The sequence below is a fragment of the Mytilus trossulus genome, chromosome 13 (assembly GCF_036588685.1).
Source record: "Mytilus trossulus isolate FHL-02 chromosome 13, PNRI_Mtr1.1.1.hap1, whole genome shotgun sequence".
Taxonomy (NCBI): Eukaryota; Metazoa; Mollusca; class Bivalvia; order Mytilida; family Mytilidae; genus Mytilus; species Mytilus trossulus.
Genome location: NC_086385.1, coordinates 60801895 through 60946073, shown reverse-complemented (window position 1 = coordinate 60946073; position 144179 = coordinate 60801895). Strand labels below are relative to the sequence as shown.

The following is a 144179-nucleotide window of genomic DNA, read 5'->3' as shown; positions in this document are numbered from 1 at the left end:
CTGTCGCTCTGATCTATAATTTATATTAATCAGTATTGATCGAAGTTTCGTTTTTAATTCGAACCACATACTTTCTACTTCATCATGTTCTAAATCAACACGACGAACAATATTAATTAAACTTTTATAATACATAATTATGCCTCCGCCGTTGGCATTCCGGTCTTTTCGAACTGGCTTCTCAAAACCAAATAATAGTATATCGAAATCAGTAACGTTGACATCTAAATGTGATTCGGTAAAAAATACTATATCGAAATCTTCAATTATGTCAATAATATAATTCAGCTTGTTTCTTAGGCTTCTAATATTACCGTGGAAAATTGACAATGTTTTTTTCGGGCGGGTCTGGTGCGCCTCCTGGACCAGGATTACTTTCTATATCGCCACATATTAACAATAAGCTATATAACAACATATAAAATGATACAATATAAAAAAATGATTTATATTTACTTAGTATCCACAACCTACATTTCTCCAAATGTACACATAATTCAAAAAGTACATCATTTAAACTAACAGTATGTTTAATAACTGTTTTTACACAACCAGAGCTCAGTTTGCAATAAAACAGTCCTATTGATATTCTGTGTGCAACAATACTCATTGTCGAATACAAAGTATTCTAGTATTAAAAAATAGGACCGTTTTAAGACATTTAAAGAATACAAACAATAGCACTTCGAATGATCAAAATTGAGTTTTTCAATGGCCTTACATTGATGTAACAATTATGTACAAATTGAGGTATAACAACGTAGAAGTTGAACACATTGAAAAAAAAGGTGGTGGTGGTTGCGAAATTGAACGAGAGAAGTTTGTAATAATCAAAAGTTATATATGTATTATTGATGTTCATGTGCAAAGAACAAAAATTATTGTATTATCAATTATTATTGTCGATAAAATGAATAAAAGGCGGAGTCTAACAAGGTTTGATATTAACATGATTAAGGCCATATGTTATTTACTACTAATCACGCTAGAGTAAGCATGACACTTGACTCTTAATTAAACAACACAAGATAATTTGTATATAGGTTTTGAAACTGAGAACTCTACTCGTACATTTGCCACAGTATTTACACACTCAACAGTGTATGTAAACAGAAGCACGGGCTATGTCATATAATAACAATAACAAAACACAGGATAATACAGTTCAAAACGGCAAGAAAAAAAATAATAAGACACATTCGTATGATTTTGCCAAATACAACCCAATATTATACAGAATTTGTCAGTACAAGAATATTAAACTTGGGGCAAACGGAATGTTTAATCCTCATCTTGGCTATCACCCTCAAGGACTTCCTCACCGAGTTTATATATGTCTTGTCTAGATTTTATTTTTTTTGGGCTGGATACATCAGTTTTCTTAACAAGTATTGTGCCGTCATGTGTCCAGAATGAATGTATCTTGTCTTTGGTACGCAGAGTATTTAGACTGTTTTTCAGATCATATCTGTGTTTAGTTAGGTTCTCAGCTATAAAAATATTGTCGGGGTTGTTTTTAAGTTGCTTCTTATTTTTTATATTTTAAAATATAGATAAGGGACCATCAATTGCGTACGTTCTCCGATGTCGAATTTGTTGATTCCAGTTGTTACGATTGTTGAATTTATGTTTTTGAGTAATGTCAGTTTTTACCATTTCTGTTTCATACATGTTACTTACGAACACATCCACGGGTATATCATCAACATTCAGGCTCATAAACCTCTGTTCTTTTTAGTTGGATGAAAAATGTTGTTGGAATCCGAATGAAAAATGACAATATCTTGGCAAATAAGCTGTAAAAGAGGGGGTGTTTTAAACTTTTTTTATTATGGCCTGGGAATATGGATTTATTATGATTTTTCCATCGTTTAGCTGACCTGGCCCAAAAGGTACAATTCACTTGGTACAGACATGTTCTGATGTGAAGCATGGTGCATTAAACATTTTGACACCTTTTTTTTAATTTTCACATATTCCATCAATATATTAGTTTTAAGGGCATGTTTCTTTTAATCTTTTGTTTCACTAAAAAACGACCAGTTTTTGTCAATTATATTTAGCTTATCTTTAAGTTTTACGGAAAACAAAACAGACATGTTTTTGTCAATAACACGTTTTCGATATTCATCGCTTGTAAGCCTTTTTTTTTAAATTATCTGAAAACATGTTTACATTCCATTTTTGTTTTTTTTACAAAAAAAAGATCGGTGTATTAAGATATCTCAAATTATCTAAAGAAAATAGTTAAATTCAATCTTCTATATGTAAAATCTTTCGTATGGAACAGTGGCGGATCCAGGGGGTGGTCCAACGGCGCTACGGACCACCCCCATGACGAACCTCAATTTTTTTTTAAAGTGTCTATTTTTTCAATAACTATCTAATTAACAAACTAACGCTTAAGATTAATCCTTTCATCGCACTAATTGGTTATGGATTACCTGAATACCTGGAGGTGTCACAATGATAGAATACGGATCAATGAGTTTCACCTGTATACATGTAATCAAATTGTCAAAACAGCTCGTCAATATAAAGAAGTTGACTTCTTATTTTGAAAGGTAAATACAATTTTTTTTTGTATTTTTAAGTGAAATTTCCCTATATAATTGCATTCTCCAACTAACGGAGTCTCGGTTTTAAATTTCATTTATGTACATTTTGAAAAAAACCCAATCATTATGAATGAATTAAATCAAATTTGTTTATCTATCTCTTTGAGCCCCCCTTTTCCCCCATCATCAACAGCAATTCAAGCACTGAAGTTGGTTCTGGCATTTGTACAAAGCGCAACATTTGATGAAATTAAACACTTTGTAGACTTTTACCATACTGATTTGCCGAGTCCATCTACAATGCCTTCCGTACTGCGTTTGTGGCTAACGTCTTGCGAGTCAATGCTTTCAAAACCAGAAACTGTAGCCGGTGCTCTCAAAGAATTTGGCAAAACCGACTTTTCAATTATTTCTGTTATCTTAAAAATCATAGCTACCATGGGGGTGACGAGTTGCGAATGTGAGCGATCCAACAGTGAGTTATCACTTCTAAAAACCTACCTGAGAACAACTATGGGACAATCACGTTTAAACGGACTTGCGTTGATGCATGTGCACTACAATTTTACGTAAAACTATTTTTACCGATTCGGAACATTTTAGCTAAACCTTTTTTACAGCTTGCCTTATTCAGATGACAGTTGTATGTTGTGCTATTTTAGATTGCAAGATATTGTATAGAGTCTTAAATAAAAATCAGTTTTACATGTCTTTAAATTCCTTTACCTAAGAATATGTGCATCCCATGGTGTTGTCCAAATTCATGATCTTCCATAATGTCGAAGGTATTTTTTAACCTTTTTCATACCATTCAATATTCATTTGGGACCACCCCCAAATTTTGTTCTGGATCCGCCACTGAGGAAAGCCACAGTGAACCCCCCGATTATTATTATTTTCCCCCTTAAAAATACATGGATACAAATAAATCTTTGGCTCTGACAATCCCGTCGATTATTATAAATTCTACAATCTTCGGCTTTTCAAAATCTACGGCTTTTTCAAAATCTTCGGCTTTTCAAAATCTACTGTTCATCTTGGTAATTATTTATGACAGTGTGGTCTGTTCGTCGTGTTCATGATCTATTAAGGTGTTGTCTGTTCATCCTTGTTATGATCTATTACGATATTGTCTGTTCCTCGTGTTTATGAACTATAACAGTGTGGTCTGTTCATCCTGTTTATGATCTATTAAGGTGCTGTCTGTTCATCCTTGTTATGATCTATTACGGTGTTGTCTGTTCATCCTTGTTATGATCTAGTATGGTGTTGACTGTTCATAGTGTTTATGATCTATTATGGTGTTGTCTGTTCGTCGTGTTCATGAACAATTATGGTGGTGTCTGTTCATCTTGTTTATGATCTATGATGGTGTTGTATGTTCATCGTGTGTTTGTTCTATTATGGTGTGGTCTGTTTTATTGAAACTATTGATTTTGACTTCTCCTAGTGATCTTTTCTATTTTCATTGTTTTGCAGGATTCAATAGAAATTGCATGTATAAAAAGTGCACCGAATGTAGAAATACACACAATTTACAAGAACCTAAAAAAAATGCTTTGAACAATCAAAAACATTGAAAGTATCTACAAACTACATATGTCTCACTCGCCTTTTGAATCCCTACTCCATCGTTCGGTCACAATCAAGCATAAGAAACAAATCTCAAAAAGTGTAGCTCGAGATAAAATAAAAAAGCTAGTTAGATAAAAAACATTGTTTCATTGAAAAGTCATGTAATCGTTAACATAATAAAGGGAAAATTACCAATGTAAAGCACAGTATAGTTTGTATTATGCATAGTGTTGCAAGGTTTCGAAATGAAATGTCGATTATTATATTTTGTTCATGAACATTGATCGTGAAAGAGAAATGTATGAACAGATGACGCGCATTTAACACAGGGAACATAACATTTATGATATAATAAAACCAACATCTGTCAAAATCATCATTGCACACAATGTCCTTTTATAATCGAAGTATCAGAATGTTTTTGCCTGTTATGTAACAACTGTGATGAGATAATTACAAACAAAACACCAATTATAAGAATGTTGTTGCGACATATTCCGAAAGTTTTTAGTATGTGAAGATTTTTATGAGATAAAGATAAATATACACACAATACCAAGTAAAGAAGTGTCGTTGCCTGTGTTGCAACACATTCCTCCTTTTATGTGAAGACTAGATTATTACACTCAAAACATCCCAGTATAAAATTTTGTTGCATGTTATGTGAATACTGTGCTAAATACACACAAACAACAGGTATTAGAGTGTCGTTTTTTGCTATGTAAATACTGTGATGAGATTGATATACTCAAAACACCAAGAAAATAATTTTGTTGCCTGTGTTGCGACTCATTCAGACAGTCTTTAGTATGTGAAGACTGTGATTAGATAAATACACACAAAACACCAAGTATAAGAATGTTGTTGCCTGTATGTGATGACTGTGATAAATAATACACAACACCAAGTATTTATCTCATATAGTTTTCAATGATAAAGACTGTTAGAATGTGTCGCAACACAAGCAACGACACTCTTATACTAGTTTGTTCATCGTGTTTTTGATCTTTAACGGTGTTGTCTGTTCATCGTGTTGATGATCTATTACAGTGTTGTCTATTCATCGTGTTTATGTTCTATTAAAATTTTGTCTGTTCATCGTGTTTATGATCTATTTTGGTGTTGTCTGTTCATTGTGTGTATGTTCTATTAAATTGTTGTCTGTTCATCGTGGTTATGATTTATCACGATGTTGTCTTTTCATCATGTTTATGATCTATTATGGTGTTTTCTGTTCATCGTGTGTATGTTCTATTAAAGTGTTGTCTATTCATCGTGGTTAGGATTTATTATGGTGTTGTTTGTTCATTCTATTTATGATATATTATAGTGGTGTCTGCTCATCATGTTTATGCTTTCTTCCGGAGTTGTCTGTTTATCGTGTTTATGATTTGTCTGTTTTATTGAATCTATTGATTTTGACTTCCCCCTTGTGTTCTTTTATATATTCATTGATACCGGATTCAATAAGAATGGCATCCATACAAATGAGACTGAATTTAGAAATACATACAATTTATAGGAACCTGTAACAATGTTATAAACAATCTGACACATTGACAATATCCACAAACTGCAAATGTCAGACTCGCCTTTTGAATCCTTGTTCTATCGTTTGGTAACAAAGTAAAGAAACAAATCTCAAATAGTGCAGGTCGAGATAAAAATGAAATTGCCAGTTAGTTAAAAAAAATGTTTTATTAAAAAGCTTGTGATGGTAACCGTAAACATAATTAAAGGGAAAATCAAGAGACCAAAATGACACAGACATTAACAATTATAGGTCACCATACGGCCTTCAACAATGAGCAAAGCCCATACCGCATAGTCAGTATAAAAGGCCCCGATAAGACAATGTAAAACAATTCAAACAAGAAAACTAGCGGCCTTATTCCTATAAAATAAATGTACGAAAAACAAATATGTAAGACATAAACAATCGACAACCACTGGATTACAGGCTCTTGACTCGAGACAGGCACATACATAAATAATATGGCGGGGTTAAACGTATGATTATTTCCCTTGATATTTCAAATTGAGTGAACGTTGGCGAATTAATTATCGCATATTAATTATGTGTTATGTCACGTGCGACACTTTGTTATCTATTTTCTTAAAAAATAGATATTTATTTAATCGCGCAGGTTACTTTGTAAAACTTGGACAAGTTTCTATTTTCTCAGCTTGCATTGAAAAATATATGTCTAAAACCTACTAAGGAAACACTTAAAATATGCAAGTTTATGTTTAGGATTATTGATTGCATTTTTTGTTTCTATATATATTTTTTTTCTTTTCACCCAAGTCCAGTTCTACCTACTTCGATGAAAGGGTTGCCTTCATCGTATCAGCTACATAGGTCTACGTAGATGACAGGGTTTCGTTCATCGCAGCGGCTACTTAGGTCTACGTAGATGTTTGACTACTAAACGTGAAGCTATACTAACTGTATTTTTATCAATAGGATAGTCTTAAAGAATAACTGCATATACTCTTTTTTTTAACTGTATACTCTCATCATTGTTTCATTTAGGAAGGAATTTAAAAACAAGAGTGTCAGCTTTCTCTATGTGGAGGTTTTATAACAAGTTGGAAATACATACAATTTTTCTTATGTTTGAATTTATATTCACACAATCATGTAATTATAAACATTTCCTGGTTTATTAACAAGTTTAAAACAGAAAGATATGTTCAAAAGAGCAATATTCGAGACAAGAAATCAATTGTTCTTACATTTTTAAAATGCAAATGAAGTAAACAATTATATACAAGGAAATCGACATTGTTGACTCAGCAATAACAATCTGTTACACAAAATAATATACATGTACGTGGGTGTCTAAATGGTGGTTTAAACATATTTTATTTGCACAATTCGCAAAAGGCATTATACACAAGTTATATTAACATTAGTGACGTCCACTTCCAATAGTTGTACATTTCTTTCCAGTGGTTCGCAATCAACATATACAGAAATCTTGGTAAGAATATAGTGTTAGAGGTGTGAGTGTTTAAATAAGTTGATAGTGGCTTTAAACTAGCTATCAGTAACTGCGAGTACCCTCCGATCAGTATTTTGTGTCTTTTGGTTGGTAGGATACACGGTGACGTTCACTCTGTGTTTTTGTTAGATATATTTCTATTTGTATTCATCTGATGAGTTAAGACCTTTTCAACTGAATTATCTAGTTTGTTCTCACGTTATACTGTTACACCACTCTCCCATATTAGGAGAAGGCCTAGGTTGTGCTTTTGTTTTGCATACGAATTTTAAAAAAAATATTGTAAGGAGCAAAATACTCAAATTCATTTCGAATATTAATGCAAATATTTCTTTGATTTGATAAGAAATTATGAACAGCCATTTAATATTAGTACTTTCTGTATATTCGGACTGGTTGTTTTTCGTGAAATATGCTGAAATTAATGGAAAAAAAAAAGAACTTTTATTAGTGTTGCTTAAAATGATTATTTTCTTCCTTTATATTAAAAAAGATACATATTCAATTGCAATTTGTCTAACTAAACTGTTATTTACATATTCAAAATCATCAATTTTCTTCTTTGATGAAAAATAATTGATATGTGTAGCTAGATTTTTTATAAGAATTTAAATAATGAATGGGGACAATTACTCAACCTTTGTTTATGCTGAATATGAAAAATATAATTTTGAAAGTAACGCGTCTTCTGATTGGCTGACGTTATCTTGTTATCAGCCCATAGACATAATTTAGTCTCAACGTTTTATCATGGCTTTCTACGGTTTAAAATAGAATTTAGAATTACATTATAAGAAAGACTGTATTATTTTTTCTGTCTATTCGAAATAATATAAAAAGTGTGGTGCACACTTTTAAATAACCCGCTACGCGCGTTATTCAAGCCAAACATTTGAAATCCGAAGATGTATAAGTACCGAAAATCGTTGAAGAGCTATATGTCAAAAATACCAAAAATAAATAGCCAAATTCATCTAAAGCCAACTTTGCCTGAGGGAGTTGAAACCTTGGTTTCATAATAATTTCAAAATTTATAAACAGACAATTTTAGAAAAGTTTGTTAAATCATGCCAGTACCGAAGCACTGACTACTGACATGAACTACCATTTCATTTCATTTCAGTATTTTATGTGCATCAATATTGATTGTTTTTCATAAAATATGCTGAATTACAGGGAAAAGATACTATGTTGTTTTTGAATAAGAATGCAATCATTTCCTTATTTAAATGAAAAATATTACCTGCCATTGATCTTTTTCTTCTTTTTGTGGCTTAGAATTAGTTTTGTTTCATTAAATTAAAATATTAACATAAATACTATATTGAAATGTTGTTCGCATTGGTTGGAATTACTTATTTCTCTTGTTTCGATGACAAAAAATGCAATAGTATCTGAAAAAAATTAATACAAAGGCCCCAAATTTTTTTTTATAGGAACTTTGATATTGTAATATTGTAAGTAGAATAGTAATTGAACTTTTGTTTGTGTTGAATAAGAATGAAATAATATTTTATTTGTGATAGAAATAATGAATCGCTATGCCCGTGTCTGTTGTTCTGATTGGGTTCCATTAATATACCCTCCAGAACTAGAAATTAAAGAGACCACAGTCACGGCTTCCTCCGCCTCATTTTTAGACTTATACCTCGAATTTGACATACACAGTCATCTCAGTACCACAATCTATGACAAACGAGACGATTTTAATTTTGAAATTATCAATTTCCCCCACCTAAGTAGTAATATACCAACTTCACCTGCATATGGAATATACATTTCCCAACTTATTAGGTATTCAAGAGCTTGCAACTCCTATTCAGACTTTGTAAAACGTCACCAGTGTCTGAGCAGAAAGTTGATGAACCAGGGGTATGTCAAAGAACGTCTCGTCCTTTTTCTAAAAAAGTTCATCGGAAGATACCCAGAACTTGTTGATAAATATTCCGTATCAACTTCACAAATAATACAAGATGGTCTTGAAGTATAGATTTTGCGTACTGACGTTGGTTATTATCTTAAAAACGTGTTATATAGTGTTTTTTTATTTGTCTTTATTAATATTACTTGTACTGTTAAGTCATTTTTTTAGATATTCTTTTGAAGTGACTCTGTGGTTATGTAAAACATTATACTTTGAACGACAACATTATTTCATTTATTAATATTACTTTTACTTATGGATCTTGACATACTATGAATGACAAAACTATTTTATTTAATAATACTACTTTTTCTGTTCAGTCTGTTTTTTTAGGATATATATTTTACGTGAAACTGTACTTATGTATCCCGTCATACTTTGAACCACACACTTATTTTCTTTATTATTATTACTGTTAAATCTGTTTTCTGTTATATCTACTGTACTTGAGTCTGCATTTATGTATGCGTCATACTTTGAACGACACAATTATTTTTATGTCTACCTGTGCGAATTTCAAACGCGCAATTTTATTCAGTACTGAAAACCTTCTATCCTTTACGGGTAGACTTTACATAGATAAATTAAGTCGTATAAGAAAAACAAAATGAGTATGTTAAATTTGATGTATGCCTTTGTGTGCTTCTTTGTTACATTTGTTGTTTTTATAGTGATATTAAGATGATAACACACTATTGACTGCTGTACCCCTATTTTTGACATTTTTACTCTTTGAGTATGTTTGTTTTGTTCATGCATCGTTGAAAATGTAATGAAGTTTAATGCGACTGTCATACAAGTGGGAGGTTTAGCTAGCTATAAAACCAGATTCAATCCACCATTTTCTACATTAGAGAATGCCTATACCAAGTCAGGAATATGACAATTGTTATCCATTCGTTTGATGTTTTTGACTTTTGATTTTGCCTTATGATTTTGGATTTTCCTTTTTGAATTTTTCTCGGAGTTCAGTATTTTTGTGTTTTTACTTTTTATTTTTTTTGTTACGTTTTTGATTTTAACGAACGCAATCTATGTATGACTGGTACATTATTTAACCAGGAATATCCTTACCATGAACTACTTAAAACCTTAACTAATTTTTTCATAGATATTGGTTTTGAAGTTTGGTTGTACCTGTAGAAAACTTATTTCAAACGGGATAGCATTTCCTCATTTTTACGGAAATGTTGTTAACCGTGCCCGGAAATTTAGAAATGATCCTTGATTCCTCAAGTCTTGCCAAAATAAAACTTATCAGTATCACTTCTTAAAAAGCAGCCAATAGGTCTGGTCTATCAACGACGAAGTTAACCTACTTGTTTGCTTAAATTTTCTCAAGTTAACTTGGAAAGCAGTCACGAAGTGTGGTTCAAGTCATCTTTTGTACAGGTTAGAACCCCACCCATCTGTAGGTATATTCTGCAAAACCTTATTCAAGCGAAATATTTTTAGCGTGTTATGAAGCAAATATTACTAATTGGAAGATTCTTTACATATTGCTCAGTATTTATATGAATAATGCAAATGTTTCAGGACTATGCTGAACTGTTGGTATATGATTGGTGTTGCCTTCAGCTTATACCATGTATCGAATGCAGGAAGTAAGTTTAAGTATTTACAATAGATACTGCATGTATATGTTTTCAAAACCAATAGTTTTGTTCACTGGGAGCAGGTAATTTGCTTTAATTCTATTTAATTCTGTGTAAAAAGTTAAGTTATTTCAACTGAAAATGCGTCGAAATATATATCCAATGAAAACACGTCTTCTACTGGTATAATTCTTAAATTTCTAAATTGAAGAAGATAATATAGTTACTCCCAATGCTGTGTATGTATCCATCTCACATTTATAGCCAGCAAGCGTGAGGTTTAGCTTGCCACACAATCTGGTAACCACTGGGTCGATGCCACTGCTGGTGGACGTTTCGTCCCTGAGGGTATCACCAGCCCAGTAGTCAACACTTCGGTGTTGACATGAATATCAATAAAGTGGTCATTTTTATAAATTTCCTGTTAACAAAACTTAGAATTTTTCGAAAAACTAAGGATTTCCTTATCCCAGGCATAAATTACCTTAGCCGTATTTGGCACAACTTTTAGGAATATTGGATCCTCAATGCTCTTCAACTTTGTACTAGTTTGGCTTTATATATATTTTGATATGAGCGTCACTGATGAGTCTTATGAAGACGAAACGCGCGTCTGGCGTACTAAATTATAATCCTGGTACCTTTGATAACTATTTAGCTTACCACACAATCTGGTTCAGCCAACCACTGTTTTTTTTTTATCAAAATGTTCTGTACCAAGTCAGAAATATGGAAGTTGATGTCAACTAGGTCGTTTCTATGTATGTTTGGGTTTGATTTTGTTGCAGTTCAGTGTATCTTGTATTTCGTTGTATTCTTCTTAAATTTGGCAGTTGTTATCTAAAGGTTTTTTCCATATACGTTGCATTGTTATTTATTTTTTGTTGCACTTAAGTGTTTCTGTTGTCTCGTTGTTTCCCTCTTAAAGTTGATGTGTTTCATTCGGTTTAGTAAGTTACCAGAATTAGTTTTTCTTCATTTTTTTTACTTTTGACCACCGGTATACTTTATTAAAAAGCACTGGCTGATTGAAACTACAATTTTGCAATAATCTGACTTTTAGCCTTCATTTTTAAGGTCCTCATTCAAAAAGAAGGACTAGTATACATTTAAAGCTACTAAGATGGCTCTCCTTACATTTGTTGAATGACTGTTCTGGTTCACTAACAAATTGTTCAAAACTTTACACTGTAGAAGATACCAGCATTTAAAGTCTTATAAATAAAACTGACAAATATGGTGTATGTCGTATAAGTAGAGTGACAAATATGGTGTATGTCGTATAAGTAGAGTGACAAATATGGTGTATGTCGTATAAGTAGAGTGACAAATATGGTGTTTGTCGTATAAGTAGAGTGACAAATATGGTGTATGTCGTATAAGTAGAGTGACACATATGGTGTTTGTCGTATAAGTAGAGTGACAAATATGGTGTATGTCGTATAAGTAGAGTGACAAATATGGTGTATGTCGTATAAGTAGAGTGACATATATGGTGTATGTCGTATAAGTAGAGTGACAAATATGGTGTATGTCGTATAAGTAGAGTGACAAATATGGTGTATGTCGTATAAGTAGGGTGACAAATATGGTGTATGTCGTATAAGTAGGGTGACAAATATGGTGTTTGTCGTATAAGTAGAGTGACTGAAAAATTGTTTTCTGATGTCTTCACGTTTTACATGTTTAGCTACAAACGGGGGCGTTACGTAAACACGTTATTACGTATGTAATTGTAATTGTAATTTTGTAATTTTTAAAACTTATTATATTATTATATGGAGTTATTTCAAATTCGAAAGACACATTATATGCACTTCTACCATTAAGTTACCCTACCTAAGTACCTGCGATCATCCTCAGTTCAGTCTTTATGGGGTGGGGTCGAGTTCTTAGTCTTTAGCTTTCTTTGTTGTGTTTTGTGTGCTATTGATTTTCTGTGTGTGTCTTTCTTTTTTAGCCTTGGCGTTGTCAGTTTAATTTCGATTTATGAGCTCGAATGTTTATTTCGCCTGTTTTTGTTTAGCACATCATACAAAGAGGAGTATAGCGATACAAGGTTTCTTTAAAAGCTAATGACAAAAATACTTGATTAAGTTATTTGATATATCTTTGAAATAATCATTAACAACAATTGTTTGGAGATAAGGGTAACTCTGAAGCATCGATCTTAAAGATTATCATTATATGTTATTGCGTCAAAATATAATTTCTGTTTCAGGAGGATTTTGTGTTTATGTTTCACGAAAAAAAATATATCACAAGATGTCTCTAAAGATTTTCTAAAGCTAGTAAAAGCTGTAAAAGTATGTTATTTTAGAGATTGTAAAGTCGAAATATCACACGGAATATATACTATGTTACATGTTGTAATGTATGTGTTTGATGGTTATTTATTTATTTTTCTGTGCTAAGTGTTCTAACGTTAGTTGGTACTGTTAACCTGTCACGTAGTATTGTTATTTTTAAGGTACTTTTATTACTGCAATATAAGCTGGAGGATTTGCAAGCCATAAAACCAGGTTCAATCCACGTTTTGTTTTCTTAAAATGTCTTGTACCAAGTCATGAATATGGTTGTTGATATCAACTAATCTGTTTCTATGTATGTTGATATCAACTAATCTGTTTCTATGTATGTTGATATCAACTAATCTGTTTCTATGTATGTTGATATCAACTAATCTGTTTCTATGTATGTTGATATCAACTAATCTGTTTCTATGTATGTTGATATCAACTAATCTGTTTCTATGTATGTTGATATCAACTAATCTGTTTCTATGTTTGTTGGCGTTTGCGTTTGTTGCAGTTCAGTTTTTTCTGTTTTTCAGTTGTTTTCGTCTTACACTTTATGTCAATCCCTCGGTTTGAATTATTACCTGGAATATTTGTTTGTGCTTGATCGAATAATTACTATTACACAGTGGTATACTTCTGTTTAAACATTATACATCGTATATTTGTATTACAGAACTCACTGAGCAATGTAAGAAATCGAACGGAAAATGCGGAATAAACACAAACTTTAGTTGTGATGGAATGTTAAGTCCTGGGTGGGTAGAAATGGGCAAATGCTGTAATTCAAGACCGTGTTGTGTCGAATGTAAGTACACTTGTATAATTATTAGCATTGAAGTAAAAAAGGGAGGTCGGAAGTCTGCGAACAGGATTCACCGCCGCATTTTCTGTATGCATGTCCAAATACAGGATATTCTCATTTTACTTTTGAAAATACTTTTTCCCAAAACTAAACCACATGTCTGTACTGAATACTTTATCAGAAACTCAAATTCAAGAAAAGTTTCCAACCTACGTCTATAGCTGCTATTGCGATTTTGATAGGTTTCTGATAGACATTCATTAAAAGTAAAGTCATGTCGTTAAATGTACTATTTAATATATAAGTTAAACGATGTGGTATAACTGCCAGTTAACTCTCAATAGACATGTACACAATTGAGAATGTAAATTAGAATGGATTATTTGCAAAGAAAACACTAGAGAAAAAGGCATGACCGTGTATTGGTGTGTTGTTTATGTATAATAATAAACAAATAACTTCAAGATGTATATTGCAGTTCGATGTGAAGACATTCAGCAGATTCCTAACGGAACAGTTACCAAAACTGGCACAGCTGTTGGTTCTACTGCAACTTTTCAGCGACGCTAATTTTGAGTTACGTGGGAACCAGTCAATAACATGTACTGTAAATGGATGGAGTGAGTACATCCACTTTGTTATGGTACGGACAAAATTAACTGAAATGTATAGACATGTACGTAGCATTGCATTATTAATACATTATACAATAATAATGCTATGGACATCGTTAGCTTATATGTATAAACGTAGGATTTGTCATTACTACAACCCAATATATTTCTGTACGAACAAGGTTTAAATACTGCTTTGACTGGTTCGATAACCAAAATCATGATTAACTAAAGGCAGACTTGGTCCGAGGACTGTTTATTTAATTGTTTTAAAGGCTAGACCGCTAAGAAAATTAACGTTGTGATTTAAAAAGCATTATTGTAAATGTGTTTTATGGTTGTCTAAACAGCAATTTAAACCTTGTCATGATTACAAACAGAAAATTGAGCATTGTCATCAACACTAATTAGCTTGTATTGCCAACGAGACAACACTCCTTCCAAGTCATAATTTGTAAACGTAAACACTTATAAGTCAAAGTCCTGTCTTCAACGCCGAGTCTTGAAAAATCAAGGTAAAACGGGCCTCAATATGCCTAGTTTAAAACTTTTCAAACAGAGAAAAAAAAATTGAAACGTTTTTTTGCTTTCGTTTCTGTTTTGTACTTGTTAAATGACACCATGAATTTCAGTACGGAAAACAAGTACATGTGTACACATCTATATAAGGTTGGCTAGCATGGTCATTTGGTCGTACATTTCAGTGATCAATGCATTTTATATGCATGCAAGTTGCATTTATTTTCGCGTGCACCTACTTCGAAATCGGACGGTGAAAATAGATACACCTAGAAAAAGTACATTAATTTTACAGTTTTCTTCTGTTAATGACAAAACTCTACTAAACGACCAATCGGATTAAATCTAAAATTTAAACCAAGTTTTCTTAATACACAACACAAATACAACTGCAATAATTGCAATTTCCTTAAAATGAAACATAGAGTAAAAAAAAATGCCTGAAGATTTAAAAATAAATCTTAATGCATTGTTTACTCTATGTTTCATTATGAGAAACAGGATTTCCACTGTATGCCTGTTTTCCTGTGGCATTGTGACACAGCATACATGTATACCGAAATTCAAAATATACCAGACGAAGTTCAAATATCTATGTTGATCTATTCATGTTTCTTAGAATAAATCAAACCGTATAAATAGTAAGCTGCTAAAAAATTGATTGTAAATAAAGACGATATTTGCCAAAAACTATTATTATTGATATGTTTGTTTTTGTAAGTTGTCCAGACAGTATTGGTCACTTTAGTGGATCAACCTACCTGCTCACCTAAACATTTTTTAGCAGCTGGTTTAACGCAAAGGTTAACTTTTTTATGCTAAATAACAAAACGAATTGATGGTCTCAAAAGTGTACACAAACCAAAAAGATATAATAAGCACCCCCTGATTTAAAGCATTGCAATAGGTTATACGTCTATTAACAACAGAGATTACAATTAACAAAACACTTGCATGGATACACACTTCTAATAAACAGCACCGACCGATCTAAGTTTGTAAATATTTCAGAGTAGTTACAGCAGAAGCTGATTTTTTTAAACATCCCAAATATATAGCAGTTAAAGTATTCTTATAATTGTTGAATGAGGTTAAATAGTTGAACCTTATGAATAGTTTTTTACTACGAGATTATGACATTGTGTTAAAACTTCTGTTTGCTGTTTCTATTGTAGACTGACTGTGAAAGTCGATGTGGTAATCTGACAAGCATTGCAACTGAGGAAGAAAACAATTATCTATAATATTTTGTGAATTGAAAATGTATTTAGTTTTTAAGACATGGTTTGCCATCCGTTATTGTAAAACCACCTCATATTGATTCCCTGGTACACCTTTTGACTAAGACTGTTGTTACACCAGGGAATACCCAGTACCCCTATTGACTAAGACTGTTGTTACACCAGGGAATACTCAGTACCCCTATTGACTAAGACTGTTGTTACACCAGGGAATACCCAGTACCCCTATTGACTAAGACTGTTGTTACACCAGGGAATACCCAGTACCCCTATTGACTAAGACTGTTGTTACACCAGGGAATACCCAGTACCCCTATTGACTAAGACTGTTGTTACACCAGGGAATGCCCAGTACCCCTATTGAATAAGACTGTTGTTACACCAGGGAATACCCAGTACCCCTATTGACTAAGACTGTTGTTACACCAGGGAATACCCAGTACCCCTATTGACTAAGACTGTTGTTACACCAGGGAATACTAGTACACCTATTGACTTATATTGTCTTATATCAGGGTTTCCTCAGTACATCTGTTGACTAAAACTGATGCTACGTCAGGCGGAACAACCTCCATATATGGACTCTATTGTTTTAAATTGTTGTACACCAATTGATTTAGATTGTTGTTACACCAGTGATTTAACGATACACTTATTGACATATTTTGATGTTACAACAGGGATTCCCTGCTACACCTGTTGACTTATATTGTTGTTATATCAGAGGTGTCTCGGTACGTACACCTATTGCCTTTGATTGTGGTTACAACAGGCGAAACAACCTCCTCATATGGATTATATTTTGACTTACATTTATGTTTAACAAGGTGGGACAACCTCTCATATGAATTATCTGCTACATCTATTGACTAAGATTATTGTCACACAAGTGATTCCACGGTACACATGTTGACTTATAGCGATGTGACATCAGGCGAAACAACCTGATTTTATGGATTCCCTGGTGCACCCATTGATCTTAGAATTTTACGGACAACCCTCATACACCTTTTGATTTAGCTGTTGTTACATCAGTGATTCCGTAGTATATGTAATAACTTATATTATTGTAACATCAGGGGTTCGCCAGTCAACCTATATGAATCTACTGGCACACCAATTTACTCAGATTGTCGTTGCACTAAGGAGTTCCTAGTACATATTTGACTCATATTATTGCTACAACTGTGATCCTCTTCTGTATACCTATTGACTTAGATTGTTGTTAAAACAGGGGCAACCTCCTCATATTGACTCCTCGGGACGTCTTTTGATTTAAATCGTTGTGAATCTATTGAATTATATTGTTGTTACATCAGGAATCTCCTGGTAAACCTATTGACTTACATTGTTGTTAAACAAGGCGGGACAACCTCCTCATATAGATTATTTGCTAAACCGATTGATTAAGATTGTTGTTACACCAAGGATTACCCGCTACGCCTATATTATTGACCTATATTGATGTAACGCCAGGCGGGACAATCTACTCATATGGACTCCTATAGTGCACCTACTGATTTAGATTATTGTTACTTCAAGGATTCATCGTTACACCTATCGACTGAGATTGTTATTTCACTAGATAATCATCCCTTGTACACCTAGTGACTAATGTTGTTGTTACACTAGGGAATCCCCTCTACATATATTGTCTTGGCTTGTTTTTACACTAGGGATTCCACGGTGCACCTATTGACTTAAATAGTTGTTACATCAGAGATTCCCCGGTACACGTATTTACTTATATAGTTGGTACATCATGGTTTCCCCGGTACACCTTATGACTAAGATTGTTGTTACGTAATGGATTTCTCCGTACACATATCGACTTAGAGTGTCGTTGCATCAGGGATTTACTGATTCACCTATTGACTTAGATTGTCATTGCACCAGGGATTTACCAGTACACCTATTGACTAAGGTTGTTGTTAAGTCATGTTTTCTCCGGTACATTTATTGACATATATTGTTGTTATAACAGGGAGTGCCTGCTGCACCTATTGATTTAACTTATGTTACATTCGGGAATCACTTGTACACCTTTTGACTTAGCCTGCTGTTATAACAGGAGGAAAATAAATGAGCTAAATAATCCATATGAGTTCATCAAAAAGATATATACACGGTTCGTTAGTGAATGAAAAGTATTTATGATAATTTACAACTGTCTTTAGACATTGTCTTGTTCATATTAATACATAAGGCCGTTCGAGGTGTTAATGGTCTATCATATTTGCGTACTTCTAAAAATTTAAATATGTATCAACTTATGTTTTAGTTATGTTTAGGTTATTATTGGATAGGCCTATCGGATACTAAGACTGAGGGATCATTTCAGTGGCTTTCGAGTCAACAACTAACGTTCACTGACTGGTATCAAGGTCCACCAATTCAACCAGATGACACAAATGATTTGTTATTACCTAATGCAGACTCTGTTGCATTAAATAATCTTTATTCATTTCAATGGACTGGTGAAGAATGCACGAGTACTACTAGCTATGGCCTATCAATTTGGGAAATTTGGTCAGTATTCATTATCTTTTTGATATAATATATCACCTTTTAAGTTTTAGCTTTCCATAAAGGACTTGAATTGATTTTATTTTCAAACAACACCATTGCCCCACATAGTTAATAATGACATTGAATCTTCCTATTTGTCACATTTACGTCATGCTGACTAGCAATGTGAATCTCTTAATTTTAGTAGTACAGATTTCACGAGTGTATACTTAATCATACATCGTTAATAGAAATACAACAATGAAAGGATATGAGGTAAATTTACATGGAACAAAATCGCAAACAACCCATAGATAAAAAAAAAGTTACCAAGTCTTTTATTTCTGTTTTTCATCTTGATAGTTGATTTAGGGTATCCAACAATGAACGAATCAATTAAGCCCTACAACAAGGTCATAACGACTTCTAGATCTATCTTTAGAAAGACTCTCCCTGACTGTTATTGTTGAACACATTTCTGATTTTTTATATAATATTTGTTTTGGAATAGATAATGCTTTATAAATTAATTTCTTGATCGAATATAGTGTTAAACAATTATAGTGTGGCTGTTCCACTTTAGACCTTCCAAATATTTAATCCCGTTGCAAATGTTTGCACCTGTCCTAAGTCAGGAATCTGATGTACAGTAGTTGTCATTTGTTTATGTAATTTATACGTGTTTCTCGTTTCTTGTTTTTTTTTATATAGATAAGACCTTTGGTTTTCCCGTTTGAATGGTTTTACACTAGTAATTATGGGGCCCTTTATAGCTTGTTGTTCGGTGTGAGCCAAGGCTCCGTGTTGAAGGTTCTATATTGACCTATAATGGTTTACGTTTTTAAGTAGTTATTTGGATGGAGAGTTGTCTCATTGGAACTCCCACCACATCTTCCTGTATCTATTGGTTGACAAAACGGTTCAGTTTAACACTTATTTTTGAAACAATGAACATCAAAACCACACTCTCAAAGTAAAAGTGTACTATGTATAAGCACCATAGTAAATCAAACCTAATCTGTGAAAGAAACCATAACTATAATAGTATATAAACGTATCAGTTTAAACACTGACGCACTAGGAATGATCTTACAAAGAAACCATAACTATAATAGTATATAAACGTATCAGTGTAAACACAACCTCCGCACTAGGAATGATCTTACAAAGAAACCATAACTATATTATTATATAAACGTATCAGTGTAAACACAACCTCCGCACTAGGAATGATCTTACAAAGAAACCATAACTATAATATTATATAAACGTATCAGTTTAAACACAACCTCCGCACTAGGAATGATCTTACAAAGAAACCATAACTATAATATTATATAAACGTATCAGTGTAAACACAACCTCCGCACTAGGAATGATCTTACAAAGAAACCATAACTATATTATTATATACACGTATCAGTGTAAACACAACCTCCGCACTAGGAATGATCTTACAAAGAAACCATAACTATAATATTATATAAACGTATCAGTGTAAACACAACCTCCGCACTAGGAATGATCTTACAAAGAAACCATAACTATATTATTATATAAACGTATCAGTTTAAACACAACCTCCGCACTAGGAATGATCTTACAAAGAAACCATAACTATAATATTATATAAACGTATCAGTGTAAACACAACCTCCGCACTAGGAATGATCTTACAAAGAAACCATAACTATAATATTATATAAACGTATCAGTGTAAACACAACCTCCGCACTAGGAATGATCTTACAAAGAAACCATAACTATATTATTATTATATATTTATGGAAATATTCTTTATAAAGCACAAAGGTGTCAGTATTCACCTCATAAACTTACAAAACCTTTGAATAGACTTATTAAGAAGGGATATAATTACGATACTGTTGTCAAGTCATTAAAGATTGCATATTTTGGCGTTAATATTGAGTCACTGATAAGGTCTTTGCGTCGGAAATAAACACATTTATTTTAAAAACAGTTGTTGGCATGACACGGGTTATGTTCTTCTCATATATGTTATGATGGTATGATACTAAACCCCTTACGGGAAGGATTGTGCCTGATGTTCATATGATGAAATCATAATCTTTCAGTCAGTTTAATTGAAGTCTGGAGCTGGCATGTCAGTTAACTGCTAGTAGTCTGTTGTTGTTTATGTATTATTGTCATTTTGTTTATTTTCTTTGGTTACATCTTCTGACATCAGACTCGGACTTCTCTTGAACTGAATTTTAATGTGCGTATTGTTATGCTTTTACTTTTCTACACTGGTTAGAGGTATAGGGGGAGGGTTGAGATCTCACAAACATGTTTAACCCCGCCGCATTTTTGCGCCTGTCCCAAGTCAGGAGCCTCTGGCCTTTGTTAGTCTTGTATTATTTAAATTTTAGTTTCTTGTGTACAATTTGGAAATTAGTATGGCGTTCATTATCACTGAACTAGTATATATTTGTTTAGGGGCCAGCTGAAGGACGCCTCCGGGTGCGGGAATTTCTCGCTACATTGAAGACCTGTTGGTGACCTTCTACTGTTGTGTTTTTTTATTTTGGTCGGGTTGTTGTCTCTTTGACACATTCCCCATTTCCATTCTCAATTTTAGTATCAGTGTAAACACAACCTCCGCACTAGGAATGATCTTACAAAGAAACCATAACTATATTATTATATAAACGTATCAGTGTAAACACAACCTCCGCACTAGGAATGATCTTACAAAGAAACCATAACTATATTATTATATAAACGTATCAGTGTAAACACAACCTCCGCACTAGGAATGATCTTATAAAGAAACCATAACTATATTATTATATAAACGTATCAGTGTAAACACAACCTCCGCACTAGGAATGATCTTACAAAGAAACCATAACTATATTATTATATAAACGTATCAGTGTAAACACAACCTCCGCACTAGGAATTATCTTACAAAGAAACCATAGCTATATTAGTATATAAACGTATCAGTGTAAACACAACCTCCGCACTAGGAATGATCTTACAAAGAAACCATAACTATAATAGTATATAAACGTATCAGTGTAAACACAACCTCCGCACTAGGAATGATCTTACAAAGAAACCATAACTATATTATTATATAAACGTATCAGTGTAAACACAACCTCCGCACTAGGAATGATCTTACAAAGAAACCATAACTATATTATTATATAAACGTATCAGTGTAAACACAACCTCCGCACTAGGAATGATCTTACAAAGAAATCATAACTATAATATTATATAAACGTATCAGTGTAAACACAACCTCCGCACTAGGAATGATCTTACAAAGAAACCATAACTATAATATTATATAAACGTATCAGTGTAAACACAACCTCCGCACTAGGAATGATCTTACAAAGAAACCATAACTATATTATTATATAAACGTATCAGTGTAAACACAACCTCCGCACTAGGAATGATCTTACAAAGAAACCATAACTATAACAATATATAATATTATATAAACGTATCAGTGTAAACACAACCTCCGCACTAGGAATGATCTTACAAAGAAACCATAACTATATTATTATATAAACGTATCAGTGTAAACACAACCTCCGCACTAGGAATGATCTTACAAAGAAACCATAACTATATTATTATATAAACGTATCAGTGTAAACACAACCTCCGCACTAGGAATGATCTTACAAAGAAACCATAACTATATTATTATATAAACGTATCAGTGTAAACACAACCTCCGCACTAGGAATGATCTTACAAAGAAACCATAACTATATTATTATATAAACGTATCAGTGTAAACACAACCTCCGCACTAGGAATGATCTTACAAAGAAACCATAACTATATTATTATATAAACGTATCAGTGTAAACACAACCTCCGCACTAGGAATGATCTTACAAAGAAACCATAACTATAATATTATATAAACGTATCAGTGTAAACACAACCTCCGCACTAGGAGTGATCTTACAAAGAAACCATAACTATATTATTATATAAACGTATCAGTGTAAACACAACCTCCGCACTAGGAATGATCTTACAAAGAAACCATAACTATATTATTATATAAACGTATCAGTTTAAACGCAACCTCCGCACTAGGAATGATCTTACAAAGAAACCATAACTATGTTATTATATAAACGTATCAGTTTAAACGCAACCTCCGCACTAGGAATGATCTTACAAAGAAACCATAACTATGTTATTATATAAACGTATCAGTGTAAACACAACCTCCGCACTAGGAATGATCTTACAAAGAAACCATAACTATATTATTATATAAACGTATCAGTTTAAACACAACCTCCGCACTAGGAATGATCTTACAAAGAAACCATAACTATATTATTATATAAACGTATCAGTTTAAACACAACCTCCGCACTAGGAATGATCTTACAAAGAAACCATAACTATGTTATTATATAAACGTATCAGTTTAAACGCAACCTCCGCACTAGGAATGATCTTACAAAGAAACCATAACTATGTTATTATATAAACGTATCAGTGTAAACACAACCTCCGCACTAGGAATGATCTTACAAAGAAACCATAACTATATTATTATATAAACGTATCAGTTTAAACACAACCTCCGCACTAGGAATGATCTTACAAAGAAACCATAACTATATTATTATATAAACGTATCAGTTTAAACACAACCTCCGCACTAGGAATGATCTTACAAAGAAACCATAACTATAATATTATATAAACGTATCAGTGTAAACACAACCTCCGCACTAGGAATGATCTTACAAAGAAACCATAACTATATTATTATATAAACGTATCAGTTTAAACACAACCTCCGCACTAGGAATGATCTTACAAAGAAACCATAACTATAATATTATATAAACGTATCAGTGTAAACACAACCTCCGCACTAGGAATGATCTTACAAAGAAACCATGACTATATTATTATATAAACGTATCAGTGTAAACACAACCTCTGCACTAGGAATGATCTTACAAAGAAACCATAACTATATTATTATATAAACGTATCAGTGTAAACACAACCTCCGCACTAGGAAAGATCTTACAAAGAAACCATAACTATATTATTATATAAACGTATCAGTGTAAACACAACCTCCGCACTAGGAATGATCTTACAAAGAAATCATAACTATAATATTATATACACGTATCAGTGTAAACACAACCTCCGCACTAGGAATGATCTTACAAAGAAACCATAACTATATTATTATATAAACGTATCAGTGTAAACACAACCTCCGCACTAGGAATGATCTTACAAAGAAACCATAACTATATTAGTATATAAACGTATCAGTGTAAACACAACCTCCGCACTAGGAATGATCTTACAAAGAAACCATAACTATATTATTATATAAACGTATCAGTGTAAACACAACCTCCGCACTAGGAATGATCTTACAAAGAAACCATAATAATAATATTATATAAACGTATCAGTTTAAACGCAACCTCCGCACTAGGAATGATCTTACAAAGAAACCATAACTATAATATTATATAAACGTATCAGTGTAAACACAACCTCCGCTCTAGGAATGATCTTACAAAGAAACCATAACTATATTATTATATAAACGTATCAGTGTAAACACAACCTCCGCACTAGGAATGATCTTACAAAGAAACCATAACTATAATATTATATAAACGTATCAGTGTAAACACAACCTCCGCACTAGGAGTGATCTTACAAAGAAACCATAACTATAATATTATATAAACGTATCAGTGTAAACACAACCTCCGCACTAGGAATGATCTTACAAAGAAACCATAACTATATTATTATATAAACGTATCAGTGTAAACACAACCTCCGCACTAGGAATTATCTTACAAAGAAACCATAACTATAATATTATATAAACGTATCAGTGTAAACACAACCTCCGCACTAGGAATGATCTTACAAAGAAACCATAACTATATTATTATATAAACGTATCAGTGTAAACACAACCTCCGCACTAGGAATGATCTTACAAAGAAACCATAACTATATTATTATATAAACGTATCAGTTTAAACGCAACCTCCGCACTAGGAATGATCTTACAAAGAAACCATAACTATGTTATTATATAAACGTATCAGTTTAAACGCAACCTCCGCACTAGGAATGATCTTACAAAGAAACCATAACTATGTTATTATATAAACGTATCAGTGTAAACACAACCTCCGCACTAGGAATGATCTTACAAAGAAACCATAACTATATTATTATATAAACGTATCAGTTTAAACACAACCTCCACACTAGGAATGATCTTACAAAGAAACCATAACTATATTATTATATAAACGTATCAGTTTAAACACAACCTCCGCACTAGGAATGATCTTACAAAGAAACCATAACTATAATATTATATAAACGTATCAGTGTAAACACAACCTCCGCACTAGGAATGATCTTACAAAGAAACCATAACTATATTATTATATAAACGTATCAGTTTAAACACAACCTCCGCACTAGGAATGATCTTACAAAGAAACCATAACTATAATATTATATAAACGTATCAGTGTAAACACAACCTCCGCACTAGGAATGATCTTACAAAGAAACCATGACTATATTATTATATAAACGTATCAGTGTAAACACAACCTCTGCACTAGGAATGATCTTACAAAGAAACCATAACTATATTATTATATAAACGTATCAGTGTAAACACAACCTCCGCACTAGGAAAGATCTTACAAAGAAACCATAACTATATTATTATATAAACGTATCAGTGTAAACACAACCTCCGCACTAGGAATGATCTTACAAAGAAACCATAACTATATTATTATATAAACGTATCAGTGTAAACACAACCTCCGCACTAGGAATGATCTTACAAAGAAACCATAACTATAATATTATATAAACGTATCAGTGTAAACACAACCTCCGCACTAGGAATGATCTTACAAAGAAACCATAAATATATTATTATATAAACGTATCAGTTTAAACACAACCTCCGCACTAGGAATGATCTTACAAAGAAACCATAACTATAATATTATATAAACGTATCAGTGTAAACACAACCTCCGCACTAGGAATGATCTTACAAAGAAACCATAAATATATTATTATATAAACGTATCAGTTTAAACACAACCTCCGCACTAGGAATGATCTTACAAAGAAACCATAACTATAATATTATATAAACGTATCAGTGTAAACACAACTTCCACACTAGGAATGATCTTACAAAGAAACCATAAATATATTATTATATAAACGTATCAGTTTAAACACAACCTCCGCACTAGGAATGATCTTACAAAGAAACCATAACTATAATATTATATAAACGTATCAGTGTAAACACAACCTCCGCACTAGGAATGATCTTACAAAGAAACCATAACTATAATATTATATAAACGTATCAGTGTAAACACAACCTCCGCACTAGGAATGATCTTACAAAGAAACCATAACTATAATATTATATAAACGTATCAGTGTAAACACAACTTCTGCACTAGGAATGATCTTACAAACAGTATAATTTTAATTTAATAATGATACAACTTTTTGTTTTCTTCTTCTCCTATATCCCGTCGTTTTTCCATTGATAAAAAAAATTAATAGTTTGTATATAACATAATAGTGAACTAGTCAATTTATGTTGATATTAATTTTATTTTTACTTTTATCATTCAAAAAGTGCTCTGATGTAAGTTTATATTTTGTCTTTTGTAGATAGTAGTAGAAGTCATTGATTAGGACAAATACAATCAGCATTTTAAAACATGTACTTTGTCGATATGATGAGATTTAATAAAAAATAAGTTCGTAAACACAATTTCGTATTACTGTTTATTTAATACCTACCGACATGTTGCTATAGTCTTATATCTTTAACTGCTAGATGAACTATGCCTGTCACCGCACCCTGTCTGCCTCAATTTGGAGTCCATGCGATCTCCTGATGGTTTTGTTTTACCTTCATGTCATTGATATCGGTTTATGATACCAGACTTAGAGTTAAAAACTCCCGTTGCTGTTATTGACATATAGTTATCAAAGTTACCAGGATTGTAATTTGATACGCCAGACGTGCGTTTCGTCTACATAAGACTTATCGGTGACGCTTAGATCCAAATAGTTCTAAAAACCAACAAGTGCAAAGTTGAAGAGGATGGATGACCCAAAATAGGACAATCCTTAGATTTTGAAAAACTCATAGTTTTAAAACAGGAAATAAAAAAAAATGATCATTCCATTGAAACTCCTGTCAACAGCAAAGTGCTGACTTCTGTGCTTGTGATACCCTCACAGAGTAAGCGTCCACCAGCAGTGGTATCGAACCAGTGGTGTAAATAGTTATAAACAAAGGTACCAGGATTATAATGTCATACGCCAGACGCGGTTTTCGTCTACATAAGACTCATCAGTGAACCTGAGATTACAATCGTATAAGGATAAACTCGTACATAAGACTCATCAGTGAACCTGAGATTACAATCGTATAAGGATAAACTCTACATAAGACTCATCAGTGAACCTGAGATTACAATCGTATAAGGATAAACTCTACATAAGACTCATCAGTGAACCTGAGATTACAATCGTATAAGGATAAACTATACATAAGACTCATCAGTGAACCTGAGATTACAATCGTATGAGGATAAACTCGTACATAAGACTCATCAGTGAACCTGAGATTACAATCGTATAAGACTCATCAGTGAACCTGAGATTACAATCGTATAAGACTCATCAGTGAACCTGAGATTACCATTGTATAAGGATAAACTCGTACATAAGACTCATCAGTGAACCTGAGATTACAATCGTATAAGGATAAACTCTACATAAGACTCATCAGTGAACCTGAGATTACAATCGTATAAGACTCATCAGTGAACCTGAGATTACCATCGTATAAGGATAAAATCGTACATAAGACTCATCAGTGAACCTGATATTACAATCGTATAAGGATAAACTCGTACATAAGACTCATCAGTGAACCTGAGATTACCATCGTATACATGGTATAAGAATAAACTCGTACATAAGACTCATCAGTGAACCTGAGATTACAATCGTATAAGACTCATCAGTGAACCTGAGATTACCATCGTATACATGGTATAAGGATAAACTCGTACATAAGACTCATCAGTGAACCTGAGATTACAATCGTATAAGACTCATCAGTGAACCTGAGATTACAATCGTATAAGACTCATCAGTGAACCTGAGATTACAATCGTATAAGGATAAACTCTACATAAGACGCATCAGTGAACCTGAGATTACAATCGTATAAGGATAAACTCGTACATAAGACTCATCAGTGAACCTGATATTACAATCGTATAAGACTCATCAGTGAACCTGAGATTACAATCGTATAAGGATAAACTCTACATAAGACTCATCAGTGAACCTGAGATTACAATCGTATAAGGATAAACTCTACATAAGACTCATCAATGAACCTGAGATTACAATCGTATAAGGATAAACTCTACATAAGACTCATCAGTGAACCTGAGATTACAATCGTATAAGGATAAACTCTACATAAGACTCATCAGTGAACCTGAGATTACAATTGTATAAGGATAAACTCGTACATTGATGAAGAGCATCGAGAACCCCGATTCCAAAACGTTGTGCCACAAATGGCGTATGTAGTTAACGTCTGGGATAAGAAAGTCCTTAGTGTTCGAAAAAAAATCATAGTTCTGTAACAGAAAATTAATAAAATAAATTACCATACAATTGATATTCATGTAATCGACCCATGGTTATCAATAGTTATCAAAAGTACCAGGTTTGTCTTTTTGATACGCCAGTTATATAAGATAAATACGATAGATATGAATGTGACCAGTATAAGATGCCGAGTAAAAACCAATAACGGAAATACTCAGCAAAGATACAGCACTAATTATATTAATGGCATCAAATGATGCTTCATAATATGTCAAGTATCGACACAACATTGGTAATTCTTGTTTTTCTCTTTGGCAAAATATCTACTGATTGAAATAAAAAAAGCAGATACTACGCAAGGTCGAAAAATACTTAATTCCTAAAAGTTTATCATTAGACCAATGAAACTGAAATTTCGGACGAGGTTGCAAACCTGGCACCCCCTTTTTCTTTGTAGTTATCAAAGGTATCAGGGTTAAAATTAAGTACGCCAGACGAGCGTTTCGTTTGCATAAGACTCATCAGTAACGCTCATATCAAAATATTTATTAAGTCAAACAATTACAAAATTGAAGAGCATCGATGATCCAAAATTCCAAAAGGTTGTGCCAAATACGGCTAAGGTAATTTATGCCTGGGATAAGAAAATTCTTAGTTTTTCAAAAACATATTTTGTAAACAAATCGCATTTTACTTTCCTCGATGGCATAAAACCGCATAACATGGCTTCTCTATACACGAATATCTATGTAAATGATGTCTTCTAGACGTTGCAAGCACACATTACTACAGTAGTCATTTAAGAAAATTACCATACCAAACAATGGCAAAATTCAACATTCAAGGCTTTCTAATATTCGGGTAACATGAATCCTGATATAAGTAAATTGCATAAATGTACTAAGTCTTTATGATGGGATTGACAGTTGAACAGGCAGTAACATTGTGAAAATGCTTTTCAAATTTGTATTTGTTTTTGGCTTTATAACTATCATGATATAAGCTTCACTGATGAGTCTCGTGTAGACCAAAAGCGCGTCTGGCGTATTAAATTATAAGCCTGGTACCTTTTATAACTATTAAGAATGACGACTATGGTACCGGCTTTGCAGATGACTGATAATATGTCAAACGCATTTTAAATAGCATGAACATTTTATCGAGTCTAAGTTATCGAAATTAAAAGGATAATTAACATGAGTCCCAATTTGATATAAGCAATGAAATTCATAAATATCACCAAACAACAAGTAGACTCACAAGGCCAAATAATAGAATTCGGCAAATAACCAAAAGAAACGGAGGCAAAATATACTTAAAAACTATATCGCTTTGAATAGGATATGGCTGTTCCCTAGAGCATGGGATAGCTATGTTCTGATTGTTTTGGCAATAGCGATCATATGTTTCAATAGTTTTGTAGTATATGTGTTCTTATAAAAACAGAAAAATATCTCCAGTTACCGTGTTCTTGACGTGCAATTGTTTATAATCGTGCTCAGAGCGAATATTTTTCAAACGTCCCAGATATCAAATACAAGTGTTTAGTCAAAGGCTGGTTTTAAACAGACTGTCGGAATTGACAAGTCTGTCTAAATTGACGAGATGTTACATAATTTTACACTGATGAGTCGTTTGTAGACGAAACGTGCCGCTGGCGTAAATATACAATTTCAATCCTGGTATATATGATAAGTTTATGTAAGCCAAAAAGGTGAATAACGATATAAAATCAATGTTTTAAATATATAGATTTACATTTAGGAAGAAACTGTTCGAAATAGGGAAGGAAGAAGTGCAAACCCTGATGTTTATATCCCATTATATTAAAATAGTTGTCGATGCAAAGGATAACTTTTCTATCCTCCTTCTAATTAAAAAAAACATTTCCTTTCTTTTATAATGATTCATGTATATCTGTTAACTAACGAACATGTACACGCGGCCGTAACATGCTTTTGGTTTTGTCTTTACAAATTCGATATTGACACGAATGTCAATTATATAAAGCAATTATACAACACACATATTGTTTAAAAAGTAAAATAAAAAAACTCCGTGGAAAATTCAAAACGAAAAGTCCCCAATCAAATGTCAAAATCATACGATAAAACATATCAAACGAATGGATAACAACTGTCACATGCCTGCCATAATATTTACAACGATCTTGAACTAAACAGACATACTAGGTAAATTAGTCAAAATGTGGGTACAGCAGTGATCACAATCTCAAAACAAACAAATATGTAACTAAAAACACAAGAAATATCTATCAAATTTAAAAAAAAACCACATACATAGCTTCGCGTGTATGACGTCATAAAATTTAAACGTCACATACAAGGCGTTATTTACATCCAAATGTAGTCATTTGTTAAACTAAAATATTGAATTTGATACGATACCCCTAAAATTCAAAATGAAAAGTCCCTTATAAAATGGCTTATATGTTGAAAATGGTTGATTAAATATTGGATACAAATACTAAAGGTACGTTCAAACTCATCAGTCGAAAATAACCTGACAACGCCATAACTAAACAAAAAGACAGACAAACAGATTAAAATCAAAACAATAAACTAAACTAATAAAAAACAGTAAACAAAATAACACATAGAAAATCAGAGACTGAAGCCAAACATACAAGAACCACAACAAGGCAAAAGTGGTTTACCGTTGTACAAAACACTCAAGACAGACATGCATGAACCACAAGAAAAAAAGTAGTATACCGTTTTACAAAAGACTTAAGACAGACATACAAGAACCACAAACAAGGCAAAAGTAGTATACCGTTGTACAAAAGTCTGAAGACAGACATGCATGAACCACAACAAGGCAAAAGTAGTTTACCGTTGTACAAAACACTCAAGACAGACATGCATGAACCACAAGAAAAAAAGTAGTATACCGTTTTACAAAAGACTTAAGACAGACATACAAGAACCACAAACAAGGCAAAAGTAGTATACCGTTGTACAAAAGGCTGAAGACAGACATGCATGAACCACAACAAGGCAAACATAGTATACCGTTATACAAAAGTATAGAAAGTATATAAAAATCGTTTACACACTGAAATTTAGGGAAAGTCATAACTATACAACAAAGAAACAACAAGAACATTGAATACCAACACATAAAACATGCATATAAACGAACTATTTGATAATAACTGTCATATTCCTGACTTTGTACAGGACATTTTCAGAAAATAAATGGTGTGATGAACCTCAGTTTATGGCTTGCCAAACCTCCTGCTTATATGGCAATTTTTGTAAATCGCTAAATGAAAACACAACGTTTCTGAAACAAAGCACGATAAAACGCAATAACAATAATCACAGACAAAAGCAAACAAAAAATACATAATAGGTAACACTAAATGCAAACTAGAGAACAAGTATGAACATCTTTCATCAATGACAGACAGGACATGACATTGCAAACAGTGACGCACTTCTGCAACAAAGATTAAATCGATAACCTATCTAACAAACGTGTATTCGAGAACTTTGGACAATTATTATCACGGTATTGAACGGACTTGTATATTTATTTGGATTGCAAACGACAAGAAATTGAACATTATCCATCCAAAACTACATTTAATGACACATACAAAATAAAGTAAAATACTTGAATGTTCGATGTTCTCAATACCGTGCCTCGTCGTATAGCACTGCATATTCACATTCGATAAAACAGTCATTCGCGGGAAAAGGTCGAGTTCTGGACTTAACAGACTTACGACATATATGTTAAAACACAATATAGGACGTTGTACACAAGTCATGATAAATTGTTCTTTGGCTCTCTAAGGATGAGGAATTTACACGAAGCATCGATTTACACTTCCTCTTTTTGATGTTTTAGGGACTGCTGTGAACAAATAGATTTTAAACCAGTCAAACAGACAATATATGTTGTGAAACGACATGCACTTCAAAAAGGGTTTTACTGTCAAACAAAAAAGTCGTAGGATCTGTTATGTAAACAAAATTCCCACGACGGCTCTTTTAACTAACTTAGTTCAAAAAGCAAAAACATAGTTTTTAAGATTCCTTGGTGTTCATCGTCCGAATTGCTTAATTTTAAAAGGTAGTTTTGATTGATTCTGGTTGATTTGCTTTTGCATTTTGTTTCTTTTAATCCATCCCTTTTCATACATGTTACATCCGGGCGCCATGAAGTCAGATCCTGTCTTGTGTACTTGGCTGATCAATCAGATTGTACAAGTGTTTTATCTCAAAATGCAGGTTCCTTAATCTCTGTCATGTCTACTTGGCTGAACATTCAGATTGTACAAGGGTCTTATTTCAACATGCAGGCTCCTTAACCTATGTCATGTCTACTTGGCTGAACAATCAGATTGTACAAGGATCTTATCTCAACATGCAGGCTCCTTAATCTCTGTCATGTCTGCTTGGCTGAACAATCAGATTTTACAATGGTCTTATCTCAAAATGCAAGTTCCTTAATCTTTGTCATGTCTACTTGGCTGAACATTCAGATTGTACAAGGGTCTTATTTCAATATGCAGGCTCCTTAACCTATGGCATGTCTACTTGGCTGAACAATCAGATTGTACAAGGATCTTATCTCAACATGCAGGCTCCTTAGTCTCTGTCATGTCTACTTGTCTGAACCATCAGATTGTACAAGGGTCTTATCTCAACATGCATGCTCCTTAATCTCTGTCATGTCTGCTTGGCTGAACGCTCAGATTGTACAAGGGTCTTTTATCAGCATGCAGGCTTCTTTACCTCTGTCATGTCTACTTGGCTGAACACTCAGATTGTAGAAGGATCTTTTATCCGCATGCAGGCTTCTTTACCTCTTTCATGTCTACTTGGCTGAACACTCAGATTGTACAAGGTCTTTTATCAACATGCAGGTGCCTTAATCTCTGTCATCTCTACTTAGCTGAAAAATCAGATTGTACTAGGGTCGAAAATCAACATGCAGGCTTATGTACCTCTGTCCTGTTTAACTGGATGAAGAGTATTGTAGGGATTTGGTATATGACATTTTTGAGAAAACATGGTTGGTTGAAACTAGTTCATTATGGTCATCATATGGTTTGATTTACAGAGTACATATACTGTAAATTGTCTGTGTTGTCATTATGATTGTGCAGTGCAACAATCGACAAGATGCACGAAACATGCATATTTAGTTGTTTAAAACTATTAATCGGTTAAAAAAGAGAATAATCACAAACGTACCGAGGAAAATAAAAAAAAAAGAAAGTCCCTAATCAAATTGCACAAATCAAAAGCACAAACACGTCAAATGAATGAATAACAACTGACATATTCTTGACTTGGTACATGCATGATCATGTTTATAAATTGGTCGATAAAACCTGGTTTTAAAGCTAGCCAAACCTCTCTTTTGTATGCACTTATTCAGGTATCGCAGATCAAATGTATACGTTCATAGTGTGTTAATTTACGTGTTTTGATTGAGTTAAGACTTCCAATTGATATTTATCGTGTGTTTTTACTATGTTGTGATGTTACACTATTGTTTCAGAAACAGGGAGAAGTTTTGGTACAATTAAAACGTTTAATCCTGCTGAAAATGTTTGCATCTGTCCTAAGTCAGGAATCTGATGTACAGTAGTTGTCGTTTGTTTATGTAGCTTATACGTGTTTTTTTATATGGATTAGACCGTTGGTTTTCCCGTTTGGATGGTTCTACAATAGTAATGTTGGGGCCCTTTACAGCTTATTGTTCGGTGTAAGCCTATGCTACGTGTTGCAGGCCGTATATTGACCTATTAAGCTATAACTTTATAAATTGTTATTTGGGTGGAGAGTTGTCTCATCGGCACTCACACCACATCTTCATATATCTACTTGCAGAAGTGCACCTACAGCGATGTATGTAGTAAACATAATTATTAAAAAAAAACATTAATAGTAAAAACTTGATAATTAGTAAAGTAATAAAAAAACATATTAAAAGGCAACGTAAGTCACCATAGCAACAGCATCATTGATAGGTAACATACAAATATCAGTTCTGCAATAGACACCAGGTTAAAAGACACACATATAAGTATAGACTTAATGACACATAATTGGTGTAAAACTTGTTAGATATGTGTAAACACTTGATGTCGTGTACTTATATACCCTCTTCTGACCAATTTGATTTGACAATCAGGAAGATTTATCTACGTTCCAAAAAAAAAATAATAACAGATCAAATATACTTCAAACTGTATAATCTAACAAAACCGGACTTCGACCTATAATGAGTATTCCTTTACAACAGTGACTTGGGTAGATATATGTCTCATTGACACTCATACCTAATCTTCTTATATATTTTTAAATATTTGATAATAAAGAGATTTTAATGCACATGTACTTCAAACATTTTCACTCTGTAAATTTGAGCATAATAAAACGACGTAATTTCTTTGGATTGGTCATTGTTATACACAACTAGATTTAAATATAGATTTTTTTCAATACAACAAAACAAAGTAAAGTTATTTCAACATACATGAAATAAAAAAATGAATAAATACAAATATGAATAGATACACACACATATACACAGTGCATATTATCGTATACACATGAAACATCATACCGGAATTACCTCTTTATCGTAAACAAATGATACATCACACTGGAATCACCTCTGTATCGTTTAAAATGATCCATCATACTGGAATTACCTCTGTATCGTTTAAAATGATACATCATACTAGAATTACCGCTGTATCGGATACAAATGATACATCATACTGGAATTACCTCTGTATCGTATACAAATGATACATCATACTGGACTTACCTCTGTATCGTATACAAATGATACATCATACTGGAATTACCTCTGTATCGTATACAGATGATACATCATACTGGAATTACAGCTGTATCGTATACAAATGATACATCATACTGGAATAACCTCTGTATCGTCCAAAAATGATACATCATACTGCAATTACAGCTGTTTCGTATACAAATGATACATCATACTGGAACTACTTCTGTTTCATATACAAATGATACATCATACTGGAATTACCTCTGTATCGTATACAAATGATACATCATACTGGACATACCTCTGTATCGTTTACAAATGATACATCATACTGAAATTACCTCTGTATCATATACAAATGGTACATCATACTGGAATAACTTCTGTATCGTATACCAATGATATATCATACTGGAACAACCTCTGTATCGTATACAAATGATACATCATACTGGAATTACCTCCATATCGTATTCAAATGATACATCATACTGGAAATACCTCTGTATCGTATACAAATGATACATCATACTGGAATTACAGCTGTATCGTATACAAATGATACATCATACTGGAATTACCTCTGTATCGTCCAAAAATGATACATCATACTGCAATTACAGCTGTATCGTATACAAATGATACATCATACTGGAATTACCTATGTATCGTATACAAATGATACATCATACTGGACATACCTCTGTATCGTTTACAAATGATACATCATACTGAAATTACCTCTGTATCATATACAAATGGTACATCATACTGGAATAACTTCTATATCGTATACAAATGATATATCATACTGGAACAACCTCTGTATCGTATACAAATGATACATCATACTGGAATTACCTCCATATCGTATTCAAATGATACATCATACTGGAATTGCCTCTGTATCGTATACAAATGATACATTATACTGGAATTACCTCTGTATCGTATACAAATGATACATCATACTGGAATTACAGCTGTATCGTATACAAATGATACGTCATACTGGAATCACCTCTGTATCGTTTAAAATGATACATCATACTGGAATTACCTCTGTATCGTTTAAAATGATACATCATACTGAAATTACCTCTGTATCGCATATACATGATACATTATACTGGAATTACATCTGTATCGTTTCAAATGATACAGCATACTGGAATTACCTCTGTATCGTATACAAATGATACGTCATACTGGAATCACCTCTGTATCGTTTAAAATGATACATCATACTGGAATTACCTCTGTATCGTTTACAATGATACATCATACTGAAATTACCTCTGTATCGCATATACATGATACATTATACTAGATTTACATCTGTATCGTTTCAAATGATACAGCATACTGGAATTACCTCTGTTTCGTATAAACATGATACATCATACTGGAAATACCTCTGTATCGTATACAAATGATACAATATACTGGAATCCCCTCTGTATCGTTTACAAATGATACATCATACTGGAATTACCTCTGTATCGTATACAGATGATACATCATACTGGAATTACAGCTGTATCGTATACAAATGATACATCATACTGGAATAACCTCTGTATCGTCCAAAAATGATACATCATACTGCAATTACAGCTGTTTCGTATACAAATGATACATCATACTGGAACTACTTCTGTTTCATATACAAATGATACATCATACTGGAATTACCTCTGTATCGTATACAAATGATACATCATACTGGACATACCTCTGTATCGTTTACAAATGATACATCATACTGAAATTACCTCTGTATCATATACAAATGGTACATCATACTGGAATAACTTCTGTATCGTATACCAATGATATATCATACTGGAACAACCTCTGTATCGTATACAAATGATACATCATACTAGAATTACCTCCATATCGTATTCAAATGATACATCATACTGGAAATACCTCTGTATCGTATACAAATGATACATCATACTGGAATTACAGCTGTATCGTATACAAATGATACATCATACTGGAATTACCTCTGTATCGTCCAAAAATGATACATTTTACTGCAATTACAGCTGTATCGTATACAAATGATACATCATACTGGAATTACCTATGTATCGTATACAAATGATACATCATACTGGACATACCTCTGTATCGTTTACAAATGATACATCATACTGAAATTACCTCTGTATCATATACAAATGGTACATCATACTGGAATAACTTCTATATCGTATACAAATGATATATCATACTGGAACAACCTCTGTATCGTATACAAATGATACATCATACTGGAATTACCTCCATATCGTATTCAAATGATACATCATACTGGAATTGCCTCTGTATCGTATACAAATGATACATTATACTGGAATTACCTCTGTATCGTATACAAATGATACATCATACTGGAATTACAGCTGTATCGTATACAAATGATACGTCATACTGGAATCACCTCTGTATCGTTTAAAATGATACATCATACTGGAATTACCTCTGTATCGTTTAAAATGATACATCATACTGAAATTACCTCTGTATCGCATATACATGATACATTATACTGGAATTACATCTGTATCGTTTCAAATGATACAGCATACTGGAATTACCTCTGTATCGTATACAAATGATACGTCATACTGGAATCACCTCTGTATCGTTTAAAATGATACATCATACTGGAATTACCTCTGTATCGTTTACAATGATACATCATACTGAAATTACCTCTGTATCGCATATACATGATACATTATACTGGAATTACATCTGTATCGTTTCAAATGATACAGCATACTGGAATTACCTCTGTTTCGTATAAACATGATACATCATACTGGAAATACCTCTGTATCGTATACAAATGATACAATATACTGGAATCCCCTCTGTATCGTTTACAAATGATACATCATACTGAAATTACTTCCATATCGTATACAAATGATACATAATACTGGAATAACTCTGTATCGGTTGTGTAATGTAACTGTTTAACAATATAATGACATTTTTAACGACCAACTACAATTGGCAATGTGCTCAATTCAGTGTATTTTATTTATACAATGATATTTATTCATCGAAATCATTACATAGATGTACCAATAAAATTGAAATGACAACAACTCTGATTCTCCCTGTGATGGTGTGTATGCCAATACATAAAATATTTAAAAATTGTTTCTTAATAAATATAGTTATAAAATTACTGAAACTTTTACAATAACTATTTCCTTGTTTATCTTATATCCGCTCTAACATTTAATTTACTCTAATCTTATGAAAAATGTACAAACATCAAACCCTGTTTGAATGAGTCTGTCTTTCTGCACTTGAATATAGGTTTTAGATTATGAATGTTTGTATTTTTTGGGGGGCAAATTCATAAATTTAAACAAGCATGCAAAACTATGAAAACATATTAAATATTGTATTGTATAGAATTATGTTATCATTAATCATTAGAATACATCATCATGAACTAATTCCTCGAATCAAGCCTGGTAATTATGATGAGGATAATGATGATAAGGTGGTGGAGGAATAGGGGAAAGAGGAGGAGGAGGAGGAATGGGAGAAAGAGGCGGAGGAGGAGGAGGAGGAAAAAAGGAGATGGAGGTAAAGGAGGAGGAGGAGGATGTGGAGGAAAAGGAGAGGAGGGGGAGGAGGAGGAGGAAAAGGAGGAAAAGGAGGAGAATGTGGAGGAAAATAATAGGAGGAGGAGAAGAAGGAAAAGGAAGAGGAGGATGAAAAGGAGGAGGAGGAGGAGGAGAAGGACAACCTTAAAAATGAAATTGATTTTTAATATCCATCCTGATCATAGACACATTATGTATTGTATAGAATTATGTTATCATTAATCATTAGAATACATCATCATGAACTAATTCCTCGAACCAAGACTGGTAATTATGATGAGGATAATGATGATAAGGTGGTGGAGGAATAGGGGAAAGAGGAGAAGGAGGAGGAATGGGAGACTGAGGCGGAGGAGGAGGAGGAGGAAAAAAGGAGATGGGGGTAAAGGAGGAGGAGGAGGATGTGGAGGAAAAGGAGAGGAGGGGGAGGAGGAGGAGGAAAAGGATGAAAAGGAGGAGAATGTGGAGGAAAATAATAGGAGGAGGAGAAGAAGGAAAAGGAAGAGGAGGATGAAAAGGAGGAGGAGGAGGAGAAGGATAACCTTAAAAATGAAATTGATTTTTAATATCCATCCTGATCATAGACACAGACTCTTTCCCCTTAAATGAGCGAACTTGTGACCTTTCATCCAGCAAGTTTTTAAGATTGAAAAAGGTTTGAGTTCGATAGACATACCGCTTCCAATAAATAATATAACAATGTACATCTGTTTTAATAGTCGTACAATTCTGCACAATATCACTGAAGTCGTGTGAGAGTTGTTTTGCAGTTTGCTTTAGTTTCATAGATAAAAAGTCAAAAGCTGCATTTTGCCCCTACATACTATTTTAGCCATGGCAGCCATCTTGTTTGAAAGGCGTGGTCTTAGGTAACAATGCTTCAACTAGATACCCTAATGATGATTGTGGATAAGTTTGGTCGAATTTGTCATTGTAACGGTAGCTATTTATTAGAGTATAGTTCTGTACTAGTACTTAACTATGTTTACTACCTTCATTAAAACATTCATTAATTAATTCATTCATTTATTGACGGACTGTTAGAAAAAGCACTATATATACGGGAAACTCGAACAATTGCGAGTGACACACTTTTGCAGGCACGCTGCATGAGGGACAAATAACCTTTTTCTACTGTCAGGTAAGCACATTTACTTTTAGGCCTTATCATGCATGTACTTCCATCCAATTCATACTTCAATTTAAAAGGAAACTGCAAGTTAACATTTAAAATAAACGTTTATTATAATTATGCACTTTCAGTGTGAAATAAATGATTTGCCACATTATATTTCGTCTCATATTCAACGCCCTATTAACAAAGACCAAGTGGCCATTTACCCTGTGACATCTGTTTTAGAGAAGAGGATTACAAAATGGTTAAAAATTCACATTAAAGGACACAAATTCCATAGAGGGAAAATTGAAAATTTATAGCATTATAATTAGAATTCCATATATTTTATTATGTCTGCATTGCAACTTGGAATATGTCTAATGCAGTTTGTTTCTGTATTCTACATAGGCTAGAGGTACACAAAATGTATAGGAGGAGGGTTGAGATATCACAAAAAAATGTTGAACTCCGTCACATGTTTGTGCCTCTCCCAAGTCAGGAGCCTCTGGCCTTTATCAGACTTGAACAGTTTTTTAATCTTTATTTATTAATATGTTTTGGATTTTATATACTTTGGATTTAAGTGGGACGTCCATTTTCACTGAAATAGTACGGAATTTTAGTAAGGGGCAAGCTGCAGCCAACCTCTGTTGTGAGATGTTCTCGCTTCGTTAACGATCCATTGGTTGTATTCGACTTATACATGTATATGATTTTTGGTCGTGTTGTTGTCTCTTTGAAATTTTCCCCATTTGTTTTCTTAATTTCATTGAAGCGTTTTTGTTTTAATAAAAAAAAAATTAAGTGGTAAGTTTAAGTTTACCCTATAGGTTTCGTCGAGTTACTATTGAAATTTGGTTGCTGTTGTATTTGTGTACGCCATATATCCAATTAACCATATTTGAAATAACCAGTTGTTCAGGATAAATATTACTAAACACAATATGTATGTTCTTGGAACTATGATCTTAATGATTCAAATTTGTTGGCATTCACTTGCAGCTGTAATGACATGAATGACTTGCAAACCTTTTACAATTATAACTTTTAGACGAGAAGGGGTTGTGCAAGCTAGTACCGTATAGCAAATTATTTTAGCGGAATATTATTTCAGCGAAATGTACATTTTCGCCTAATTTAATAGATAGATACCCTCGGGGACGAAACGTTTACTAGCAGCGGTATCGACCCAGTGTTGTTAATATTTATCAAAGGTACCAGGCTTATAATTAAGTTCGCCAGACGCGCGTTTCGGTTAAATCAGACTCATCAAAATATCAAAAATGCGAAACAAGTACAAGGTGCAAAAGCACTGATGATTTTTAAAGATTCGAAACGATGTGCCAAATACGGCGAATGTAATATTATATCTTATTCAATGGAAATCGCGAATTGTTGTCCTCAAGGTGGCATAACACCAATTAAAAGTCCCTATCTCTTCAACCAAATTTTACAATATTCATAACTTTTTAAATATTTTACCTTAACATGCTTAAGTTTAACTTCATAGAAACCAGGTATATCCTGAATCGTACATGTATTAGCTTTCTACATGCCAATGTTCAACAGATGTTTAAAATCATATAAAAAAGAAAACGTGTTCCGAATAGAGGTATCACTAAAAATAAATCCATGTTTTCTGGAAATCTTAAATTAGTATACTATGGAGTGCATTAATCCTCAATTTGGATGCAAACTCATAAACAAGTGAATGTTAGCTCAAAATGTCTTAATATATTTATCTTTCACCAAAAGTTTCATTTCTGTCAATTTGTTTGTTTTTTTAGGTATACAAGGACATCAAATGCACTATTTATCGTCCGAGTAGGCCTACTTGCGCATATATTTGTTGTACATTCTAATTTTGTGGGAGTAATTGGTGGTATGACACCTAAAGAGACAAAAAGATAATTAGAAATCTTTTATTTTGCTTTATTCGTAATACTTAGTCAATTTGTAGTTCAAAACAGCCTTTCTGAGCATTATGTGACTTATATTAAAACTTTCACAACTCAATTATATCCTGACTGTAATGCATGACTTTGATAGAAAATACTTGAAAATTTTATTTTGGGCTACAGGAACATAAACTTTCAATATCAAGATAAATTTTTGCTGATTTTTCCTTGATTGTTATACTTCTTTAAAGGCTTTCCACAATTTTTGCAATGTATTTAGTAAAAAAAATCAAGGTTTTGAAGCGTCAAGGAATATTGACCCCCCCCCTTTTTTTTCATCTGGTCTCAGTAAAGTTCTACAAATTGATCAAAAGTGCAGTCATTTTACTGTGTTTATTTATATTAGTAAAAAAAATATAAGCTATAAAAATTTCATTTGGAATACAAATTGGTACTTTTGTGAGTTTCTGCAGTGTTTACATTAGGCTATGCTATCTGCCAAGTGCATAGTATGAAGCAATGATATAAGGGGTAAAAATCAAGCAATTTCATTAATTCTGCATGACAAAATGTCTTTGAGGGTAGTAAACAACTTTTGTTTCAATGTTTAAGACACATAATTGTGAATTTCTGAAGGAATCTACATGAAGTTTTGCTATTTTATATTTTTATGTTTTAGCCGAAAGAATTGGTACAGTGACCCTATCTTTTCTATCAAATAATTTACTAAAAGCTATCTTCTGCTACTTTTTTTACAATTCTATTATTTAGTTTAGCATCTAACCATATAATCATATTTTTTCCTTGTTTAATCCATACAAAATGTATCATGTTGTCACAACCTATCATATTTGTTTTTATATTATACAAATATAGCCTTTGTATGAGATCGATACAATGATATATTGACCTAAAAGAAGTAAATTGACTGAGGACGAAGTCCGAGGTCGATATACTTCTTTGGGTCGATATACTTCTTTGGGTCCTGTATTGACCTCATACAAAGACTGCATTTGTTAAATTGTTAATTTCCGACCATATTTGTTTCAAAATCGTCATTTGATTACGTTGGAATTTTAAAGATATCATACTTTCTCCTTGACAATAACAAAATATTAGTTGTTACCTAATTTACTTTTTTTTTTGCTTGATTGACATCTTATGACATAATACTGTACGTTTTGTATTTGAAGATTTTTTCGTTAAAAAATCGATCACAGATATCCTTTGTTGCAAAACGTTTTAACAATATCCTGAAAATCATTACTTGACGTCACAAAGTATATCGGTTTTTAGGTATTCTAAAAGTAACCGTGTAATATGCCTTTTGCTATCCACCGTTTTCTCTCTACCTTCGAAAATATAGTTTAACATGTGACTATGCCTTTACAAATCAAAGTTGTGAAAAAAATATACGAATTAATAATATTATACAAATATAGCCTTTGTATGAGGCCGATGCAAACGATATATTGACATAAAAGAAATATATTGACTGAGTGCGAAGTTCAAGGTCGATATACTTCTTTGGGTCGATATATCCTGTATTGACCTCATACATAGGATATAGTTGTTATATTAATAATTTCAGACCATTATGCATATTTGTTTCAAAACCGTCATTTGATTTTGTTTGAATGTTATAGATATCAAATTGTCTCCTTTACAATAATAACATATTAGTTATTATTTAATTTACTTTTTTTGTTTGTTAGACATCTTATGTATTTGAAAAATTTTTCGCCAAATAATCGATCAGAGATATCATTTGTTTTAAACGTTTAACGATATCCTGAAATTCATTACATGACGTTTCAAAGTAAATCGGGTTTTAGATATATTATAAAAAAATAACCGTGCAATATGCTCTATGCAATATGCTTTTTGCTATCAGCCGTTTTTACTCTATAGTTGAAAATATAGTCTAACATGTGTAATCCCTAAACGAATCAAACATGTAAAAATATACGAATTAATAACATATTTTTATATCATTTTACAATATATAATACTACATTTTGTGAAAGTATCATTTTTAATTTAGACTTCAATACCACCTTAAGTTATTAAGTAATTATAAAAAAACTATGTATCTGGTCTTTAACTGTATCAAAAAAAATTGTAAAAGTTAAAACCATTTTTAAGCAATATTTTGTACAGGTTATAACATGTACGAGGTACTTTTGTACATGTTATAACTTGCATTTGAGCATTGTACAAATTATAACATGTACAATATTTTTGTACATATTATAACCTGTACAAAATCGCAACTTGTACACGACATATATATATATATATATTCAATCGAAATCGCGAAAATATATATATAGATGCTTTGAAATCGTGCTATTACCGAAGAAGGATATCTGTTATCCGAAATATCTATTTAATAGTTATTTTATGGCGATGTTGTACCTTTTTATAATTGTTGTATACTATATTTTGTAGTGCACTGAATTATATGACATGATCCATCGTCCTATAAGTTTTCATATTGTATGTGACGTCATATTTTTTTGGCACACTAAATGGATCTATAAAAATTACAAAACACACAAATAAATACAATAAACAAAATATTTTCGAAACAAAAGCACGTAAATTGTAAGGTTAACCAGGTGTTTCGGATAAGTAATTGAGCAGTTCTTTTAATGGCTTTGAATCAAGACAAAAGTAGAACTGAAGGTAACCCAGTGCTATGGATCAGAACATGCTATAGAACTTGTAATATTCTTCTGTTGAAATATATGATAAAGTGTATAATACATGGCAAAATCCATATCACATGCCATATCACCCTCGATCAATATCATTCCTCGGGCCTAAAAGCCCTTGAGCTGATATTGATGTCTCGGGATGATACGACATATGATACGAATTTTGCCATGTATTATTCTCTATATATTACAACGAAATTTTTGCTGATACTTATATATGTGTTGTGACGGAACTTAGTGTTCCTCGTCCCAACGACTCTCCAACCTATCCATTTGACCAATACCAATAAATGTTGAAATTAATGACCTTCAACCAAATAACCCTTCAGACTGCCATTTGACAAATACCACTAGTGCTGCAGCATACCTTTTTGTTATTCTGGGGAAAAGCTCGGTAGTGCAAGGTTGGAATCTGCCTAACGACCTTTATAAAAGAATAAATAACGAGAACTCAGTTTTGCTGGGAGGAAAATGATGTTTTTAATTATTCTTTCTTTTCTTTTCTTTTTTTTTGATCAAGATAATTTTACAATACATTAATTATACACAATAACAATAAATAACATGATCTCTTGACAAAATACAAGTATTCCTGTTTCGTAAATTGCAGAATTTAACTCGTGAATTTCATGGCAATTAACTATTCTATTTATATGCATTCATGCACTTCACATAAAACATCTGTTTTTAACTTATATACGATCATCCTATTTATCGTTGCGGAGTGAATAACCTCATGATTCTATTTATTATAAAGATTTTATCCGATTTCAACAAAGTGTTAATATTTAATTTAATTAATTATTAAATAAAGAGTCAAATTGATAAATTATATTTCTTGAATTATATAGATAAATATTCTCTTTTATTATTACTTATAATTATTTCTTATTTCATTTAAATCTCAAATATGTATATCTAAATTTTAAATAAATAAAACAAGCTTACCTTTATAAAAGAATAAATAACGAGAACTCAGTTTTGCTGGGAGGAAAATGATGTTAGCGCAAACCTAATGATTCGCCTTTTTATATGTCCCAAAGAATTCCTGCATGACATCATTTTCCCCCGTTCAAAACCGAGCCTCTCTGCATAGAAGGTAATTTGGTGCCAAAACACTTGTCATCTCATAATATGCAAAATGCACTCATTTATTCATGAAAAGCATTTGAGAATATTAATTTTAATGAAATAATATTTTGTTTGCACTCCAAATTCTGATTTTTATAAAAATTAATTCAAGTTGTATTAAGTTCTAATTTTTATTTTTGTGTATGTATTCATCTTACTCCAGCTTTTTGATTGGTTATATAAATACATTCCTGTGCTGTCATGTATTATTGAATATTCATGATGCCCCACTATCTACAAGTTCTGTGAATATGGTTATAACCTTGGATGTAATATCAATTCGACATACATCTGTCCGTCGACCTATCAACTTCTAAAGCGTGCTACTTAACCTTTAATCAAGATTCTTGACTTCTATTTTAAGCATGATCTTGTACCTTAGCTAATGTCTGTTACTCTTATGAATCATACATTCTTTTGATTGTAGTTTCTTTTTGTTATATTTCCTTGTGCCAATGAATTATTTGACTTTATATTCTATTTTACTTTTAACTGACTTAATAAATTTGAAACATACAATTTTTATTTTAATTAGCTCTATTTAATTTCAATTTTTAATTATTTCTAAAAGTGTCCTAAATCCTTTCATAACATCACCCCCTTGTTAAGTTTGAAATCTCCTGATTTCATTTTTTTTTTTTTTTTCAAATTGTTTTGAATATAATTTTACTCTTTGAATCTTATTAATTTTGATTAAGAGAATTTTCCAATGAATTGTTTTAGCAATAAATGAAACACTAACACATCTATATATATGCACAAAAATATATAATGCATGCACAATAAAAAAAAAATTTTACAATCAAGCGGTGCCGATCCTCTTCTGTGGAACAAAGTCCACCTGCGATATAATGGAGATCTGTCTTTGGATGTACTCCAAGTCGTCGCGACAATAATTCATATGGAGATCTGTGTCTTATGTACTCCATATGTAGGGGAATAAAATATGTTTTCTCTCTCTCTTTCTCTCTATAAGTCCCCTATACAATAGTGACACATATATTTGAATATGAATTTATTTACAGAATTTAATATAATTTATTTCTTTTATGTGTTGAGAATATCGGACTTCATTGGCATATTGCCATTAAATATGATATAAAATTCCGGTTTTTGTTTTGTTTTGTTTTTTATTTTATTTTATTGATTTTGTTTTTTATTTTTTTATTATTTTTCATTTATTTAATTGGTTTACCCTCCTTTGTGTGTGTTAGAATTGTAATATAATCTTTATCAAATAAATGTAGGTTATTATTATTCTGATGTGTTATAAAAGTTAAACTAATGTCTATATGACAGATTGTTCAGAAATCTCAACCTGTTTCTGAAGGCAAACTGCCAGTTTAGAAAAATCTTATCTTTAATATATATATATATATATATCCTTGTCGATTTAGTTTAAGTATGTGCTTGCTATATTATGCAGTCTTGAATTATACTATTTTATCAATGACACATCATAATGCGTCCAGATTGATGTTTTTCTAAAACAGACCTAATATTGCAAATTTTATACTATTTCATCAAGCATTGAGATGGTCAGAACTGAGAAGTACACTAAAAACGTAGTAACATAATTCATATTACCCTTGCCAGACCTACAATATAAATTATCGAAGCTATGATCAGTAACTTCAAAATTATAAGCAACATAACGTTTTTGGCAGAAAGTAATTTGTCATTACGTTAAAAGTCGTCCTCTTAAACAGTTCTATTAATGATTCAGAATGGGATACTATTCAATGTTTACTATTGTCCTTTTTTTTCTTAAACGTTCCGTCCATTGTATCAAGTAATGTTTTTTTTTTCAGATATAAGTTCTATTTTTAAAATATAAGTTATTTCAAACCAATTGTGTCTTAGATGATTTATCGTTATTACTATTTTAGTACCGTCAGGTGTATTGTCTGATTTCTTATCCAAATTACTATTATCTCTTTGTTTATATATACTCGTATCACTTATCTGTGATTGCTGTACTGATTGATCTGACGCAATTTTTGAATAGACTTGTGTGTCTGATTCATCTTTGTGTGTTAATCTTTTTATCAATACGCGGATCCGATTGATTATCAGCCTGTGGTCTGTAATCTCGTGGATCTTTGTACGGTTTCAACTTATTAGCAAGAACTAATGGTTTCATCATGTTATGTGACTGCAGTTTCACATATTTTGTACGTATCAATTGATACGCCCCGTACTTTATATTAAGGGCCCATTCGTTAGGGTTCCGGTGTCTTTATCTTACCGGACCGAATCTTCATTATTTTTTTATTTTTTTATGAAATCTTCAACTATAACTTTTATTTTATTATTTACTTTTTATTATTATCTTTATATATTTTACTTTTATAACTGCGCCTCTTTTATATTCTCTTTAGCCGTTTCATGGACAATTTTGACCTGTTTAATTAGTTCATTAATGAATCTTTAGGTGCTTTTTCCATTTTTTTTTTGTGTGGGAATCAATTGAGTATCAATAGGTTATTTAAGTCATTTCTTTCCCCAATTTGATATGCATGTTATAAGCGAATATCCTAAAGATTGGGTGACTGTCGTCATTCGAAATGCCGTCATAACACTTTTCAACACTTGATCTCACGTGTCCTATTCTAATTGAGCATAACGCTTTTAAGGACTTAGCTAATTTGAATATGTTCCATCATTGTTCATAACGGGGAACCATTTCTTAATATAACACGTCTGCTATATATTTCGCCTCCTGTTTTCTTTTCAGGGGGAATCACTCCGGCCAGTGACTTAGACTGTCTGTGACCACCAAGGATAAATGAATTTCCAGAATGGAATTTGCATAATCCTTCAAGGATATCGACATGAATACGTTCAAAAACGTTTACCACCGGCATAGGATGTAAGGGCGCTCGCATTTTTTTTAACTTAATTTTACTTCCTGGCATGTTCTACAAGACATGACAAAACTGTAAACTTGTTGATACATACCAGGCCAGTTATATTAAGCTTTGATAGCTCCAAATTTTTTTTTTTATATCACCTAGGTGGAAAGAATTATCGTTAAATGCAATTAATATATGTTTATGCTATTCCGTAATTCTTCTGGTACTGCAATTTGAAATAAAACTTCTCTCTATTTGTTTTTGTTTAGCAATGTTTCGCGCGGGGTTGAAAAACGTGGTATAAAACTTAATTTATCATTTCGTACTGCATGCGTTCATAGGAATTTTTTCTTTTCTTTTTAGCTATGTTATATTGTACTAAACTTTGAATGAGTACGCATAGATGTATTTGAAATACGAATATTATCTCTGATGTATTCCTTTTTTTTTCACAACGGTATCTACATTTGTAATATTATTGATAGTTGGCAATGCATTGGCCGGAACGAATGATATTTATTTTTAAAATGTTAACTGGCGGAATATGTGCATCGTTAGAAAAGTGAATACTTTCTTTTTTTTCTAGATTCAATGGGTAACGTCAGTAGAACGATCTTCCTGATTGTTCGATTTAAGTTACATCTTAGATAATAAATAAGCGTGGGGAATTTTGCTTCCACTTTTGATGTATACTTTAAACTTGTACTTTTGTACTTTTAAATTCCATTTCCTTGATATAGGAGAATTATGGATGTAAATTTGTTAAAGTTTCGATTGTTTCATCCCTTTTTGTAAAACAATTTAATATAACTTGTATATCAGATATGAATCATGAGAGCAATCAAGTGGTCAGTAATGCAAATTTATAAACAATTATGGTCAAAACTGAATATCAACTTAAAAACTATAGGAAAGACATTTAGAATAAATATAGTGTTCGATTTGAAAGATTAAATCGGTAATTGGTGTCCACGTGATGATTTAAAAAAAATAAAGGTTCAGTTAAACGTTCACCTTATAATATTGCAATTTGCAATTAAAAAGGAAACATGTCAAAGGATACATGTACATACCAGTTAGATTATATAATACTTTTGTATTTGAATTGCATGATGTGACAATTTTTTTTTTTTTTTTTAAATGGTTAGAAGTATTCAAATTTACTTTCTTTAAATTTTAATACGAAAAATTTATTCATCTATTTTTTTTTTTTTTTTTTTAATTTTCTTTCTTATTATTATCATTATTTTTTTTTTAAATCATTGTTTTAGTAGAGAGAAAATAAGTAAAATCAACCGTCTTACCGTACATGTGAATTCAAAATATTTTCATCTTTTAGCGATTTGATCTCTGATAACACCTTATCATATGATGTTTTTATTTCATTCACGTGAGACGCCGTAGCATTTTCTGCTAATCGAGCTGCGTGCCTTAATTCTTCGATATTTTTAGGTTCTTTGGTAATTACAAGTGCTTTAATACTAGCGTTTAACCCATTCATTGCTACTGCCAGAAATACTGATTCAGGGATGCTATTATTAGTAACTATTTTTGATAACCTACTTAAGTAATCTGATGAACTTTCATCTTTCTTTTGAGTGCATTGTAGTACTGTTAAATCCATTGTATCGGTAGCCTTTCTAAATCGCCTTTTGAATGCATCTATTAAAGCGGCAAAATTTAATTTTACTCTTTCCGATAACGTATCGTACCAAATTTTTGCGTGTTTTTCTAAATGAAAAGGGAAGGAACTAGCCTTCTTTTGATCCGAGAGTTCATAAAATTGACACCACTGTTGAAAAACTGATAGCCAATTTAAAGCAGCTTGACCTGATATAGTCCCTTCAAATTTTTCTAATTTTAATGCCGAAGCCATATTTATAGCGAGAGGATAAGATTGATATGAATATTGACTTTTTAAATTAGATGGAACTGATTTATCTCCTACTTGTTTATTTCTATTTATTTCAACATTATCCTTAGTTTTAACAACACTAGTTTTAAGTTTAAATGTGTCACTATTTAATGGACTTACTTTTTCTTCACTCTTTTGCCTCTTTACCACTCTTGTCTGTTCTCTCACTGGTAAGGTAGGGTGCTGCGAATATTTCTGAAAATTTATAGTGGAGAAAATGTCATTAAATGGTTCCACAAATTGATCGTTATCAATTATTCTGTGTTGGTGTGAATGTATCGTTTGTTTTATTTCTGGTTCATGTACCTTTTCCGTGGAATTACGGCGTTCTAAACTTTTTTCTGATAGAAAATCTTCGTCGTCTGACTTAAATATATAGTCTGATTCAGGTATCTTGTCTGAATTAAATACTGGAGGAGCAGAAGGCTCTAATTGCGCAAATTTGTCACGTATTATTTTATCCTCTGGAGTATGTGGATCAGCTTGAAATTTAAAAAGTTCAGACTCCTTCGGAGTTGACGTTTGTCCCCCTATTTTTGTACTTTCCGTTCCGATATCTGTATTAAAATTAATTTCTTTAACACTTTCTCCAAATCGAAGATTTTGTTCCTCTGTTCTTAAAGCACTTGGTAAGAATTTTGTTAAATTAGCGGGTGAGAAATTAACGGAGTCCTCTTTATTTTTGCTAGCCCTTGTAAAATATTTATGTGGTAACTTAAATTTATCTGCTGTTGTTACTTTCCTCATTGTCGTTGTCTGCGTCCACCATGTTGTTGTGACGGAACTTAGTGTTCCTCGTCCCAACGACTCTCCAACCTATCCATTTGACCAATACCAATAAATGTTGAAATTAATGACCTTCAACCAAATAACCCTTCAGACTGCCATTTGACAAATACCACTAGTGCTGCAGCATACCTTTTTGTTATTCTGGGGAAAAGCTCGGTAGTGCAAGGTTGGAATCTGCCTAACGACCTTTATAAAAGAATAAATAACGAGAACTCAGTTTTGCTGGGAGGAAAATGATGTTTTTAATTATTCTTTCTTTTCTTTTCTTTTTTTTTGATCAAGATAATTTTACAATACATTAATTATACACAATAACAATAAATAACATGATCTCTTGACAAAATACAAGTATTCCTGTTTCGTAAATTGCAGAATTTAACTCGTGAATTTCATGGCAATTAACTATTCTATTTATATGCATTTATGCACTTCACATAAAACATCTGTTTTTAACTTATATACGATCATCCTATTTATCGTTGCGGAGTGAATAACCTCATGATTCTATTTATTATAAAGATTTTATCCGATTTCAACAAAGTGTTAATATTTAATTTAATTAATTATTAAATAAAGAGTCAAATTGATAAATTATATTTCTTGAATTATATAGATAAATATTCTCTTTTATTATTACTTATAATTATTTCTTATTTCATTTAAATCTCAAATATGTATATCTAAATTTTAAATAAATAAAACAAGCTTACCTTTATAAAAGAATAAATAACGAGAACTCAGTTTTGCTGGGAGGAAAATGATGTTAGCGCAAACCTAATGATTCGCCTTTTTATATGTCCCAAAGAATTCCTGCATGACATCATTTTCCCCCGTTCAAAACCGAGCCTCTCTGCATAGAAGGTAATTTGGTGCCAAAACACTTGTCATCTCATAATATGCAAAATGCACTCATTTATTCATGAAAAGCATTTGAGAATATTAATTTTAATGAAATAATATTTTGTTTGCACTCCAAATTCTGATTTTTATAAAAATTAATTCAAGTTGTATTAAGTTCTAATTTTTATTTTTGTGTATGTATTCATCTTACTCCAGCTTTTTGATTGGTTATATAAATACATTCCTGTGCTGTCATGTATTATTGAATATTCATGATGCCCCACTATCTACAAGTTCTGTGAATATGGTTATAACCTTGGATGTAATATCAATTCGACATACATCTGTCCGTCGACCTATCAACTTCTAAAGCGTGCTACTTAACCTTTAATCAAGATTCTTGACTTCTATTTTAAGCATGATCTTGTACCTTAGCTAATGTCTGTTACTCTTATGAATCATACATTCTTTTGATTGTAGTTTCTTTTTGTTATATTTCCTTGTGCCAATGAATTATTTGACTTTATATTCTATTTTACTTTTAACTGACTTAATAAATTTGAAACATACAATTTTTATTTTAATTAGCTCTATTTAATTTCAATTTTTAATTATTTCTAAAAGTGTCCTAAATCCTTTCATAACATATGACAAAAATATTTTCCGGTTTGTTCTCATCACATTTATATCAAGTATCAATAGAAACATATGACCTGAAGTCGGATGTAGATAATTACTTTGTGTTTGTATAACATGGATAGATGTGTCGTGTCAAACAATTGAGATACACATATTTTTGTTCTAAATTATCTGATTACTTACATACATAGGACTTTAGTATCCAAAAACATGGCTAGTGGACTATTCTTGGTTTGACGTCATAGCTACGGTTAGTACTTTGCTTTAATTGTATGTATAGTATACATTTGTATATGACACAATTATACAATAAACCGTATAATATTTCCTTATATTACACACTTAAACATTTCATTTAAGGGTACCATGGTGTTATACACATACAATGTAGATCTAAGCATTTATCTCCAGTATCACATTCAGCTGTAATGATTTGCAAACCTTTTACAATTATATTTTTTAGCCGAGTAGGGGTTGTGCATGTTAGAACCGTGTAGCGAATTTTTTGAGTGATATATAAATGTTCGCTTTTGATAAATCATAATCGACAAAATATAAGTATACATGAAAAGGTATATTTGCATCTGTCACAATAATAACCGCCAACATATTGTGTATACCTTAATCAATGAAAATATCGATAGTTTACACCCTCGAAAATATTGCGCTATACGGTACATTGAAACACGCAAATTAAACGTGTCAATTTTAATATCTGTATTTGTATTTTCTTTACAATGTCAAAATGGTTTATACATGTTATATGCAATGTTGGTTTTGTGCATATATACATGTATAAATATACATATTACAATGATTTTAACTTGTACTTTTAAAGAATGAGAAAATATATTCCAGTTTGTTCTCATGACATTTATATCAAGTATCAATAGAAACATATGACGTCAAGACGGATGTAGTTAAGTACTGTGTGTTTTGTATAACACTGATGGATGTGGTTTGTGTGTCATTTGAGATACACATATTTATTTCTAAATTAACTGATTACTTAAATTCATTGTACTTTAGTATTCAATGGTTTACTTTTCTTGGTTTAAAACCATAGCTAAGGTTAGAAATTTGCTATACTTAAATGAAGAATATATGTGACAATGCTACAATAAGCCGTACAATATTTCCTTATATTGCACACTTAACACAATTGATGTACGGGTAAACAAAGGTTATACACTTGTATCTAATGCATTGTCATCATACACAATGTCATGTGTAAATCTTAATAATTACGTGATCAATTCAGTTCCTATTATTACAACAAAACAACAAAAGAGTGACATGGATTACTGTGAACACCCTACCGTAAGTTTCCGAGTTAAACAATTTTCAAAGACAACATTGAACTTCTTATGCGCAATGTGCCTGACTAAGCGAATGACATAATTTGGTGCGGCTAAATTCAGTTATAAATACACACAAGCCTGTCTGTCCTTTAACTAGACCCTGGGTTGGAAAAGAAAACAAAAGACGGTTCATAATTCAAATCAGCAAGTTGAACATCTTCTCGTCATTACAAGCATATGGCTAATGAAGCCACAGTTGTTTATTGAATAAAACAGTGCATGTTATCATGATAAGATTGTGATTGTTCATGTATAGCCCTGAATGTTAAAATATGTAAGAACTTCCTTAACATTAAATAATTTATTTCTGTGTTATTGTAGAAGATTAAACATTTAAAGATACAAATCTGATAACATCCTCTCAATATAGATTCATCAAAACATATCACAGGAAATTTGCTTTCGAGTAATGCTATCATGTCGCTGCTGTTGTCTAAAGACACATTAGGATTGCGGTCGATAACTTTAGTTTAAGTTAATGGACCTTTATAACAAATGTATGAAATTGTACCAGAAGGTTCAATACTGAAAAGTAAAGTAAGAATCTATTCTGGGGGTTACTGTACCAACATATTAGAAGTCAGTTGTCATAAACAACATCATGTTGGAAACACTGCTGTAGTTAAACCCTTGCTTAAGTAAGACTTTTTTTGGCCTTGTGGGAATCACTGCTGTAGATAAACCCTTCTTTGAGTAGGAATCCTATTTGGCAACGTGGGAACCACTGCTGCAGTTAAACCCTTGCTAGGGTAGGACTTATATTTAGCAGCGTGGGACCCACTGCTTAAGTTGAACCATTGCTTGAGTAGGACTTTTATTTGGCGTCGTGGGAACCACTGCTGTAGTTCAACCCTTGCTTGTGTATGACTTCTATTTGGCGTCGTGGGACTCAGTGCTGTAACTAAACGTGGTTTGAGTAGGACTTCTATTTGGAGTCGTGAAAACCACTGCTGTAGTACAAACCTTGCTAGGGTAGGACTTCTATTTGGCTGCGTGGGACTCACTGCTATAGTTGAACCCTTGCTTGAGTAGGACTTCTATTTTGCGTCTTTGGAACCACTGCTGTAGTTACAACCCTTGTTTGAGTAGGACTTATATTTTTCGTCGTGGGACTCACTGATGTAGTTAAACCCTTGCGTGTGTAGGACGTATATTTAGCGTCGGGGGACTCACTGCAGGAGTTAAAAGCGTGCTTGAGTAGAACTTCTATTTGGCGTCGTAGGAACCACTATTTTAGTTAAACCCTTGCTTGAGTAGGAATTATAAATGGCGACATGGGACTCACGGCTGCAGTTAAACCCTTGCTTGAGTAGAACTTCTATTTGTCGTCGTTGGAACAATTGTTGATGTTAAAACCTTGCTTGTGTATGACTTCTATTAGGCGTCGTGGGACCTAGTACTGTAATTAAACCCGTGTGTGCGTGGGAACCACTGCTGTAGTTAAACCATTGTTTGTGTATGACGTCTATTTGGCCTCGTGGGACTCAATGCTGTAGTTAAACTCTTGCTTCAGTAGGACTTCTATTTGGCGACATGTGTCTAACTGCTGAAGCTAAATCCTTGCTTAAGTAAGACTTATATTTAACAACGTGGGACTCACTGCTTAAGTTAAACCCTAGTTTGAGTAGGAATTATTTTTGGCGTCGCGGGACTCACTGCTGTTGTTAAGCCCCTGGTTGAGTATAACTTGTATTTGGCGTCGTGGAAACTACTGCTGTAGTTAAACCTTGCTTGAGTAATACTTTTATTTTGGGGCGTGGGACTCAATGTTGTAGATTAACTCTTGCTCGAGAAGAACTTCTGTTTGGCGTCTTCGGAACTACTGCTGTAATTAAACACTTGCTTGTGTAGGACTTTTATTTTGCTTCGTGTGAACCTTTTGTGTTTGCGTCTTCTGAACTACTGCTGTAGTTACGAACCTAATTTGAGTAAGACTTCTATTTGGAGTCGTGGCACTCACTGCTGTAGTTAGGCCCTTGTTGAGTATACTTTTTATTTGGCGTCGTGGAAACCATTGATTTTGTTACGCCTTGCTTGAGTAGGACTTCTATTTTGGGGCGTGAGACTCACTGTTGTAGTTTAACTCTTGCTCGAGTAGGACTTTTATTTGGCGGCGAGGGACTCACTACTGTAGTTCAACCCTAGCTTGAGTAGGACTTATATTTGGCTTTGTGTGAACCACTGCTGTTTTGAAACCGTAGCTTGAGAAGGACGTCCATTGGAACTCAGTGCTGTAGTTAAACCCTTGCTTGAGTAGGACTTCTTTTTGGCTACGTGATAACCTCTGATGTAGTTGAAACCTTGCTTGTGTATGACTTCTATTTGGCGTCTAGGGACTCAAAGCTGTAGTTTAGCCCGTGCTTCAGAAGGACCTCTATTTGGCGGCATGTCCACACTGCTGTAGTTATACCCTTGTTTGAGTAGGTCTTCTATTTGGCGTCGTTGAAACCACTGCTGTAGTTAAACTTTGCTTGAGTAAGACTTCTATTTTGAGGCGTTGGACTAACTGCTGTAGTTAACCACTTGCTTATGTAGGACTTTTATTTGGCGGCGTTAGACTCACCACGGTAGTAAATCCCTTCCTTGAGTTTGATTTCTATTTGATGTCGTGAGAACCACTGCTGTAGGTAAACCCTTGTTGAGTGGAACTTCTATATGACGTCGTTGAGCTAACGGATGTAGTTAAACCCTTGTTTGTATCGGACTTATATTTAGCGTCGTGCGACTCACTGCTCTAGTTAAACCCTTGATGTAGTATGACTTCTATTTGGCATCGTGGGACACTATGCTGTAATTAAACCCGTGCTTTGGTAGGACTTCTATTTGATGGTATGGGACACACTGCTGTAACTAAAACCTTGCTTGATTAGGACTTCTATTTGGCGGCTTTGAAACCACTGATGTAGTTAAATCCTTGCGTGTGTAGGACGTATAATTGGCGGCGTGGCTACCACTGCTGAAGTTAAACCCTTGCTTGAGTAGGACTTCTATTTGGCGACATGTGACTAACTACTGAAGTTAAATCCTTGCTTTACTAGGACTTATAGCTAGAAACGTGGAACTCACTGCTATAGTTAAACCCTAGTTTGAATAAGACTTTGATTTTGCGTCGTGGGACTCACAGTTGTAGTTAAGCCCTTGTTTAGTATAACTTTTATTTGGCGTCGTTGAAACCACTGCTGTTGTTAAACCTTGCTTGAGTATGAATTCTATTTTGGGGGCGTATGACTCACTGTTGGCGTCGTGGTAACTACTGCTGTAGTTGAACACTTGCGTGTATGGGACTTTTATTTGGCGGCGAGGGACTCACTACTGTTGTTCAACATTAGCTTAAGTAGGACTTGTTTTTGGCTTGGTGTGAACCACTGCTGGATTAAAACCGTGTTTGAGTGGGACTTCTATTTTGAGTCGTTGAAATCATTGCTGTAGTAAAACCTTTGCTTGAGAAGGAATTCCATTTGGCGGAGTTGGACTCAGTGTTGTAGTTTAACCCTTCCTTGAGTAGGATTTCTATTCATCGTCGTGAGAACCACTGCTGTAGTTAAATCCTTGCGTTAGTGGGACTTCTATATGGCGTCGTTGAGCTCACTGATGAAGTTAAACCCTTGTTTGTATATGACTTATATTTGGCGTCGTGGGACTCACTGCTCTAGTTAAAACCGTGCTTGTGTAGGACTTCTATTTGGCGTCGTGAGACTAACTGCTGTAGTTAAACCCTTGCTTGAGTATGACTTATATTTGGCATCGTGGTACTCTATGCTGTTATTAAACCCGTCCTTGGGTAGAACTTCTATTTGGTGGCGTCTTACACATTGCTGTAGTTGAAACCTTTTTTTGAATAGGATTTCTAATTGACGGCTTTGGAACCAATAATGTAGTTAAACCTTTGCGTGTGTATGACGTATAGTTGGCGTCGTGGCAACCACTGATGAAGTTAAACTTTATTTGGGAAGGACTTTTTTTGGCGTCGTGGGATTCACGGCTATAGTCAAACGCTTGTTTGAGTAGAATTTCTATCTTGCGTCGTGGGACTCAGTGCTGTAGTTAAACCCTTGCCTGAGTAGGACTTCTATTTGGCTACGTGATAACCACTGATGTAGTTGAAACCTTGCTTGGGTATGACTTCTATTTGGCGTCTTGGGATTCAAAGCTGTAGTTAAACCCGTGCTTCAGTAGGACGTCTGTTTGGTGGCATGGCAACACTGCTGTAGTTATACCCTTGTTTGAGTAGGTCTTCTATTTGGCGTCGTTGAAACCACTGCTGTAGTTAAACTTTGCTTGAGTAAGACTTCTATTTTGAGGCGTTGGACTAACTGCTGTAGTTAACCACTTGCTTATGTAGGACTTTTATTTGGCGGCGTTAGACTCACCACGGTAGTAAATCCCTTCCTTGAGTTTGATTTCTATTTGATGTCGTGAGAACCACTGCTGTAGGTAAACCCTTGTTGAGTGGAACTTCTATATGACGTCGTTGAGCTAACGGATGTAGTTAAACCCTTGTTTGTATCGGACTTATATTTAGCGTCGTGCGACTCACTGCTCTAGTTAAACCCTTGATGTAGTATGACTTCTATTTGGCATCGTGGGACACTATGCTGTAATTAAACCCGTGCTTTGGTAGGACTTCTATTTGATGGTATGGGACACACTGCTGTAACTAAAACCTTGCTTGATTAGGACTTCTATTTGGCGGCTTTGAAACCACTGATGTAGTTAAATCCTTGCGTGTGTAGGACGTATAATTGGCGGCGTGGCTACCACTGCTGAAGTTAAACCCTTGCTTGAGTAGGACTTTTATTTTGCGTCTTATGAACTACTGATGTAGTTACAACCCTTGCTTGAGGAGGCCTTCTATTTGGCGTCGTTGGAACAACTGTTGATGTTAAACCCTTGCTTCTGTATGACTTCTATTAGGCGTCTTGGGACCCAATAATGCTATTTGACCCGTGTTTGCGTTGGAACATCTGCTGTAGTTAATTCATTGCTTGTGTATGACTTCTATTTGGCGACATGTGACTAACTACTGAAGTTAAATCCTTGCTTTACTAGGACTTATAGCTAGAAACGTGGGACTCACTGCTATAGTTAAACCCTAGTTTGAATAAGACTTTGATTTTGCGTCGTGGGACTCACAGTTGTAGTTAAGCCCTTGTTTAGTATAACTTTTATTTGGCGTCGTTGAAACCACTGCTGTTGTTAAACCTTGCTTGAGTATGAATTCTATTTTGGGGGCGTATGACTCACTGTTGGCGTCGTGGTAACTACTGCTGTAGTTGAACACTTGCGTGTATGGGACTTTTATTTGGCGGCGAGGGACTCACTACTGTTGTTCAACATTAGCTTAAGTAGGACTTGTTTTTGGCTTGGTGTGAACCACTGCTGGATTAAAACCGTGTTTGAGTGGGACTTCTATTTTGAGTCGTTGAAATCATTGCTGTAGTAAAACCTTTGCTTGAGAAGGAATTCCATTTGGCGGAGTTGGACTCAGTGTTGTAGTTTAACCCTTCCTTGAGTAGGATTTCTATTCATCGTCGTGAGAACCACTGCTGTAGTTAAATCCTTGCGTTAGTGGGACTTCTATATGGCGTCGTTGAGCTCACTGATGAAGTTAAACCCTTGTTTGTATATGACTTATATTTGGCGTCGTGGGACTCACTGCTCTAGTTAAAACCGTGCTTGTGTAGGACTTCTATTTGGCGTCGTGAGACTAACTGCTGTAGTTAAACCCTTGCTTGAGTATGACTTATATTTGGCATCGTGGTACTCTATGCTGTTATTAAACCCGTCCTTGGGTAGAACTTCTATTTGGTGGCGTCTTACACATTGCTGTAGTTGAAACCTTTTTTTGAATAGGATTTCTAATTGACGGCTTTGGAACCAATAATGTAGTTAAACCTTTGCGTGTGTATGACGTATAGTTGGCGTCGTGGCAACCACTGATGAAGTTAAACTTTATTTGGGAAGGACTTTTTTTGGCGTCGTGGGATTCACGGCTATAGTCAAACGCTTGTTTGAGTAGAATTTCTATCTTGCGTCGTGGGACTCAGTGCTGTAGTTAAACCCTTGCCTGAGTAGGACTTCTATTTGGCTACGTGATAACCACTGATGTAGTTGAAACCTTGCTTGGGTATGACTTCTATTTGGTGTCTTGGGATTCAAAGCTGTAGTTAAACCCGTGCTTCAGTAGGACGTCTGTTTGGTGGCATGGCAACACTGCTGTAGTTAAACCCTTGCTTGCGTAGGATTTTTTTTTTGCGTCGTGCGAATCACTGCTGTAATTAAACTTTGTTTGAGTAGGACTTCTATTTGGCTTCGTGGGAACCACTGCTAGAGTGGGACTTATATTAAGCAACATGGAACTAACTGATGTAGTTAAGTCCTTGTTGAGTATAACTTTTATTTGGCGTCGTTGAAACCACTGCTGTAGTTAAATCTTGCTTCTGTAGGACTTTTATTTGGCGGCTTTGAATTTACTGCTGTAGTTCAACGCTAGCATGAATTAGACTTCTATTTGGTAGCGTGGGACTCCGTATTGTAGTTAAACCCTTCCTCGAGTAGGATTTCTATTTGGTGTCGTGAGAACCACTGCTGTAGTTAAACCCTGCTTGAGTGGGACTTCTATATGACGTCGTTGAGCTCACTGATGTAGTTAAACCCTTGTTTGTATAGGACTTATATTTAGCGTCGTGTGACTGAATGCTCTATTTAAACCCTTGATTGAGTATGACTTCTATTGGGCATCGTGGGACTCTATGCTGTAATTAAGGTGGCTCGTGGGTACACAAATTTTAGGAAAAATTTGGCGTCGTTGAGCTCACTAATGTAGTTAAACCCTTGTTTGTATAGGACTTATTTTGGCGTCGTGGGACTCACTACTCTAGTTAAACCCGTGCTAGTGTAAGTCTTCTATTTGGCGTCGTGAGACTCATTGCTGTAGTTAAAATCTTGCTAGTGTAATACTTCTAGTTGGCATCATGGGAACCGCTGCTGTAGTTAAATCCCTGCTTGTGTAGGTAGTCTATTTTGCGGCATTTGACTCACTGCTGTTGTCAAACCCGGGCTTGAGTAAGTATTCTATTTGGCGTCGTGGAAACCACTGCTGTAGTTAAACTCTTGCTTGAGTAGGCCTTCCATTTGGCGTCGTGGAACTTACTGATGAAGTTAAACCCTTGCTTGAGTTGGACTTCTATTTTGCGGCGTTGGAATAACTGCTGTTGTTAATCTCTGGCTTGAGTAAGACTTTTTTTGGCGGGGTGGGACTTATTGATGCAGTTAAACTCGTGCTTAAGTGGGACTTCCGTTTTGACGTGTGTGACTGACTGTTGAATTTGAAGACTTGCTAAAGTTCGACTGCAATTTTGCTGTGTAAAATGTTCAGAAAAAAACAGAATTTGAAACCATCCATCGTGTTAGTTTGTATATAATAACTTACATCTATTTATAACCGTGAAAACAGAAAACTCGGAAGTGCCAGCGTGTAGACAGTGTTGTTTTTCTAAGTATTGTTATCCATTGATAGCTTATAGTAGTAGAAAAGTGCTACTCGCCTATTTGAATAAAAAAATTACGTAAATAAACTGTTAAGTTAACGACAATAAACTTTTTTTTTTCTACAGACACGCTACCTTTATCCACCAATAAAACATGACCACCATGTAATCGTACACCATTACCTTAAGCGTTGTTAAACACTATTCAATCAATCAATTCTTTGAATAGTGTTTTCTATTTTGTCAGAAAGGGGTGGGGTGCCTCTCATGTATGGGTTTTGCTCATTGTTTAAAAAGCCTACAGAGCCATACATTGTACATCATTCAGTCGTTGGTCACAGTGGCAATCGCACAATATATAATGAGTCAGCTTGGAATATTCAATTCCCTGCCTATTTTTCTCTCGAAAGAAATATAGATACTGAACTCATAAATATAACTTATGATGGTCAGGGGCCGGTTGTTCAACTTGTCGTTTACTTAACAGTAGCGTTAGCCTTAACCTGTAGTTTAAAAGTTTAACGTGGCGTTACTTGACGGAAGGTTAAAAAACTGTTGTTCAAGTTGATTTAACAATAGCGTTAGCTAACGTGACCGTTAACAAATCTTATCTTGTCGTTAAATTTTAACTATGGTTTAGAGGCTATCTTATCCCATAATTAAGATTTTCTGAACTTCCCCCATAAACAAATATGGCCGACTTACCTTCTGCTAGTGCATGTACCCAGTCTTGTGTCAAGAAAACAAGGGAAAGAAAGCCGAATTTCTCGGAAGCAGAAATAAATCTACTCCAAGATAAAGTGGAAAAGAATTTTGCTGTCAATAATGACAAATTTGGAAGTGCTGTGACCATCAAAAGAAAGACAGCAGTCTGGGGAAGAATTTCCATGATGGTGTCTTCCTAGGTGTTGCCCATAGGTAAGCCAAGGAGTGTAAAGATAAATGGGGCAACACCAAGAAAGAGACAAAGTAGATATTTTCTGTCAAAAAGAGAGACCATGGAAAGACAGGTGGTGGACCACAGACTAAGGCAGTGAGTGTTGCTGTGAACAGGACCATAGATCTGTGTAAGGACTCTGCTTCCTTCAAGGGCATAGGAGGTGTAAAAAGCTGCATTATTGGTATGTGATATTTTGTCTTATCAATTTAAAGTTTCTGTAGATCCTTCTCTGGAAATTTCTTAACAGTTGTGCTTTTAATATGCACTAGTTGAAGGAATAACATCGATGTAGAGTCAAAAATTGATGTCCGCCGATATCACTATGGACCCAAATTATCGTTGAAAACTGTTGAAATAAAGTATGTCCTTGTTCATGTGCTAAATTGTCACCCAAATACTTTCTATACAATGATATTTTCATAGTTATTCATATTTTTGAAAGGTATTTAACCAATATTTATTTCTTAAATGATCAAATCGTCTGCATCGCCTTAGATGTTTATGCACTTAAATGTACTAAATTTTGACCTTGCCCTCACAATCAGTGACAATGTAAACATTACAAATTCCGCATGCTAGGAAATGTAATTATACCTTCTTGAAAAGTTATTCAATCTTATTTGCGTTTTCCCTGTTAATATGCGAATAAAGAAAAGGTTTTAACCCTATCATTTCTTGTGAATCTACATCACTGTTCCATGCATATATGCGATAATTCTGAACAGGTGCTCTCCACAATGTGTTGATGGCGCTCAATTAAAATATGTAATCTCGGCCCGAATGAATATCGTACCATAGAAATGTTCGTCCGTATATCCTGTCTTTGCTAGAATTTTACAACTTAGAAAAAACCAACTACAATACGAACTTTGTCCTAATTAACCCTTTCTTACAAGATGTTTTAAGGGAATCAACCTGGGGCCGGTTGTTCAACTTGTCGTTAAGTCTAACGCTGTCGTTAAAATATGCTAACGCTTCGTTAAAATTTAACGCATGGTTAATCCTGTTGTTCATCTCTACGTTAGATTTAACGCAACGTTAAACTGTCGATAACTTCTGTAAAATCGAACGCTGCTATAGCCCATCGTTACATACTTAACGACGCGTTTTAATTGATAATATGGCTGCTCTGTTAACGGTACCTAGGCAAAGAAAAGAGAGAATCTTCAGAGGAATGGTTTCACATCTAAACAATTTGACTGACAATGAAATGAGGATAAGATATTGGTTTGGAAGAGACTCTATAGCCTACATATGCAATATTGTGGGTGATAAATTGAGAAGATCTACAGCAAAGTAAACTGCTCTAACAGTGGATCAACAGGTATGCATAGCCTTGAGGTTTTATGCCTCTGGGTCATTTTTACAAGTAATTGGAGATACAATGGGCTACGACAAAACAACTATATCTAGAGCAGTGAATGATGTAATCAATGCTTTACTTGATGTGAAAGACAACTTTGTCCAGTAGCTAAAAGACATTAATTCTAAAAACAGGATGAAGTGTGGTTTCCACAGACACATGAACTTCCCAAATGTTTTGGGGTGCATTGATTGCACACACATCAAGATACATGGGCCATCAGAGGACAAGGCAGCTTTTGTCAACAGAAAGGGGTTCCATAGTATGAACGTGCAGGCTGTGTGTGATTCCGAAGGTACTTATTTAATTTGTTTATATCCTCTTCGTCTGTTTATTTGTTTACCCTTGTCATTATCTCCCTTTAACTTTCTCGTCAGTAAGTCAACAATTCGGCCCTCGGATCTTATACGACCCAAATATTACAAGTGATCGATAGACGATCGGGTCATTGTGTGCTATCTTTTCAAATAAGACCGCACACCTGTCACTCTAAACAGTGTGGTTATTTGTGCGACTTATTTATATGTGCTATTTCTAATCTTTACTAAATGTTGGTGCAGGAAAGCATAATAGTACTGTTGTATTTTTTCTGTACGAGATCAGGTGTTATATTAAGCTCGATATTTCAGGAATGATACCCTTTCGGGATTTCTGGAATGACCCTTTCGGGATCCTTGAATACTTTTTTGAATTTCTGGATCTCGGGATTTTGTGTTTTTAAGCACAGGATTTCTGGATCCAGACCCCCTCCCCTCCCCATACTGAAGGAAACATATATATATATTTTTCACTGAAAACGATTTTGAACATTCATAAATTATAAAATTATTGAATATACTAATAGTTTCAATCATCTGTATGCATTTTTTTTAGGACCTCAATGAGCCTCAATGAAAATTAGATTAGTTCTAATTGAGTTGCACTTTGTAATTGAAAACAAAAATTATTAACTAGAGTCTCGATAAAGTTCCTATTCCCCCTCTTATTAGTCACAAGTAGCAATAGACTGAGTGACCTTTATTCAAGCTGCAGTTACCTATAACATTATTTGTACTCTGCATACAATTAAATTATTTTAATATTTTTTCAGGGAAATTTACCAATATATCTGCTAACTGGCCAGGTCAACCCATGATTCCCACATCTTCAACACATCAAACCTATGTCACTACCTGGAGACAAACAACAGAGGACTTGCAGACGGTTTGATACTAGGAGACAGTGGGTATGCATGTCGCCCTTTTCTCATGACACCATATATAAATCCCAGAGAAAGACACCAGCAAAGATTTAATAGAGCACACTCCAGTACAAGATCCATTATTGAAAGGGCTTTTGGAATCTAAAAGAGAAGATTTCATGTTTTACACTCTGAGGTAAAAATAATTATAGAATACTTTAAAATATGATAACAAAAAAGTGGTTTGATTGTCAATGACCAGAGACCAAATTACTTGGAAGTTAACATCGATAGGTAACTGTACAGCCTTCAACAATGGGGTAATCCTATATAGTGATGCATAGCTAAAATGGTTAATTAACCTCAGCAGTTTCATACATAAAATGCAAAAAAAAACTTCAGCCATGTAGAAAAACATATATTGAGTAAAAAGGGACACAAAAAAGAAACTAATTACAAAAAGGATTTCAGGTCAGAATGAAACCAGAAAAAGTCTGTTGAGTGTTTGGTGCTTGTGCTGTTCTACATAACAAAGCTTTAACAGGAAATGAACCTTTAGAAGACGTTTGTGGTGTACATGTTGAGCAGGAGCAACCAGTGCAAGTTCCGAATTTTGAAGGAGAACAGGATGGCAGACACATTAGAGAGCATCTCGCAAGAGTTTTCTTCAACTGAAATAAATGTTTAATACACAAGAGTCTTAATTTTTTCATCAAATATAAAATTGCGATAAATAATACAAGTTATGTTTTCTCAAAACACATGCATTCGAGATGTTGAATGGAAGGCTTAGCAAATAATGAGTTCATAAATTCACTTGCGGTAATATAAGTTATTGGCACTACGAGGTGTAGGTCGTCACGCTTTTTTAACATTATCTCATTGTTAATTGTACACTGAATGACATTTTACCAAAGGTATACATTTAAGGTCATCCTTTGGATTTTTTTCACTTTGTCGAAAAGTGGGTCTTTCATAGACTGGTGGGTGTGTAAATACTCCGGTTGGAAAGGGGATATATAATATGATTGCGTTGTATGGATATAGTGTAACGCCATGCATATTACAAAATCCTGTGAGGGGTCTGATTATAGATATTGTACCCTTTGTACAATTGTTCTCATCATGAACATGCATGAAATATTTGCCACTGCATGTAAAGCAAACGATAAGAACGAATATAAACAAACCAAATATTTGCATAACCAGAATAAAAACAAGAGTACACACGCTGAAATATCTAGCCTTCTTTACTAAGCATTGATATTATGTGGATAGTCCTTAGTATCGAATATAATAGAATAGAATAGAATTTTTTTATTTCCCAAATTACAGGGCCCATAAAGGGCATAAAATCACATAAAATCAGACACAATTGATTTACATAGTAAAGCTATATTACAACTGTCACATCAACTTAACTTAACCAGGAAGACTAAACATCGACGAATGAATCATGCCAGTGAAACGATGACAAAGTCAAATGACACCTGCCAGTTGTACATGAACACCTTACAGTCCTTCCATACACCCAATGTACTCGAAATATTGCTGATAGTATTTGAGATATGGGATTGACCATCAAAACTTAACCTTGTTTACTGATCCATAAAATGAGGTCGAGGTCAAGTGAAAACTGTTTGGCAAAGAATTGTTAATTGATAAGAAAAATAAATATTTTAATTCAATAAAAGTTGAGAAAATGTTATAGTGTATTGTCTTTGTCTTGTTTCATTAATTCCAACAACTCTATCTGGAAGTCTAATTCCTCATCTCTTTTGTCTGCTTTTCCATTTCACCCTTCAAATACAGTATCTGAAATAAAAATGATACATGTACATCCATATGAATATTTTAACATATAACTTAATATGTGTCTGTATACATTAAAACTCTTGTGGAATTTACAGAAGTATTGCAGGAAATTGATATTTCCAAATAAAATGTATGACTTGTTGACTTGCTTTGGCTAGCAGCTGGAAGACCATCAATTAAAATTATTTATATTAGAAGATTTTCATAAAGATGTTGATTTAGTGTAATTTAAGATCGATATACGGTCTCACATCATTGCCTTTACCAGTGGTAGATCCTGAACTTTTTGTAAGCGGGTACTGACTAACCACAAAGGGGAGGGGATCGACCGGGTACCTAGACCCTTCGATCTGCATCTGTTTGATACAAACTAATCGATGGGGACCTAAAAAGTCAACTTTTGTTAGTGTTGATAATTGATTTTTATCTTTTCATTTTCCAGAGTAATGACAGTCTGAAAACTAACAAAGATCCATTCATTATAAGACAATACTATGTTATTCGTTTTTTATTATTCTGGTATATTTCTAAAATAAATGCAAATTTGAAATTTTTCCTGAAGCCCATAAACATCATCAGCAGTTGCTAACTTCTTCTTCGGATTTTCTGCTTTCTTTGCTGTTAGAGTCCCCAGCTCAACTACTGCATCTGCTGGGCGTGGCACCTGAATATTTACAGCCGGTAGAAGTGGTAGTAGTGGTACTGGCTTAAGATTTGATTCAGATTCAGATTGAGAAAGTGGTTGGCTTGGAGGGGTATCAAACAGGTCCTGGGAATTACTTGCACTCTCCTCTGGCAATGCTGCTGATTTGTCATCTAGAAAATATAATAAGGAGATTGTTATTTTAATGATAAGCATGATGATAAATAGACGTGCGTCTATTGTTAAATTTTCTTACTTACAGAGAGTTTTTTTTTGTCAGACTTCTTTCTTTGCTTTCATTGACCTAGCCTGACAAACCATATGCATCAATGACAACCAAAACGAGACGGCTACATGTAGTAACAGTACTATATCAGAAGACAAGAACAATACTGTTCAATTATAAGGCAGTATTGCACCATTTTAAAGAATTTTCTAGCAAATCTATTGGGTATCAAAACCTTAGTCAATTATCATCAAGGATTAGAGGGCACCTGTATAACCCTCCCCCTTTTTATCCACATTTTTTTTCACTTATATCCCACCAAGTTTAACACCAACTATATTCATTTATTTTCCAAATCTTGAACGACCAACAAAATATGATAATTAAAATTGTTAAAATCTAGGCCTTTACGAGCGTATGCCACGGTCGAATTTAAGGTGCGGGTTAGCCAGGGTCCGAGAAACATCGTCCTGTCGGCTACAAATCAAAGGGAAATAACAGCAAGGAGGTTCTTGCATGGATAAACGAAAATTTAAACTGAACATGTTTTGTTCCTAACTATCATTACAATGTTGTCAAATGACAACATTTGAAATCATCCATCGCTAGAAAAATGTGTTTCATGAGGTAACAAGGCTCAAAAACAAATATGTTCATTAGCATGCTGAGCGTCTATCAAGGTTAATATTTATGACGTAAATACTAGAATGCAGACGACATAAATAATTGACCAAATGAATTGAAATACTTATTATTCACCGAGTAAAACCCGAATGCCAATTATATACCTAGCTTACACGTTATTAAAGATTAACAAATCAGCTAAATACCTGTCAAATTTTGATGACATGATACAAATAATCGGCGATTTTTTTTTATGAACATAAAGTTGCATGAAATCGGAAAGAATAATTAATAGCATTTAAAGATTTATTATTTTTACGTATTCACAAAAGAGTATAAATTAGTTACTGATACATATCAAGTACACGTTCAACTCCTTCAAGACCTTTGACAGAAGCTTAGTCTTTACAAAGGTATATTGTTCTTTCAATGGCTAGACTCAGTTTTTTGGGCTGTGTACCACCACCAGTAGCCCTCTGCTCTTTGTTACGGTTGTTAAAAACCTTCTTAGCCTCCTTCGTGGTGTTAGCCCACTTGTCGTTGCAGTCTTTGGGAGACACCCAAAGCACTAACCAAGATGAGAATCCTGCTCCAGACAGTAGTCTTTCTGGAATGGTTATACCATCCCCAATTTTTTCATGTATCACTTTGTAATTCTTTTGCACTTGGTCTTGAATTACATTTACGTCTTCTTGGTTGAAGTTTCTTGTCCCTTTGTGTTTTAGCAGAAGACTTGTCAGCCATATTGAAGTAAATATTAACAAATCAATGCAATGTGGGTAAAGAGAATATTCTCTAATCTTTAGTTAAATATTTAACGAGTGGTTAAATTATTTAATGTCATCGTTAACTAACGACGGCGTAAAACCAAGTTGAACAACACCATTTTAGCCATGGGTTAAGTAACGATACGATTGAGTATTTAACGACACGTTAAATTTAGTGATTACGTAAAGTTGAACAACCGGGCCCTGAATGTTTACCTCTATGTATTATGAGGGTTATCAAAAGTTTAAAACAAAATATACTAATATACAACCTGTCGCCCTGTGACATCTCAACTGCATTCCACTTCATATGTGTTGTCCCCTCATATAACTAATAAAATATCAAATATATATAATAAATAGAAAAAGTAGTTTAAAAAAATGAAAATATGTAAGAACATTTGCGACACCAACAAAAAAGGGGGGTCTACTCAATAACGGATGATGATCTATGATCTAATTTTTAAAATGTTTATACCCCTATCGAATTTTTGAAACTAAAACTTTTGCGTATTAATTGGCTACAACATTAAATTTAAGAGCTATTTTGTCTTTGTTTTAGCTGGTTGTGTATTTTAGGGGTGAAATTGAAAAGCAGAAGAAGGAGATGAAAAAGCTGGACTTGCAGATAGAACTGCTGGAAAGAATCAAGGCAAAGGAGTACCAGCCAATGTCGTTGTCACAGTGTCTTTATGCTCTTGGTTCTACCAACTGATATTAGTTGTTATCTTCTCAAGTTTTATTTATTAAATGTTATTTTCAAAAGAGAAAAAAAATATTATATATTTCCCATTATTATATATTTGAACGAATTAAAATCCCGCTAACATGTTTAACCCCGCCACATTATTTATGTATGTGCCTGTCACAAGTCATTCAGTGGTTGTCATTTGTGTATGTGTTACATATTTGTTTTTCGTTCATTATGTACATAAATGAGGCCGTTAGTTTTCTCGTTTGAATTGATTTACATTGTCTTATCGGGGCCTTTTATAGCTGACTATGCGATATGGGCTTTGCTCATTGTTGAAGGCCGTACGGTGATCTATAGTTGTTAATGTTTGTGTCATTTTGGTCTTATATGGGTAGTTGTCTAATTGGCAATCATACCACATCTTCTTTTTTATATAAAGGAGGTCTTAACTATTAACCTCAACGTTCTACATGTAACAGTTAAAACTTTCCGAAATTATTGAACAGCACAGAACAGAATCAAGCACCTGATTTTATATCAAGTTGAACTTGGTATGGAAAACGGTCGCCAATTTCTTTTCTGAATATCGAATACGTTTGTAAATGAAGTGATGTGTAAAATGGGAACCAAATAGTTCTGATAAAAAAATAGAAACTGTAATTGATCTGAGACCTGAAAAGCACATAAAGTCTGCCTGTGTCACTTGTGTAAAGAGTTTGACCTCATGAGCAATAATTGAATCTTTTACTTTAAAACTTAAACACTTATCGAATAAAGTTCCAATGTTATTAAATTATTTTAATATCGAATCATTGAGATAATAAACCGTCGTTGTTGGTGGTCATTTATATGGTAACAAGAAGTTGCTTAAATCAAACTATTTTGCACTTTGGTGAATATAAAACATTGTTTCCATTAAGACCATAGTGTAATAAAACTTGTCTTCAATAAGTTAGGATCATGTGTCTATGAAAAGTAAGAAAGCATATTAAAGTGTTAATAATATGTATTTCAGTGGTTAAAACATGATCTGGCAACGTGTTCTCTCGTGTTTCTTCCCTCTTGCACTCCTAGAAAGGCTGGAACTTGCACAGTCTGATCAATTCGAACACCAGCACCGTCTTTATTCACCAACGGTTCATTTACGGACACGGCGATTTTATGCAACACTGCACATGCCCCAAAAATTCTGCAGACTTTTTCTTGTTTCATTCTGACCTTTAATATGAAACAGTATATGCTCATTTCAGTTTTAAGATATTTAAAGCAATTAGTACTAAAGGAAAAGGTGTCATGCATGCAGAAATATGTATCTTTTTTTATATTTCTTGATATATAGATAATATGCAAAAGTCATTTTAAAATACCTTCATTTAATGTTTTGACATTATAGTTTATTTTTTGCACTTACATAACTGTTCTAGAAAATTGATTGCGCTGATACCAAATGCATGTTCAAAATTCAAAATTGAAGACAAATTTACAAAACTTGACAAAGATCCTTAAGGACAGCCTTTTATTAATCAAGGCGGACCTTTTTCCAAATTTATATATTCGGGTTGCTGTCTCGCGGACGTTTAACACACATCTCTCAGCCATTTATGTGTAACCATTTCATGGATTTTGTTCTTTAATTATGTATGAATTGCAATGTTAAATCCGTATTTAATATAAATATACCTCATAATGGAGGACATGAACCCTTATTTTCAAAATACCAAAAGTCCTCTCTATGACGGATCAAGCAAGGGTAACAGGATAACAAAAAGTGCTTGTCTGTATTATTACATTTAGACATAAAAACATGATTTTAAAGAAATAACTCCGTATATATAACATCATGCTTAGGTAGTTCGAATACTTTCTATATACTCAATTCGAAATCTGTATATAGAATAACACAGAACAGAATATTTCATTTTTTCAAATTAAAGGGTCTATAAAAAGTAAAAACACAAAAATACCGAACTCCGAGGAAAATTCAAAAAGGAAAATCAAAAATCAAAAGGCAAAATCAAAAGTCCAAACACATCAAACGAATGGGTAACAACTGTCATATTCCTGACTTGGTACAGGCATTTTCTAATGTAGAAAATGGTGGATTGAACCTGGTTTTATAGCTAGCTAAACCTCTCACTTATATGACAGTCGCATCAAATTCCATTAAATTGTCAACGATGCATGAACAAAACAAACATACTCAAAGAGTAAAAATGTCAAAAATAGGGGTACAACAGTCAATATTGTGTTATCATCTTAATATCTCTACATAAACAACAAATGTAACAAAGAAGCACAAAAAGGCATACATTAATTTAACATTCTCATTTTGCTTTTCTTATACGGCTGAATTTATCTATGTAAAGTCTACCCATAATGATAGAAGGTTTCATTACTGATTTAAAAATGCGCGTTTGAAATTCGCACAGGTAGACATAAAAATAATTTTGTCGTATGACGGCATACATAAATGAAGACTTACGTAAAGTTGATATAACAAAAACAGACTTAACAGTAAAAGTAATAATAATAAATAAAGAGCATATCAACAACCAGTGATGGTGAAAACTACTGATGATACCTCGCCCAAATATTTCGTTGTTGAGTTTTGAATCTGAAAAAGCATCACACAGTAAAGCTGACTAATAATATAAACCCAGAAACCAATTTTCAGAAATCATTGTATTTAATTGTAGTTCTTCAGAAAAATATGACGATATTTTTTTTATTTGGCTGTCATGTGAAAAGTGTTCGGTAAACAGTAAGTGGTTGAGTGATGAATATGAAAACTTATCACACGATATAGCCGACTTCAATAAACCTTAGTTTCAGAAATCCTTGTAATGTAGTTCATGAAAAAAATCAACGAAAATATTCATGGGACGGAGGGATGAACTGGACGATTGAAAGGACGGACAGACAGACAGAGGCAAAACAGTATACCCCACTTTTTTGAAACGGCGGTATAATGATTGGAATAACATAAAGACTTTACAACAACAATAATATGATATAATTATCTTTATAGCACCATAAGCCTCAGTCACAATCGGAGTAAAAACAAAATAGAAAAAAACCCACTATATTTATCAAATAGTCAGTTTCAAGATATGTACTACATAATTCAAAAGAACTATTCTTTTAACAATACAATCGTCAGTATCCCCCATAACAGTCAAGTTTTCTTGTGTTAACATCGAGATGTGCTAGGAATGTGCTGAAAAAGTTTCTCCCTCAAATTGTTATGAAGTGAGCATTCGATTGAAAAATGACACTCATCCTCAACTCTATCTGCTGTACATTACGATTTTTCAATTCATAATGTAATGGGTGAGCACCGATTCTTAACTAACATATGCACTACCTTTCTTAAAATCTACGGAAGCGTATTAGCGCCACATATTTTTTTTAAATTTTTCTTCAAAAGTTTGCGCTACAACGCAAACCTTTGCGAAATAATGCAAACCTTTGTTTTATCTTATTTCTTATTTAAGATTCAAAGGAAACAGTTATTATTAATAGAGGAGGTTGTATATATCAAAATGTATCACTATTGTAGTCATTGCAAAGTAAAATCTTGAATAATTAGATCATATCATTAACTTCAATAATGAGCAGAATAATAATATAAGAAAATGTGGTATGAATGCCAATAAGAAAACTCTTTATTTAAGTCACTAATCCTAAAAGTAAATCATCACAGGCCAAAGTTCGGTTTTCAACATGGAGCTTACACTGCATGAACAACAAACTATAAAGGCCCCCCAGAAACGATATCCTTGTTAGTACTAGTATAGATATATTACAAAGAAAATTGCGAAAATTGCGGTTATACGGAAAAACAAAAATCAACCCTGCTAATATAGCTATAACCGAATATCAATATACTACCAAAATAAAGCTCTCGTTTGTGTAAAGTAGGTTGGCAAGAAACATATATACATGTAGAATGGAGATGTTTTATTAATAAAATTATGTTCTCTCTATTCATGCTATTTAAATTGCTATCCAAGCATCTTAAAAATACTTCATTATATCGAAATGAAAATTCAATGACTTTCTATCAAAGAATCTTGATCATATTCTGAGATTTAAAAAAAAAAAAATTGTCCTTACTAAAAATTAATTTTAAGCAGAAAGGTAAATTTGTCCATTTTACTTGGAGTTTCACAATTGTATGACATTATTTTGGATCCTTCAATTTGAATATAAGTGAATATCGATAGGGGATTAATAAGGGAATCAAAAGAGTAAACAAAATATACAAATCAATGTGCCTGATTTCGAGATATTAGCCATTGAAATTTTGGCGGGAAAATATTCTCTCTTGACTTTTCATAGCTTTTTCATTGACAAGTTTACATTCTCAAAACTATCAAAGAATAATTCAGATTTTAAAAGACTTTTACAGATTGCTTATCATTATGGATGTAAAAGATTTATAAAAAGATAAATGGGGGTCAATGCCATTTTTTAAGGCATTCCAATGAATAAAACCTGAGGTTTCCGAAATCTGACAAAAAAAGAAAAAACATGACAAGCGAACTGCAATGTACATTAACTAACCTCTGAAGCTAAACCCAAGTTATAGATTATCGATCTTATATAAAATGTCTGAAAAAAAATGATTCAATATATAATCAGGCTCTCCGACCAAACATAGTCTTTTCAAGAATCTACATGTATGTTATCTTTAAAAAATTAACCTACCAACCCCCTTTTTTCTAACCTTTCAACCATAATATTACATTGTATATTACATTTGTTGAACCTTATGAAATAAACAGAATAGACTGTAAGTGAAGCAAAGCAGTCATATTCCATTTAGAAAATAAACACCCTCTATATTTGTATTTGTTTACATATATTTCTATCTATGCAATTTCAGAGTGCATTTTGCTAAGGATAATATGTGTTTCCGTGGTAACAATTGAAGTCAACAACACTTGACGATTGTAATTTAAAGTTTGCGTTAGCTTTTATGTATTTTTTCCTGTCGGTTATAAAAAAAAATCAGGACATATAAGCTCCTAAACTGCAATATTCTGCAAATGAAAATTCCGTTTCCAAGGAAAAAATCGGTTGCTATGGTGATAAAACTAAAAAAAATCCCACACATTTTTCTATTAAATTTGGTAAAGTAGTATCCAAACTTCATAACTACAGTGCTAACTATTCTGTACACATTTGCACTTTTCTGAAAAACACCTGAGAAAATGTGGTAATTCAGCAAAACTCCCAATTTCAGAAAAGTTGAAAATATGCATTTTTTCACAAAATTTTACCAAAAAATACAAACTTGGTTGACATGCAATTTTCACTAAAATGAAGCTTAAACCAAGTTCTATCAATGTAACATATGAAAATTAATGAAAAATGCACGATTTTATTCATAGTCAGACTCTGAATTGTGGTGATTTAGCTGATTTTTGAAAGATTTTACCATGCTTAACAACCAAAAAATAGAGTGTCCGTTACCATGGCAACCACTCATATTTTCCCACTCAAAATTATTTTTTGAGCATTTTTCATTTATTGCTTCTACTAGACCAATTATAGAAAAAAATCTGAAACGTTCATGTATCGCACTCTACCTGGTTCTTACAAAGAGCTGTACTTAAATGTACTCACATATTGAGAGTTTATATCTTAAGGCAAAGTGAGGAATTATATGTTAAAAGGGAAACAATTTGTTGTGAACTTCAAAAAGGCCAAGGTAAAATAATGATTTGTACAAGTTATTATCTTTTTCTCCACAAAATGTGTACAGTAATAACATGTCCAAATAATAACACGTACACGACATATATAAAGGTTGTAACTTGTTTTTTTTTATGAATAAAGTTATAGAATAGCTGAAACTTTTACAATTAACATTTCCTTGTTTATCTTATATCCGCTCCAACATTTGATTCACTTTAATCTCATGAATAAACTTCAATCTCCAACCCTCTCTGAATGTGATTTTACTTCCGTATTCTTATATAGGTATCAGTTCTCTCTGAATGTGATTTTACTTCCGTATTCTTATATAAACCCTCTCTGAATGTGATTTTACTTCCGTATTCTTATATAGGTATCAGTTCTCTCTGAATGTGATTTTACTTCCGTATTGGGTTACTTCCCTTATATAGGTATCAGTTCATCAATGTTGGTATTTTTTTGCCAAATCATCAGCTTAAAGAATCACGCAATACGAATTAAATTACTATTGTGTTAATCTGATAACTATATTACACGTTGAATAACTGAGTTTAGTAACCCACAACCTCCCGCACAACAACTTTTTTTTTAAAACGCACACGTTTGTTTCTTAGAAATTTGTCCCTTGAGACAGAAGCTGTTGTCCACTTTATTTTTTGTTCCTCTAACAGGGTCAAATTGCATGTTTTGTTTGTAAGCGTATCCTTCTTTTGTTTTGATTGTTAAAAGACAAAACAACTCAAACACGACTTCTGTGATATTATGCAAAGCGTGCAATGTGCCTATTAAAAATGATTCCATTGTTATATTATTTATTGGAAGCGGTATGTTTATCGAATCTAAGCCTTTCAATCTTGAAAACTGGCTAAGTAAAAGGTCAATTTTGCACCTGTCTAAGTCAGGAGCCACTGGCCTTTGTTAGTCTTGTATGATTTTTAATTTTATGTTTTCGTGTAAAATTCGGAGTTTAGAATGAACTTTATTATCACTCAACTAGTATACCCATTTGTTTAGGGGCCAGCTGAAGGACGCCTCCGGGTGCGGGAGTTTCTCGCTACATTGAAGACCCATTGGTGGCTTTCGGCTATTGTTCGCTATATAGTTGTCGCTTTGACACATTCCCCACTTCCTTTCTCAATTTTTAATATTCAGGATTTAACGACACTGTTGATTTGGTAACTTTTTAGAATATGATTATTTAAAGGATTCAAAAGTTTATCAGTTTTAATAAGTGAAGTTGTGTTCGATCTGCTGAAAACCACAATTTCATATAATATATACCAATTATCTTTTTACCCTGTTGTATAGCTCCTAATCTCATACTTTAGCAATATAACTCAAATGTTCCGTCCCTAATATGTTACGTGCTTTATGTGTAAATCAGTACATTTCTTAATCAGATAAGTCAATTTTCTAAAAAGCAAATACAGGTAAAAAACCGAGAGACAAGAGTATATTCAAAATAAACGCGACACTATATAACATTAACATCTGGCTGTAAATTAATGAGGAAGTATTTTCCAGTTTGTACTCAGTAGATTTATGTGAACCATTAATCAATCGATGATCTCAATTAGGATGTATTTTGTAACTTTGCGTTTGTATGACATAGACGTGTCCTTTACATGATCAGGGGGAAACTCAGACTTACTGAATTAACTGATGGCAGGATTATTGTACTATCGTTATCAGAAAAATCGAAGCATGTTGACCATTCTTGGTACATAATCAAAGCTAAGGTTAGAAATTTGCTATACTTTTGTTTTAGATAAGGGTGAAGGTTTGGTACAATTTGAACGCTTACACACGCTTCAATTGTTTGCACCTTCTTTAGTCAGGAATCTGATGTTCAGTAGTTGTCGTTTATTGATGTGGTTCATGAGTGTTTACGTTTCTCGTTTTTGTTCTCTGTAGATTAAACCGTTGGTTGTCCCGTTTTAATGGTTTTACTCTATTAATTGTTTGGGGCCCTTTATATCTTGCTGGTTGGTGAAGTCCAGGGCTTCGTGTTAAAGACCGTAACATGACCTGTAATGGTTTACCTTTATAAATTGGCACTCACACAACATTTTCCTATATATACTATGAGCGATGTAAAAAAGTCCCTAACATTGAATCATACTTCGATTTGCGGTAGACAACCAGGTACAAATTCAACATGTATAACAAAGTGCAAACCATATATTCACTAGAACATATCATATGAAAACGGTCAGGGTATTGGAATTGTTCTATACAGGAGACAATGTAGGGTCAATTTATTTCGTTTATTGTTCTTCCCAACAACTTCAACATTATCTATCTTTTTATAAATGCGCAATTTAGCACAACCTAACTTTTCGAAATAATATATAAATTTCTGTATATTTTGTATTTTTTTGTGATTTGATTTGTTTTCTTGGATGTTCGCTACCTGTGTGTATGTATAAACTGTTCTGTATATATTTTAAGTTTTTTTTATACTTTAAGATTTAATTTCCGCGTTTAGTCTCGCAAATGACTCACAGGGGATAATTGTTACGTTTATATATTCAATACAATGTATAATCATAATATGTTAGATATTCAAGGATTTTTATCCATTCTTCTGTTTTATTTTTGTGAAATTATTGATTAACTTTTGTGTGTTTCAATATCCAAAGGATGAGTCAGTTCAGTTAACAAGGAAATGCATACAGCTTACTTAATCAATACATTTATTAATGAAATAAAGTGTACTGTCCTTAACGGGAAAAACCATGTCTAGCAATTTTAGTTGACCATGTTTGGTATAATTTAATCCAGGAGTTATCTTTTCTATGATTTACATAGAGTCTTAAAATTGAATGTAATAAAACTTAACATTTACTTGGCTTCACTTTTGACAAAATGATTATTTTTTTCGACCAAATAATAATCTAGAAATAACAATACTGTATGCCTGCTACATGTACCAATAATGTCCGAATAGAATTCCGGTTCGCTCTTAAATATTTATATTTAAATTTAATGATGTTTTCCAAAAAATAAGAAATGAATCTCCATCAGAAACTGAATTTAAGTGTCACTTAAATTTTATTTTTTTACAACAATTGATCACCAAATATCATTTAAATTTTCTACACATAATCTTTGGTATGTTCAGCAAATGTAATGTTAATATTTGAGTCAATAGGATTTGTAACAGCCTCTCTTTCGGAACAGTTTTATAACACGACGTACCATATTCGATACAAGCCTTCAAAACTTTATTTGAGGAAATCTGTTTCATAAAACAACAAATGCCACTTTTAAATCGACAAAATATTGTAAAGGTGGATCTCTGCGATTGAGATTTCCGCCTATGGCATCTTATACATGTTTGATAGGGTTTATGTATGGAGAAATGGAAGGCCAAACAGTAGTGTAAATGGCTTGTTGCTCTTTGGACTCGGTTAAAATCCTTGCCCCGTTTGGTCTGGCGTTGTTGTCCATGTGCATGGGTCATGACAATGTTGATACTAGTGGGGATTATTAAAATTAGGGACTACAATGTGTTTGTATTGGCTTTCATTTTTTGGTGATTTGTTTTGTATATGTGACTCTTTGTATTTCTTTTGTGCTTATAACGTGACTCTGTACTTTAAAAGATCCCGTCAGTATGATATTTGTCTATAATATGTCATTATGATATATTTCTATTATGAATTACTATATACGTTGAACCACAAACGTCAAAATCAATCAATGGCGTAGTGGAATTGACAATTTTTGGATTCTCATAAATTCTATGTATAACTTTGAACTAGTTTGAATCTCGGTCTATTTCTGTAATTTATTCTTACATACTTTTGATTTTTTAACTCTGTATGCGTACATTGCCTATGAAAAAATTTTAAAATTGTTTGTATGCACATTGAACAACAAATTTATGTGACGTATATAATTTTTCTAACGTCAGACACTCAAATCAATCCATGTGTTCTTAGACAGTAGATGTTATTGTGTCCTGTTGAATTGTTCCTTTTAAAAGTTTTGGATTCTCATATATTCTATGTATAATTCTTGGACTAGTTTGAATCTCGGTCTATTTCTGTAATTTATTCTTACATAAATTTGTGTGACGTATATAAGTTTTCTGACGTCGGACACTCAAATAAATCCATGTGTTCGTAGATAGGTTTTTGTGTCCTGTTAAATTGTTCCTTTAAAAGTTTTAGATTCTAATAAATTCTACATGTATGTATAACTTTCGGACTAGTTTGATTTCTGTAATTTATTCTTACATACTTTTGATTTTTTAACCCTGTATGCGTACATTGCCTATGGATTTTTTTTTAAATTGTTTGTATGCACATTGAACGACAAATTTATGTGACGTATATAATTTTTGTGACGTCTGATACTCAAATAAATCCATGTGTTCGTAGATAGGTTTTTGTGTCCTGTTAAATTGTTCCTTTCAAAAGTTTTGGATTCTCATAAATTCTATGTATAACTTTTGGACTAGTTTGATTTCTGTAATTTATTCTTACATACTTTTGATTTTTTAACCCCGTCTGCGCTCATTGCCTATGTAAATTTTAAAATTGTTTATAATCCTGGTACTTTTGATAACTATTGTATGCACATTGAACGACAAATTTATGTGACGTATATAATTTTTCTGACGTCAGACACTCAACTCAATCCAGGTGTTCGTAGATAGTAGATGTGTTTGTGTCCTGTTAAATTGTTATACGATGATGACTGATGTTCCCATATTTTGACTATTTTATAAATTGTGACTGTTTATTTAACGCATCATGTAAATGTAACAGAATTTGATGAGACTGTTATTAAAGTGAGAGGGTTAGCGCTATAGAACCAGGTTTAATCCACCATTTTCTACATTTGAAAATGCCTGTACCAAGTCAGGAATATGACAGTTCATGTCCATTCGTTTTTGATGCGTTTTGTGTTTTGATTTTGCCATGTGATTATGGACTTTCCAAATTGATTTTCCTCTGAGTTCAGTATTTTTGTGATTTTACTTTTTTTTAAGGCACCAAATAGCTATGTCTGTCCGTATATGTTACCCTTTTGAATAAGCATACCCAGCTTACAACGATAAAAGAAGCAACCCCGTACTGGAACACCACCAGCACTGAATGCAGTCCTTGTGCAAAACATTTGTTTTGGTCATTGGCCGTTTTGTTTCCCTATCAAATTCGTATTATAACGTCTACTGGCAGTAAGGGAAACTGACTCCCATCTGACCAATGAGTGTTTTGTCAACTTCTTATGTTCAAGCAAAGATAGTCATTATTCCATTGAAACCTGACGGATGGGTTCCTGTCTGTAAGTACAGGTCTCTATACACCACGACTTTCTCTTTGGTTGTCACTATGAAGTCGACGTACAAATGTACGAACAATAACACGACCACCAGGAGACACAGTGTATTTGTTAACGCGCAGATGACCTTTGAGAAAAGGTTGCTTGACTTCTTTTTCGGAATTAAAAAAATTTGGTCGTAATTAATTTTCTTAGTGTATTTTAAAATTTATTCATAACACCAAATACTAATATTTATTTTGCAATTATTATAGTTAAAATATTGTCAGTTATATTTCGGTGGTGCTTAACTTTTGGCGGACTGTATATATCATATATATCAAAGTTTTAACTTATTTCTTGATAAATAAAGTTATAGAATAACTGACACTTTTACATTAATATTTCCTTGTTTATCTTATATCCGCTCCAACATTTAATTCACTTTAATATCATGAACAATCTACAAACCTCAAACCCTGAAACGAATGTGTTTTTACTTCCGTATTTTTATATAGGTATCGGATTATCAATGTTCGTTTTTTTGTGGACAAACTCATCAATTTAAACAATTATGCAATACGAATTCAGTTACTTTTATGTAAATCTTATATTTGTATAATACACGTGGAATGACTGTTTTTCGTAACCCACTTTCTCCCGTGCAACATTTTTTTTTTAAACAGAATCAAAAAACATTTCTCTGAAGCTATGACCATTTATTGATTTATCTATTGATGGTGCAAGTGTGTGTATCGTATACTGGAACTACCTCTGTATCGGTTGTGTTATTCACCTGGTAAACAAAATAATGAACCAATCAACTATGATTAACCATCTGCTTAATTCATTGTAATATATGTATCAAGTTAATGATAGAATGTCAACAAATTCATCAGATAGTTGTACCTATCAAGTCAAAATGTCAACTGCGACTCTCCATTTGATATTGTATGTTTATTGTTCGTCCATATATCGTATATGTATATCCAAGTTGTAACTTGTTTATTGATAAACAAAGTAAAAGAATAACTGAAACTTTTACAATTATTATTTCCTTGTTTATCTTATATCCGCTCCAACATTTAATTCATGTTAATCTTATGAAAAATCTACAAATTTCAAACCCTCTCTGAAAGTGATGTTCCTACCGTATTTTTATATAGGTATCAGATTATCAATGTTGTTGTTTTTTGTTTTGTTTTTTTTTGTGGGTGGGGGGGGGGGGGGGGGGGGGCAAACTCATCAACCTAATAAGTCATGCAATACAAATTATCAGATTTTCATTATTTGTATCTGTTTTGTTTTAAGAATTCATAAATCAAAATAAAATCCTCATTTTGTGTCAACTCACTTATTATTTTATTTCATCATACATGAACATGATAAATGGTTGGAGCACACCTTCCGACACTTATGTATAATTAACAAGGTACATCTTGACGAAACAATTAACATTGACCAAAGGGGATTCCTATTTACAGTAGCATTGACCAAAGTGGATTTCTATTCACAGTAGCATTGACCAAAAAAGATTCCTATTTACAGTAGCATTGACCAAAGGGGATTCCTATTTACAGTAGCATTGACCAAAGGGGATTCCTATTTACAGTAGCATTGATCAAAGGGGATTCCTATTTACAGTTACATTGACCAAAGGGGATTCCTATTTACAGTAGCATTGACCAAAGGGGATTTTTATTTACAGTAGCATTGATCAAAGGGAATTCCTATTTACAGTAGCATTGACAAAAGGGGATTCCTATTTACAGTAGCATTGGCCAAAGGGGATTCCTATTTACAGTAGCATTGACCAAAAGGGATTCCTATTTACAGTAACATTGACCAAGGTGGATTCCTATTTACAGTAGCATTGACCAAAGAGGATTCCTATTTACAGTAGCGTTGACCAAAGGGGATTCCTATTTACAGTAGCATTGACCAAAGGGATTCCTATTTACAGTAACATTGACCAAAGGGGATTCCTATTTACAGTAGCATTGACCAAATGCAATTCCTATTTACAGTAGCATTGACCAAAGGGGATTCCTATTTACAGCAGAATTGACCAAAGGGGATTCCTATTTACAGTAACATTGACCAAAGGGAATTCCTATTTACAGTAACATTGACCAAAGTGGATTCCTATTTACAGTAGCATTGACCAAAGGGGATTCCTATTTACAGTAACATTGACCAAAGGGGATTCCTATTTACAGTAACATTGACCAAAGGGGATTCCTATTTACAGTAACATTGACCAAAGGGGGTTCCTATTTACAGTAGCATTGACCAAAGGGAATTCCTATTTACAGTAGCATTGACCAAGGGGGATTTCTATTTACAGCAGCATTAACCCAAGGGGATTCCCATTTACAGTATCATTGACCAAAGGGGATTCCTATTTACACTAACATTGACCAAAGGGGATTCCTATTTACAGTAGCATTGACCAAAGGAGATTTCTATTTACAGTTGCAATGACCAAAGGGGATTCCTATTTACAGTTGCCTTAACCAAGGGGGATTCCTATTTACAGTAGCATCGACCAAAGGGGATTCCTATTTACAGTAGCATTGACCAACTGTGATTCCTCTTTACCGTAGCATTAACCAAAGGGGATTCCTATTTACAATAACATTGACCAAAGGGGATTCCCGTTAACAGTAGCATTGACCAAAGGGGATTCCTATTTACAGTAGCATTGACCAAATGTGATTCCTATTTACAGTAGCATTGACCAAAGGGGAATTCCTATTTACAGTAGCATTGACCAAAGGGGATTCCTATTTACAGTAGCATTAACCAAAGGGGATTCCTATTTACAGTAACATTGACCAAAGGGGATTCCTATTTACAGTAGCATTGACCAAAGGGGATTCACATTTACAGTAGCATTGACCAAATATGATTCCCATTTACAGTAGCATTGACCAAAGGGGATTCCTATTTACAGTAGCATTGACCCAAGGGGATTTCTATTTACAGTAGCATTGACCAAAGGGTATTCCTATTTACAGTAGCATTGACCAAAGGGGATTCCTATTTACAGTATCATTGACCAAAGGGGATTCCTATTTACAGTAGCATTGACAAAAGGGGATTCCTATTTACAGTAGCCTTGGCCAAAGGGGATTCCTATTTACAGTAGCATTGACCAAAAGGGATTCCTATTTACAGTAACATTGACCAAGGTGGATTCCTATTTACAGTAGCATTGACCAAAGGGGATTCCTATTTACAGTAGCGTTGACCAAAGGGGATTCCTATTTACAGTAGCATTGACCAAAGGGATTCCTATTTACAGTAACATTGACCAAAGGGGATTCCTATTTACAGTAGCATTGACCAAATGCAATTCCTATTTACAGTATCATTGACCAAAGGGGATTCCTATTTACAGCAGAATTGACCAAAGGGGATTCCTATTTACAGTAACATTGACCAAAGGGAATTCCTATTTACAGTAACATTGACCAAAGTGGATTCCTATTTACAGTAGCATTGACCAAGGGGGATTCCTATTTACAGCAGCATTAACCCAAGGGGATTCATATTTACAGTAACATTGACCAAAGGGGATTCCTATTTACAGTAACATTGACCAAAGGGGATTCCTATTTACAGTAGCTTTGACCAAAGGGGATTCCTATTTACAGTAGCATTGACCAAGGGGGATTCCTATTTACAGCAGCATTAACCCAAGGGGATTCCCATTTACAGTAGCATTGACCAAAGGGGATTCCTATTTACACTAACATTGACCAAAGGGGATTCCTATTTACAGTAGCATTGACCAAAGGAGATTTCTATTTACAGTTGCAATGACCAAAGGGGATTCCTATTTACAGTAGCCTTAACCAAGGGGGATTCCTATTTACAGTAGCATTGACCAAAGGGGATTCCTATTTACAGTAGCATTGACCAACTGTGATTCCTCTTTACAGTAGCATTAACCAAAGGGGATTCCTATTTACAATAACATTGACCAAAGGGGATTCCTGTTAACAGTAGCATTGACCAAAGGGGATTCCCATTTACAGTAGCATTGACCAAATGTGATTCCTATTTACAGTAGCATTGACCAAAGGGGAATTCCTATTTACAGTAGCATTGACCAAAGGGGATTCCTATTTACAGTAGCATTAACCAAGGGGGATTCCTATTTACAGTAACATTGACCAAAGGGGATTCCTATTTACAGTAGCATTGACCAAAGGGGATTCACATTTACAGTAGCATTGACCAAATGTGATTCCTATTTATAGTAGCATTGACCAAAGGGGATTCCTATTTACAGTAGCATTGACCCAAGGGGATTTCTATTTACAGTAGCATTGATCAAAGGGTATTCCTATTTACAGTAGCATTGACCAAAGGGGATTCCTATTTACAGTATCATTGACCAAAGGGGATTCCTATTTACAGTAGCATTGACCCAAGGGGATTCCTATTTATAGTAGCATAACATTGCCTGTTTAAGTCATGGATATATGTTACTTATTTTCTTTGCAATCACACAACAATACAAAACATTGTGATAATTTTTTTATCGTATGGTATGGAAATTGCCATACTATTTTTTTGGTAAAAAAGGTATGCATATTAGCCTGACACAGTTCCGAAAACTGCATTGGTGGAAGTTGATCTATCAACATTGGTATTTTCTGTTTTTTGTTGTTCAGTAACAATTTACATTGACAAAAGGGGATTACCATGTACAGTAACGTTACAATGCATGTTTTGTTACTTATTTTTCTTGCTAGTTACACAAAAATACAAAACATAGCCTTTGTGATATTTTATTTATGGTTACAATTTGCTATACTATTTTGTGTAAAAAGGTATGCATATTACATTTAAGCCTGAACAATCTCGAAAACTGATTTGATGGAAGTTGATCTTTCAACATTGGTATTTTTTTTTCTCCGCCAGGCAATATTATTAAAAAATACTGTTGATGAGTTTAAATGTCGAACTGTTACATTGTCATTTAAACGGTAATAAATCCGACCAAGAGGGTAGGTCATGGTATTCATAACATGTTTAAATTTACTTGTCTTGTTATGCATGTAAAAAAGGGGCGAAAGATACCAGAGGAACATTCATAGATCGAAAATAAACTGACAATACAATGGCTTAAAATAAAAAAAGACAAACAGACAAATAATAATAAACAAGACACAACATAACAAAACTAAAGACTAAGCAACACGAGCCCCACCGAAAATTGGGGGTGTTCTTAGGTTCTCCGGAAGGGTGAGCAGATCAAAAATATTGTATCAATTGGGAGATATATACTCCGTATGTAGGCGCTGCTAGGTTGTTGCAACACAAAAATGAAAGGTTCAATATTAATTGGGAAGCTAAAACCCACTCTTTTGTCGTAAAGTTTTGTTTTCAGCCGACTCTTAATGTCAATTTCTAGATGTTAGCCAAGATATGAGGCAGACTTAACTTAATGTTATGTATCCTTTATATATAAGTAAAATGTTCTCCCTCACGGACAGAAAGTTATATAAAAAGTTCAGAAAATGTGCAACATGCGTTTTTTTTTATGTGCGAGTAACATTCGCTTTCAATGAACGCAAACGAGACAAAATGATTTGTGTCGATGCTTACAAAAGAAGGACGCATTTTCATTTTTTCGAATCAGGAATCAAATCATGATCGTGTACTGGTGCAGCGATACGTGTAATATAAATACTGTAAACACAAATCCTGTAAAGAACATGGATTGAGATGTCTGTAAATGAGTAAAGAAAATAATAACTGTTTACAGAGAAATATTTGTCATACATTCTATAAGTAGACTAAACATATAAACTAGACAAAAGGAAACAATTTTACAATAAAACACGAGAACATCTGTTGGTTAACATTAAAAATGTACACAGTTCTGTCTACGCATGGTTTTGTTTTACGTACTTGTTACATTCAGATCAGATTTAAAACTACAACACCCTTTCGGTTTCTTGAATGAAGAATACCAAACCGTTTTTCGTTATTTCACCGTACGGGTATTTTTTAAAGTCTTTGAACTTATGAAGAAATCCATTATATTCCAACATCGTGTTTTTTGGTTTTTGACAACGTCAGTTTCGTTGAAATGTCGTTCTGCAGTTATCTCCAAAACATGTGATAGAAGTGGAAAATATTTATGAGTTTTAAAAAAATATCATAATAAAATATAACTCCAACCAAGTCAGTCTCCTAACAGGTGTACATCCTTAATATTAAAAAAGGAAGATGCTGTTTGATTGCCAATGACATTACCATGATTACTGTCCACAAGACAACGAAATGACACATAAGTTTACAGTTATAGGTCATCGTACGGCCTTCAACGATGAGAAAAGCTTACACAGCATAGTGAGCTATACAAGGCCCCGAAATCAAAAATGTAAACCAACTAAAACATGAAAACTAACAGCCTTTTTTAGTCTGTTTGTTTTGCTCACAAGTTGATATAATTGAAAGAGAATCGTATGCGACTGTCATACAAATGAGAAGTTTAGCTAGTTATAACACACCATTGTTTACATAAGGATACGAAGGTATCAAGTCATGAACATTACAGTTGTTTTCCATTCGTTTGATGTGTTTGAGATTCTATAAGGGGGCTTTCCGTTTTGAATTGTCCTTGAAATTCAATATTTTTTTGTATTTTACTTGTTATATGTTACTGAGGAATCCACCTGATGACAAGCACGACACTTCTTCACGATTTGGCAGGCGGGCCGATTTTTTTCGGTATACAGCATTCCAAGTTTCTTTGATGATCGAGTTTTATTATTCAACAGATCTGTCCATGCCTCAACATCTAGGTCACGACTGACTAAACCTAAAAATTGGCCAACAAGTACAATTACAAAAATACAGAATACCGAGGAAATTGAAAACGGAAAATCTCTAATTTAAAGGCCAAGTGTAAACTAAACTAAACTAAACTTAAATAACACTAACCTAAGCAGATACAAATAAAACTCTTTAAACTATATGTTGTTTGACTTAACCCCTGTATGTCCTTCTTCGTTGATGACATTTTATATTTCACTTCCCAGTTCCCTTAAAGAATCAAATACACTGTGACATTATAACATCTAAATAAAATGCAATGCGGTTTAAAGAGTTGATATATATCGGAACATATCATTCAAACATAAATGATTACCTATATAAACAAGTATTTTATTTGTATCTGCTTAGGTTAGTGTTATTCTAGGGAATATCAATTCTATTTGACTGGTTTAGTTTCATAAAAAAATGACCTGTTGAAAAAATATGATTTTTTTGTAAAAACATGAATAACTTGGTTGGATATATATAGCAGTTTGACTAACACTAAATTGAATCGATAATTATTTTCTACATGTAATAACATACAGTGCACTCGATAGTGTTAACATTAACCTGTCTCCACTTGTTTTCACCTAATAAGAAATAAAAACCAAAAAGCAAAGGGAGTACTAGAGGAGGACATCATTTAAAAAAAATAACTAGCCATTATTTGATACTATAACCATTTTATTGTCCGAACTGATATATCCGATACATATTTATCTTCATTCAAATAAATTATTATGAGTGAAATCGAGGAAAGTAAAATGGTAACTGTAAGAAAACCTCAAGTATATCTTTTTTTCAGAAATCTTACAATCAGCATGGAAACAAACAGTAGACAGCTTGAGGAGGTAAAATTTGAATATATATATATATATGTGTTTTTTAACGATTTTGTTTATTATGTATGTAAACAGGAACAATCTATTTAAAGATAAGAACACAAAATGTTTCAAGTAATGCTCCTTATTGTAAAATATAAAAACAATATTTAAATTAATTCGGAGGACAAGGTTGTGATATATTTCTAGGAATCGCACATTAATGACTGTTTGACAACTAACGGAGGCAAAATAGTGCTGTATAAAGATAGGGTTATGCATTTGGGCTATCTTACCAACGTAAACTTTAACATATTTGCTAATCAACTTCTTATCAATTCTACATGAGGCATTGAAGACTGCGGCCTCTTAGTTGTGTATACATTCCTGAAACAAGATACGTGTATCTTCGTTGTCCATTCTTTTGTATGCAGCAAAAACATATCAACTCTTTAAATTTGTCTTTTAGTTTGAAATGTGTAATAAAGGTTAGAAAAGTCAAATGTTTTAATACTATTACAACATGTACAAGATGAAAGAGAGTTAGATTGTATGTACTCTAAAAGATCTTTGGAAGTTTTAAGTATCCACCTCTGATTCACGCCACCTCTACAATAGGCAGTTTCAAAATAATTTTAAAGTCCGTCTTCGATTGCTGATCAAATAGATGTTAATAATTTAAAAAGAGGTTTCGTTGAGCACTTTGAAGACCCAGCAATATACCGTTCTTTGTAAGGACATTAATGCAGTTTGGGTATCCAATACAGTGATGGAAGATTCAGTCCATCATCTTTGGTTATAATTCCAAACGAAAATATAACAAACCTATGATTATCTAGGATTTCCTCTTTGAACAGTGTCGTAGGGTATAAATTGGGTTTCCAAGTGAATTGTCAATACCTATTTCGTTTATCAAGCAGTTAATGTAAAGAGTTTTACACACCGACACGATGTTGTTTGGGGCTTTGTATGCGGGGACAACAACATATTTCTCATGAAAGTAGGATAAGTGGTTTGCAACAGTAGGGTCTTTAAAGATTGACGTAGCATGGGCATTGAATGACCCATTAAGATTTTTAATTCTGATTTGTATCAACGACCTCACTGCCTTAATTCACTCGAAAAGAGTATATACGTCTTTATTTCACGTCTAGCTCATTGCCTTGTATAATCCTAGACTGAATCCATCAAAATGTAAAAGTTGTATTTCCAATTGATGGATTTCGGCTCACGATATGTTGGACCTTTCGATAACACGTTTCGAACGGAAGTGTTATTAACAATGTTGAGGTCACCGGTAATAACGTAGCCAGCCGGATGATATGTGAATTGGGAGCTAGGAACAAAACACATGAGTAAATTTAAATTCAGTTTTGTGTAATTAAAAAAAAAAAATAACAACAAAAAATAACCAAAAACAACAAAGAAACATTATGCAGTTGCCTTATTACTATGTCAAACCATTTGACCCTAAAAATGGGCTCGTCTATCATTGTGATACGCAGGAAACGAGATTTGTTTTGTATTAAGGAATAGACCCGTATTTACCATTTGCGCATTTTGAAGTTTATATGGTATGAATGTATTCAGCTATAACAAGATTAGCAGGATGAGTTTGATGTTAACGTTGAATACATTTGAACAGTATACTGGCTCCAAGCTACTAAATATGTTATTCTGCTCTTTAATTCAGCGTGTATAGCGGGAAGCATGTAACACGTTTTAAGCTTTTTTATTCTCTTAAGTACAGCACAACATATAAACATAATAAACCCTAAGCTACCATACTATTTCGCCTTCTGCAAGATGTTTAGTTTTCACTATTACTCCTAAATGTTGGACGCTAAGGAATCCAAATAGTTCTGAATAATTTCCCTGATATGCGTAGCTTATATTTGAGATTTTTGTTCAAAAAATATTTTAATGCTGGTTGAACTATAGATGCAAAAGAAAACAACAACATATCAGGATTATGTTATATCTTGTGATGTCCAATTTAAAAATAATTTGATATATTTCGTGCTTCATTTTATTCCTAACAACAAATGGTGATAATCAAAGTCGTGTCTCTTGTTGTAAAATACATCATCCGCTTTTGAGAAATATTTAGTTTGTGATCCAATTTAATACTTACAAATACACTCATCATAGATATCGGGACTAAATTTTTGTATAAACACCAGACGCGCGTTTCGTCTACAAAAGACTCATCAGTGAAGCTCGAATCCCCTAAAAAATATAAAAGGAAAATAAAGTACGAAGTTGAAGAGCATTGAGGACTAAAATGCCTAAAAGTTTTGCCAAATCCAGCTAAGGTAATCTATGCCTGTAGTAGAAAAGCTTTAGTATTTCAAAAATTCTAAATTTTGTAAACAGTTAATTTATAAATATAACCATATCAATTATAATTCTTGTCAGCACAAAAAGAACTGTTTACTGGGCTGGTGATACCCTCGGAAAATAAATCTGCAATTTCTGTATTTTATACATCAACTTATAAGCACCATTAAGGTCATTTTGGTTTTGTTTCGTTACGCTTTGAGTTCGTTTTGCAATTAACATGTACCCCTATGTTAGCCTATTTTTCATTTTTGATAACATAATAAAAAATCAAAAAATCAAAAATCAAAATGCGAAATAAACAAAATACTGGGGCTGCTTACTACAGAAATTTGACAAAATCATGCAAATAGTGATACAAAAATAGGATTTGACACATACGTTTTTTTGGTCGTACTTTATCATGTTAGAGGGAAGGCCAACATGTTTTTGATTTTGTTTCACGGCGGCCATCTTGAATTAAATATTGACATCATTTTGCTCATTACCATCACCTTTGAAAACATGTACGACAAAACCAACAGCTGAATTTCAAGAACATAATATCAAATTTCAAAATGAGTTTCTTTCATTACACCATTGTCTAAAATCGTCAAATTCTATTGATTCGTCGTGATTTTCGTTATTTAAGACTTTCATAAGCAGACATTAGCAAATCAAACAATATAAATGCGTTTACCTGATGGGCTAGTCTAGGTTTTGGAGTATCAGAACTTGACAAGAACGATTCTGTTGTCCCAGATTATGCAACATCGGCTTCTGAAAAAGCATCTATTCAACCACTTTCCCGCAATAAATCACACACAACCTTAAAACATGCCATATCAATATGTATACCTTCGAACAACGAATTTGTTTTCGCCGTATTCATTTGGCCATTCCTATTGAATTTGCTTTGCCAACACAAAGAGCGGCTGGTCTGCTGTTATTATTGGAGTATGACGAGATTTAAAAAACGACACAATATCCCTAACCTTATCCATCGAATATTTTATGGTAGCAACTGATTTGCTTGTTGTTAACAAAATGACATTAAGCAGGTAAGACTCCCTTGAACAGTCTTCGTAAAGAATGGAATGATGACCATGATATTTTTTCGGCCGTAATATGTTCACTCTTTAACATTATTTAAGAACTCATACTCGTTTTGCAAACTCATGAATAGAAAGTCGTGGTTACGTATATTAGTTACATCGTCAGGCAGAATGAGTGGTCCTGGTTATGTTTTAAGCCCTGCACGTTTCATATTCGGATAAGCAGCTATGACATTTTTGGCCCAACACAGTATATCCTTCATCTGACGATTTCATTAGGTCTATTGTGACTTCCTGACATAAATAACACAAACAAAATGTACAATCCATTTCCGAACCATCTGCTGAGGATAAGCGAATTATTTTCGCCATTTTAAAACTAAATAACTATTATATAAATTAACACAAATAATCAGCAATGCAATAATAGAACAATAACGCAAATATAATCTGAGTCATTAATAAATGAAACAGTAGTTATCCGTGGGTTACAAACTAAAACGCCATTGAAACAGGACGATGCACCCAGCCAGTTACATCTTTAAATGAAAGAATTTGTCAGTTTTGTGATGGAAATACGCTTGATACTGAACAATATTTTTAAATGAACTGTAATTTTAATTCGGACTTGAGAGAGGAACTTTTAAATTCACCCTTTTTATCAAACTTTGTTTCTATTATCTGGAGTGTAGAATCAAAATTTAATCATATTATGATTTGTGATGAAATTCAATTATAAGTAGCTAAAACATTGCATTTGACGTTTAAGAGGAGAAAGATAAATTTATAACTTTTAAAGAACTTAAATTTCTTATTATTATTTATTAGCATATTATTTAAGATTTTTAAATCAATTATCTTTTTTTTTCTTTTTAATTTTGAAAAATGTTTTTAACTGTGTATGCATTTTATGAGCATGAGGGAAAAGTGTCTCCTATGTCTCTTGAGGCAAGAATCTAATATATTTTTATGCTGTTTTTATCTGATGTATAATATAGTATGTATACTGTTAGATTGTGACACTGTTATAAACTAATTACTAATTACGTTTTTCATGGTTTTCTACGGTTTAAAATGGAATTTAGAATTACATTATAAGAAAAAAGTAAAATCACAAAAATACTGAACTTAGAGGAAAAATAATTCGGAAAGTCCATAATCACATGACAAAATCAAATAACAAAACGCATCAAAAACGAATGGACAAGAATTGTCATAATCCTGACTTGGTACATGCATTTTCAAATGTAAAAAAATGACTTTAAATTTTTTCTGTCTATTCGAAATAACACACAACAAATGTGGTGCACACTGTTAGATAACTCGCTACTAGCGTTTTTCAGTGTGCACCAATTTTGTTATGTTATTTCTGCATAGACAGAAAAAAAAGTCCACATTTTTTTTATTTTTGTTTTAGTTTTGAATTGATTAGTTTTGCAGAGACCATGGTTATTTTTATATCGGTAGTACACGCATTGTAGAATGTCAACATCCTCTTGCAGGATGTGTACTGATCGGATCATCCATGTACAAGTTAGGAGAATAAGGATATTTTCTGAAGCCCCGATGTAAAGTGTTGTGTCTTAATTTATTGATTTTGTTTATTTATCATATCAATTATTTTTACATTCGAACAGTTGTTTTATGTTATACAGGCTCTACTTTCTGCTGCAAGTTATGGTGACACGCAAACAATAAAGAGATGTTTAGAGGGAGGAGCAAATGTTAACTATCAAGACTATGTGAGTTACGGTAATAGTATACAAATACACGCTTCAATTGTTTGTTTGATTTTTGTAATTGATAGTTTATGCAGTACTTCAAACCTCTTTCATATACAAACAAAAAACCTTTTTTTAGGTTATCACTGGCTATTCTCTATTCCTCAACCAGTTATCCATGAATACTTATGACGTTCCCCTTAACATTACCACCAATCAGTATTATCGGCACTGCATAATTATCAGACGTAATGCGACATGTCAGTGTTGCTAGATTTTTTGCATTTATCTATAGCATTAAATATACGAAATTTGTTTTACATCCACACAATTTTGACTCGTTTTCATTTTTCGTTTGAGCTTGTATCATATTTTACCTCCAGTTTATATGATCCGTTCATCCTATATTGACTATTAAAATTCAAGAGTCTATCGAAAAATGAGGGTACTTTTTCTAAAAATGAGGGTACTTTGTATATGGCCTTCCAAATACTGTTTGATCCCTAACATAAATGAAGAGACATTTATTGTCGAAATCCGGATCTGGTGTATTAATCAAATATTGACAACATATGATTGTGTAATAATCTGGTGGCCACAAGTTATTTGTTTTTCTGTTAAGTATTAAATTTATATTAAGTTCCATATTGATACATTTTGTGATCAATTTTTTTTTGGCAATGGCCAATGGAAGTCCGCAGGGTTAACGAACATCAGTTGTTCGACCTGTTAGTCAAATGCGTTTTGTTTAAATATATACTTTCACTTGTTTGGTCTTTTGGAAAATGGTGTTTGTGCTGTTTTTATACCTTTCTACAACGAAATTTGTTTTACATGCACACGTATATAAATTGTGGTTTTTATCCAACACAATCAAAGGTTTGAACTTAGTTTTCAATTTGGACTCGTATATATACATGTATATATAGGCGTAAAAAATAAATTTCACATGTGCAGATGTATATATAACTACAAAAAAATAGATGAAGAAATGTTCGAAACTTTTGTTGCAAAATTTAACGCCGAAATCACAGAAAGTATTAACAATTTATGGAGATCTGATTGTGAAAAAGAAGAAATTAAATCTGTACAAATCTGGGAAAGGAAACAGCTATGGCTTGAAGAATACAAAGACCATTTCGGTGATTTATTCGTTACCGAAGAAAACACACAGGTTGATAGCGCATATAAAAAGAAAACCTTTCCACGTAAAGAAAGGAAAATACAAAGAAAGTATCCCGGAAATTCACACAATACCGATGATAATTTAACAAATCAAGCAGTAGTACATGTATCACATACTCCGCACAAAAATATCCAGCCCCGGAATAAACCAAAGGATCATCAAAATCAAAACCGTTCTTCTAAACAAACAACAAATGCGAATCAAAATAACTATAATTTGAGATTACGAAGAAATCCTGAACCACATAGAAGACAACAAAATTTTGTAAATGATAATGGTACTACATACATAGGACAAAACGTACAGAACCATTTTTTAGGACAACGCAGGATGAACGACAAAGGAGGAGGGACGACAGACCGCAGTATACGGAACCAAATTCAATCATCAGTCAACACGAATTACGAGGAGACATTCCTGAAGGAAATAGCCTAACAAACACGGAAAAAATTCACCCTAGAATCATAAACTTGTCGCATAGAAAATTACAATTAAGGGAAATAAATCTTTAAAAAAGAGGATTAAAATTTACACCAACACCTAATGAGGATAAAACACAACTTGGAGCCGACATTGATGAATTTGGCAGAAGATTGAGGATAAATTATATTTTTTGTAAGGATAATGAAGAAAACGAAGAAGAAGAAAATAAACCACTGGTAAGAAATAAATCAGACTGGATTCCAAGACCAACAAAAGATAAAGATTTAGAAGAAACTATTAAAACATTAAAAACAAATTCACTTACAAGCAATAAAAATGTCAAGGACAATTTAACCCGAGAGGAGAAAACAGCTTTACAAAATTTAAAATCAGATAAATCAATAATAATAAAAGAAGCGGATAAAGGTAATGCAGTTGTAATCATGGACCGTGAGTATTACAGAGATAGTATTTTAAATATGTTACAAGATGAAATGTCTTATGAGGTGACAGATAAAAAATTGGACCGACAAACAAGTACAATGATTAAGAAATTACTAAAGAAACATGAAACGGAATTGTTTAAAGAAGAGATAGATTACATTTCAAATTCTAAATTTTCAGAAAGCTATTTCTATGGTTTACCAAAAATTCACAAAAGTGAGGAAATTTCAAATGCGATATCAGAACAAAACAGTGAATACATCGAACTTTTAACACCAAATGATTTAAAATTTCGACCAATTGTGGGTGGACCCAATAGTGTTACACAGAATTTAAGCCATTTTATAGACATTGTGCTTAAACCTTTTTGAGACGATTTGGAATTTTTAAATCATCTACCAAAAACTGTAAACCCGAATTCAGAACTCATTACTTTTGATATTGTCAGCTTATACACAAATATCCCTCATGACTTAGGAATTACAGCCGTAAAATATTGGTTAGAAAATACGGAAAACGTCATTGAAAACAGATTAACAAAAGAATTTATCCTTGCATCTTTGAAACTTATACTAGAAAGAAATATTTTTTACTTTAACGGAACATACTATCATCAGAAAAAAGGAACAGCTATGGGTACTAAAATGGCGCCTTCATATGCCACTTTGGTACTTGGATATTTGGAACAATTATTATACGAAAAATTGAGTCACAAGTACGGAAATGAATTTGCCATTTACATACGTCAAAACTGGAAACGATTTCTTGACGACTGTTTTATAATTTGGAATTCGGATATATCTGTCTCAGATTTTCATTCTGATTTAAATTCTTTAAATCCATATATTCATTTCACTATTAACAGAAATGTCAGGGAATAGCCGTTTTTGGATATTTTGGTTATTATAACGGAAGACAATGAAATTGTCACAGATATCTTCTCCAAAAACACTGATACACATATGTATTTAAATTTTTACTCAAACCATCCAAAACATGTTAAATTAAATATACCTTTTAATCTAGCGTCAAGAATAATCACTATTACAAGTACAGACATATTACGCAATAAAAGACTGGAAGAATTAAAAGCGTATTTAAAGAAGCAACACTACCCGGAGCAAGTAATAAATTACGGAATTCAAAAGGCACTGACAAAAGGACCAATTGTTACAGAATCACGGCGATCCGAAACTACCGAGGAATCATCGAACAATTTAAACAAAATTATTCCGTTTGTCACAACTTATAATCCGCGAGATTATGACATTTTTAGTTTCATGCGACAAATTGAAACAAATTTACACAAAAGTGAAAGAATGGACAAGGTCTTACAGAAAAAGAAGATTATCAACAGCAAAAGACAGTCGAAAAGTCTGAAACGATATTTAACATCTTCAAAATTTGACTTTAATGAAACTGTGCCAATTGTAAAAAAAATGTACCGATAAACGATGTATGACTTGTCCAAATTTAATAGAAAAAAGTTCAATTTATTTCAAAAATGGAAAGCATTTTACTGTGAGGCAAAATATGTCTTGTAAAAGTTCAAACGTCATCTATTCTCTCATATGTTCAAATTGTGAGGAATTCTATGTTGGAGAGACAAAAAATGAACTGCGGACTAGAATGACTTTACATAGACAGCAAACCAACCATGAAGATTTAACACTCATCAGGGCAAACGACCATTTCCATCGTTGTTCTAATGGACGATTTAAAATATTTCCATTGTATATGGTCAATCGTCAAAATGATTTTCTCAGGAGGAAGAAGGAAGAATTATTCATAAACATTCTCAACCCGGGATTAAATGATAAATGATATTCTAATTTTAACGTAACATTTTAAAGTCTTAAAATGACATTAGTAGTCTCCCTTGTATTTGTTAACGTCATACTATTGTTAACGTCAATCAATTGTTTTATTTATATACAAGTCACATTACCTGAAGATCTGCGGAAGCAGTGAAAGTACTAGTAAAAAAGTGATGCATTGAAACCGTTATTATCTTTTAATAATTTTCTTATATATATATATATATAGTGTCTAAAAATAGCAACACTCAACATTCAATCTATCTAGATGTGGATCAGTTTTTAAATAAACTAATGCAAATACTAAATTAAATTATATGAGTGTCTAAGAATGTAACTTTAAAACACTAATGAGTGTTATAAAATTAGGTGTTATATTTTATATATTATTCACGCAATATCAATATAAGCTTCATCGGGCGTGTGCATCTATCTAGGTGAAATCGGATGCATGACAACAAATATCGTTGTAGCTTGAGCTACACTAAATTCGTTTAATAGTTTAACTTATTGATTGATGGTCTATATAAAACATATTTTTGCCGTTTATTGAAAATTACAATTTTAAATTTAAACAAATATAAAAAAGAAGATATGGTATAATTACCAATGAGACAACTATCCACCATTTGTCCACAAAAGACCAAAATGACACAGACATTAACAACTATAGATCACCACACGGCCTTCAACAGTGAGCAAAGCCGATACCGCATAGTCAGCTATAATAGGCCCCAATAAGACAATGTAAAAATAGTTGTTTTGGTTAAATAGAATGAAATTCATGAATTGTTCCTGTGGTTTTGGGTAAAACTGTTTTTCTCATTAAGTCCATTAGGTTCAAGAGTATGAACTGATGCATCCAGAACCTTTCTCTTTGTTTTCTCCTTTCGGAATCCAAATTTTGGTTTACCTCAATTATTTGAAAGGTGATATTATCAAAAGTATGTCCTGTTCTAAAGAGGTGTCTCGTAATTAGACATATATATACATATATCAAGTAACGCATGCCTTTCAAAGTCTGTTATGTTACACAGTGGGTTCGTGTGTAGCCTTGTTATTCTGAAATAAAATAATTGGTTGCTACATTCTATTTCCAACTGATTATCGTTTAAATACATATCACATGGACTTGAAAGTAGAAAATACAAAGAAAATGATTGGGTACAGCCTTCATTGTGTTGATGTGTTCAATTTGTATGATGATGATTTTTGTGATACGGATTTTAATGTTAAATTTGATTGACTTGGAATAGTGCGACAATGTGTTATTTTATTCTATTTGTTATCATTAGTTGCTTTCTTCATCATTCATCATTGCTATTTTTAAACGTATGTTTTATATTCAGAATGGCGAAACTGCACTTCACAATGCTGCACGGATCAGAAACACATACACCATCAAATTGCTAATTGATGCTGGTATTGATAGCATTACCCAGAACAAGGTAATGTTGTTATTTGCGTGTTCTTGATAGAGGAACATTTTGTAGAATGCAAGACAATAAAAACAGAGTGTCTGCTGAATTCACTAATGTTATGGCATAAAGTATCAATACAAAAGTGGGGCAACACATACTAAACATGCTAAAGGGTCATTCAAACTCATAGATCGAAAATCAATTGACAACGTCATGGCTTGAAAAAAAAGACAAACAGACAATTAACATAACACATCACAAAACATAGAAAACTAAAGACTAAGTAGCACGAACCCCACAAAAATTGTAAGTGATCTCAGGGTTAAGGGTAAACAGATCTTGTTTCACATGTGGCAGCCATTGGTTGCTCATGTTATTATAAACCCGGTAAATAGTATAATAGTATAATCTGATATCGGGTACCAGTTTGACTTTAAGTTTAGTGTGAGTTAATGCTGTTTTACTCCTATTAATGTAATAGATTGATTCCTGATTAATTTCATATTATGTTAATATTGTTATTTTGTTGTCTATCCAGTATGGTTACACTGCTCTGCACATTGCTGTAATGAACGGAAATACAGATATCGGCAAATTTCTGATCGATGCTGGTCTCAATATACAAAATCAGGTCAGTGGATTATACGTTAAACTTACAGTTATATTGAATTATGTACAATAACAAACATAAAGTTTACTGCATCAATATATATGCTGTGTGGTTGGTTCAAACCAATTATCTTCATTTTTCAAAACAAACACTGTAGAAAGCAACAAAATGAAGGAAAAAAAACATTGTTGATTGAAAACTGATCCTAATGTTGAGGAGACAATATATCTAGAGACACTAGGTTATATTGTAACAATTCTAGTAATGAAGCTTACAATCAATTACATTTTAAATATGATGAGCTACTATCATACGACATAAAATATAAACATTGTTCAACTGACATGTACTCAAAATTACATAGCCTGCACTGTTTGGAAAATAAGACAAGAAATTATATTTGGTTTACATATAAGAACAGAAAATAAGTGCACGGACTTGGCAACAACATTACAGAAACACATGTTACTATCAATGATATCAAAACTATTAAATTATAAAAATGATATATCTTATTTAATAAAAGTCAGAGCAATGAAAAAGAGGTAGCCATATGGCTATACAGTAGGTTAGATTAAACCATTTTTGAAAACATCAACACAAGGAAGGAAGGTATGACTGATCAATTTAGAAGTAGACGAAAGCATACTGTAATTATATCAAACAATACAAATATTTCCAATTATTTTTTTTAATCATTTTAAAATCAGACTCACAGTATTGTTGAAAAAAAATGAATCATTTTGAAAGACACAATTTTTTTTTTTTTCGGATTTGCTCAGCGTTTTAAAAATTCAGTGATTTGTTCACATATTTTGAATTTCCATATCTAAGTAGCAATATTCTAGCAGCACCTGCATACGGGATATATATCTTCAAATTGACACGATATTCCCGTGCTTGCATTTCCTATCATGAATTTCTTGATAGAGGTGGTGCTCACAAGGAAGCTATTAAATCAAGAGTTCCAAATGGTGAAGTTGAAATCATCCATTCGTACAGTTTACGGACGCCATCACGAGTTGGTTGACCGTTATGGAATAACGTTTTTGCAAATGATATCGGATATGTTTCTGACGTCTTACTACAATCCCGTGCCCTTTCATGAATGTGACCTACCGAATTAGACTATTTACCGGATTTTTTATCATATAATCAACACGACGGGTGCCAAATGTGAAGCAGGATCTTCTTACCCTTCCGGAACACCTGATATCACCCCTAGTTTTTGGTGAGGTTCGTGTTGTTTATTCTTTAGTTTTCTATGTTGTGTCATGTGTACTGTTGTTTGTCCGTTTGTATTTTCAGTTTAGCCATGTCGTTGTCAGTTTATTCTAGATTCATTAGTTTTACTGTCCGTTTGATATGATTCGTCCATCTCTTGAAGTATAATTTGTTTTCAATTATATTCATGGTTCGACACGAGATCTTTCACGGAGCAATCGCAAAGCTTGACCATTGTTAGATATTCTTTCACAATCTGTTATCTCGTTCAACTGAATGACACTTGTGTGATATACTAACTGCGAACATCTGATTTGTTTCGCATAACTCCCAAGTACAACTTTGGTTTTCTTTACAGAAGACCCGTATATTGATAAAACAATATCCTTAGCATGTACTAGTAGAGTTCCCAAATTATGTTTTTATGGAATAAAACATACATGTACAGTACGTTAACAAAACACAATATTTATGAATATTATCTATCTCCCTATATGAGGCGTGGTTTGTGAAACAGCTGTTTTACTAGTGCAGGTCGCATTATATTGCGTTAAATTGACATGAAACAGGTTAATAATTGATTGATTTAAACACCACCTTTCAATAAAGATTGGTATCCGGGTTAATAGTTCTATAAGTTTTATAAATTTCATAATAACATACGACAAAAACATAAAGCATAACCAATATTCAACTTACATGTACTGAAAATGTAAACCGAATACAAATTATATGAGAGCACATTGATAAAAGTACTCGAAACTTCTGAAATTGCACTGTTTTTGTAATTTAACATAACATTTGATATGGTTTACATAAAATAACAGAAAACACGATTGCATAGAGTGAACAACAAAACTACATATTGACGTTGGTTATGTTTTGACAGTCAACGTTGACCGAACATCTTTTCGTTACTAATGTGACCAAGATGACGGCGAAAATAGCACCGCCCTTAACATAATTAATTTTCACTGCACGATAATCGTTAACTAAAATAATACACAAACACATACACATTCGCTTAAATGATAATGAGTTTTTTGCAGTTATTATTTTTTAATAACATTTTATTGACACGGTGTTGTTTTATTTTCTTATTTGAAATAATCTGCCTTCGTTATCATTAAATGATATGTTAAAAGTATTGTATGTCATTATGAATAGGATGGTGAAACTGAACTTCACCTTGCTGCACGACTAAGAAACACGGAAGTTACCATGTTGCTTATTGATGCTGGTATTGATCTAAATGCACAGAACAAGGTTAGTAAATGATCAACAAAACCGACACAAAACTGTGTACTACGTGTTTATATATGCAACGACAAATAAAAATGTTTTTTAACATAGTATAACGTTTGATTTCTTCAAATGGAATTGACCTCACCCTTTTTAAATTAATTTAGAGTTCTGTATTTTATTACTATTTGTTAATATACTTTGACAAAAATTAATTGAGCTGCATCTATGTTGTCATATACAAACACACGTTACACCGTTTGACGCATCTATATGTCTGAGTGTTCCTGATGAAGGATATTCTAGAAAACGCGTCATCGACGGCGTCATCATCTTCTGTGTTATTGTCGTCATCATTCGGGAAAGTCGTATAAGCCTTTAGCTTTGATAGATGTTCATAGTTCACTTGCTTATATGATTATCGATGCCTGTTATATTGTGCCTATTACTTCTATTTCATAAGACACTATATTTTTATATACAGTATCATTAAGGAAACATAATTTAGCATTGTTTTGAAAAAAATAACACAACGGACAGCAATTTGTAGTGTTATTACGATTGTACAGGTAGGAATTATAGCTTTAACAATTGGCGCAAAAAAAGAAATTTGAAGCATAATATGTCTGACTTAACATTTTAAATATAAATACTGTTGCTTTGTCATCAACATGCTTGTATTCATAGATAAGCTATTCGTGTATCTGTAATATGTGATTTTTCTTTGTTTTTTTGTTAACAGACAAGAGATACATAAACAGCACGTCAGTTATGTTATTTTTGTTTGGTGTTTTTTCTCGAATCTGATGATTTAAGCCTTTTTGAATTTATAAGTATAGTATGTTCATGTGCTGTGCTGTTAAACAACTGTCCCATGTTAAAGAGGGTTGAGAGCATATAAATACGTTTAACCCCGCCACATGCTTTATGGTTTGTTTTCATTGTTGAAGGCCTTACGATTGATTATAAATGTTTACATCCACTTCATTTAAACGAAGGTGGATAGGGGTCTCGATGTCAATCAAACCAAATCTCCTTTTATACTCTTCTGTGAAATAACAATATCAATGTCACCATTGGGTCCTCATCACAGCAAGAAAAACTCCCGCAGCTGTAGACGGGCTTTAGCTGATCCCTAAACAATAATCAATCTATGCATATTCATTAAGCTCAAATGCATCCATGCACCATGCAATATGAACTAATGACAAATTCGTATAACACTCTGATATCGGGTACCAGTTTTACTTTACGCTAAGTGCCAGTCTTTGCTGTTTTACTTCCATTAGTCCAATAGGTTGCTTCCTGTTTTATTTCCTATTATGTTAAAACTGTATTTTTTGTATCCAGTATGGTAACACTGCACTTGTCGTTGCTGTGAGTTACGAAAACACAGAAATCGCTAAGTTGTTGATTGATGGTGGCATTGATCTCAATATTAAGAATCAGGTCAGTAACTTACAATCATATTGAATTATCCGCTATACCAAATCATTCATTTACTGCATCACATGTGATTTCAAACTAGACCCAATATGCTTTCTAGTGTGTGTGTGGATACTCTTTACTAAAGAAAAGTTGCAAAATTAGTGAAAAGTGACAAATTAGAATCTTCCATAACAAACACTGAAGAATGCAGAACATTGGAAATTGAAACAAATTTTCCTATTGTTGTGGTCACAAAATATAGAGAAAAACACAAGGGCAAATTAAAACAGTTCTAGTGGTGAGGCTTACAATCAACGACAATTTAAATGTAATGAGATAATATAATACGACAAAAACATAAAACATAAACAATATTTTACTGACATGTACTGAAAATTTAAACCAAATAAAAATCATATGAGAGCACACTGATATAAGTACTCGAAACTACTGAAATTGCACTGTTTTTTTGTAATCTAACACAAAATATGATATGTTTTACATAGAATAACAGAAAACACGATTGCATAGAGTGAGCAACAAAAATAAAGGTACACCTTTTAGTATCAATTGTATCGAAACTATTAAAAAAAATTCAAAGAATATATTTTATTTTAAAAATAGTCAGAGCATTGCTCGCTATGTAGCCATATGTCTACGACGTAGGTTGAATTATACTATTGTTTTGAAAACTTTAAAGACTAGGGACATTTAGAAATAGACAGACTGACAACTGTAAATGTTTCTTCGTCAAACACAAAGATATGTACATCTGTTATTAGATCAGTTTGAATCATTACCGGTCAATAAAGTCTAGAACAATAATAAAAGAAGTAGCAAAACGAAATATTCCCTGTAACATTTACTAACAATAAGACAATACAAAATATGACAAGACATGCAATGTCTATATAACATGTTTGAAACGTTATGACTATTTATCAATAAACGTTTACAATTTCTGTCATTTAATGATCTTTTTTATGACCAATGGTGTCTGGCATTTGTCTCTGTTTTTGCCATGTTGTCAACCCGGCAACTCATTGCTTAATATTTTCTGATGGTTCTGTGAATATTGAATATTTAATACATATCAATGATAGAACACGTTTGTATTTATTTTATTTTATTGAGGTTGTTTTGTATTCATACTGGTACAATTACCAAATTATGTCTTTTTGAAGAGATCCAGCACATAAAGAAAACACTAATACTATACATCTCCCCATAAACAGCGTGGTTTGTGAAACATATGTATGTACAACATGCAAGCAAAATGTATCTCATTTTACTAATAACAATAAAGTGGGATGTTTTTGTTTCATGCATGTATGTACATAAGGTAAAACAATGCTCATAGCGCATTTAACATTTTGAAATACAATTAATAAAAGATATATATCACTGCCCAGTTAATCAGCATGAGACAAGTATTTAAGTTAGTTGATAATTTGGGAAGAAATTAATTATATTTCCTTAATATGAGGGTAGTTATGTTTTTCCTGCTTGAATTGCATTGAGAATCAGATAGAATATTATACAATCTCGGATACGTATAATCCGTGTTCAGATCTAGTAGGCCGATCTAATGAATGTCATACAAAACCATGAAGGAATATTTCAGAAAATGGTATGGGAAAGTCCCTTTTGATATCAACACTCGACTAAAATTAAATGGTATTTTGAAAACTTGTTACTAAGGCATGTTGCCTTATAATCAGGGTAAAAACTTGCATGAAACCGGCCATTATTGTATGCCTTTAAAAACCTTTCAATGAAGCTTTGTTTCTGGGTTTGTAATTCTTTTAGATTTATAAATGTCATGAAGGTTTGAATATTAACTTAAAATAAAACTTAAACAAAGACAAAATCTGAAAGATAATGCCACGAACGAAATGTAGGTTTGCAATGTTTCTCTTCCGCAACTGTATTTTCATATTTGTACCAAACAGCCAAATGCATATATGAAAAAAATAATACATGAAATGCACAAAATTAAATATGACTATTGTTAAGCATAGACCATACAGAGAAAGACACGAATAATAGCTAACAAAAGGTACCATGTATGACAGTTGCTATCCATTCGTTTGATGTGTTTGTGCTTTTGTTTTTTGAATTTTCCTCGGAGTTCAATAATTTTGTGGGTTTACTTTTTTACTAGATACACTTTTTAATTCCTGGCAGTTGAAACATTCTTAACTTGTTATTAATACATTCAGAGTTACTAATCCCCATTACTAATAATCACCAGGTTTGCTTAAGATTTGAATCCTTTGTATATCAGCATCACACGGATGCACACACGACAATTAACTAACAATATTATGTGTTATGACTAAATATGTAATATCTATTTCCAAAGGGATTCTGGTCTTTTTTTTATTAATGTGTGTCTGCTTTGTATCGCTCTAGTGAAATAGTCCCTTTTCAACGGATGTGAAACACTTCAATCTTATGTTGTGCTGCAACACAACCAGCGTTTCCCCTGGGTCAATTATTTGATTTTTTTCGCCACCTCTTTCGCCAACATAATACATGTTTCGCCACTTTTTTACATTTTTTTGCCAAGTAACCCAAATCTATGTTTCTTTTAAAATCCCCCCCTCAATAAGATGAGTTTGCCTAATTGCTGTCTATGATTATTCTCTCAAACTTGTATTAGAGTCAACATTGTAATGACTCGACAAATACTAAACATTAAACTGAAAAAAAGACCTTTATAGGGCTTGATAATATTTTGAACAACTTTAAAAGAAGGGGACCACGTTCTTTTAAAATAAAGAAGATACATGTCCTGGAATATAGAAAAAATCCTCGATACCTAAAAGATGTACAGTTCTATGGGAAAGTTTCTTTTAAAATAAAAACATGTGCCCTTTTGTACTAAGACGTGGTTTTTACAACAAAACATGTTTTTCTCACTTGAAAATGATCCCTAAAGGTGTAGTCATTACATTGAAGGGTTACTATCATTCGAGGGGTAGTTCCCAACCTGTTGTCTAGATTCCCCCATAACACGACGGGTTAGACCATGGTAAACATGTAAAACTATGCTTGGAACACGTGTGTCACTGAATAGACTTTTAAGTAACCACTCAAATTAATTATCGATATCAACGTTAAATAATTAAGTTTTATATCGGAGACCTTTCTTGCTTTTGTACATTTTTCGTCATAACAACAGTTTTCTTTTCTGGACTATCATTTAAAGAAGGACAGGAGTCGTCAAAATTTTGCGTCGCCAATTGGTTAATAAATCCTTTATGTGACATATGACGGGCGCCATTTAACCATATCATTTTGTCATATAATACAATCAACACCTTTATTAATTAGTCCTTTGATGTCGATAGCTATACAATGCAATCAGCTGATTATTGATTTTCTGTCAAAATCTTAACGAGTTTAAGGTGAATTCCGAGTATTGTCTGATCAGGTAAAGTCCGAAAACCCGAAAAAAGTAAATAAACAAGATGGTTGAAAATAAATCGTTATATATATTTCTTTCGCCAAATTCTTTCGCCAATGACGAATTTTGGTCGCCACGATTATTATTTTTTCGCAAATTGCGAAAATGACGACCGCCAGCGGAAACCCTGAACACAACTATACAAGGTTAAAGGTAGAATTAAGCGTTAACGAACATATTCACCGCGCCAAAATTATGTATGTCCTACAGCTGGGTTCTGTATATCATTGTTTTTCGTTGGTTCATGTCTGTCATATTAATTTTTCGTAACTTGTTTTGTTATGAAATAGGTTGTTAGTTGTCCCGGTCATTTATAGCCGACAATACGTTATATGTTTTTCACATTGTTGAAAACCTATGGTTTCTTATCTTCTGTGTCTTCTGTACTATAATTTGTCTGTTTGTCTTTTTGATTTTAGCCATGGCGTTGTCATTGTATTTTCTATCTATGAGTTTGACTCTCCTTCTGGTATATTTCTTCCCTCTTTTATTATTACGTACATTCACAGCATTTTAATTTTGACGGATCGTTGTCTTATTGGCAATCGTCTGATTTGTATCATAGATAACAGAGTAGAAAGCTGTTATTTTCTCGTTTTTAAGTTTAAGAGTGGTTAAAACTTGTCAATATTTCTAAAGGAACTACCTACTTCACAACTATTCCAATAAACAAAATTAAAAGCATGCATTTATATATATAGGTGGCCGTGATGAAGATAATAAATCTTATTAAAACAGACAGTGCGTTTGTAGAGTAGATCCATGTGTTCGTGGATAGGTTTTTGTGTCCTGTTAAATTGTTCCTTTTAAAAGTTTTGGATTCTCATAAATTCCATGTATAACTTTTGGACTAGTAATTTATTCTTACATACTTTTTATTTTTTAACCCTGTCTGCGCTCATTGCCTGATTTTTTAACCCTGTCTGCGCTCATTGCCTATGTAAAATTTAAAATTGTTTATAATCCAGGTACTTTTGATAACTATTGTATGCACATTGAACGACAAATTTATGTGACGTATATAATTTTTCTGACGTCAGACACTCAAATCAATCCATGTGTTCGTAGATCGTAGATGTTGTTGTGTCCTGTTAAATTGTTATACGATGATGACTGATGTTCCCATATTTTGACTATTTTATTGATTGTGACTGTTTATTTAACGCATCATGTAAATGTAACGGAATTTGATGAGACTGTTATTAAAGTGAGAGGGTTAGCGCTATAGAACCAGGTTTAATCCACCATTTTCTACATTTGAAAATGCCTGTACCAAGTCAGGAATATGACAGTTCTTGTCCATTCGTTTTTGATGCGTTTTGTTTTTTGATTTTGCCATGTGATTATGGACTTTCCAAATTGATTTTCCTCTGAGTTCAGTATTTTTGTGATTTTACTTTTTTTTTGTACATGTGTTTGGCCATGCATGTGATTTTTTAACTACTTTTTACTATAGTACATATTGCTTAATGGTGCTTGTTAAAATGATATAAACATACTTTGAAGACATTTGAGGCACTTAACAGTCTGGTTGATTGGTTCTGATATTTTCAATCGAATGACATAATTCGAATTATCCAGAAATCAAACAGTCGGGGGTAACTTGCTCATCATTATTATACTTCAAAAACAAATTGAGAGGGGACACTCAGCTCTGGATCAGCAGCCATTTGTATCTTTGATTAAAATACACAACACATTATGATGTATGTACCGTATAGTAAGTTTGGTATCCTTTTGGTACATATATAAGCTATAATGGATACAATGTAAACTGTCTGTGCATAATCCAACAAGTTTCCAAAAAATATTCTTACTAAAAATTTGTCCAGTTCTTTATGGATAATGAATGCTAGGTCCCGCATTGCACCAATAGGTATGATAAAGTGTCTTTCTATTTTTACATCATTTTTGATCATGGATCCGTTTTTTTATTTATTTATATTATAATGTATAGAAATTAATCAGTCTCTTTATCAGTCCATTGTGTTAATTGATTAACATTTTCGTCATCGTCTTTGTCTTTATTTTCCACTTTATGGTCGTCATTATGTTAGTATTTGACATTGAAAGTTGTTCATGTTATTCAAAATACTAAATAAACATTGTTTTTGTTTATGCTTGGTATATTGGGCCTCCTCCTCTAGATGTGTCAGTTCTTCATGAACATGTTTCGGAACATTTTACTGTGAAAAAAGCAGAACATAAACTTGCAGACTACAGTTTACATATATTGGCATTTATCAGAAATTGAATAGAAAATAAGCTGACAATATATTGTATTCCCTTGTTCTTAATTAACGCCATATTGTACAGAACCGATCATTTATAAAATGAAAAAAAATAAGAAAATTTAAACGTTTATCTAGATTACGAACCCCACATATGCTTTTAAGTTACAGTAAATGAATATCCTTCGGTGTAATATGACTGTTACATATCATTAGATGTTATATACACGTGACAGTAGGTTAGAAAATCGAGGCCATTGTGTATGTACAAATATGTCTACAACTATGCTGCAATATATTTGAAGTCATGTTCGGTATTTCTAAAATGATAACATTTGAACGATTTAATTATGCCAACCATGGTACAGGTAAATCATGTAAAATATACCTGTTGTATTATTCACCTGGTGCTAAGTTTAAAACATATCTCTATCAGATTAGACATTAAAACATTGTTGTATCGTCATTCAATTGTTTAACCCGTTCTTTATTTCATTGATTGAACTATCATTTACCTTTAAGAAACAATTATGTTACCTTTCGCAGACCAAGGTTTCTTAAGAATAAACGTCCTATTTCTTAAAAATATTGGACAGCTAAAGGTAGACTAACTGATTCTTACAGGTAACGGATAGTTCAATCACTAAAACAAAACAAAAACACTATTAATTACCCCAATTGTTTTCAAAAAACAAGTATACAACCAAAGAACAAAAGACAAATATTTTGTTTATCAAAGTCACCTAACAATACAATATCACTCATCAAAACGGTATCTTGAGGTAAAAAAATATGCTTCAAAGTAAAGTAAAGGCAACAGTAGTATACCGCAAATAATACAAATATTTCCAATTATTTTTTTTAATCATTTTAAAATCAGACTCACAGTATTGTTGAAAAAAAATGAATCATTTTGAAAGACACAATTTTTTTTTTTTTCGGATTTGCTCAGCGTTTTAAAAATTCAGTGATTTGTTCACATATTTTGAATTTCCATATCTAAGTAGCAATATTCTAGCAGCACCTGCATACGGGATATATATCTTCAAATTGACACGATATTCCCGTGCTTGCATTTCCTATCATGAATTTCTTGATAGAGGTGGTGCTCACAAGGAAGCTATTAAATCAAGAGTTCCAAATGGTGAAGTTGAAATCATCCATTCGTACAGTTTACGGACGCCATCACGAGTTGGTTGACCGTTATGGAATAACGTTTTTGCAAATGATATCGGATATGTTCCTGACGTCTTACTACAATCCCGTGCCCTTTCATGAATGTGACCTACCGAATTAGACTATTTACCGGATTTTTTATCATATAATCAACACGACGGGTGCCAAATGTGAAGCAGGATCTTCTTACCCTTCCGGAACACCTGATATCACCCCTAGTTTTTGGTGAGGTTCGTGTTGTTTATTCTTTAGTTTTCTATGTTGTGTCATGTGTACTGTTGTTTGTCCGTTTGTATTTTCAGTTTAGCCATGTCGTTGTCAGTTTATTCTAGATTCATTAGTTTTACTGTCCGTTTGATATGATTCGTCCATCTCTTGAAGTATAATTTGTTTTCAATTATATTCATGGTTCGACACGAGATCTTTCACGGAGCAATCGCAAAGCTTGACCATTGTTAGATATTCTTTCACAATCTGTTATCTCGTTCAACTGAATGACACTTGTGTGATATACTAACTGCGAACATCTGATTTGTTTCGCATAACTCCCAAGTACAACTTTGGTTTTCTTTACAGAAGACCCGTATATTGATAAAACAATATCCTTAGCATGTACTAGTAGAGTTCCCAAATTATGTTTTTATGGAATAAAACATACATGTACAGTACGTTAACAAAACACAATATTTATGAATATTATCTATCTCCCTATATGAGGCGTGGTTTGTGAAACAGCTGTTTTACTAGTGCAGGTCGCATTATATTGCGTTAAATTGACATGAAACAGGTTAATAATTGATTGATTTAAACACCACCTTTCAATAAAGATTGGTATCCGGGTTGATAGTTCTATAAGTTTTATAAATTTCATAATAACATACGACAAAAACATAAAGCATAACCAATATTCAACTTACATGTACTGAAAATGTAAACCGAATACAAATTATATGAGAGCACATTGATAAAAGTACTCGAAACTTCTGAAATTGCACTGTTTTTGTAATTTAACATAACATTTGATATGGTTTACATAAAATAACAGAAAACACGATTGCATAGAGTGAACAACAAAACTACATATTGACGTTGGTTATGTTTTGACAGTCAACGTTGACCGAACATCTTTTCGTTACTAATGTGACCAAGATGACGGCGAAAATAGCACCGCCCTTAACATAATTAATTTTCACTGCACGATAATCGTTAACTAAAATAATACACAAACACATACACATTCGCTTAAATGATAATGAGTTTTTTGCAGTTATTATTTTTTAATAACATTTTATTGACACGGTGTTGTTTTATTTTCTTATTTGAAATAATCTGCCTTCGTTATCATTAAATGATATGTTAAAAGTATTGTATGTCATTATGAATAGGATGGTGAAACTGAACTTCACCTTGCTGCACGACTAAGAAACACGGAAGTTACCATGTTGCTTATTGATGCTGGTATTGATCTAAATGCACAGAACAAGGTTAGTAAATGATCAACAAAACCGACACAAAACTGTGTACTACGTGTTTATATATGCAACGACAAATAAAAATGTTTTTTAACATAGTATAACGTTTGATTTCTTCAAATGGAATTGACCTCACCCTTTTTAAATTAATTTAGAGTTCTGTATTTTATTACTATTTGTTAATATACTTTGACAAAAATTAATTGAGCTGCATCTATGTTGTCATATACAAACACACGTTACACCGTTTGACGCATCTATATGTCTGAGTGTTCCTGATGAAGGATATTCTAGAAAACGCGTCATCGACGGCGTCATCATCTTCTGTGTTATTGTCGTCATCATTCGGGAAAGTCGTATAAGCCTTTAGCTTTGATAGATGTTCATAGTTCACTTGCTTATATGATTATCGATGCCTGTTATATTGTGCCTATTACTTCTATTTCATAAGACACTATATTTTTATATACAGTATCATTAAGGAAACATAATTTAGCATTGTTTTGAAAAAAATAACACAACGGACAGCAATTTGTAGTGTTATTACGATTGTACAGGTAGGAATTATAGCTTTAACAATTGGCGCAAAAAAAGAAATTTGAAGCATAATATGTCTGACTTAACATTTTAAATATAAATACTGTTGCTTTGTCATCAACATGCTTGTATTCATAGATAAGCTATTCGTGTATCTGTAATATGTGATTTTTCTTTGTTTTTTTGTTAACAGACAAGAGATACATAAACAGCACGTCAGTTATGTTATTTTTGTTTGGTGTTTTTTCTCGAATCTGATGATTTAAGCCTTTTTGAATTTATAAGTATAGTATGTTCATGTGCTGTGCTGTTAAACAACTGTCCCATGTTAAAGAGGGTTGAGAGCATATAAATACGTTTAACCCCGCCACATGCTTTATGGTTTGTTTTCATTGTTGAAGGCCTTACGATTGATTATAAATGTTTACATCCACTTCATTTAAACGAAGGTGGATAGGGGTCTCGATGTCAATCAAACCAAATCTCCTTTTATACTCTTCTGTGAAATAACAATATCAATGTCACCATTGGGTCCTCATCACAGCAAGAAAAACTCCCGCAGCTGTAGACGGGCTTTAGCTGATCCCTAAACAATAATCAATCTATGCATATTCATTAAGCTCAAATGCATCCATGCACCATGCAATATGAACTAATGACAAATTCGTATAACACTCTGATATCGGGTACCAGTTTTACTTTACGCTAAGTGCCAGTCTTTGCTGTTTTACTTCCATTAGTCCAATAGGTTGCTTCCTGTTTTATTTCCTATTATGTTAAAACTGTATTTTTTGTATCCAGTATGGTAACACTGCACTTGTCGTTGCTGTGAGTTACGAAAACACAGAAATCGCTAAGTTGTTGATTGATGGTGGCATTGATCTCAATATTAAGAATCAGGTCAGTAACTTACAATCATATTGAATTATCCGCTATACCAAATCATTCATTTACTGCATCACATGTGATTTCAAACTAGACCCAATATGCTTTCTAGTGTGTGTGTGGATACTCTTTACTAAAGAAAAGTTGCAAAATTAGTGAAAAGTGACAAATTAGAATCTTCCATAACAAACACTGAAGAATGCAGAACATTGGAAATTGAAACAAATTTTCCTATTGTTGTGGTCACAAAATATAGAGAAAAACACAAGGGCAAATTAAAACAGTTCTAGTGGTGAGGCTTACAATCAACGACAATTTAAATGTAATGAGATAATATAATACGACAAAAACATAAAACATAAACAATATTTTACTGACATGTACTGAAAATTTAAACCAAATAAAAATCATATGAGAGCACACTGATATAAGTACTCGAAACTACTGAAATTGCACTGTTTTTTTGTAATCTAACACAAAATATGATATGTTTTACATAGAATAACAGAAAACACGATTGCATAGAGTGAGCAACAAAAATAAAGGTACACCTTTTAGTATCAATTGTATCGAAACTATTAAAAAAAATTCAAAGAATATATTTTATTTTAAAAATAGTCAGAGCATTGCTCGCTATGTAGCCATATGTCTACGACGTAGGTTGAATTATACTATTGTTTTGAAAACTTTAAAGACTAGGGACATTTAGAAATAGACAGACTGACAACTGTAAATGTTTCTTCGTCAAACACAAAGATATGTACATCTGTTATTAGATCAGTTTGAATCATTACCGGTCAATAAAGTCTAGAACAATAATAAAAGAAGTAGCAAAACGAAATATTCCCTGTAACATTTACTAACAATAAGACAATACAAAATATGACAAGACATGCAATGTCTATATAACATGTTTGAAACGTTATGACTATTTATCAATAAACGTTTACAATTTCTGTCATTTAATGATCTTTTTTATGACCAATGGTGTCTGGCATTTGTCTCTGTTTTTGCCATGTTGTCAACCCGGCAACTCATTGCTTAATATTTTCTGATGGTTCTGTGAATATTGAATATTTAATACATATCAATGATAGAACACGTTTGTATTTATTTTATTTTATTGAGGTTGTTTTGTATTCATACTGGTACAATTACCAAATTATGTCTTTTTGAAGAGATCCAGCACATAAAGAAAACACTAATACTATACATCTCCCCATAAACAGCGTGGTTTGTGAAACATATGTATGTACAACATGCAAGCAAAATGTATCTCATTTTACTAATAACAATAAAGTGGGATGTTTTTGTTTCATGCATGTATGTACATAAGGTAAAACAATGCTCATAGCGCATTTAACATTTTGAAATACAATTAATAAAAGATATATATCACTGCCCAGTTAATCAGCATGAGACAAGTATTTAAGTTAGTTGATAATTTGGGAAGAAATTAATTATATTTCCTTAATATGAGGGTAGTTATGTTTTTCCTGCTTGAATTGCATTGAGAATCAGATAGAATATTATACAATCTCGGATACGTATAATCCGTGTTCAGATCTAGTAGGCCGATCTAATGAATGTCATACAAAACCATGAAGGAATATTTCAGAAAATGGTATGGGAAAGTCCCTTTTGATATCAACACTCGACTAAAATTAAATGGTATTTTGAAAACTTGTTACTAAGGCATGTTGCCTTATAATCAGGGTAAAAACTTGCATGAAACCGGCCATTATTGTATGCCTTTAAAAACCTTTCAATGAAGCTTTGTTTCTGGGTTTGTAATTCTTTTAGATTTATAAATGTCATGAAGGTTTGAATATTAACTTAAAATAAAACTTAAACAAAGACAAAATCTGAAAGATAATGCCACGAACGAAATGTAGGTTTGCAATGTTTCTCTTCCGCAACTGTATTTTCATATTTGTACCAAACAGCCAAATGCATATATGAAAAAAATAATACATGAAATGCACAAAATTAAATATGACTATTGTTAAGCATAGACCATACAGAGAAAGACACGAATAATAGCTAACAAAAGGTACCATGTATGACAGTTGCTATCCATTCGTTTGATGTGTTTGTGCTTTTGTTTTTTGAATTTTCCTCGGAGTTCAATAATTTTGTGGGTTTACTTTTTTACTAGATACACTTTTTAATTCCTGGCAGTTGAAACATTCTTAACTTGTTATTAATACATTCAGAGTTACTAATCCCCATTACTAATAATCACCAGGTTTGCTTAAGATTTGAATCCTTTGTATATCAGCATCACACGGATGCACACACGACAATTAACTAACAATATTATGTGTTATGACTAAATATGTAATATCTATTTCCAAAGGGATTCTGGTCTTTTTTTTATTAATGTGTGTCTGCTTTGTATCGCTCTAGTGAAATAGTCCCTTTTCAACGGATGTGAAACACTTCAATCTTATGTTGTGCTGCAACACAACCAGCGTTTCCCCTGGGTCAATTATTTGATTTTTTTCGCCACCTCTTTCGCCAACATAATACATGTTTCGCCACTTTTTTACATTTTTTTGCCAAGTAACCCAAATCTATGTTTCTTTTAAAATCCCCCCCTCAATAAGATGAGTTTGCCTAATTGCTGTCTATGATTATTCTCTCAAACTTGTATTAGAGTCAACATTGTAATGACTCGACAAATACTAAACATTAAACTGAAAAAAAGACCTTTATAGGGCTTGATAATATTTTGAACAACTTTAAAAGAAGGGGACCACGTTCTTTTAAAATAAAGAAGATACATGTCCTGGAATATAGAAAAAATCCTCGATACCTAAAAGATGTACAGTTCTATGGGAAAGTTTCTTTTAAAATAAAAACATGTGCCCTTTTGTACTAAGACGTGGTTTTTACAACAAAACATGTTTTTCTCACTTGAAAATGATCCCTAAAGGTGTAGTCATTACATTGAAGGGTTACTATCATTCGAGGGGTAGTTCCCAACCTGTTGTCTAGATTCCCCCATAACACGACGGGTTAGACCATGGTAAACATGTAAAACTATGCTTGGAACACGTGTGTCACTGAATAGACTTTTAAGTAACCACTCAAATTAATTATCGATATCAACGTTAAATAATTAAGTTTTATATCGGAGACCTTTCTTGCTTTTGTACATTTTTCGTCATAACAACAGTTTTCTTTTCTGGACTATCATTTAAAGAAGGACAGGAGTCGTCAAAATTTTGCGTCGCCAATTGGTTAATAAATCCTTTATGTGACATATGACGGGCGCCATTTAACCATATCATTTTGTCATATAATACAATCAACACCTTTATTAATTAGTCCTTTGATGTCGATAGCTATACAATGCAATCAGCTGATTATTGATTTTCTGTCAAAATCTTAACGAGTTTAAGGTGAATTCCGAGTATTGTCTGATCAGGTAAAGTCCGAAAACCCGAAAAAAGTAAATAAACAAGATGGTTGAAAATAAATCGTTATATATATTTCTTTCGCCAAATTCTTTCGCCAATGACGAATTTTGGTCGCCACGATTATTATTTTTTCGCAAATTGCGAAAATGACGACCGCCAGCGGAAACTTTGAACACAACTATACAAGGTTAAAGGTAGAATTAAGCGTTAACGAACATATTCACCGCGCCAAAATTATGTATGTCCTACAGCTGGGTTCTGTATATCATTGTTTTTCGTTGGTTCATGTCTGTCATATTAATTTTTCGTAACTTGTTTTGTTATGAAATAGGTTGTTAGTTGTCCCGGTCATTTATAGCCGACAATACGTTATATGTTTTTCACATTGTTGAAAACCTATGGTTTCTTATCTTCTGTGTCTTCTGTACTATAATTTGTCTGTTTGTCTTTTTGATTTTAGCCATGGCGTTGTCATTGTATTTTCTATCTATGAGTTTGACTCTCCTTCTGGTATATTTCTTCCCTCTTTTATTATTACGTACATCCACAGCATTTTAATTTTGACGGATCGTTGTCTTATTGGCAATCGTCTGATTTGTATCATAGATAACAGAGTAGAAAGCTGTTATTTTCTCGTTTTTAAGTTTAAGAGTGGTTAAAACTTGTCAATATTTCTAAAGGAACTACCTACTTCACAACTATTCCAATAAACAAAATTAAAAGCATGCATTTATATATATAGGTGGCCGTGATGAAGATAATAAATCTTATTAAAACAGACAGTGCGTTTGTAGAGTAGATCCATGTGTTCGTGGATAGGTTTTTGTGTCCTGTTAAATTGTTCCTTTTAAAAGTTTTGGATTCTCATAAATTCCATGTATAACTTTTGGACTAGTAATTTATTCTTACATACTTTTTATTTTTTAACCCTGTCTGCGCTCATTGCCTGATTTTTTAACCCTGTCTGCGCTCATTGCCTATGTAAAATTTAAAATTGTTTATAATCCAGGTACTTTTGATAACTATTGTATGCACATTGAACGACAAATTTATGTGACGTATATAATTTTTCTGACGTCAGACACTCAAATCAATCCATGTGTTCGTAGATCGTAGATGTTGTTGTGTCCTGTTAAATTGTTATACGATGATGACTGATGTTCCCATATTTTGACTATTTTATTGATTGTGACTGTTTATTTAACGCATCATGTAAATGTAACGGAATTTGATGAGACTGTTATTAAAGTGAGAGGGTTAGCGCTATAGAACCAGGTTTAATCCACCATTTTCTACATTTGAAAATGCCTGTACCAAGTCAGGAATATGACAGTTCTTGTCCATTCGTTTTTGATGCGTTTTGTTTTTTGATTTTGCCATGTGATTATGGACTTTCCAAATTGATTTTCCTCTGAGTTCAGTATTTTTGTGATTTTACTTTTTTTTTGTACATGTGTTTGGCCATGCATGTGATTTTTTAACTACTTTTTACTATAGTACATATTGCTTAATGGTGCTTGTTAAAATGATATAAACATACTTTGAAGACATTTGAGGCACTTAACAGTCTGGTTGATTGGTTCTGATATTTTCAATCGAATGACATAATTCGAATTATCCAGAAATCAAACAGTCGGGGGTAACTTGCTCATCATTATTATACTTCAAAAACAAATTGAGAGGGGACACTCAGCTCTGGATCAGCAGCCATTTGTATCTTTGATTAAAATACACAACACATTATGATGTATGTACCGTATAGTAAGTTTGGTATCCTTTTGGTACATATATAAGCTATAATGGATACAATGTAAACTGTCTGTGCATAATCCAACAAGTTTCCAAAAAATATTCTTACTAAAAATTTGTCCAGTTCTTTATGGATAATGAATGCTAGGTCCCGCATTGCACCAATAGGTATGATAAAGTGTCTTTCTATTTTTACATCATTTTTGATCATGGATCCGTTTTTTTATTTATTTATATTATAATGTATAGAAATTAATCAGTCTCTTTATCAGTCCATTGTGTTAATTGATTAACATTTTCGTCATCGTCTTTGTCTTTATTTTCCACTTTATGGTCGTCATTATGTTAGTATTTGACATTGAAAGTTGTTCATGTTATTCAAAATACTAAATAAACATTGTTTTTGTTTATGCTTGGTATATTGGGCCTCCTCCTCTAGATGTGTCAGTTCTTCATGAACATGTTTCGGAACATTTTACTGTGAAAAAAGCAGAACATAAACTTGCAGACTACAGTTTACATATATTGGCATTTATCAGAAATTGAATAGAAAATAAGCTGACAATATATTGTATTCCCTTGTTCTTAATTAACGCCATATTGTACAGAACCGATCATTTATAAAATGAAAAAAAATAAGAAAATTTAAACGTTTATCTAGATTACGAACCCCACATATGCTTTTAAGTTACAGTAAATGAATATCCTTCGGTGTAATATGACTGTTACATATCATTAGATGTTATATACACGTGACAGTAGGTTAGAAAATCGAGGCCATTGTGTATGTACAAATATGTCTACAACTATGCTGCAATATATTTGAAGTCATGTTCGGTATTTCTAAAATGATAACATTTGAACGATTTAATTATGCCAACCATGGTACAGGTAAATCATGTAAAATATACCTGTTGTATTATTCACCTGGTGCTAAGTTTAAAACATATCTCTATCAGATTAGACATTAAAACATTGTTGTATCGTCATTCAATTGTTTAACCCGTTCTTTATTTCATTGATTGAACTATCATTTACCTTTAAGAAACAATTATGTTACCTTTCGCAGACCAAGGTTTCTTAAGAATAAACGTCCTCTTTCTTAAAAATATTGGACAGCTAAAGGTAGACTAACTGATTCTTACAGGTAACGGATAGTTCAATCACTAAAACAAAACAAAAACACTATTAATTACCCCAATTGTTTTCAAAAAACAAGTATACAACCAAAGAACAAAAGACAAATATTTTGTTTATCAAAGTCACCTAACAATACAATATCACTCATCAAAACGGTATCTTGAGGTAAAAAAATATGCTTCAAAGTAAAGTAAAGGCAACAGTAGTATACCGCTGTTCAAAACTCATAAATCCATGGACAAAAAACAAAATCGGGGTAACAAACTAAAACTGAGGGAAACGCATTAAATATAAGAGAAGAACAACGACACAACATTAAAATGTAACACACACAGAAACGGACTAAGCATTAGACAAAATCCTATCCGAATAACAAATATACATGCGCGTAGCTACGTTTACGTCAAAACGCCCGGGCGTACACTTGATTTTTGGTTAAAAAAAATATTTTAATCTCAATAATTCAAAAAGATCTGATTTAAAGCACACCCGTCTTGTAAATCTCTCTTCAAAATCTTGTAACTGCGAACAAAAGGTGACGAAATTTACTTTTCAATCAGATGGTACCGTATTATATTTTGTTTTTACTTTCTGTCAGTCAAATTCTTAATCTTCTTGGAATTCTTTTGACTTTCCTTTTGTTTAAAGCAATAAATAATCAGCTGAGATTCGATGAATGCTTTCAATTTTATCCAAACCTGTGATATCTATTGTATGTCGCGAAATCAAGAAATAGCGATCCCAGATTTTGTAGATGGCGTCAACATTAAGGTTCAGTATGTGGTCAACCTTTTTTTAAAACATCATGAAGTGTATCCAGAAAATAATGATGAATTCATATTTTTTATTTTCCCCCTATTCTAATGATAAAAAGAATTTATCGGTAATTCGTATATTTTCCCTTTGATTTTACTGCCGTATATTTTCGAGTATCAACGTTCTGGCTGTCAGTGGCGTAGCTAGACTATTTTTAAGTGTACGCCCTAACCTCGGATAGTTGGTTGAAAGCCCCAATCGGATCCAGATTATAAAACCTACCAGTAGTGGGTTCGAGATGGGAGGGCTCATTTCAGTCATTACAAATTAGTCAATAGCAAGTTGAACATAGTCTATTGGTCAGGGAACACAGTTATCGTCCTTTGGAAATAGACCATAGTGTAAACAATGTGTTACCTGGTCACTTGACAATCTTTTTATACTACTTTCAAATTTATTTCTTCATGTTAAGAGTCTAAATAACAAGAAGGGGGATGACATTACACTGTAAAACAAATTGTATCATGTATTTTAAAGTAAAGTAGTGATTTAGTCCTGCTAAAAAAAGGTTAAATATTAACATTTCAGAAGCTGTCAAAAGATTTCAACCATATTTTTACTCAGAGCCGACAAAGTTTATTATGATATGGGATATAATTTGTCCATAAATAGTACTACACACTGTAAAAAAATATTGCGAAAGCGCACAAGGGCAGGTTTTTTTTTTTAATTTTCGTTTATTATCTAAAAGAAATACACTACGACATACATGTAACTGTGTTCTCGGAACAGATAATAAGGTGCGTTATGAAAATTCGTAAAGAGTTCCGATTAACCGGGTTTTTTGGGACTGGGATTACCGCTTCATTTTAGTCCGCTTAAGGTGGTATGGGTGTCTTTCGCCATCTTGGATTGTAAAAAACAGAGAATCTAAGGTCCATATTTTCTATCAAATAAGCAAAATTTGATGCAAGAATGCAGATATTTCATGTGTTTTTACATTTAAAAGATCCAATTTATAAGAATATAACTTATAAATATAAATATGTGTACAAGTGTAGATTATTTTTGGTTGTTTTTAAATATTTTGAAATTGTCATTTTAACGGGAGGTAACTCTAAAACAGTGCATTTTCTGTTGGATTGTTCATGGAATTTTCCTACTTTGTATTTTAGCCGGAAAAAACGCACGGTGACCCTATCTTTTCTTTTGATATTATCAAAGCATTGTTTGAAAGCTATATTTTCCTAATTTATTTTACAATTCTATCATTTCGTTTAGTTTCTATTCACAAAATGGTGTCTTTTCCTGTATAATCTATACAAAATGTGTCATTTTGTCACGACCCGTAGCTTGAAAAAATGCACGGTGACCTATCATTTTTATTATATTTTTCAACATGTATCAATAGATACTACATTTTGGCAAAGTATGAACACATTCTATCATTTTTATTTTAGACTCCCATACCACCTTAAGAGTCCATTACAGGATTTTAAATGAAAAAGTATTTTTTTTCAGAATTATTTTTTTTTATCTTGAATATTAACTGTCAATATTTTGCTTAAGACATTTATCACAAACTTGCTTCTGCCAGATTTAAAAAAAGTCGATAAAGTTTTGAAAAAAAAATTGAAGTGTAACAAACTTTAACCACATAATGTAAAATTGAGAAAGGAAATGGTGAACATGTCAAAGCGACAATCACCCGACCATAGAGCAGACAACAGCCGAAGGCAACCAATGGGTCTTCAATGTAGCGAGAATTCCCGCACCAGTAGGTGTCCTTCAGCTGGCCCCTAAAAATATGCATAATAGTACAGTGATAATGGACGTCAATGTATCTACTTGTTAACTGCAAAAAGAAATATAGAATAATAGGTAGTTTCGTTTTTGATACTGACTATATCATATGGAATATCTCGACTTGCCCTAACTGGCTCGTCTAGATATTCCACATGATATTATATCATGTGGAATATCTAGACGAGCCAGTTAGGGCAAGTCGAGATATTCCATATGATATAGTCAGTATCAAAAACGAAACTACCTATTATTCTGTTTCTTTAATTCTATGGAGATTTATCCCTTTCCGAACCTATTGTAAACACAAATTTAATTAACGTGTGGTTGATGGTGATCGCAATAGAGCATTTGATGATTTTAATGGTCATGACTCTTTTAGCTTACTGTCTGAATCAAAATATGCTAACAGGTGTAAATGAAATTGACAACTTCGTGTAATGTTTAAGGCACTCGAAGCGGATTTTCGATTAACAAAAAAAGAAAATGTATTTTTTATTCATTAGAGAAACAGATGCTTACATAGTTGCTCATGGATTATCGGATTTATCCAATTTCGATAGTTAAATTATAAATTTTAAAGTCCTCGCCCAGGCGGCTCGGCCTTTAAAATTGATAATTTAAACGTGGCGAAATCAGACTAACACGGAATCCTTTAATATCTTTTATTCAAATAACTAACAGTTATTTACAGTATGTACAGTTTGTAAAAGTTAATAAAAACCACATTGGAATAATCCATCTTTTTCTTTCTAGTTCAACTGATATTACTTCTTTACTTCTATCATGTCTATTACAACTATTTCAACAATGATCATTATCAATAAAAACCCTTATCTTATATACTAAAATCATCAGAACATTCTTAATCTAGAACAAACTATAATTAACTAGAGAAATGATAATTAATCTATTTTTAGTAACAGGGTAAATTCCGGAAATTGCCAAAGCTTTCTTGAATATAAATATACACAAGTACTTTCACTATCCATCTAGAATATTCTAGTATGATTCATTTACTATAATTAAAATAACAATGTTATTTTATATACACAATGTCAAAATAAAAGTCCAATGTCTTTATAATTGCGTACTTTCGCAACAGATTGGTTAAATTCGATAATCCACTGGTATCAATGTAAGAATCTATATTTATCGTAGTCTCACAATGTATTGCCTAATATGTTCAGTGATACAGCCAGAACGTTGATACTCGAAAATATACGGCAGTAAAATCAAAGGGAAAATATACGAATTACCGATAAATTCTTTTTATCATTAGAATAGGGGGAAAATAAAAAATATGAATTCATCATTATTTTCTGGATACACTTCATGATGTTTTAAAAAAAGGTTGACCACATACTGAACCTTAATGTTGACGCCATCTACAAAATCTGGGATCGCTATTTCTTGATTTCGCGACATACAATAGATATCACAGGTTTGGATAAAATTGAAAGCATTCATCGAATCTCAGCTGATTATTTATTGCTTTAAACAAAAGGAAAGTCAAAAGAATTCCAAGAAGATTAAGAATTTGACTGACAGAAAGTAAAAACAAAATATAATACGGTACCATCTGATTGAAAAGTAAATTTCGTCACCTTTTGTTCGCAGTTACAAGATTTTGAAGAGAGATTTACAAGACGGGTGTGCTTTAAATCAGATCTTTTTGAATTATTGAGATTAAAATATTTTTTTTAACCAAAAATCAAGTGTACGCCCGGGCGTTTTGACGTAAACGTAGCTACGCGCATGGCTGTATCACTGAACATATTAGGCAATACATTGTGAGACTACGATAAATATAGATTCTTACATTGATACCAGTGGATTATCGAATTTAACCAATCTGTTGCGAAAGTACGCAATTATAAAGACATTGGACTTTTATTTTGACATTGTGTATATAAAATAACATTGTTATTTTAATTATAGTAAATGAATCATACTAGAATATTCTAGATGGATAGTGAAAGTACTTGTGTATATTTATATTCAAGAAAGCTTTGGCAATTTCCGGAATTTACCCTGTTACTAAAAATAGATTAATTATCATTTCTCTAGTTAATTATAGTTTGTTCTAGATTAAGAATGTTCTGATGATTTTAGTATATAAGATAAGGGTTTTTATTGATAATGATCATTGTTGAAATAGTTGTAATAGACATGATAGAAGTAAAGAAGTAATATCAGTTGAACTAGAAAGAAAAAGATGGATTATTCCAATGTGGTTTTTATTAACTTTTACAAACTGTACATACTGTAAATAACTGTTAGTTATTTGAATAAAAGATATTAAAGGATTCCGTGTTAGTCTGATTTCGCCACGTTTAAATTATCAATTTTAAAGGCCGAGCCGCCTGGGCGAGGACTTTAAAATTTATAATTTAACTATCGAAATTGGATAAATCCGATAATCCATGAGCAACTATGTAAGCATCTGTTTCTCTAATGAATAAAAAATACATTTTCTTTTTTTGTTAATCGAAAATCCGCTTCGAGTGCCTTAAACATTACACGAAGTTGTCAATTTCATTTACACCTGTTAGCATATTTTGATTCAGACAGTAAGCTAAAAGAGTCATGACCATTAAAATCATCAAATGCTCTATTGCGATCACCATCAACCACACGTTAATTAAATTTGTGTTTACAATAGGTTCGGAAAGGGATAAATCTCCATAGAATTAAAGAAACAGAATAATAGGTAGTTTCGTTTTTGATACTGACTATATCATATGGAATATCTCGACTTGCCCTAACTGGCTCGTCTAGATATTCCACATGATATAATATCATGTGGAATATCTAGACGAGCCAGTTAGGGCAAGTCGAGATATTCCATATGATATAGTCAGTATCAAAAACGAAACTACCTATTATTCTATATTTCTTTTTGCAGTTAACAAGTAGATACATTGACGTCCATTATCACTGTACTATTATGCATATTTTTAGGGGCCAGCTGAAGGACACCTACTGGTGCGGGAATTCTCGCTACATTGAAGACCCATTGGTTGCCTTCGGCTGTTGTCTGCTCTATGGTCGGGTGATTGTCGCTTTGACATGTTCACCATTTCCTTTCTCAATTTTACATTATGTGGTTAAAGTTTGTTACACTTCAATTTTTTTTTCAAAACTTTATCGACTTTTTTTAAATCTGGCAGAAGCAAGTTTGTGATAAATGTCTTAAGCAAAATATTGACAGTTAATATTCAAGATAAAAAAAAATAATTCTGAAAAAAAATACTTTTTCATTTAAAATCCTGTAATGGACTCTTAAGGTGGTATGGGAGTCTAAAATAAAAATGATAGAATGTGTTCATACTTTGCCAAAATGTAGTATCTATTGATACATGTTGAAAAATATAATAAAAATGATAGGTCACCGTGCATTTTTTCAAGCTACGGGTCGTGACAAAATGACACATTTTGTATAGATTATACAGGAAAAGACACCATTTTGTGAATAGAAACTAAACGAAATGATAGAATTGTAAAATAAATTAGGAAAATATAGCTTTCAAACAATGCTTTGATAATATCAAAAGAAAAGATAGGGTCACCGTGCGTTTTTTCCGGCTAAAATACAAAGTAGGAAAATTCCATGAACAATCCAACAGAAAATGCACTGTTTTAGAGTTACCTCCCGTTAAAATGACAATTTCAAAATATTTAAAAACAACCAAAAATAATCTACACTTGTACACATATTTATATTTATAAGTTATATTCTTATAAATTGGATCTTTTAAATGTAAAAACACATGAAATATCTGCATTCTTGCATCAAATTTTGCTTATTTGATAGAAAATATGGACCTTAGATTCTCTGTTTTTTACAATCCAAGATGGCGAAAGACACCCATACCACCTTAAGCGGACTAAAATGAAGCGGTAATCCCAGTCCCAAAAAACCCGGTTAATCGGAACTCTTTACGAATTTTCATAACGCACCTTATTATCTGTTCCGAGAACACAGTTACATGTATGTCGTAGTGTATTTCTTTTAGATAATAAACGAAAATTAAAAAAAAAAACCTGCCCTTGTGCGCTTTCGCAATATTTTTTTACAGTGTGTAGTACTATTTATGGACAAATTATATCCCATATCATAATAAACTTTGTCGGCTCTGAGTAAAAATATGGTTGAAATCTTTTGACAGCTTCTGAAATGTTAATATTTAACCTTTTTTTAGCAGGACTAAATCACTACTTTACTTTAAAATACATGATACAATTTGTTTTACAGTGTAATGTCATCCCCCTTCTTGTTATTTAGACTCTTAACATGAAGAAATAAATTTGAAAGTAGTATAAAAAGATTGTCAAGTGACCAGGTAACACATTGTTTACACTATGGTCTATTTCCAAAGGACGATAACTGTGTTCCCTGACCAATAGACTATGTTCAACTTGCTATTGACTAATTTGTAATGACTGAAATGAGCCCTCCCATCTCGAACCCACTACTGGTAGGTTTTATAATCTGGATCCGATTGGGGCTTTCAACCAACTATCCGAGGTTAGGGCGTACACTTAAAAATAGTCTAGCTACGCCACTGATATATCAGACCAGACATGTGAACAGGTCTGCTCGACCAGACCAGACCAGACCTGTGCACAGGTCTGCTTGACAAGATCAAACATGTGGACAGGTCTGCTTAACCGGACCAGACCATATCAGACCTGTGGACAAGTTTGCTATTATTTAACTGAACAAATCCTGTCAGTCTTGGGGACAGGTCTGCTTTTTAATCGGTCTCTTGGATAATCTTTACCACGTTGATACATACAAAAAAAGCAGTCCTGTGTAAAAGTTAACTATGCATTATGTTAACTTTATCTTTGAAAAGCAGACCAGACTTGGGTTTAAGTTAACTTTATTTCAAGTTAACTTTATTTCAAGTTAACTTTACTTTACTTGTGGCAAAGTTAACTTCGTACAAAGTTAACTTCAATGTTGGCCATTGACCTGTCCTAAAGTTAACCTTTCGGGCAATCAGTAAACAGTCCTAGGATCAAGTCTGCTTTTCAAGTTAACACAAATTCTGTCCATGGACTGGTTACAGCAGTCATAAAACCGGTCAAAGGTTAACTTTAACCAGTCATAAAGTCTTCTGCTTATGAAGTTAACTAGCTGTACAGTTAAGGACCGCACCTATCTGTACCATGTTAAACTAATTTATAACCGGAGACCACAACATTATCAATAACATTTCCTTGCGGAATGTGTTATCCAAAGGTCTGTAATATCTTGAGCCTAAATCCACCAATGAAAAAATACAACTTCAAAATACTGATGGATTCAGTCGGAGATTAAGCAAGGCAATGGGCTGAACGGAAGAAAGAAGACGTAGCTACTATTTCCGAATGAATTAAGGCTGTAAGGTCGTTGATAAAAAATCAGAATTAAGAAAGTAAATGGGTATATCAATACCCAGCCTTTATCAATCTTTAAAAACACAATTGATGCAAAACAATTGTCCTACCTCCATGAAAAATATGTTTTTGTCCCTGCAGATTAAGTCCCAAAGAACCTCGTTTTGGTGAGTATATCTCAATGCATAAAATGCTGGGTAAATGAATGAGGTATTGACAATGCATTTGGAAACTTAGCATATACCCTCACGACACTTACTAAAAAGGAAATACTGGATAATCATACATGTGTAGGTCTGCCCTATGTTTCTTTGAAATTTCAACAAAAAATGAAGAACTTCCATCACTATATTGGATACCTTGACTACATGTGTCAGACCACCAATTAAAAATCCCTATCTGTTCAACCAAATTTTGCAATTTTCACAGCTTTTAATTATTTTACCTTAAGTTTAACGTCATAGAAACCAGGTATATCCTGAGTTGAACATGCATCACCTTTCTACATGCCAATTTTCAATCCGTGTTTAAAATCTTTTAAGAAAGTATTGCCTTTAAGAAAATAACTATTCCAAAAATGACCCCTGGTTTCCTTAAAATCTTAAATTAGTATACTATGTAGCAAATTAATTCTGAATTGTTCATGCACACTCATTGACAAGTAAATTTTGGCTCAAAATCGTCTATACAAATTTCTCGTTCACCAAAAGTTTCATTTTTGCAAATTTGTTGGTAAGTTTAAGTAAAAAATGACATCAAAAGTACTACCATGTGTCAAAGTACGGTTACTTTTATATACGTTCTAAATAAAGGGAGTAATTGGTGGTCTGACACCTACACAAGTGTCCTTACGACCAACTGGCTAGTGCTTCACGAAACCCGTTTTTAAATTATTAACATCAGTTTATTAGCAATCAAAGCTGGACTTGAAAGTTATTGTTAAATTGTATATGCTATGGGTGGCGTGAATCATATGTAGGTACTGAAAAAAATCGAAAGATATTTTAGAGTACATGCAATCTAAGACTTGCCCATCTTGCAATAGTTTTAAAACATTTGACTTTTCTACACCTTACATAAGTATTGCCCATTCCAAACTAAAAGAACGAATTGAAAGAGTTGGAATTACATTAAACAAAATAGCGAACGTAGATGCAAGTATCTTATCTTGGGGAGGAATTCAACATTGTAAAGAATCACTCTGATTCAAACAAACAATTATCTGAAACTGACTGATAATGAATACAACAGTTACAATTATACCGGCCTCATATCTTGATTTACATCTAGAAATTGACAATAAGGATCGGTTGCAAACAAAACTTTACGACAAAATAGATGATTTAAGCTTCCCAATTGTGATCTTTCCATTTCGATGCAGAAACATTCCAGTAGCGCCTGCATAAGGAGTATATCTCTTAATTACTAATTCCGGGCTTTTTATACCTATATGATATCCTTGAAAGATTATTGATAAGGTTGCTACTCACAAGAACACTTTTAAACCAAAAGATCTTAATGGAGAAGTTGAAATATTCCCTTAGTAGATTTTACAGACGCTATCGCCAGTTGATATCGGATAGGTTCCTTATGTCATGATAGGTTCCTTATGTCATAACTCCAATCCACTTCCTTTTCGCCACGAATGTGACCTACCGAAAAAATACTATCTACCGGGTTTGCAATAAAATAAGCAACACGACGGGTAATACATGGGAGCATGATCTGCTTACTCTTTCGGAGCACCTGAGATCACCCCCAATGTTAGGTAAGGTTCGTGTTGCTTTGTCTTTAGTTTCTGAGTTGTGTCTTGTGTACTACTATTTGTCTGTTTGTCTTTTTATTCTATTGCCCTGGCGTTGTCCGTTTATTTTCGATCTATGAATGTGACTGTCCCTCTGGTATCTTTCGACCCTCTTTCACAAAGAGATAAATGACTTCTCAAATGTGCTACTACAAAGTATTTGATTTTGTTCTTTATTTAATCCCTGTTGATCAATATATCCAATATCAAATCAAATGCAGTACATGTTGGGTTTTTTCTGTCGTGAAAACAACTCGAACTGTTGTAGCTGCAGGTAAAAAAGAGATAGTTAGCGGACTATTAAATAAACTCTATTTTTGTTAAAGTGTGATCACATGAGTTCCTCTTACAGTTACCCTGTACGAAAGCTTAGAATAAAATATTTAAATTAAAGCAACATAAGTGCTTATACAGGGACATTACTTGTCTTTACTTAATAGATATATTCAAACAGTTATCATCAACATGATCAATGTGTGAAAATACCATGATAACTTAATATCAGATATGGAGAATATACTCGTTGCAAACATACACATGCAAATGATTTTAACTAAACCATAGTTATTCACTTCAATATTTGATGTTTTCTATCTTCAAGGAAGGAAACACTGCGTTACATATAGCTGCCGAAAAAGATGACCAGGCGAAAGCTACTCTTTTGTTAGAAAAGGATTGTGATCCAAACATACGAAATAGGAACGTAAGTAAAAGTACAAGTACATAATTTTTATGTGTTTTCTTAAATATACGTTTCTGTTATTAATTTTTAGATATACTAAGTAAAACAGGTAGTGTAACATCTACTTGGATTATTCATATATTGTGTTGACATAGTGTGTGATCCATATAAGCTGCAGATCTACCTAACAATAACAGAACGAATCTCATATATCATTCTAACATTTAAGATAGTTACAAGTTGCACAATGTATTGGTTGAAATAATAAATTCAAAATGATACGACGTCAAATTGGACCTCCTCCTGATAGAGTTATGAAATGCGTTGACGGCGTATGAAACTTATCAGTCACCATTATTCTTAAAGAAAAAAAAAACTGTAAAATTGGAAGTATGTGTTTGTATAAATAAGACTTTTCGGAACCTTTTACCAGAGATTTATTCTAAAAATATTGGTATGATTTAGATCAATTTTGCATAGTCTTTCTCAACTGTATCAATATTGCTGTTTTCTTTTCAAACAAATATGTCTCTTTTTCTTTGCATTACATTTTTATTTGTTTTTCGTTTTTAAACAGTCAATACATTAGAGTAAAACACATAATTGAAGACTAATATGATGAAGGCTCTACCTTAGATGCCAGCTATAATTACCAATCCAATAATTAAAAAAGTGAATAATTCTATGTCCCTACATATATTTTTGTTTAAAATTGAAAAAAGGCTGATATTTTTAAGTGACACTATACTATGAATCTGTAATTGAATTTCTGCAAATCAAGTCGTACCTCAATTCAAATATCAAGGAAGTACCCACAAAATAAGCATACAGATTGTATAAAATTTGAAAGCTTTTTTGAAGTTGGAAACTTTTCAGATGGCTCATTTAGAAAAACTTATCTATTTTTCAAGCCAGTCCAATTTAATATCCTAAAACAAGTGAGATAAATGATGATTTTGCAACAAACCAACACCACAGGCCGAGTAATTGTGGAGGGGTCTGTTGACAGTCCTAGGGCCCATTGGTATTGTAGTCTCGTCGGGATTAAACTGTACCTTAGATTTTCTACCTGCAAAGACCTAAGGATGCCAGGTAATGCCCTCATTATAATCTGTAGTTGATTTGTAAAATACAAGTTCTAAGGCATATTGCATTTATTGAAATATAAATATACACAAATGCTGATATCATAAATTTTGATAATTGCAAATTTTTGTGTTACACTTACAATTTATCTGTTTTTACTGCTAAGCTTATAATAAAATATACACACACAAACACAGACGACTGTAACCAAATGTAAAGGTAGGGATAGTCCCTGGTGGTTACCCCACTCCGACTGTTGAAAACATGTAACGGTTGAGATCGTTACCCCTTAACCATTAATATTATTGTATGGGACAATAAAACAAATCAAATGAAATATAGGGGGAGTCACACCCACCCCATTGTTTGAGAACTTGTAAACGGTTGAGATCCTTACCCCTAAACATTACATAGTATTCTTGAATGGGATAATAAAACAAATCAAATGAAATGTAGTGGAAATCCACAGGGTAACACCCTATTCCCTTCTGTTTGAGAACTTATAAACGGTTGAGATCCCACTCCTAAACCATATATATTTTTGTATTGGACAATAAAACAAACCAGATGAAATATATTGAGAGTCCATCTGGGTTATTGCACCCCATTCTGTTTAAGAATTTGAAAACAGTTAAATTATCCATCCCGAAACAAATATATTCTTGTATTGCACAATAATATTATAAAAGGGGTAGTCCTTAAGGTTCGCCACATTCCTTCCTGCTAGGAAACTTGTAGACGGTCAAGATCGCCATCCCTAAACCAACACATTATTGTATGGGATAATAAAACAAATCAAATGAAATATAGAAGTCCACAGGGGTCAGCCCCATCTCTATTTTTGAAAACTTGTAAATGGTCAAGATCCACAACCCAAAACATATATATATTCTTGTCAGAGACAATAAAACAAATCTAATGAAATAAAAGAGTCCCCTAAGAATCACCCCACCCCACCCTTTTACTTAGAACTTGTAAACGGTCCAGATCCCCACTCCTAAACCGTATTTATTCCTGTTCATCATTTCAAGACGATTTGTATGAAATAAACAGGATTAAGTTAACCATAGGAGTCACGTATGCATATTACTCTAATAGACCAAACCAATTTGAACTGGACTTGCCCAATATCAGGCGACCAGGGGAGTTATAATGGGAGCTTTGTTTGGGAGACTTCATAACAGCCCCTTCTTACAATTATTTCTTGTATAAGGTAAACAAAAATAAAAGTGCGGAAAAAACGTTAACCACACACACTACCAAATTAAGTCTGAGTTTGTTCAATATATAACAATTTCAAGTAGAAAATTAACTGCTTAATCAGTACAATTTACTAAAAACAAATATGAAAATCAATAAAAAAAATACAACAGGTCCTTTAGGATGGGCACAAACATATTTACTTTTCTGAATTGGAATTGCTTTTTAAAAAACCCATCTAAAACAGGTCAAATCAAAGTACTAAACATCGGATGACCTCAAGTTGTTGTAGATGGTCCGACAAGCACTTGTCTGAAGGAAAAAAAATAAATCTGTATACCTGAAAGTGAGGTTAATGTACAAATATAATATTTTTCTGGGACAAGTTCATGCATGGATGATAATTTAATGACAGGGAATTCAACCTCAACGTAATGACTATTATATTTTAGTGATGCAAATCATTATACTTCTAGTTTATTGTTATATATTAAATTAATACTTGTATATTACAGTTTCATTTCTTTATAATTTTTATGCATGTGTATATCATTCTATTCAACTATATTAGTAATAGTGTAGTGCAGGTGCATGGTGGTCACTCTTCTGTATTGTAATCATTTTCTCTCTGCATTGAAGACCCAATTGTGGCCGTCGGCTGGTATCTGCTCTGTGGTCCAGTTTGTGTCTCTTTGACATACATTTATTTCCCATTTCCATTCTCAATTTTATTACAAAAAGTACTCACCAGTTGAAATATACATATAAGTGATGTTACCATCATGACCATGGCAGATTAGTTTGGAATTGCTTTTTTAAAATAACATCTAAAACAGGTCAAATCAAAGTAGTAAACATCGGATGACCTCAAGTTGTTGTGGATAGTCCGACAAGCACTTGTCTGAGGTAAAAACAAATTTGTATACCTAAAAGTAAGGTTAATGTACACATATAATATTTTTCCGGGACAAGTTCATGCATGGACCATAATTTAATGACAGGCAATTCAACCTCAACTTAATGATTATTATATTGTAGTGATTCAAATAAGTATAATTTCATTCTTAATTGTATAACAAAAAGTACTTACCGGTTGAAATATACATATAAGTGATGTTACAATTACAGATCAGTTTCATTCTACAATTAAAAAAAATAAAATTAGAAATTGCATGGTTAACTATAACACATATTAACTATAACACATATTAACTTATCTAAATCGGAATTGCTTTTTTAAAATAGCATCTAAAGCAAGCCAAATCAAAGTACTAAACATCGAATGACCTCATATTCAGGGAATTCAACCTCAACGTAATGACTATTATATTGTAGTGATTTTCTAAAAGATTGGATTTGAGTAGGCATTCATATTTTCACTCAAAACATGTTTGATCGTCCATGCAGAATTATCTTGTTTGAGATTGCAAACCTTCTTGAGATATTTTTCTGCATACGTGTGCTTGTTTTTATTTATTTTTTACTTATATGTATATACATACAAAAAAATATTTCAATATAAATAATTTATCTTCTAAAAAGAGTAGCGATGAGTATTCATTGAAACAAATTTAAAACAAGCGATAAGGAATGTTAGTTTGCACTTGATGTTGTGTACATATTAATCATGTTTATAGATCGGTTTAAAATTCACAACCAAAGTTATATTATGGAAATCTAGGCGATAGCAAATTAAACAGGTATTAAAATAAAGACTTTTTTTAACTTGTTTCAAATTTAAGATGATATATATGATATCTGTTCTTTAAAAAAGTTGTAATATGAAGGTTATTATTTACTGAAGGTCAATGTACATTTAGTTTTTGTATTGAGAACTTAATGTTGACTTGACATGTCCTTAATGTCATTTATAATGGATTGGCATAAGGCAAAATACCATGTATATGCCAATACAATATAAGGGTAAATTCCATCATACAAATCCTTGTAAATAAGTTTTGAATTGTTTTTTAGGGTTGTATCTGTCCCCCTTCTCTTCATATGCATTTTTATTATGTCCTTATCCCATCTTGTAGTCCTAGTACTATTCATTTTACTTATTGAGGAAATAAAAGAATTTACAATCAAAACATCTTCTTCAAGGTTTTTTTGTTCGTCATCTATGTGGGCTTGACTAAATGAAGATAAAAAGGCAGAAAAACGTTCATTTTTTTTCAAATAGAGAAACTGGGGGAGTAGTGGCAAATTTTAAAATAACAGTGTATTCTTAAAATTCTATTACAGTTTTTGTAAGTTTAGTCTGCTAATTTTTAACTTTTTCTGATCTTGTTTTATAATCGTATTTCAAAGTGTAACCTCCAGATGGAATATTGGTTTTAGTGGTAAGATTACATATTCCCCCAGCAATCATCACAACTATATTTGAGTCTTCTTCTACTGGAAGGACTTTTATTTTATCTATTAAATTATAACAAATTTCAGAAATAGTTTTCCCAGGATAAATCTATACATGTCTACTCCAGGTTGCAGGAAATGGGTCGTACTGTTCAACATACTCCTGCAAATACTTCCCCCGTGAGTCTGTTCCAGTAAGGATAAAAATTAAAGAATTTTAACCACTAATAAAGTTTTGTAAGTGAGAGTATAATAACCTTTCCTTCATTAATAAAAACTCATATTAAGGAAGAGTTAAAACATTTTGATAGGGTTGAAACAGACGCATAAAATATACAGGCCACTGCGGTACCCAAATATTTATATTACATCCAAATAATGTGGCAGCAAACTGGATTCACTGGATGTAGCCCACATTTTTCCAAAATAACATGCCTTGCGAATGAAGACAAACTTTACGACAAAAGAGATGATTTCAGCTTTCCAATTGTGAACTTTCCATTTCTAAGTAGCAACATTCCAGCAGCACCTGCATACGGGGTATATATCTCTCAATTGATACGATATTCCCGTGCTTGCATTTCCTATCATGATTTTCTTGATAGAGGGTTACTGCTCACAAGGAAGCTATTAAATCAAGAGTTCCAGATGGTGAAGTTGAAATCATCCCTTCGTAAATTTTACGGACGCCATCACGAGTTGGTTGATCGTTATGGAATAACTATTTCACAAATGATATCGGATATGTTCCTGACGTCGTAACTACAATCCCCTTCCCTTTCATTAATTTGACCTACCGAATTAGACTATTTACCGGATTTGTAATCACATAAGCAACACGACGGGTGCCGCATGTGGAGCAGGATCTGCTTACCCTTCCGGAGCACCTGAGATCACCCCTAGTTTTTGGTGGGGTTCGTGTTGTTTATTCTTTAGTTTTCTATGTTGTGTCATGTTTACTATTGTTTTTCTGTTTGTCTTTTTCATTTTTAGCGTTTGTTTTAGATTTATGAGTTTGACTGTCCCTTTGGTATCTTTCGTTCCTCTTGTATATACTTATCAAGAGTCATGGTTTTATCATGGGTTATTATAATTCTATCTTCCCATAAAATCCCATTTTGGACAATATGGGAGCATACAATTAACCTATCTGAATCACTCAGACTCAAGTCTTCATTTATAATTAAACTTAAAGATTGAAAAAACAGTTTCAATCTCCTGGGACCGTAGAAAATAAAAATGTGTCATTAGTAATGACAAGATTGTTTGAGGGCAAAGTAGGTTCAGAATTAGCAGAATTTATTTTGTTTGAATCAGAAAGCTTCTCAGCCTTTTGTGAATTAAAGTAGTCATGGTCAACCAGAGCACCGGATTTAACTACCTCTGCGTATGATCTACGATTATTGCTTTTAGAGGGTTTTTCTGTGTTTTTATGGCTGGACGGAACTTTAGAACTATACATATGAACATTCATTATGATTTGTGGTTTGTAAATGCAATACCTGTTATTATTTAGAAATTATACAGCCGCTGCCAGTGACACGGGCGAGATGACGCAGACGATCAACATCACGAGAGATAGGTTAAAGGTTACGTGTTCGTCCAAACTTCGGTTATTTCCAAGGGACAATCAAATTTAAATAAACTACAAGTTACAACATTTCAAAATTCTTTGTTTGTTTTTAACAAATACAAATTTATGTCGTATTTAACATCGAATTTGTTACGTTCTGTCTTTTTTTTTCAAGATCGCGATTAATCGAGAATTTTGGCAGCCATTAAAAAAAAATCATACGAGATTGAACGAGATTGACGAAACTTTTCAAATGGGTGGTGTAGAAAGAGTTATCGTTCTTTGTCCCCAAACGATGCTTCTACCATAAGTGCCTGCATAGCTGGCATATAAGAGAATGACAGAACCTACAAAAACACTGACTGTAATGAAATGTAATAAAACAGTTTATCTTGATGTGTATAAACATATGGCGAAAATTGCAAATTGAGAGGGGAACATCAATGTCGAGATCATCGAATCTTCGCTCATGTGTTAATCAGGGTATAAAAAAGTTTTATTTCCAGATACTACCGAGATGGTAAGATTGTCAATGACAAAACATCACGTTAAAAAAAAGGATTTAGGTCACCTCTAATATGTTTGTTTGTCTTGATTTTACTTTTCACCGTTCAGCCATCAACGCTAAGCAAAGGACATTGCAAAACAAATCACCCACAGAGGTCACCGAATTTTAAACATGTAAAATAATTCAATCGGGTTAGTTAGTGTAAAAAATAAACACAAAAACAGAAACAATAAATATCGAGCAACGAAAAAAGTGAAATAACAATAATACCTCTCCAGGGACAATTGAAAAAAGTAACCTTTCTGTTACGGTCAGAAATCACCTTTCAGTTGTAGCCAACAAAAAACAAAAATCAACTGTAAAGTTAAACAAAATTCATTTTTATTTTTACCCAAATTTTGTCATTTTATTATCCAGAATTTTTCTCATCAGTTGTGCAGGAGTCAAACAGAATATTGTGTCCAAAAAACCTTCTATGATATTGTTAACGCAAATAAAATAAAAAATAATGACTGTCCCTCCGGTATCTTTCGTCCCTCTTTTGCTCTAGTGTTTATATATACTGTGGAGGACCAATTTTCGTGGATTGAACGAAATTTAAACTTTCGTGGACATTTATTTTCGTGGTTCTGCTAAAGTCTGCATACAAGCGCATGGAAATTTGTAATTTGGCTGAACATTTAAATTCGTGGTTCACCTGTACCCACTAAATCCATGCAAATTCGTATCCAGCGAAAAAAAAATGAATTCGTAGTATATAGTTGTCACGAAAATATCTGAAAAACTGTAGAACGAAAACTTCTTGAAAACTGTAGAAGTTTAAATTACTATTTGAGGATTATGACAATTTCAGAAATAGTAAGTAATTCAAAAAAAAAATTATAATCATTCCATCAGTATCTACGATTGTTCCAGTGATTTCTAAACTGCACAATTATACCATAAGTTTGTAAACAATTATAAATTGTATGTTAACAAATTAACCATGTTATATAGCCACACAAAACAAGTTAGTCCAAGATAAACAAACATGATAATTTCAATATCATAACATATCAAATAGAAAAATCAAAAGCACAAAACGTTTGAATGAAAACCCACTTTTATTTTCATTCGGGGTAAACGACTATCATTATAAAGATAGCAGTGGATTATACAAGCCTAACCTATCACTTGTATTACAGCCGCATACAATTCCATTGTATTGACCAAAATATGTAAGCAAAGCAAACGGACTTACGAAGCTTATATGTCAACAATTAAGATACAAAAGTCATTGCGTTTTAATCAAAGAAAAAATGTCATTATGGCACATTACAGGCAAATCAAATCATTCGTTAATAGACAAAAAAATATTAATACTGATCTTATAGTACTTGTAACTAGTTAAAATTACCTAAAATTTAACTAAATTAAAATCCATTAAATATATGTAAGACTCAAATCTATGGTGGGTTCCAAATCTATGGCGGATTCCTAATCTATGGAAAATATGACGTAATGCCATCCCAAATCTATGGCGAAAATTTTACACTCCTAATCTATGACAAGTTGTTTTTTAAATTTTCTAATCATGACGTCATGCCATCCCAAATCTATGGCAGATTTTTTACATCCCAAATTTATGGTAAATTTTGTAAATTCCACATGTATGGCGGATTTTGTTAATATAAGATTTATTGCAAATGTTGTGCAAACGGAAATTAATGCAGTACCTTTACACGATCAATGACTTGTAAATAGATTACATCAAAAGAGAGTGTATAAACTAGTGAAATGAACGTACTTGTATTTTTGTATATCTGATAAGTTAAGCCTTTATTTTCATAGTTAGTTTTTATGTTGTACTGTAGTGTAAGATTGGATCTCGCTAACATGTTTAACCCCGCCACATTATGTATGTACATGACTGTCCCAAGTTAGGAGCCTTTAGTTAGGTGTTTGCCGTTTGTTTATGTGTTACATATTTCTTTGTCTTTTTTTATATAAACAAGGCCGTGATTTTTTTTTTTTAAATTGTTTTACATTTTTATTTTTCGGGCCTTTAATAGCGGACTATGGGGTATTGGCTTTGCTCATTGTTTAAGTCCGTACAGTTACCTATAGATTCTAATTTCTGTGTAATGTTGGTCTCTGGTGGAGAGTTGTTTCATTGGCAATTACACCACTTCTTCCATTTTTGTATGCTTAGTCTAACTTTTCAGTATGGGCATTATTTTTTGTTGAAGGCGAAACGGTGATCACCTATAGTTGTTTAAAAAACAGTATTGGTCTTTTTTCGTGATTTTTCTGCGTGACCTATAGTTGTTGATGTGGTCTCTTTTGGACACTTGTGTCATTGGCAATCATTCCACATCTTCTTTTTTTTTTTATAGTATCCACATTTTATTACCGGTAAAATTGAAAAAGCCTGAGAAAGACTTCATGATCTTGAAATAATGTGTCCAGTAAATATAAGCATTTTATACTCTTTGAATTGTCATGTTTAACCGATACATTTAACCGAATAGTAAGTCATTAAACAACAAGAAAGCAGACTCTGTTTGTACAAAAAAATAAACACTTTGACTCTTTACATGATATTTATTTCCAGCTGATCACATTTTTCTAATTTGATTGCGATTTAAATCAAATTTGTATCCTGTAATTTGATCTGTCACTCTATACACTTTTCCAGCAGTAGAAGCTGAAATTGAGTCTATGACCCCTTTCCTAAAATATCCGGAACTAAAAACTGCGGTGCCTTTATTCATCGCAGGATTTGGCCTGTACATCACATGTTGTCCCTCTTCCGGATAGTAGGCAATGTCTTCCCTCAAACCATCGGAAAACTGCTCTAGTGGAAAAGCTGACAGAGTTTCCCGGTGAATTTGTCTATAGAAATCTGAGTCCCGTGTTAAATACCGGTAACTGTTTTTGATTCACATTCTATAAGAAAATATAGTCCTTAAGTATAAACAAAAAGTATATGTTGCCTGAGTCCCATCAAATTTAAATAAATAAAAGTAAATCTGAATATATATATTAAGAAGATGTTGTATGAGTGACAATGAGGCAACTCTCCATCAATGTCACAATTTGCAAAAAATAAACTTTTATAAATTTACGGGTTTTCACCTAACAGCAAGCTATAAAGGGCCCCAACAAATTACTAGTGTAAAACCATAATTCAACGACAAAAAACAACGCCGTTTAATGATTTATAGGTTTAAAAAATCCATGCAAAGTGAAGCAGTTTAAAAAAGTTAATATACTAGTAGTAACCTTACAAAACAAAATCATCTTTGACATCATCATTTCAATGATTTAGCATTATTAAAAGTTTAATACATGTAAATGTAAACGTGCAGTCGCAACATTTTTAAAATTTTCTATCAAAGGCATACATTTTAATGATACAAGAATAACATTTTAAAAAGCACATCATACAGTTACAAGCCTATTCTATACAACAGCAAAATAAGCAACAAACTACTAAGGAACAAAGTGAAAAATGTAGTACATTTAAGAAAAAATCAAACAAATTAATCACATACCTGTTGATGAACTGGTAAATTTTCTTTATTTTGCTCATTATAAAACTTTCTCTGATACATTTGTTTGTAGTATGGACTAACATTTTCCTAAAAAAAAACACATATTATTTCGTGTTCTTTTGTTCACAATTTATTACTTCATATTTCTAAACAAATAATACATAAATACACATGTAAAAACATTCGTCTAATCCGTACGGCAACTCATACCACAATATGTGTTTTTCTATTTAAAAAAAACAAAACATACTATTTAAATCTAATGTGTTATTTTTGTCCTACTTTTTTTGGGCGTGTGTTGGAAATTATAAACAAAGTAATGCACCAGGCTTAACATACATACTTGCAAAACAGCAGTTTGTGAAAATGATGGTTCGGGCACTACAAAATCATCTTCATGTGTACAATCTGGTGGTAAATTGCCATTTTCTTCATTTACGCCATCGTCTAGAATGTTCATCGCCTCTGCAAAATAAAAACAAAAAATAATTAAAAAATATGAAATTCTAGCTTAAATATAGCTAGGCATGTGTTAAATTTGAATTGATTTTTATTACATGTAAAACAAGTAATTGTATTTATTTTTAACAAATAAATTTATAAATTAAATTTTATATGTTAAACTTTATAAGTTTATTAATTAATGATTGATTGTTTGTTGTCGCTTAAACGTCAAATACTTCATGCATGTACAGGACGATAGTTTAAAGTAAAAAGTTATTCGTATGTTTTTAAAACTAACCATGTAAAGTGAGTTCTTCTTCATTATGATGTGTACTGGCGATTTGGTTTCCATATGAAGCCTCAGTTAAGGATGAGTGTCGTATATCAATAATTTCTTCTGGGAGTTCTTCCTCTGACTCATGTTCATCAACATCTAACTCGGCATGCTTTAAAAAGTCTCGTTCTTCTTTAGTAAGAGAGGCATAAGGTACCTGTAAATACAAAGGTGAGTTGAAAAGTAAATGCTGTTTTTATAGTAAGTAAGAATTTTCAATTTCTGTAATATGAAAAACAAAGAAATCTATATGACTATAATGTAAAAAAAAAAAACTACCTCAATTGCTAGAAAACTGACATGAATAATAACGTAAAAAAATGTCCGTAAAACACGTCTCAGGATAGTTTATTTACACAAACTAGAATGCATATTCTTACAACTTATAAACGGGACATGGCACGGTAATATTAACAAAGCCTACGGCTAAATATATTACATTTGCAAACTAAGGCGCTAAAGTGCACATAACACAATCTATAATACTTGAATGCGCATTAACACAGCCAACAGCCAAAGACGGTAAATTGAAAGCCTACGGTTCCAGACGGTACATTAACTATACGGCTAATTGATATAGCCTACTGTAGTAGCCAGTTCATTAACATTAACTACGGTCTTATACAATTTAATAACACAGAATAGCCATAAAATAATAATAAAAATTACTTCTATAAATGACATAATTGCTAAAAACATTCGGTATAACACAAAGACAAACTATTCAATTAATTTTTAATTTCCAAAATAATAATTTGAATACAATAAACAAAGTAAAGTAAATACCTGATCATCAAGCGGCACAGCAAAATTTGGTCTAGTAAAAAACAGCTGGTATGGAGTCTTTGGACGTGTGGCCTTGTTTAGTCTGTTATTATATGCATAATAAAACTCAGGAAGTTGATCGGACCAGTTTGAACGTTCTGACATTTTGATTCTGAAATACTCAGTCAGTGTACGATTAAAACGCTCCACTCTGCCCTGACTTTGAGGATGGTATGGTCTACCATGCATTTGGACTGTGTCAAAATACAACTCCTTTCAGATTCGAATTTCGGAATTCTTTTCCATTGTCTGACTGTAAAATGCGTGGAGCTTCATATAAATAAATGTAACTAAGTACCACTTTGCTTATTTCAGTAGCACTTTTAGTTTTACATGCTTGACCAAATGCAAATCTTGAAAAACAATCAACAATGTTACATATGTATTGAAATCCTTTATGAGGTGGCATCTTCTTCATGCAGATCAATTTGCCATCTTGAATTTGGATAAGTTGCTGGTATAGGGCGTCTTGTCCTTTCTGTTTTGGGTAAAGATATAACACTTTTACATTGATTACAATCCACATAAAAATCGAATAATAGCTTCACGTTTTCCCTTACAACTGGGAAAACAAATCTTCTTATAGACTCATTAATACTGTGCGATTTTCTGTGATCTAATGCATGATTTTTTTTTTTAACTAAGCTAACTAAATCCTCCTTTAAAAGAAATTTCCTATGAGGAGTAGCCAAGTCAACACTTTTTTTATACAAATGATTTGAAATCATAGAAATAATTTTCCAAATATTTTCTCACCATTCTGTCGTTCAACTGTTCCTTGCAAAACTTGATTATTTTTGCTGATCCCCATTTCGGATTTTCTGCTTTTAATTTGCAAATTGACACTACCTTGTCATAGTCCCTCCAAAACGCTTCTGGATTAGGGTTCTTTGAAACCGGCTTCTTTTTTTCCTTTGCTAATTGAAAACCTTCATCTGGAATGGTATTCATGGGTTCCGCCATTTTTAAAATCGGCGGCGGTAGCGACGTCATATGGCGTATTTGATTGTGACGTTATAAATAACTCTTTTTCCGGAGAAAACAAAACCTGCCATAGATTTGAGACGGCATTACGTCATATTTACCATAGATTAGGAATCCGCCATAGATTTGGAACCCGCCATAGATTTGAGTCCTACATACATAAAGGATTTAGTGTAAAGAGGTCATAAATTGTCAAACACATGACCGGTTGAAACGCAAACATATAAACAAAGACTTGACGTTAGATCAAGTGTTCATATTGGAAAGAAAGACATGTTTAGTTATATTTTGTATTATACAACAAAAGCATTGATTCTCCTAAACTACAACAAAATAAATAAAATGAATATAGGGCTTATGATTAGTATGAATTACTCAAACAACGTGAAGCGTACTGATGAGTCGCTGATGAGTCTTTCGTAGACGAAACGCGCGTCTGGCGTAAATATTTAATTTTATTCCTTGTATCTATGATGCCTTTATTTGCAACCACTGGGCGATGCCACTGCGTATGGAGATTTATTTTCCCGAGGGTATCACCAGTCCAGTAGTCAGCACTTCTGTGTTGACTTGAGGTATCATTGATATGTTCATAATTATAAATTAACTTTTAACAAAACTTGAATGTTTTGAAAAACTAAGGCTTTTCTACCTCAGGAATAGATTACCTTAGCTGTATTTGGCAAAACTTGAAGAAATTTTTGGTTCTCAATGCTCTTCAACTTCGTACTTTATTTGGCCTTTTATAACATTTTTTATTCGAGCGTCACTGATGATTCTTTTGTAGACGAAACGCGCGTCTGGCGTTAATATTTTATTTTATTCCTGGTATTTATGAGGAGTTTATTTGCAACTACTGGTAGTATTGCTAGCTTATAACAATATATAAAAATGTTAATAAGGTAAACATTATTTGTCTGATAAATGCGTCTTTTATTGAAAAGATATACTTAACCAAACACAAACAGAAAGGAAGACATATCGTCAGATGTTATTGATCACGACCAAACATTATTTGACAAAACTTACAAATTCTAAATATACAAGTCAAACGACATCTTCATCACTTGCTAGTTATCCCTCTAACCGAATGGACACCGATGTGTGTTTTGTCTGCAGTCAAAAATACGTGATCTGTTTAAATGCGGGATTATTTGTAAAACATTGATCGTTATAATGTTTTCATTTGATTGAACTTTTCAAACGAAAAGCATTTAATCGCAAAAAACTATTGTGGGTTTTTTTTACTATCACAATGTGTCGTAATGAAATTTTAGAGGTATGCCTTCTACTCAATATTAACCTGATATCTGTTTTAACGTATGTTGATAGCATAGTTATAACGTTATAACACTTGTTTTAAAGATTGAAATGTACATTTGTCGCCATGCATTTTTACTTTCTAGTGACAAGAAATGTATCTCGGTAACGCAAATTTGTTGATCATTAAAAAAACTTAATGCAAGCAAG

General features: G+C 32.8%; 2 protein-coding genes across 2 annotated transcripts; one reads left to right on the top strand and one right to left on the bottom strand.

Annotated features, from left to right (window-relative positions):
* The first annotated feature begins 92713 nt into the window (after nt 1-92713).
* Nucleotides 92714-135854, top strand: LOC134694551 (ankyrin repeat domain-containing protein 6-like). The gene is made up of 10 exons (XM_063555564.1): nt 92714-92776; nt 93484-93570; nt 98769-98867; nt 99379-99471; nt 101842-101940; nt 103267-103365; nt 111609-111707; nt 113034-113132; nt 129784-129885; nt 135714-135854. The coding sequence occupies exons 1-10, from the start codon at nt 92714-92716 to the stop codon at nt 135852-135854; spliced, it is 981 nt and encodes a 326-aa protein (XP_063411634.1).
* A 3125-nt stretch (nt 135855-138979) lies between these two features.
* On the bottom strand, nt 138980-141923 carry LOC134694957 (uncharacterized). Its single transcript, XM_063556078.1, has 5 exons — nt 141687-141923; nt 140865-141057; nt 140466-140587; nt 140123-140209; nt 138980-139514 (listed from the first exon to the last, which is right to left on the bottom strand). The coding sequence occupies exons 1-5, from the start codon at nt 141912-141914 to the stop codon at nt 139461-139463; spliced, it is 684 nt and encodes a 227-aa protein (XP_063412148.1). The 5' UTR covers nt 141915-141923; the 3' UTR covers nt 138980-139460.
* Between the last annotated feature and the right edge of the window lie 2256 nt (nt 141924-144179).

Coding starts and splice junctions, on each gene's coding strand:
- LOC134694551 (XM_063555564.1), top strand. CDS start 92,714: ATGTTTTTAACTGTGTATGCATTTTATGAGCATGAGGGAAAAGTGTCT. Junction 111,708..113,033: donor ATCTAAATGCACAGAACAAG/GTTAGTAAATGA, acceptor TTTTGTATCCAG/TATGGTAACACTGCACTTGT. Junction 113,133..129,783: donor ATCTCAATATTAAGAATCAG/GTCAGTAACTTA, acceptor TCTATCTTCAAG/GAAGGAAACACTGCGTTACA.
- LOC134694957 (XM_063556078.1), bottom strand. CDS start 141,914: ATGCATGGTAGACCATACCATCCTCAAAGTCAGGGCAGAGTGGAGCGT. Junction 141,058..141,686: donor CTGTGCCGCTTGATGATCAG/GTATTTACTTTA, acceptor TTGTATTTACAG/GTACCTTATGCCTCTCTTAC. Junction 140,588..140,864: donor AGAAGAACTCACTTTACATG/GTTAGTTTTAAA, acceptor TTTATTTTGCAG/AGGCGATGAACATTCTAGAC.